This window comes from Sander lucioperca, chromosome 16 (genome assembly GCF_008315115.2).
Source record: "Sander lucioperca isolate FBNREF2018 chromosome 16, SLUC_FBN_1.2, whole genome shotgun sequence".
NCBI classification, from domain to species: domain Eukaryota; kingdom Metazoa; phylum Chordata; class Actinopteri; order Perciformes; family Percidae; genus Sander; species Sander lucioperca.
The window spans coordinates 29,985,167-30,129,345 of NC_050188.1; the positions used below are offsets into that span (position 1 = coordinate 29,985,167).

At 39.3% G+C, this 144,179-nt stretch overlaps 3 protein-coding genes, 1 long non-coding RNA gene and 31 gene segments (V, D, J or C); 21 read left to right on the forward strand and 14 right to left on the reverse strand.

Moving 5' to 3' along the window:
* Window positions 1-1,790: 1,790 nt before the first annotated feature.
* On the reverse strand, window positions 1,791-3,053 carry LOC116041746. The segment is given in 2 exon segments: window positions 1,791-2,116; window positions 2,929-3,053. A coding segment is annotated over 1 exon segment (252 nt).
* A 2,284-nt stretch (window positions 3,054-5,337) lies between these two features.
* On the forward strand, window positions 5,338-5,975 carry LOC118492928. The segment is given in 2 exon segments: window positions 5,338-5,451; window positions 5,668-5,975. Coding segments are annotated over 2 exon segments (363 nt in total).
* A 1,350-nt stretch (window positions 5,976-7,325) lies between these two features.
* LOC116055685 lies at window positions 7,326-24,702 on the reverse strand. The segment is given in 3 exon segments: window positions 7,326-7,544; window positions 23,332-23,453; window positions 24,643-24,702. Coding segments are annotated over 2 exon segments (267 nt in total).
* On the forward strand, window positions 12,555-13,068 carry LOC118493337. The segment is given in 2 exon segments: window positions 12,555-12,606; window positions 12,714-13,068. Coding segments are annotated over 2 exon segments (375 nt in total).
* Window positions 15,783-16,282, forward strand: LOC118493338. The segment is given in 2 exon segments: window positions 15,783-15,834; window positions 15,942-16,282. Coding segments are annotated over 2 exon segments (375 nt in total).
* LOC116055664 lies at window positions 18,181-18,721 on the forward strand. The segment is given in 2 exon segments: window positions 18,181-18,272; window positions 18,380-18,721. Coding segments are annotated over 2 exon segments (414 nt in total).
* A 747-nt stretch (window positions 24,703-25,449) lies between the features above and the next one.
* On the forward strand, window positions 25,450-25,957 carry LOC116055661. The segment is given in 2 exon segments: window positions 25,450-25,506; window positions 25,614-25,957. Coding segments are annotated over 2 exon segments (396 nt in total).
* Window positions 25,958-28,899: 2,942 nt separating this feature from the next.
* On the reverse strand, window positions 28,900-33,952 carry LOC116046435. The segment is given in 3 exon segments: window positions 28,900-29,225; window positions 29,389-29,392; window positions 33,929-33,952. Coding segments are annotated over 3 exon segments (336 nt in total).
* LOC118493341 lies at window positions 32,811-34,794 on the forward strand. The gene is made up of 3 exons (XR_004895319.1): window positions 32,811-32,873; window positions 32,981-33,072; window positions 34,783-34,794. It is a non-coding gene; the product is annotated as an uncharacterized LOC118493341 (long non-coding RNA).
* Window positions 34,795-37,876: 3,082 nt separating this feature from the next.
* On the forward strand, window positions 37,877-38,614 carry LOC116046426. The segment is given in 2 exon segments: window positions 37,877-37,990; window positions 38,207-38,614. Coding segments are annotated over 2 exon segments (363 nt in total).
* A 1,021-nt stretch (window positions 38,615-39,635) lies between these two features.
* LOC118493401 lies at window positions 39,636-40,119 on the reverse strand. The segment is given in 2 exon segments: window positions 39,636-39,964; window positions 40,116-40,119. Coding segments are annotated over 2 exon segments (333 nt in total).
* Window positions 40,120-43,454: 3,335 nt separating this feature from the next.
* LOC116046429 (tyrosine-protein phosphatase non-receptor type substrate 1-like) lies at window positions 43,455-51,103 on the forward strand. The gene is made up of 4 exons (XM_035993047.1): window positions 43,455-43,550; window positions 43,658-43,977; window positions 50,380-50,446; window positions 50,663-51,103. The coding sequence occupies exons 1-4, from the start codon at window positions 43,460-43,462 to the stop codon at window positions 50,968-50,970; spliced, it is 786 nt and encodes a 261-aa protein (XP_035848940.1). The 5' UTR covers window positions 43,455-43,459; the 3' UTR covers window positions 50,971-51,103.
* Window positions 48,296-48,832, forward strand: LOC118493325. The segment is given in 2 exon segments: window positions 48,296-48,387; window positions 48,495-48,832. Coding segments are annotated over 2 exon segments (414 nt in total).
* Window positions 51,104-52,715: 1,612 nt separating the features above from the next.
* LOC116046458 lies at window positions 52,716-53,899 on the reverse strand. The segment is given in 3 exon segments: window positions 52,716-53,071; window positions 53,763-53,840; window positions 53,890-53,899. Coding segments are annotated over 3 exon segments (441 nt in total).
* A 4,523-nt stretch (window positions 53,900-58,422) lies between these two features.
* On the reverse strand, window positions 58,423-58,755 carry LOC116046457. The segment is given in 1 exon segment: window positions 58,423-58,755. A coding segment is annotated over 1 exon segment (315 nt).
* Window positions 58,756-59,372: 617 nt separating this feature from the next.
* LOC116046418 (Ig kappa chain V19-17-like) lies at window positions 59,373-62,475 on the forward strand. Its single transcript, XM_035993048.1, has 4 exons — window positions 59,373-59,429; window positions 59,537-59,869; window positions 61,868-61,933; window positions 62,150-62,475. Exons 1-4 carry the CDS (start codon window positions 59,378-59,380, stop codon window positions 62,458-62,460), a joined length of 762 nt encoding a protein of 253 aa, XP_035848941.1. The 5' UTR covers window positions 59,373-59,377; the 3' UTR covers window positions 62,461-62,475.
* A 1,984-nt stretch (window positions 62,476-64,459) lies between these two features.
* LOC116046456 lies at window positions 64,460-66,283 on the reverse strand. The segment is given in 2 exon segments: window positions 64,460-65,018; window positions 66,207-66,283. A coding segment is annotated over 1 exon segment (255 nt).
* A 1,052-nt stretch (window positions 66,284-67,335) lies between these two features.
* Window positions 67,336-67,869, forward strand: LOC116046431. The segment is given in 2 exon segments: window positions 67,336-67,423; window positions 67,531-67,869. Coding segments are annotated over 2 exon segments (375 nt in total).
* Window positions 67,870-71,632: 3,763 nt separating this feature from the next.
* On the forward strand, window positions 71,633-72,278 carry LOC116046427. The segment is given in 2 exon segments: window positions 71,633-71,739; window positions 71,956-72,278. Coding segments are annotated over 2 exon segments (363 nt in total).
* A 1,268-nt stretch (window positions 72,279-73,546) lies between these two features.
* On the reverse strand, window positions 73,547-74,952 carry LOC116046454. The segment is given in 2 exon segments: window positions 73,547-74,014; window positions 74,823-74,952. A coding segment is annotated over 1 exon segment (288 nt).
* LOC116046453 lies at window positions 73,562-89,466 on the reverse strand. The segment is given in 4 exon segments: window positions 73,562-73,653; window positions 87,239-87,596; window positions 88,785-88,861; window positions 89,423-89,466. Coding segments are annotated over 3 exon segments (453 nt in total).
* On the forward strand, window positions 81,420-81,945 carry LOC116046439. The segment is given in 2 exon segments: window positions 81,420-81,500; window positions 81,608-81,945. Coding segments are annotated over 2 exon segments (375 nt in total).
* Window positions 85,495-86,152, forward strand: LOC116046425. The segment is given in 2 exon segments: window positions 85,495-85,610; window positions 85,827-86,152. Coding segments are annotated over 2 exon segments (366 nt in total).
* Window positions 89,467-89,745: 279 nt separating the features above from the next.
* LOC118493402 lies at window positions 89,746-93,091 on the forward strand. Its single transcript, XM_035993049.1, has 5 exons — window positions 89,746-89,834; window positions 89,942-90,269; window positions 90,765-90,777; window positions 92,606-92,657; window positions 92,765-93,091. The coding sequence occupies exons 1-5, from the start codon at window positions 89,783-89,785 to the stop codon at window positions 93,085-93,087; spliced, it is 768 nt and encodes a 255-aa protein (XP_035848942.1). The 5' UTR covers window positions 89,746-89,782; the 3' UTR covers window positions 93,088-93,091.
* Window positions 93,092-95,020: 1,929 nt separating this feature from the next.
* LOC116046420 lies at window positions 95,021-95,543 on the forward strand. The segment is given in 2 exon segments: window positions 95,021-95,098; window positions 95,206-95,543. Coding segments are annotated over 2 exon segments (375 nt in total).
* Window positions 95,544-96,707: 1,164 nt separating this feature from the next.
* LOC116046432 lies at window positions 96,708-109,374 on the reverse strand. The segment is given in 2 exon segments: window positions 96,708-97,225; window positions 109,342-109,374. Coding segments are annotated over 2 exon segments (342 nt in total).
* LOC116039059 lies at window positions 98,766-110,724 on the forward strand. The segment is given in 4 exon segments: window positions 98,766-98,822; window positions 98,930-99,036; window positions 99,432-99,433; window positions 110,487-110,724. Coding segments are annotated over 4 exon segments (384 nt in total).
* Window positions 101,453-101,818, reverse strand: LOC116046436. The segment is given in 1 exon segment: window positions 101,453-101,818. A coding segment is annotated over 1 exon segment (267 nt).
* Window positions 105,337-105,856, forward strand: LOC116046441. The segment is given in 2 exon segments: window positions 105,337-105,426; window positions 105,534-105,856. Coding segments are annotated over 2 exon segments (375 nt in total).
* A 4,446-nt stretch (window positions 110,725-115,170) lies between the features above and the next one.
* LOC118493322 lies at window positions 115,171-115,719 on the forward strand. The segment is given in 2 exon segments: window positions 115,171-115,265; window positions 115,373-115,719. Coding segments are annotated over 2 exon segments (423 nt in total).
* A 4,451-nt stretch (window positions 115,720-120,170) lies between these two features.
* On the reverse strand, window positions 120,171-124,421 carry LOC116039060. The segment is given in 3 exon segments: window positions 120,171-120,700; window positions 121,831-121,906; window positions 124,347-124,421. Coding segments are annotated over 3 exon segments (489 nt in total).
* Window positions 124,422-124,634: 213 nt separating this feature from the next.
* LOC116046452 lies at window positions 124,635-126,253 on the reverse strand. The segment is given in 3 exon segments: window positions 124,635-125,138; window positions 125,829-125,904; window positions 126,197-126,253. Coding segments are annotated over 3 exon segments (459 nt in total).
* A 940-nt stretch (window positions 126,254-127,193) lies between these two features.
* On the forward strand, window positions 127,194-127,695 carry LOC116039047. The segment is given in 2 exon segments: window positions 127,194-127,250; window positions 127,358-127,695. Coding segments are annotated over 2 exon segments (375 nt in total).
* Window positions 127,696-139,263: 11,568 nt separating this feature from the next.
* Window positions 139,264-140,536, reverse strand: LOC116039051. The segment is given in 2 exon segments: window positions 139,264-139,601; window positions 140,412-140,536. A coding segment is annotated over 1 exon segment (264 nt).
* A 1,061-nt stretch (window positions 140,537-141,597) lies between these two features.
* LOC118493329 lies at window positions 141,598-142,111 on the forward strand. The segment is given in 2 exon segments: window positions 141,598-141,666; window positions 141,774-142,111. Coding segments are annotated over 2 exon segments (375 nt in total).
* The last annotated feature ends 2,068 nt before the right edge of the window (window positions 142,112-144,179 follow it).

Genomic DNA, 144,179 nt, shown 5'->3' on the forward strand with positions numbered 1-144,179 from the left:
CAAGGGCCAAAGTGTTTTAAGGGGAGTTCTCCTCCTCACTCTGCAGGACACTGCTGCCGACACCGACACCACCACCACTATCATCAGCCACGGGAGCTGATGAAGGTCCTGCTACTGCCGAAAACATGTCTTTTCGCTTTTTTCTTTTATTTGAGCCGCTTGGGTAACTTTGTTTCATTTTCGCGTTTAGACCATTGACATAAAAGAAAGGTTTAGACTCGTCTTGCTCCGTCTCTGTGTACTTCCTAGTTCTCCTGTCACCATGTTTGTTTATCTTTCGCGCCCGCACTGTTACGGACTAGTCCATTTCATTGTGAAAGTAGGGGGTGGAAGCAGGGCACCTGCAGCTGCAGGGGACGCCAATTTGCCAATTCCTCACACAGTTAAATGATAGATAACACAAAACCGCTTCGCAGCGCAGAGGATTTTTTTTTTTTTAATTCTCGTGCTGCCCCCCACGTGACATGAAAAAATGCCGCCCGGGCGGCTGCCCGGATCGCCTGTGCAAAAACCGCCACTGGCTGCAGCAGAGTGGAGAGTCAGCCAGAGAGAGGGCTGCACTGCATCCAGACTTAAATAACCTCCTGCTACTGGGAACATCCTCAGCTGTTCCCAGTTGCTCTAACCATCACCTGCAGAGAGAGCACAGACAGCTGAATCACACAGCTAACTCAAGATGACACCATCCATTCATATCACATTATAATCTCATCTTCTTATCTGATTCATTCCTAATTCAATTTTAATTTATTTCAGACACACAGGTCCATATCTCTCTAAAATATATAAAACACAACAACACAAACAAGACAAAACGTTTAAACATTGAAGTTCCTAAGGTCAAAGTAATTAAAACAGACATTTGTTTCAATGTTTCCAAAAATATGAAGTGTACCTTGTGTCACATTGTGTGGTGTCAGTTAAAGCCATGATAAGTAATTCTTTTGAGTCAGTTAGGCCACATATACATATGTATGAAACAGTCTAGAGGAGCCAACTTGGAAATACCTAATAATAGTAAGAAATCTTATAACTGCATATATTTGAAGTATATGCAAAACATTTTCTCTTACATGCAACTCAAGTAATGTGATATTTTGGGATCACATTTCTGATATTAATATTTTGATGATATAATATGCTGATGATATCCAACTTTATCATTCAAGTGCAATTATTTCTTCTCAGGATTTGTGGTTTACACAGATTCATGATACTCTCTGTACACTTCTAGAAACAATTCAACATGGATGAGATACATAGTATATCTGATCTTCCTAAAATATCAACATAATCAGCTTTGTGACAAAACGAAATGTACAAATACTCTAATGAAGCAGTTTCTGCTGTCACAAAAGGTTTAAAGAATCTAGAATAAATTATGATATTACTTCAATCTTTCCTGGGTGACTTTCATGATTATCTGATAACTTTTTTGTTTTAAAAATGAGGTATACTAACAATGACATTATATTAACTTATAATTTCTTTCTCAAGACATATCCAGGACATTTTAAAATCTTAAAACTGAGTTAAATCTTTCTACACTTTTGGAACTATGAAGACATCAACATTGGTTTCTTTTAAAATAACAGACATGGATACAACTGATTTGATGAAAGGTTATTTATTGTGTTGAAATAATAAAATATTTAAAAGGCAACAAAACTTTATCAATGAAACATGTAATTAGACAGTGAGGGAAAGAACGAGATAGAAAGGTAAAGAGTAGCAGAGAGCAGACTGAGATCAGTATCAGAGTGAAACCAGTAGCAGAGTCCCAGTGAGTCAGGTCAGGACTGGGAACACTGGTCTCTCCTCAGTGTCTCTGAGAGTGGAGTCTGGGAGCCCTGGGTGGCCTCACAGGTCACAGAGCCCACCTTCTCCCACTGGTCTGCAGGGAGCCTCAGGGTGCTGCTCCAGCTGTATTTGCCGTCCTTCCCCAGCACCCCGGGGCTCCTGCTCTCCTCCCAGCTGCTGCTGCTGCCGTCCACCTTCCAGGCCAGACTCCAGTCTGAGGGGAAGCCCTTGTTGGCCAGGCACATGAGCGTGGCCTTCCCCTTCAGCAGCTCCTCACTGGAGGGGGGCAGCACCGTCAGGGTGGGACGGACATCACCTAGGAGACACCAATCAGATTAGAGGACAGGGACCACACAGCTGTCAATCAACCAGCAGCCACTTGGACACCTTTACTGTGTGAGAGTTGGTTTTCTCCTTTAAGGAGTTTCTGTCAGATGGTTTTTCTGCTCCACCAGTCACTCACTCACACATTGTTTCACTTCCCTTTAAGAAGCCTCTCATGTAAATCAGCACAGAGAGAATCATCTACACAATGAGCTGATATATATCAAACTATACACTGGAAATAAAATGTCAACTTTTGGACAAATCTTTAAACCTCCAAATCAAGATCATCAACAACCTAACTATACATGACTTTAAAGTATTTAGTGGAATAGAAACAAATCCAGAAAATGAGCTGACAACATCAAATGTTCTTCATGTGATTTTGATCATCATTACCAAACTGTTCAAATAGTTTTCAAACTTTGAAACAATACATGACACAGTAAAGAGATGTTGCACATTTTCAAATACCGATCTTTATCTTTGCTCTGTTCAATTGTTTGAATAGCTGAATCTTCATTTGCTTTAAACAGTTATCATTGATGTGGAAAATTAAAAATGAATCTTGTAGAACAGTTTTTCAGTTTTATCTTTTCCACACTTCAAGTCATTTAAATTTCAGTTTGACAGAAATGTGTAAAGAAATGTTTAGTGAAGCTGCTCTGAGTTAGTCTCCACGATAAAGGAGGAGAAATAAAAACGTGAATACATATATATATATTTTATCGACTTTAAACAGAATTTAAAACATTACTTTACAAAATTTACAATATAGTTTTTAGTATTTGTGCAGAAACTTACTTCCAACATTCAGTCTGGTTCCTCCACCGAACGTGTACCACAGTGATACAAAGTCATTGAGCCGCCGTACAAAAACCTCTCACTGTAGAGAGACACGGCTCTCTGACTTTGTCAGACTGAACTAAACCTACAAGCCCTCAAGATGCTACTTTACCATTAAAGCTGGAAATAATGATTTATCCTCTGACTTAATTTTTCATTGTCTTTACAATGAACAATGAGCGTTTGTTTTTTTCTATATCAACAGCAAACTTTTGTCTCTTAGAGTAAAATATTTCTGTAAAACTTATGGATTAATATTTCACAAATATGGAAAGTTAGTAGTGCAAAAAGTAAAGGAAGAAAAATAGCTCCTGAAATAATAGTTTCTTAAAAGTTTGACTTACTTCCAACATTCAGTCTGGTTCCTCCACCAAAAGTCCACCACAGTGATACAAAGTCATTGAGCCGCCGTACAAAAACCTCTCACTGTAGAGAGACACGGCTCTCTGACTTTGACACAAACAAACTCACCAAAATGAGGCTGTTTGTAAAATCTTGTCAGATAAAAAGAAAACTGACAATAACACAGTGCTGCAGATTTCCTTAATGCATGTTTTTGGTATATGTTAAATGACTGTGATTTCTTCTCTTGCAATTAATTTAAATAAGACAGAAGACATTAGATTAGATTGACTTTATTGTCCACCTCAGTGGCCTTCTCCCAAAGTACAGCAAAGGTAAATACAATGCACATAACACAGCACACCATTAAAAACATATAATATACAGAATACAATATACAATAGTGTAAATGGGCAGGTAGCAGCAGATAAGTTATATAAATAATACAAGAAAGCAAATCTTATAAAACAACAAGTGTTCCCTGTTGGAGTCATTCTGTGTTCAATGGCTGTATGACATAGGGAATAAAATACTTCTTGTAAATGTTCCAGCAGGTCCATGGGACCCTAAATCTAACATTTACTATACTCTGATAAAGTGATTGATCCATTGATGAACAGCATCATCAGAGTAATCCAAGTCCCTGTTGNACACACACACACACACACACACACACACACACTTCTTTGTTAACCATGAATTTCCTTTATCGACACTAAAAGTAGCGCTTTTCCTTTTGGATGCAAGGGAAGATTCTTATAAAACATTCAATATGCTTTCAATAAAACATAAAAGTAAATATAACATAAAACATAATTAAAAATGCTAAACTACAAAAGCCACACTAAACTGTTTGTTCCCTATCAAAGGTTTTCACAGTGTCCAACTGGACACACTCCCAAAACTCCTGACTTCAGAGCCACAGTCAACTTCACTTATAAGTCTGTAGTGAGAAAAAATAAATTGAGTCTTTATGAGCTATTTATATAGGCCTGTATAATCTCATTGATATTGGAGGGTGCCTGACCATGTAGGGCTCTAAACTGATAACAGGTATCTTGAATTGATTCTTAATTTACTCGGGAGCCTGTGAAAAAATTGAGACAGATGTGATATGCGATCTCTTCAAGGACCTGGTAAAAGCCTCTGAACAACCCTCTGGACCTGTTGTTAGTGGTTCATGGACGTGAAAGACAAGTAGAAATGGAGTAACAACAGTCTAAATAGATGAAAGAAATGTAGAAATGATCATCCTCATCTTAGCTCGAGGCATAGTGGGCCAAAGTTTAACAATGAATAAGTCAAAAGTCAACAAGGTCAACAGAATCATAGGAAAACTGTATTAACTGAAATTTAATAATTAATAGGAAATGCATTTCAAGCATCTTTTCAGAGTGACACCACCATCAAACAGCCTGTACGCCGATGATTCTCAATTATACATGACAAAACATGTTCTCTTCTTTATGTCCATCATGTGATCAGTCATTAAAGCAACTCTTCTGTCTGTCTGTTCTCCCCTTTTCAATTTTTAAAAAGTATCAATTATAGACATTGGAGTTCACCTTTTTACCAAACTTAAATTAAGTATTTAAATTAAAGTAGATTCCCTGGCTAAAAGAAATAAAGTACGATGAAACAGAATCCATTGTCTCAATCATCCACTAAATGATTATCTGCAGAATGAATAAACATTATCACAACCAATTTCCTGCTATGAATCCTGTCATCCCACACTCAGGAGTGTATTGAATAGATATCTGGTACCTCGTTAACCACCTGTAGTAAAAACTAACTCTAGATGTAAAATACCCACAAACAGAATCGACTTTCTGTACTTGCTTGGTGGAATCTAAATGAAGTTTTTATGACAAGATTTGACCATTCATCCATAGCCCATTATGTAGTGAAACATTTAATTAGTCAAAGTAAAAGGGGAAACAGCATGACATGTTGAGGACAGCTACAGTTCACTGACTCTGTGTGTTTGCATATGTGTCCTGCCTCTCTGCTCCCAGCCGTTAAGAGGCCAGTGTTGATCAGTGACTGTCCAGGACTTTCAGAGACACTGACACGCCGGCAGCATGATGATGATGTCACTGATTCTACTGCTGGCCACCCTGGGGCTCCTTGTTCAGGGTGAGACTCTCTTCTGAAAACTTTGCTTCAGGATGCAACCAGGTTCACCTCAATGATGTTCTGCTATGATGGAGAAACACTGGAACAAGCAGCATTTACCTTCTTCCATCTCTTCTCCATGTTAAAGAAATGAGACTCTTCTGTTTAGATGTTGATCATCTTTCTCCAAGCTGGATTTGTCTCAATAACCCTTCTGTTCTTTTTCATGTTTTCCAGGTTCATCAGGAGAAATCATCCTGACTCAGTCTCCTGGATCTCAGTCTGTTGCTCCAGGACAGTCTGTCTCTATCAGATGTAAAGCCAGTTCAGGAATTAGTAACTACCTTCACTGGTACCTTCAGAAACCTGGAGAATCTCCTAAACTCTTAATTAGCTATGCTACAACTCGTCAGTCTGGAGTTTCCGACCGTTTCAGTGGAAGTGGATCTGGAACTGACTTCACTCTGACCATCAGTGGAGTTCAGACTGAAGATGCAGGAGATTATTATTGTCAGCAGAGTAACAGTTGGCCGTTCACACAGTGATACAGCGTCGTACAAAAACCTCCTCAGCTGGAGAGGAACTGATCTGACTCAACAGCTGAACAGAAACAACAACACTAGACATACATATTAATACAGCATAACAAATACAAGAACAAGAAAAGTGTAACACAATCATGCACATATAGAATTTCCAAAAGTGAGTAATTTTATTGATATGTTTGTTCTGGCAGGTTTTGAAACAGAGCCCTCAAAGTCAGGTCCAATGAGCGTTGAGTAAATTAGATTAATTCTCAATTAATGAGACAGGTTAATACCATGATTCAGATAATGACATATCTTTTCTCAGTCTTTTGACAAATTATTTTTACAACAATTGAGTATTTAAGAATTATCTTAAATGTTAAATTGAATGAAATCATTCTAAATTAAAACATAACTATAATAATTAGAATTAAACTAATTAAAGGGTTTAAAGTTATATTTTATTGAAACACATCAAGAGTTGTCCAACAAGCTAAGACTCCTTTCAGTGAAACAGTAAAATAATGTATTACAGTAAGACTGTTTCCATCAGTTTATATTAAGTTTCATACATTTGATTTAAGGTTTAGTATTTGATGTACATTCAATGCACCTTCATGTAGACTTTTGATATTTTCATACATTTTTTTGTTTTTATTATTATTGAGGTATTCATTTCAAACTCTAAAACCATTTTCATTTAAATCTCAGGTGAAGATATTCATGCATTCTAACAACTGTATTGCATAACAAAGACTACATTTTTAAATAATTTCATAAAAATGTCCCCCTTTCATCCACCCATTCACACCATGTTCATACCTGAATTCAGATAATAATGTTAAACAGAGAAACTGTCAGGTCAGCCTCAAAGAGTTCTGATGTAATCCTGGAGTTTATTAATGAAACCATCACCATAAATCTTACTGAGATATGAGTTATGTCATCTAAACTCAGAAAACACTGGCAGGACCACTTGTACACAAATCCTTAAAATGACAAATGTGTTGTATTTTGAATGTATATTTTTATATATTTTTATACATCTCTTGATATGGACCTACTTGTGAGTCTGAATAAAGATTTATTTTATAAACTTCTATATCTAAACATATAGGAGAAGGAAACTGTTAAATAAAGATGCAGACTTCTTTTATATGAATCATGTTTTATTGTCTTACAGCATTAACAGCATAAGAATTATTACAACAAATAAAACATTGTTATTTCGGTTAATTATGGTCTGATGCCAGAAAGAGAGAGAGAGAGAGAGAGAGAGAGAGAGAGAGAGAGAGAGAGAGAGAGAGTAGCAGAGAGCAGACTGAGATCAGTATCAGAGTGAAACCAGTAGCAGAGTCCCAGTGAGTCAGGTCAGGACTGGGAACACTGGTCTCTCCTCAGTGTCTCTGAGAGTGGAGTCTGGGAGCCCTGGGTGGCCTCACAGGTCACAGAGCCCACCTTCTCCCACTGGTCTGCAGGGAGCCTCAGGGTGCTGCTCCAGCTGTATTTGCCGTCCTTCCCCAGCACCCCGGGGCTCCTGCTCTCCTCCCAGCTGCTGCTGCTGCTGCTGCTGCTGCTGCCGTCCACCTTCCAGGCCAGACTCCAGTCTGAGGGGAAGCCTTTGTTGGCCAGGCACATGAGCGTGGCCTTCCCCTTCAGCAGCTCCTTACTGGAGGGGGGCAGCACCGTCAGGGTGGGACAGACATCACCTAGGAGACACCAATCAGATTAGAGGACAGGGACCACACAGCTGTCAATCAACCAGCAGCCACTTGGACACCTTTACTGTGTGAGAGTTGGTTTTCTCCTTTAAGGAGTTTCTGTCAGATGGTTTTTCTGCTCCACCAGTCACTCACTCACACATTGTTTCACTTCCCTTTAAGAAGCCTCTCATGTAAATCAGCACAGAGAGAATCATCTACACAATGAGCTGATATATATCAAACTATACACTGGAAATAACATGTCAACTTTTGGACTAATCTTTAAACCTCCAAATCAAGATCATCAACAACCTAACTATACATGACTTTAAAGTATTTAGTGTAATAGAAACAAATCCAGAAAATGAGCTGACAACATCAAATGTTCTTCATGTGATTTTGATCATCATTACCAAACTGTTCAAATAGTTTTCAAACTTTGAAACAATACATGACACAGTAAAGAGATGTTGCACATTTTCAAATACCGATCTTTATCTTTGCTCTGTTCAATTGTTTGAATATCTGAATCTTCATTTGCTTTAAACAGTTATCATTGATGTGGAAAATGAAAAAAGAATCTTGTAGAACAGTATTTCAGTTTTATCTTTTCCACACTTCAAGTCATTTAAATTTCAGTTTGACAGAAATGTGTAAAGAAATGTTTAGTGAAGCTGCTCTGAGTTAGTCTCCACGATAAAGGAGGAGAAATAAAAACATGAATACTAAGAGATATTTCATTAACTGTAAACTGAATTTAAAACATTACTTTACAATATTTACATCATAGTTTTTAGTATTTGTGCAGAAACTTACTTCCAACATTCAGTCTGGTTCCTCCACCGAACGTGTTCCACAGTGATACAAAGTCATTGAGCCGCCGTACAACAACCTCTCACTGTAGAGAGACACGGCTCTCTGACTTTGACACAAACAAACTCACCAAAATGAGGCTGTTTGTTAAATCTTGTCAGATAAAAAGAAAACTGACAATAACACAGTGCTGCAGATTCATAGAAAACATGCTTTTTATTCATATTGATTTCAAATTAAGTTCAATTACAGAAGAAATTAGATTAATTTTATTGTCCACCTCAGTGAAAATTTGTCTTTGGCTTTTCCCAGAGTACAGCAAATGTTCATACAATGCACATAACACAGCACATCATTAAAAACATACAGAATATGCAAAATACAATATAAAATAGTACAAATGGGAAGGTGGCAGCAAATAAGTCTTATAAAAAATACAAGAGATCAAATCTTAAAAAATAACAAGTGTTCTCTGATGCAGTCATTCTGAGTTCAATGCCTGTATGTCATAGGGAATAAAATACTTCTTTTATATGTTCCAGCTGGTCCTGGGAAGCCTAAATCTAACATTTTGATGATTTATTAAGAAGTCATAGTGTTATTGAAATATCCAAATCATTGCTCTGATAAAGTGATTGATCCATTGATGAACAGCATCATCAGAGTAATCCAAGTCCCTGTTGGAGTCAGTCAGAGCATTTCCATAGAGAGCCACTTTGCATCAGCAGCACCATGCTCCAGTGCTCTGGGAGAGTTTATAGTCCTGAGAGTTGAACACTGGATGACTGACAGCTGTCCTTCATGACAACAGAAGACACAGAAATCCTCCTCATCAAAAACATGACTTTGATCTCCGTCCTCATCTGGACTCTCCTCTGCTGCTGCTTCACAGGTAAAGTCCAGAGAATCAAACTCCTCTCCTCTATCAACATCCGTCCCTCTGAAATGAAGACGACTAAACCGTGACGCTGCTTTATGTTTTTGTCTCTGTATCCTCAGAGTCCAGAGGCCAGGTCACAGTGACTCAGCCTGGAGCAGTGAGCTCTGCTCTGGGAGGCTCCGTCTCCATCAGCTGTAGGACCAGTCAGAATGTTTATACTTGGAGCAGCAATCACGCGTTAGCCTGGTACCAACAGAGAGATGGAGAAACTCCTAAACTGCTCATTTACTATATTAGCACTCGACAATCAGGGATTCCAGATCGTTTTACAGGCAGTGGATCAAACTCTGACTTCACTCTGACCATCAGTGGAGTCCAGACTGAAGATGCAGCAGTTTACTACTGTCAGAGTTTTCACTATCCCAACAGTCAGTATGTGTTCACACAGTGAAAAAGCGTCGTACAAAAACCTCCCTCAGTCAGACTGAACAGAAACTGAACTGACTGCTGCAGCTGGAAGCTACTGCAGAGACTGATACACTTCACTGAGGACACACACACACACACACACACACACACACACACACACATTTGTTTGATAGTAAAGACTACAGAGTTCTCTTTCTGTGTTGATAATCAGAAGTTAAATTCACATCACTACAGTTGTATTTCCAAAGATTGAGTAGACAATAGTAACAGTGGAGATCTTGTACCTCCATGATTTATTTCATTGTAAATTGAACTCCTGGTTTCTTCCATCAAGAAATGCATCATCTGGTCATCTCAGACTTCTCATCTCAGAGTCACACGTCATCAAATCAGCAGCAGCTTTTCTTGCTCCACTCACTCCTACATGTACAGAAAAGTTAAATCCACAGTTTGGAGTTCATGAAAATATTTTACTTCAGTAAATGCTCTTACCAAGAGAAATAAAAGACACAAGCATTTAAACACTTCATCCAAACTACAAGAACTCCAGAACATATATTCTGACCTGCTCATATGTGTGGAGCCGTGCAGATAATTCTGTTTTTATGTACCGACACTTATGCTGTCACCCAAATATAGTGGACATGAATTATTTTCATAGTGATCAATACCAAAAATATACTTGAAAGATTTTAAAACAACTTCCTTTGTAGAAATAATGTCCTGGTTATTTTAGAAACTCCACAGACCAGGGGTGATTCTAGGATCTGACCTTTGGGGGGGCTCTGTCCCTAATGAGCAGTTTATAGCAGTTAAGCTAGGGGGGGTCCATGGGCATGCCCACGTAAGATTTGTTTTTTTAAACCCTTAAATCATGACTTCTGGTGAGTTTTGGGGAAAGAGACAGATTGAAACATGCAATTAAGACAAACTATCAACAGATTCAATTCATCTGCTGTGAAAAAAAGATGGCAACTATAAAGCATGATTATTGCAGCACATACCCAGAGGTGTCGGACTGGGGGGGAAAAGGGGACTGAGTACCAAAATGCTAGAATGAATAGCTGTGGATGCAGGAGGGGCCCATAGAAAATGCTTTTCTAAGGGCCTAGAATGTTGAGCTACGCCCCTGCACAAACCTTGAACTGGTAAAATAAGCCTCAACATATTTTTAGACAGGATTATTAATGTTTGTTTCTGCTGTTAATTTTCAACTTTTTCATATACATCATTGATATAAACTGATATGGTTATACAGCTAAATGATGAATAATCTAATCTAATAATGCCTCTGAACCAGATGGGGAAAATCCAACATCTCTTTTTCTTAAGAGCCTGGGCCTGATAATAAAAGCATTTACTCTAATACAACAACTACATTATATGATAAGTAAGACATCAATAAATCTGAGAAGACCAACTTTAATGATGAGCCACAAAACAATATTATGCAATACAGGAAATAAATCAGAGGCCAGTGACTAATATGTATCATATGTATTGTACTGTACTGCCCTTCTCCCTCTCTATTCTCCTCACTCCTTTGTGTTGTCAACCAGAAAGCAATTGTAATCAACTAATCAACAGAGAATATATATCGTGTAGGCTACCAAAGGTTATGAATTCACCTATTTATAACATATGTGAATATGGGGTTGCTGTTCAGTGCAGTGGGATAATGTTAAAGGCTTATCTTATACTTTATCACCTGAACCTGGCTGTTTTCTTTAAAACAAAGAAACGTATATCCATCTATGGGGAAACAGACTGTGAGTCAGGGTTTGTTGTTCCAGTGTTTCAGTTCTGATATGAATGAGTCTGATGATCCGTCAGGTCGAATTATTTATTTTTCATTGTTAATGACAGTTAAAAATAAGAAAGTGTCTGGTAGGGAGGTAACTGCAGCAGCGCTAGGCTATTTTTAGCTGCGCTCAAGCTTTTACGGCGGGCTATTAATAGCACACTTTAAAAACTCGTTGTAGGCTACTCCTAAGCTACATTTGCCTACAGTTAGCAATTTTGTCTTACGTTGCACAACAAAATGGACTCTGTGGTGAATAAGCTAGGCTAATTCAGATATGATTGCCATCATTGTGATCAGGGAATCACAGATTGGTTCCACAAATACTACACCTGCAGCCTACTTAACGTGTTCATTCGATTAGATTTAATTTTCACTCCATTAGCCATACCTTTTCAGTGGTTGAAAGTAGCCATACTCTGACGACCATTCCCCAAGGTTATCTGTGCAGACTGAAGAGTAGGCGAGGCGCCCTCGTTCAGGGAATCACAGACAGGCTGTTGACTTCAGGCTACAACTGAGCTGAGCCTGTCGTCATTTATCCTATTCCATCGCTAAAATGAGGTTTGCAAAAGTAATAAGGTTTGAGCACTAAACAATTTCACAAAATCACAATGATGAGGACTTTATTTTTCAGGGGGGCTGAAGCACTTCTAAAAATAGCCTAGCGCCGCCAATGATGAAGACTATGCAGTTTATTGGGTTTAAGTAATTCAACAGAATCAACCAATCCAATTTCTTTATGCATTATATCATGAATAATTTATAAAGTCAGTGTTCTCAGCACTGAAGAGGAAACACCCTGTCCCTGTTGGAGTCAGTCAGAGCATTTCCATAGAGAGCCACTTTGCATCAGCAGCACCATGCTCCAGTGCTCTGGGAGAGTTTATAGTCCTGAGAGTTGAACACTGGATGACTGACAGCTGTCCTTCATGACAACAGAAGACACAGAAATCCTCCTCATCAAAAACATGACTTTGATCTCCGTCCTCATCTGGACTCTCCTCTGCTGCTGCTTTACAGGTAAAGTCCAGAGAATCAAACTCCTCTCCTCTATCAACATCCGTCCCTCTGAAATGAAGACGACTAAACCGTGACGCTGCTTTATGTTTTTGTCTCTGTATCCTCAGAGTCCAGAGGCCAGGTCACAGTGACTCAGCCTGGAGCAGTGAGCTCTGCTCTGGGAGGCTCCGTCTCCATCAGCTGTAGGACCAGTCAGAATATTTACGATTCCTACAGTTTAGCCTGGTACCAACAGAGAGATGGAGAAACTCCTAAACTGCTCATTTATAGTATTAGCACTCGACAATCAGGGATTCCAGCTCGTTTTACAGGCAGTGGATCAAACTCTGACTTCACTCTGACCATCAGTGGAGTCCAGACTGAAGATGCAGCAGTTTACTACTGTCAGAGTTTTCACTATCCCAACAGTCAGTATGTGTTCACACAGTGAAAAAGCGTCGTACAAAAACCTCCCTCAGTCAGACTGAACAGAAACTGAACTGACTGCTGCAGCTGGAAGCTACTGCAGAGACTGATACACTTCACTGAGGACACACACACACACACACACACACACACACACATTTGTTTGATAGTAAAGACTACAGAGTTCTCTTTCTGTGTTGATAATCAGAAGTTAAATTCACATCACTACAGTTGTATTTCCAAAGATTGAGTAGACAATAGTAACAGTGGAGATCTTGTACCTCCATGATTTATTTCATTGTAAATTGAACTCCTGGTTTCTTCCATCAAGAAATGCATCATCTGGTCATCTCAGACTTCTCATCTCAGAGTCACACGTCATCAAATCAGCAGCAGCTTTTCTTGCTCCACTCACTCCTACATGTACAGAAAAGTTAAATCCACAGTTTGGAGTTCATGAAAATATTTTACTTCAGTAAATGCTCTTACCAAGAGAAATAAAAGACACAAGCATTTAAACACTTCATCCAAACTACAAGAACTCCAGAACATATATTCTGACCTGCTCATATGTGTGGAGCCGTGCAGATAATTCTGTTTTTATGTACCGACACTTATGCTGTCACCCAAATATAGTGGACATGAATTATTTTCATAGTGATCAATACCAAAAATATACTTGAAAGATTTTAAAACAACTTCCTTTGTAGAAATAATGTCCTGGTTATTTTAGAAACTCCACAGACCAGGGGTGATTCTAGGATCTGACCTTTGGGGGGGCTCTGTCCCTAATGAGCAGTTTATAGCAGTTAAGCTAGGGGGGGGTCCATGGGCATGCCCACGTAAGATTTTTTTTTAAACCCTTAAATCATGACTTCTGGTGAGTTTTGGGGAAAGAGACAGATTGAAACATGCAATTAAGACAAACTATCAACAGATTCAATTCATCTGCTGTGAAAAAAAGATGGCAACTATAAAGCATGATTATTGCAGCACATACCCAGAGGTGTCGGACTGGGGGGGAAAAGGGGACTGAGTACCAAAATGCTAGAATGAATAGCTGTGGATGCAGGAGGGGCCCATAGAAAATGCTTTTCTAAGGGCCTAGAATGTTGAGCTACGCCCCTGCACAAACCTTGAACTGGTAAAATAAGCCTCAACATATTTTTAGACAGGATTATTAATGTTTGTTTCTGCTGTTAATTTTCAACTTTTTCATATACATCATTGATATAAACTGATATGGTTATACAGCTAAATGATGAATAATCTAATCTAATAATGCCTCTGAACCAGATGGGGAAAATCCAACATCTCTTTTTCTTAAGAGCCTGGGCCTGATAATAAAAGCATTTACTCTAATACAACAACTACATTATATGATAAGTAAGACATCAATAAATCTGAGAAGACCAACTTTAATGATGAGCCACAAAACAATATTATGCAATACAGGAAATAAATCAGAGGCCAGTGACTAATATGTATCATATGTATTGTACTGTACTGCCCTTCTCCCTCTCTATTCTCCTCACTCCTTTGTGTTGTCAACCAGAAAGCAATTGTAATCAACTAATCAACAGAGAATATATATCGTGTAGGCTACCAAAGGTTATGAATTCACCTATTTATAACATATGTGAATATGGGGTTGCTGTTCAGTGCAGTGGGATAATGTTAAAGGCTTATCTTATACTTTATCACCTGAACCTGGCTGTTTTCTTTAAAACAAAGAAACGTATATCCATCTATGGGGAAACAGACTGTGAGTCAGGGTTTGTTGTTCCAGTGTTTCAGTTCTGATATGAATGAGTCTGATGATCCGTCAGGTCGAATTATTTATTTTTCATTGGCATTGACAGTTAAAAATAAGAAAGTGTCTGGTAGGGAGGCAACTGTTGCAGCAGCGCTAGGCTATTTTTAGCTGCGCTCAAGCCGTTACGGCGGGCTATTAATAGCACACTTTAAAAACTCGTTGTAGGCTACTCCTAAGCTACATTTGCCTACAGTTAGCAATTTTGTCTTACGTTGCACAACAAAATGGACTCTGTGGTGAATAAGCTAGGCTAATTCAGATATGATTGCCATCATTGTGATCAGGGAATCACAGATTGGTTCCACAAATACTACACCTGCAGCCTACTTAACGTGTTCATTCGATTAGATTTAATTTTCACTCCATTAGCCATACCTTTTCAGTGGTTGAAAGTAGCCATACTCTGACGACCATTCCCCAAGGTTATCTGTGCAGACTGAAGAGTAGGCGAGGCGCCCTCGTTCAGGGAATCACAGACAGGCTGTTTACTTCAGGCTACAACTGAGCTGAGACTGTCGTCATTTATCCTATTCCATCGCTAAAATGAGGTTTGCAAAAGTAATAAGGTTTGAGCACTAAACAATTTCACAAAATCACAATGATGAGGACTTTATTTTTCAGAGGGGCTGAAGCACTTCTAAAAATAGCCTAGCGCCGCCAATGATGAAGACTATGCAGTTTATTGGGTTTAAGTAATTCAACAGAATCAACCAATCCAATTTCTTTATGCATTATATCATGAATAATTTATAAAGTCAGTGTTCTCAGCACTGAAGAGGAAACACCCTGTCCCTGTTGGAGTCAGTCAGAGCATTTCCATAGAGAGCCACTTTGCATCAGCAGCACCATGCTCCAGTGCTCTGGGAGAGTTTATAGTCCTGAGAGTTAAACACTGGATGACTGACAGCTGTCCTTCATGACAACAGAAGACACAGAAATCCTCCTCATCAAAAACATGACTTTGATCTCCGTCCTCATCTGGACTCTCCTCTGCTGCTGCTTTACAGGTAAAGTCCAGAGAATCAAACTCCTCTCCTCTATCAACATCCGTCCCTCTGAAATGAAGACGACTAAACCGTGACGCTGCTTTATGTTTTTGTCTCTGTATCCTCAGAGTCCAGAGGCCAGGTCACAGTGACTCAGCCTGGAGCAGTGAGCTCTGCTCTGGGAGGCTCCGTCTCCATCAGCTGTAGGACCAGTCAGAATATTTACGATTCCTACAGTTTAGCCTGGTACCAACAGAGAGATGGAGAAACTCCTAAACTGCTCATTTATAGTATTAGCACTCGACAATCAGGGATTCCAGCTCGTTTTACAGGCAGTGGATCAAACTCTGACTTCACTCTGACCATCAGTGGAGTCCAGACTGAAGATGCAGCAGTTTACTACTGTCAGAGTTTTCACTATATCAACAGTCAGAGTGTGTTCACACAGTGAAAAAGCGTCGTACAAAAACCTCCCTCAGTCAGACTGAACAGAAACTGAACTGACTGCTGCAGCTGGAAGCTACTGCAGAGACTGATACACTTCACTGAGGACACACACACACACACACACACACACACACACACACACACACACACAAAATACACAATATGTATACATTAATAATCTTTGAATCACATAGACTTACACATAACAGTTCTGTATCTTCACCACCCATTACAATATTTATTGAATGAAGAGAAAAGCATTAGCAACAAAAATCCAGACACTGGAACAGAATAGTTACTAAAGAGATTCAGACTGTTAAGACCCAATAACACTATCCTACTACTGGAGCAGACGAGACACTCATCAAACCTCGAATTCAAACTTGATTTCAGTTTGATAAAATTCTATCAAGATTATATAAGATTATTGTTGAAGTTAGTACGTGGATTTTATGACAGGGATCTTTCACAGTCATAAAATCTACGTACTAACTTAAACAATAATCTTGTATTATCTTTGATCTCTGTCCCCATATACCACCTCTAGCATAACCCCCTAAATATATATTTTAGAGTAATTTAATTCTTACCTGCAAGTTAATATATTTGCTTTGTGCAGAACGAGTTGAAAATAGACATTTACATTACATATCCTCTAATATTGGATGTCTAACAGTTGACATTTTTGTTTGTCATTTCCACATCACACAGTAAGGGATTATGGGTAGATTTCTGGTAATTCGTAGCACTCAACAATAAAGTTCAAATGAATGCTTTCTTTTTGTTTGTAGCGTATTTACAGCACATTCCCCCCCCCCCCCCACTCCCTGAAAGTAAGACATTAGTTACTATGAAATTATTTGTTAAAAACTGTTTATTTTATAGTTGTGTTTGTAAATTCAAAACTTACGACAGGAAAGAAACAACTGATACAAGCTACCTTGTAGAAGTAAAATTAACCACAGTTAGTTTGAACACTTTAAAAATGTGTTTATTTCAAATGATGTCAATACAAATACAACACCGTGCCCATTTGAATTTAAATCCAGAAACAAAAGAACTAAAAGAAGTAAACAGAGTTCTTCCTTTTCAGGAGCGTTTGCTGTCTGAGCTCCACGTTTGCGTTGACCTCTGGTGAGGAGACTCTTGGAGCGACTGCCTGGATGTTTGCTGGATGGAGTCACTGCTGAAACACCGCTGGATACTAAACGGCTCAGAGATGTGTAGGTTTTAGTGTGGTGAGGGGGGGCTGAGTTGCGGTCCATGGCCTCTGTCGTTCGCTCCAGCCTCCTGCTGATGGACCACAGCAGTGAATGTGTTCCACTCTCCATCTGACAGAGGCCCCTCTCAAAGCTCAGCAGCATCTCCACCAATTGTGACTGCAGCTTGAACTAAACCAGGCACTTTAAATGTCAGAGAAGCCCTGATTATCCAACCTTGTATCCCTGTCCCTGTGTGTGGTATGAGAGGACTTGGTAGTATATAGGGACATGGTGGTATATGGGGACGTTGTGGTATGTGAGGATATGGTGGTATGTGAGGACTCAGTGGTATATGGGGACGGGATGGTATTAACATCCTTCTCAAAACCAAGTACATTTTTGACACCTGTCATCCAAGGTGAGTGGCTGAATTGTCTTTACAACGCACTGAAACATTTACATGAAAAATAACAAAATGCATTTAAACGTTCACCCCCTTAAGAATGTTCATATGTTTGTCAATGTCAAAGATTTCTGGCCTTAACCTTTCTTTAACATGTTTCCACTCTAAATAAAATACTAGTATCACAAGTCCCTGTTGGAGTCAGTCAGAGCATTTCCATAGAGAGCCACTTTGCATCAGCAGCACCATGCTCCAGTGCTCTGGGAGAGTTTATAGTCCTGAGAGTTGAACACTGGATGACTGACAGCTGTCCTTCATGACAACAGAAGACACAGAAATCCTCCTCATCAAAAACATGACTTTGATCTCCGTCCTCATCTGGACTCTCCTCTGCTGCTGCTTCACAGGTAAAGTCCAGAGAATCAAACTCCTCTCCTCTATCAACATCCGTCCCTCTGAAATGAAGACGACTAAACCGTGATGCTGCTTTATGTTTTTGTCTCTGTATCCTCAGAGTCCAGAGGCCAGGTCACAGTGACTCAGCCTGGAGCAGTGAGCTCTGCTCTGGGAGGCTCCGTCTCCATCAGCTGTAGGATCAGTCAGAATGTTTATAGTTCTAACTGTTTAGCCTGGTACCAACAGAGAGATGGAGAAACTCCTAAACTGCTCATTTACTATACTAGCACTCGACAATCAGGGATTCCAGATCGTTTTACAGGCAGTGGATCAAACTCTGACTTCACTCTGACCATCAGTGGAGTCCAGACTGAAGATGCAGCAGTTTACTACTGTCAGAGTTATCACTATATCAACAGTCAGTGGTTGTTCACACAGTGAAAAAGCGTCGTACAAAAACATCACTACAGTTGTATTTCCAAAGATTGAGTAGACAATAGTAACAGTGGAGATCTTGTACCTCCATGATTTATTTCATTGTAAATTGAACTCCTGGTTTCTTCCATCAAGAAATGCATCATCTGGTCATCTCAGACTTCTCATCTCAGAGTCACACGTCATCAAATCAGCAGCAGCTTTTCTTGCTCCACTCACTCCTCTTTTACATGTACAGAAAAGTTAAATCCACAGTTTGGAGTTCATGAAAATATTTTACTTCAGTAAATGCTCTTACCAAGAGAAATAAAAGACACAAGCATTTAAACACTTCATCCAAACTACAAGAACTACAGAACATATATTCTGACCTGCTCATATGTGTGGAGCCGTGCAGATAATTCTGTTTTTATCTACTGACACTTATGCTGTCACCCAAATATAGTGGACGTGAATTATGTTCATAGTGATCAATTCAACAAACATATTTGAAAGATACTAAAGCAACTTCCTTTGTAGAAATAATGTCCAGGGGTCTCATTTATAAAACTGTGAGTAGGATCCTTACTATAAGTGTACGTACGCCCAAAAGCCCAAAATGGCGTACGCAAAAAAAAAGTCAGATTTATAAAACCGTGCATACGCACATCTGTAAGCAATGTTCCCTTTATAAATCACAGATTACCTACAAGTGTGCATACGTGGATCAGCCTCTTATCCTGCCCTGTACACGCCCATTTTTAACCATAAATACTCAATGCAAAGCTCCTCATGAATGCTGATCAGTATGTTAATGACTCTGGCAGACAGAATCATGATGACTGGCACAGAAAAAGCAAAAAAATTCTCAGACGTTCAGGAATTGCTGCAAATTGAATTATAATTTCGGCCTGTTCTCGCACAGTGTAGGGATACCTGATCTATAACTACATGTATTAATAATACGTCCAGAATGGCAGGCATTACGGCACTCGGGGACAGCTTTGATATACCAGACGTAATAAGATTTAACAGAACTATATATTATATCCAAACAAGCCTTAGTGATAAAGTTTAAGATTATATATAATATTTCTTAAAAAAAAACACTTAGCTATCTGACTTTTCCCTCTGGAAACAGCCGGTGGCCCCCAGAGTGGAGAGGACCTGTATTTGGACCGGGATGGCACGGTTCCAGCGCGTTGTCCTCTCTACTGGACCCAATTCAGTACACAGATCCAAGAGCTCAGCTTTAGGGAATCTAAATCAGCATATTAGCCAGTCATCATCATGGTCCCTGAAGTCTCTTTCTCTCCTGATTCTTCCATCACCGTAGTCCTCCTGCAGTGTCAGCAGTGCCATCATGCAGCATTACGCACGGGGGGGTCACCGCAGTATTTTTATATTTACAAGATATTGTCTTCATGCTGGTTTTGTCACGAACAGTATTAAAGTTTGGACCGATAATGCTCCGTAGAGGACAATGTGACGGCGAGACGGCACCGATTAAACATTAAGAAAAAAATGTATTTAAGATTTGAGTTGTATTTTACATGGTGATTATGGAACAAGTATCACTCAGTACAAGCACAAATAACACTGCTGCATTTATTCTTTATGATAACGTGGATGATATGGAGTGAAAAAGGGAGGCATCAATACTTTTATTTTTTTTACTTTTATAGTTATTCCCATTTACTTTCTGCAGTCTGACTTCTGCGTCACCAATTCCTATTTTGTCTCCAAAATGTGCGTACGTATGGGTCAGAGTTTACGTGGAGGACCGCACATTCTCCCGTCAAGTTTTTTATAAATCACAACCTTTGCGTGGGAAGAGGCGTACGCACATTTTCAGCCCCTTGTTGTGCGTACGCCACGTTTATAAATGAGATGGCAACATGATTTTTATTAACCTGTTTGAAGTAATTTTAATGAATATTCTCATCCTCTCTCTTCTTTATATTTGAAGGAGCTGAATATGTTAAGCTGCATAAAAGAGACAATCTGGAGAAAAAAGTAAAACAACGTTGAAGTTTATTGGTCTCGAGGAACTTTTAGTTTTGTGTTTAAATTAAACATGTGATATTAGTGTAATGCTCTTTCCTTTAAAACCATGTTGCTACAGGATATGTCACTGTTTCTGGTTAATTGCAGGTGGTTGTAATGACTTGTTCCTCTGTGTCACACATTGTTCATGTTTGTCAGGGCTTGTTTGAGGGAAACAGATGTTCTGCATTAGGGCTGATTACTGAAATGTCGACATACTCAAACAAGTGTTCTCTCATTCTCTGTCAACACTGAAAAAAGATTTTACATCAATAAAACAAGTGGAAAGATCCTTGTTGGTAGAATCTGTCGTTTTGCATTTTAATTTCTACATTTCACAACAGTAGTTGTGTGTATGGATCTCAAATGAGAGCACAAATGCACATTGGCTGTGTGATGAAGACTATGCAGTTTAATAGGTTTTAGTAATTCAACAGAATCAACTTGGGTAAACCAATCCAATTTCTCAATTTCTTTATGCATTATATCATGAATAGTTTATAAAGTCAGTGTTCTCAGCACTGAAGAGGAAACACCCTGTCCCTGTTGGAGTCAGTCAGAGCATTTCCATAGAGAGCCACTTTGCATCAGCAGCACCATGCTCCAGTGCTTCATCAAGGGCCAAAGTGTTTTAAGGGGAGTTCTCCTCCTCACTCTGCAGGACACTGCTGCCGACACCGACACCACCACCACTATCATCAGCCACGGGAGCTGATGAAGGTCCTGCTACTGCCGAAAACATGTCTTTTCGCTTTTTTCTTTTATTTGAGCCGCTTGGGTAACTTTGTTTCATTTTCGCGTTTAGACCATTGACATAAAAGAAAGGTTTAGACTCGTCTTGCTCCGTCTCTGTGTACTTCCTAGTTCTCCTGTCACCATGTTTGTTTATCTTTCGCGCCCGCACTGTTACGGACTAGTCCATTTCATTGTGAAAGTAGGGGGTGGAAGCAGGGCACCTGCAGCTGCAGGGGACGCCAATTTGCCAATTCCTCACACAGTTAAATGATAGATAACACAAAACCGCTTCGCAGCGCAGAGGATTTTTTTTTTTTTAATTCTCGTGCTGCCCCCCACGTGACATGAAAAAATGCCGCCCCGGGCGGCTGCCCGGATCGCCTGTGCAAAAACCGCCACTGGCTGCAGCAGAGTGGAGAGTCAGCCAGAGAGAGGGCTGCACTGCATCCAGACTTAAATAACCTCCTGCTACTGGGAACATCCTCAGCTGTTCCCAGTTGCTCTAACCATCACCTGCAGAGAGAGCACAGACAGCTGAATCACACAGCTAACTCAAGATGACACCATCCATTCATATCACATTATAATCTCATCTTCTTATCTGATTCATGCCTAAATCAATTTTAATTTATTTCAGACACACAGGTCCATATCTCTCTAAAATATATAAAACACAACAACACAAACAAGACAAAAAGTTTAAACATTGAAGTTCATAAGGTCAAAGTAATTAAAACAGACATTTGTTTCAATGTTGCCAAAAATATGAAGTGTACCTTGTGTCACATTGTGTGGGGTCAGTTAAAGCAATTATAATTTATTCTTTTGAGTCAATTAGGCCACATATACATATGTATATAACAGTCTAGAGGAGCCAACTTGGAAATACCTAATAATAGTAAGAAATCTTATAACTGCATATATTTGAAGTATATGCAAAACATTTTCTCTTACATGCAACTCAAGTAATGTGATATTTTGGGATCACATTTCTGATATTAATATTTTGATGATATAATATGCTGATGATATCCAACTTTATCATTCAAGTGCAATTATTTCTTCTCAGGATTTGTGGTTTACACAGATTCATTATACTCTCTGTACACTTCTAGAAACAATTCAACATGGATGAGATACATAGTATATCTGATCTTCCTAAAATATCAACATAATCAGCTTTGTGACAAAACGAAATGTACAAATACTCTAATGAAGCAGTTTCTGCTGTCACAAAAGGTTTAAAGAATCTAGAATAAATTATGATATTACTTCAATCTTTCCTGGGTGACTTTCATGATTATCTGATAACTTTTTTGTTTTAAAAATGAGGTATACTAACAATGACATTATATTAACTTATAATTTCTTTCTCAAGACATATCCAGGACATTTTAAAATCTTAAAACTGAGTTAAATCTTTCTACACTTTTGGAACTATGAAGACATCAACATTGGTTTCTTTTAAAATAACAGACATGGATACAACTGATTTGATGAAAGGTTATTTATTGTGTTGAAATAATAAAATATTTAAAAGGCAACAAAACTTTATCAATGAAACATGTAATTAGACAGTGAGGGAAAGAACGAGATAGAAAGGTAAAGAGTAGCAGAGAGCAGACTGAGATCAGTATCAGAGTGAAACCAGTAGCAGAGTCCCAGTGAGTCAGGTCAGGACTGGGAACACTGGTCTCTCCTCAGTGTCTCTGAGAGTGGAGTCTGGGAGCCCTGGGTGGCCTCACAGGTCACAGAGCCCACCTTCTCCCACTGGTCTGCAGGGAGCCTCAGGGTGCTGCTCCAGCTGTATTTGCCGTCCTTCCCCAGCACCCCGGGGCTCCTGCTCTCCTCCCAGCTGCTGCTGCTGCCGTCCACCTTCCAGGCCAGACTCCAGTCTGAGGGGAAGCCCTTGTTGGCCAGGCACATGAGCGTGGCCTTCCCCTTCAGCAGCTCCTCACTGGAGGGGGGCAGCACCGTCAGGGTGGGACGGACATCACCTAGGAGACACCAATCAGATTAGAGGACAGGGACCACACAGCTGTCAATCAACCAGCAGCCACTTGGACACCTTTACTGTGTGAGAGTTGGTTTTCTCCTTTAAGGAGTTTCTGTCAGATGGTTTTTCTGCTCCACCAGTCACTCACTCACACATTGTTTCACTTCCCTTTAAGAAGCCTCTCATGTAAATCAGCACAGAGAGAATCATCTACACAATGAGCTGATATATATCAAACTATACACTGGAAATAAAATGTCAACTTTTGGACAAATCTTTAAACCTCCAAATCAAGATCATCAACAACCTAACTATACATGACTTTAAAGTATTTAGTGGAATAGAAACAAATCCAGAAAATGAGCTGACAACATCAAATGTTCTTCATGTGATTTTGATCATCATTACCAAACTGTTCAAATAGTTTTCAAACTTTGAAACAATACATGACACAGTAAAGAGATGTTGCACATTTTCAAATACCGATCTTTATCTTTGCTCTGTTCAATTGTTTGAATAGCTGAATCTTCATTTGCTTTAAACAGTTATCATTGATGTGGAAAATGAAAAATGAATCTTGTAGAACAGTTTTTCAGTTTTATCTTTTCCACACTTCAAGTCATTTAAATTTCAGTTTGACAGAAATGTGTAAAGAAATGTTTAGTGAAGCTGCTCTGAGTTAGTCTCCACGATAAAGGAGGAGAAATAAAAACATGAATACATATATATTTTATCGACTGTAAACAGATTTTAAAAAACATTATTTTCCAATATTTAAAATATAGTTTTTAGTATTTGTGCAGAAACTTACTTCCAACATTCAGTCTGGTTCCTCCACCAAAAGTCCACCACAGTGATACAAAGTCATTGAGCCGCCGTACAAAAACCTCTCACTGTAGAGAGACACGGCTCTCTGACTTTGTCAGACTGAACTAAACCTACAAGCCCTCAAGATGCTACTTTACCATTAAAGCTGGAAATAATGATTTTATCCTCTGACTCAATATTTCATTTTCTTACAATTAACTTTTGAATTTGCTATTCCAACAGCAAACCTTTGCCTCTTAGTGCAAAATATTTCTGTAAAAATTATGGATTAATATTTCACAAATCTGGAAAGGTAAGAGTGCAGAAAGTAAAGGAAGAAAAATAGCTCCTGAAATGAAAAGGTTTTTAAAAGTTTGACTTACTTCCAACATTCAGTCTGGTTCCTCCACCAAAAGTCCACCACAGTGATACAAAGTCATTGAGCCGCCGTACAAAAACCTCTCACTGTAGAGAGACACGGCTCTCTGACTTTGACACAAACAAACTCACCAAAATGAGGCTGTTTGTAAAATCTTGTCAGATAAAAAGAAAACTGACAATAACACAGTGCTGCAGATTTCCAGAATGCATGTTTTAATATATGTTAAATGTATATAATTTCTTCTCTTCTTCTAAATAAGACAGAAGACATTAGATTAGATTGACTTTATTGTCCACCTCAGTGGAAATTTGTCTTTGGCTTCTCCCAAAGTACAGCAAAGGTAAATATAATGCACATAACACAGCACACCATTAAAAACATACAGAATATACAGAATACAATATACAATAGTGTAAATGGGCAGGTAGCAGCAGATAAGTTCTATAAATAATACAGGAAAGCAAATCTTATAAAATAACAAGTGTTCCCTGATGGAGTCATTCTGTGTTCAATGGCTGTATGACATAGGGAATAAAATACTTCTTGTAAATGTTCCAGCAGGTCCATGGGACCCTAAATCTAACATTTACTATACTCTGATAAAGTGATTGATCCATTGATGAACAGCATCATCAGAGTAATCCAAGTCCCTGTTGGAGTCAGTCAGAGCATTTCCATAGAGAGCCACTTTGCATCAGCAGCACCATGCTCCAGTGCTCTGGGAGAGTTTATAGTCCTGAGAGTTGAACACTGGATGACTGACAGCTGTCCTTCATGACAACAGAAGACACAGAAATCCTCCTCATCAAAAACATGACTTTGATCTCCGTCCTCATCTGGACTCTCCTCTGCTGCTGCTTCACAGGTAAAGTCCAGAGAATCAAACTCCTCTCCTCTATCAACATCCGTCCCTCTGAAATGAAGACGACTAAACCGTGACGCTGCTTTATGTTTTTGTCTCTGTATCCTCAGAGTCCAGAGGCCAGGTCACAGTGACTCAGCCTGGAGCAGTGAGCTCTGCTCTGGGAGGCTCCGTCTCCATCAGCTGTAGGACCAGTCAGAAGGTTTCTGTTTATGTTTATGGTTTTAGCAGCTACGATTGTTTAGCCTGGTACCAACAGAGAGATGGAGAAACTCCTAAACTGCTCATTAACTCTGCTACTTATCGAGAATCAGGTACTCCAAGTCGTTTTACAGGCAGTGGATCAAACTCTGACTTCACTCTGACCATCAGTGGAGTCCAGACTGAAGATGCAGCAGTTTACTACTGTCAGAGTTATCATGAAATCAACAGTCAGTGGTTGTTCACACAGTGAAAAAGCGTCGTACGAAAACCTCCCTCAGTCAGACTGAACAGAAACTGAACTGACTGCTGCAGCTGGAAGCTACTGCAGAGACTGATACACTTCACTGAGGACACACACACACACACACACACACACACACACACACACACACACACACACACACACACACACACACGCACACACACACACACACACACACACACACGACCTGATTCAAGTGGCCACAACAAAAGGGAGACACACCATCATCAAGTTTTTGCAAAATATAATTATTTAAAAAAAATTAAACCAAATTAAAAGGTTAACTTTAACTAATGTATAGGCAGTCGGTATTAGTAAAGTCAGTATTGTGTGATGTGCATGAGTGGTAAATATGTGTGTTGTAAAGGTTGATAGGAGCAGAGTAGAGAACTAAAGCAGACGGGAGAGGAGCAAAGCTGCAGCAGAGTGGAGAGTCAGCCAGAGAGAGGGCTGCACTGCATCCAGACTTAAATAACCTCCTGCTACTGGGAACATCCTCAGCTGTTCCCAGTTGCTCTAACCATCACCTGCAGAGAGAGCACAGACAGCTGAATCACACAGCTAACTCAAGATGACACCATCCATTCATATCACATTACAATCTCATCTTATCTGATTCAAGCCGAAAAAATCAAGGAGTCAACTTGAAACTAAAAAATAATACATAAATCTATAATCACATCTATATAAAGTTTATGCAAAAACACATTTTCCCATACATGCAACTCAAAAACGCAACAAATACACTGAGACCAAAAGTTCATTCTTGGTTTCGGAAACGACAAAACAATCTCTTCACAAAGTCCATCCAGTAGCTGTTGATCTTTCAATCATACCACATGATCTTCAGAGGTGGGACCAAGTCACTGTTTTGTATGTCCGAGTCAAGTCCCAAGTCATACACTTTGTTTTTCGAGTCCTTAAGAAGTCATGATGCAATCCTAAAATGTAGACAACAGAGAAATATTACATTTAAATTACACAAATCACAAATGCCTTTTTTTAAAGTTTTACCACATGCTACTGAACGTAATAACTCTGACACAGCATAGACATTAGTTTATCTGCTATTTAAAATTTAAATATATTTACATCTATTTGCAACATCTCAGTTTTAACATTCAGAAAAAGGTGTTGTCCTGTTCCTTTTTAGGACAGTGATAATACATAAGCTTTTCCAATTGGAAGGAACAACTGTTAGTCCAGAACTTGTGGTAAATATGACCAAGGCCTCTGCAGCTCTACGCTGCATCATTTCAGCAGAGACCCAGAAATGCCGTCTGTCCAGCAGCCTTCCTAGGCAGGTGGGTGAGAAAAGACTCTGTACAACAGCTGGTCAATAGTGATTTTTGGGGGATTCAGTGCGGTATGAGTCTAGAGCCTCTATTTATCCTACTAGAACCAGCTAATTCAAACCTTGCATAAAAGTTATTTATTCATCTGCTTTTTCCTCCTCATTAGAACACTAAGACATTTTTAGCCGGTGGCCAGGTTTGTCATACATTTCTTGGAATCCCATATTTTTTCATATTCATAGTGGAGCAGTGGTTTTCAAATTTCTCCTTCCCTCCTCCTTTCCTTTCCTATTTGCGTTGGTTTTTTTGGGATCCTTCCTCGTGGCCCAACATCCCCATTTTTAAATCTGTTTTTCTACACACTACCACCTTTAATTTTTCTTTTACTCTTTTAAATTTTCTGGAAATATAAATTTATTGTTGTGATACAAGTTATAGACGTCTGATTAACACGTTTCTCTACAAAATGTTACATAATCAGTATTAGTGTCTGTTGCTTCTTCTAAGTCCAGCTATGGAAAGTCCAAGTTAGTGCAGTAAAAACATCCTTTTAATGGATCAATGCCATCATTGTCCCAAACGTGTATTGCTTTTAAGCACGAACTTCTAGGTTTGACTTTCGTAATTCAATGATGGGATGTTGATATCAGTGAAGTTAGTATTGTGTGATGGGCGTGAGAGGACAACAGAGTGGAGAGTCAGCCAGAGAGAGGGCTGCACTGCATCCAGACTTAAATAACCTCCTGCTACTGGGAACATCCTCAGCTGTTCCCAGTTTGCTCTAACCATCACCTGCAGAGAGAGCACAGACAGCTGAATCACACAGCTAACTCAACATGACACCATCCATTTATATCACATTATACTCTCATCTTCTTATCTGATTCAAGCCGAAAAAATCAAGGAGTCAACTTGAAACTAAAAAATTATAATAAATAAATCTATAATCACATCTATATAAGTTTATGCAAAAACACATTTTCCCATACATGCAACTCAAAAACGCACCAAATTTACTGAGACCAAAAGTTCTTCTTGAATTATTTCTTCTCAGGCTCTGCAGTTAACCCAGATTCATGATACTCTATAGACACATCTAAAAACAATTCAACATAGTAAACACTTCATTTATGAGATACATAGTATATCTGAATTTCCTAAAAACATTGAAATAATCAGCTTTCCTACAAAAACCAATTTAAAATTACTCCAATGAAGAAGTTTCTGAAGTCACATAAGCTTTAAAGAATTTGGAATAAATGATGGATTTACTTCTATCTTGTCTGGGACACATTAATGATTCTATGATTACTTTTGTGTTTTCAAAATATATTAAACATGCTATTATATTACCTTATAGTTTCTTTCTCGAGGAATTTCCAGGCAGTTTTACATTTAGATTTATGTAACTATTAAGACAGATATATCTGTTTCTTTTACAATAACAGACATGGAAACAACTGATTTGATGAAAAGTACTTTATTGTGTTAAAATAATCAAAATTAAAACGTGCAACACACTTTATCAATGAAACATGTAATTAGACAGTGAGTGAGGGAAAGAGATAAACAGAGAGAGAGTTACAGACTGAGATCAGTATCAGAGTGAAACCAGTAGCAGAGTCCCAGTGAGTCAGGTCAGGACTGGGAACACTGGTCTCTCCTCAGTGTCTCTGAGAGTGGAGTCTGGGAGCCCTGGGTGGCCTCACAGGTCACAGAGCCCACCTTCTCCCACTGGTCTGCAGGGAGCCTCAGGGTGCTGCTCCAGCTGTATTTGCCGTCCTTCTCCAGCACCCCGGGGCTCCTGCTCTCCTCCCAGCTGCTGCTGCTGCCGTCCACCTTCCAGGCCAGACTCCAGTCTGAGGGGAAGCCCTTGTTGGCCAGGCACATGAGCGTGGCCTTCCCCTTCAGCAGCTCCTCACTGGAGGGGGGCAGCACCGTCAGGGTGGGACGGACATCACCTAGGAGACACCAATCAGATTAGAGGACAGGGACCACACAGCTGTCAATCAACCAGCAGACACTTGGACACCTTTACTGTGTGAGAGTTGGTTTTCTCCTTTAAGGAGTTTCTGTCAGATGGTTTTTCTGCTCCACCAGTCACTCACTCACACATTGTTTCACTTCCCTTTAAGAAGCCTCTCATGTAAATCAGCACAGAGAGAATCATCTACACAATGAGCTGATATATATCAAACTATACACTGGAACAACCTAACTATACATGACTTTAAAGTATTAGTGGAATAGAAACAAATCCAGAAAATGAGCTGACAACATCAAATGTTCTTCATGTGATTTTGATCATCATTACCAAACTGTTCAAATAGTTTTCAAACTTTGAAACAATACATGACACAGTAAAGAGATGTTGCACATTTTCAAATACCGATCTTTATCTTTGCTCTGTTCAATTGTTTGAATATTTTAATCTTCATTTGCTTTAAACAGTTATCATTGATGTGGAAAATTAAAAATTAATCTTGTAGAACAGTTTTTCAGTTTTATCTTTTCCACACTTCAAGTCATTTAAATTTCAGTTTGACAGAAATGTGTAAAGAAATGTTTAGTGAAGCTGCTCTGAGTTAGTCTCCACGATAAAGGAGGAGAAATAAAAACATGAATACTAAAAGTAATTAAAAAATAAAATAAAATCGACTTCAAAACATAACTTTACAATATTAACAACATATTTTTTACACATACACACACACACACACACACACACACACACACTTGTTTGATAGTAAAGACTACAGAGTTCTCTTTCTGTGTTGATAATCAGAAGGTAAATTCACATCACTACAGTTGTATTAACAAAGATTGAGTAGACAATAGTAACAGTGGAGATCTTGTACCTCCATGATTTATTTCATTGTAAATTGAACTCCTGGTTTCTTCCATCAAGAAATGCATCATCTGGTCATCTCAGACTTCTCATCTCAGAGTCACACGTCATCAAATCAGCAGCAGCTTTTCTTGCTCCACTCACTCCTCTTTTACATGTACAGAAAAGTTAAATCCACAGTTTGGAGTTCATGAAAATATTTTACTTCAGTAAATGCTCTTACCAAGAGAAATAAAAGACACAAGCATTTAAACACTTCATCCAAATTACAAGAACTCCAGAACATATATTCTGACCTGCTCATATGTGTGGAGCCGTGCAGATATTCTGTTTTTATGTACCGACACTTATGCTGTCACCCAAATATAGTGGACGTGAATTGTGTTCATAGTGATCAATTCAAAAAATATACTTGAAAGATTTTAAAGCAACTTCCTTTGTAGAAATAATGTCCTGGTTACTTTGGAAACTCAACAGACTTCACCATCAACACTTTTTACCGGAACTACTTTCTATCAAAGAAATAGACCCTATCAAACCCACTGTGATGTGGCAGTTATGGACAGTGCCACTACACAAAAAATATACATTTTTATATTTAAAACAAGTCAAAGGTTTTCTATAAGACATGACATCACATGTTATACCAAGAATCATTTAAAGTCTTTGTGACAAAGAGTGAGAAAGGTCATTAATCATAATGACTTGTTCCTCTGTGTCACACATTGTTCATGTTTGTCAGGGCTTGTTTGAGGGAAACAGATGTTCTGCATTAGGGCTGATTACTGAAATGTCGACATACTCAAACAAGTGTTCTCTCATTCTCTGTCAACCCTGAAAAAAAGATTTTACATCAATAAAACAAGTACACAGATCCTTGTTGGTAGAATCTGTCGTTTAGTATTATTTTAATTTCTACATTTCACATCAGTAATTGTGTGTATGCTGCCGTGCTAAGCGAAAAGACCGTAACTCAATTTTGGTCAAAAATTAGTTATTGTCATTTTTGGAACATTAAAAATCTGCTTTATCTTGTGGACAAATATCTTGAGTCAATTGTATTGTTTTGGGGAGAAAATTGTGTGTTGTCTTTGCCGTAACTTCAAAAAAACGTAGAGAAGCCAAGGCAGAATACCGTAACATCAGTTACGGTTCTTTCTCTTTGTTTCATGGCGCTTCAGAATGCTGAAATTGAGTTAAGGTATACTCTGTAAATGCCATGCCTGCGCTGCACATACACATACAAATACAAATACACACACACACACACACACACACACACACACACACACACACACACACATACACACACACACACAGCAGAGGACGACGCTGACACGCAGCACATGTATCTGACTGGGAAATATACCGCTACGCTCGTGACTGTAAGTAGGCTACAATAAAACTTAAAAGTATACGTATCAACACCACTCACCTGTCTACAGGCTTACACATGTATAAGTGATATATTTCAATCTCTGTCTGGGCAGTCCTCTCTCGTCCACCGCGCTGTTTACACAAACAGCTCTACTCTACTCTAAATAGCAAATTTTGACAAACAAGGTAAAACAAAGCTGTCGGTTTGTAGTCTAACTGTTTATCTTAGTTTGCCACAAATCTTGAAATTTGGGCAAATTCTTGTAAACTTAACTGCTGACTAAACTAACCATCGTCTCTGCTGGAGCATCTATGGATGTAGGCTATTATAAGACCACAACAAACCAAGGTGGCTACTTAATATGCACGTGAATGACGCCATCTTTATGTTCACGTCTTCATTCTTGCAGTGAGTCTAAATTATTGCCTCATATCCAAACAGAAGAACATGCTTTATATGCATTAAAACATCAAAACAAGCTCATTCTTAATTCTGACATCTGTCAGAGAGAGTGTGTGAATCAATCATGTGACTGCCTGTGTGGTAGTATGAAATACAGAAAAAAAAACGTATATATATAATTTTCATATGATGTTGACAAATGTGAAGCCATTTTTATCATAGTGAGTCCAATAGGGTTAATATTACTTACATTTTAAGGGAAAGTTATCATTGTCATCATAACATTGTGCTATAAAATAGTAGTTAAGGTTTTTTGCCTTGATATGACCAATTGTCATTTTGTGGGAAATGCTAAGGCAGAATACAGTGACTTCTGGAAAAGGGTCAAAGGTCAAATTTGAGTTCAACATTTTTTTGTAGCTAGATTAATTCAGGCATACACTACAAAATGTGACAATAACAATATCATATAACTCAATTGTCAGGACATTAAGATAACTTTAAAGTCATTTTTCTCACTTTCACACTCTGGCGAGTTAAGGTCTTTTGCCTTAGTAGAGCAGTATGGATCTCAAATGAGGACAAAAATGCACATTGGCTGTGTGGTGAAGACTATGCAGTTTAACAGGTTTTAGTAATTCAACAGAATCAACATAACCCAAATTGCCAATGTAAACCAATCCAATTTCTCAATTTCTTTATGCATTATATCATGAATAATTTATAAAGTCAGTGTTCTCAGCACTGAAGAGGAAACACCCTGTCCATGTTGGAGTCAGTCAGAGCATTTCCATAGAGAGCCACTTTGCATCAGCAGCACCATGCTCCAGTGCTCTGGGAGAGTTTATAGTCCTAAGAGTTGAACACTGGATGACTGACAGCTGTCCTTCATGACAACAGAAGACACAGAAATCCTCCTCATCAAAAACATGACTTTGATCTCCGTCCTCATCTGGACTCTCCTCTGCTGCTGCTTCACAGGTAAAGTCCAGAGAATCAAACTCCTCTGCTCTATCAACATCCGTCCCTCTGAAATGAAGACGACTAAACCGTGACGCTGCTTTATGTTTTTGTCTCTGTATCCTCAGAGTCCAGAGGCCAGGTCACAGTGACTCAGCCTGGAGCAGTGAGCTCTGCTCTGGGAGGCTCCGTCTCCATCAGCTGTAGGACCAGTCAGGATGTTGATGGTTATGTTGATGATGATGATGGGAGCAGCTACCACAATTTAGCCTGGTACCAACAGAGAGATGGAGAAACTCCTAAACTGCTCATTTACTATGCTAGCACTCGACAATCAGGGATTCCAGATCGTTTTACAGGCAGTGGATCAAACTCTGACTTCACTCTGACCATCAGTGGAGTCCAGACTGAAGATGCAGCAGTTTACTACTGTCAGAGTTATCATGAAATCAACAGTCAGGATGTGTTCACACAGTGAAAAAGCGTCGTACAAAAACCTCCCTCAGTCAGACTGAACAGAAACTGAACTGACTGCTGCAGCTGGAAGCTACTGCAGAGACTGATACACTTCACTGAGGACATACACACACACACACACACACACACACACACACACACACACACACACACACACACACACGACCTGATTCAAGTGGCCACAACAAGAGGGAGACACACCATCATCAAGTTTTTGCAAAATATGATTATTTTATATTATTATTTCTATTGCACTGCATCCAGACTTAAATAACCTCCTGCTACTGGGAACATCCTCAGCTGTTCCCAGTTGCTCTAACCATCACCTGCAGAGAGAGCACAGACAGCTGAATCACACAGCTAACTCAAGATGACACCATCCATTCATATCACATTATACTCTCATCTTCTTATCTGATTCATGCCAAAGAATCAACAGGAGCCAATTTGGAAGTCATACAAATAGTAAAACAGAAATCCTATATCTGCATCTATATAAAGTATATGCAAAAACACAATTTCTCCTACAAGCAAATAAAAAACCCAACAAATACATTGAGATCATTCTTGACTTTGGAGTCAGCAAACAATCTCTTCACAACATCCATCCAGTAGCTGTTGATCTTTCAATCATACCACATGATCTTCAGAGGTGGGACCAAGTCACTGTTCTGGAAGTCACAAGTAAGTCTCAAGTCTTTGCACTGAAGTTCCAAGTCAAGACTAACAAATCCCAAGTCAAGTCCCAAGTCATACACTTTGTATTTAGAGTTCTTTAACAAGTCATAATGAAATATTCAAATGTAGACAACAGAGTAATAGTACATATAAATTGCACAAATCATGAAGGCATTAATAAAATAAGTTTAATCACGTGCTACTGAACGTAATAACACTGACACAGCAGTTTAATACTTTCATAATGTATTATGTCTAAATGAAATAAAAAGATAAATGTAAAAGAAAAAACACAAACATAGTGTGGCAGTCTGCCAGAAATAGGTCCTAGAGTTCTATAGTAAAGTTACTCACTTTATGGAGGAATAATCTGTGTCTGCATGTGTGTGAGAGAGAACGTAACAGTTTGCATAAAACAACATCAACGAAGGAATAAACGGTTTCATTCACCCACAAGGTTGTGCTTTTTCTGTTACTAAGGTTACCCCAAGATTTCTCTGTTATAACGTTAGTCATTTACTTTTCTTATATTTCAGGTTAACAGCTGCTTCAAATGTCAAAAAAGAAATTGGAAGATGTTGAATATATTCGACACAAATGTTTTGCATATTGCCATATTTTTTTTGCCACCATGTAGTCGTCATACGCAAACAAAATTATCTTTTGTGTCATCATTTCCAACTGTCACTCAGCAACATAACTTCACTTCTTCATGTTTGTCTCCAGCATATGCTGTCTGCAGTCTGTCAGACCGGCTTACAGTTTTTTCCAACAGCTTACACACGTTTTCAAAACTATGTCTCCTTTTTTGAAAAACTCTACACACAATTCACAAAACGCCTCACATCTCCTTCAAGATTAAACACTGCATTCAAAATACCATCAACACATCTCAAAATGAAGCATTTGCATCAAATGAAGAACACGTTTTTCATAATAGTAAATTTTTGGATGTACCATGTACACACTGTTGTTCTAAATCTAAAGCTCTTTTGTCTTTCATAGGCTTATATCTACATTTACAATGTTCTAGAGAGAAAGTAATCTGCTGAGAGTGGTTGGAAGTTCACTGGAAACAACAATGTAATGTTACAGTAAGACAGAAAATATTTATCGGGCAAAACATTATGTTTGTAAGAGTAGCACAGTGTTGTATACAGTAGTATGAAACAAGAAAACAAAAGTACAAACATGTAAACCAGGGATTCCCAAAGTGTGGTACGCGCACCCCCAGGGGTACGCGAGCTGCCACCAGGGGGTGCGCGAGAGGAAAAATGTAATGGCTGTCTGTTTTTTTAAGTGGGATTTTTCCATACAATAAAAAAACATGAACAGTAAACATTTCCTTTGTAATCGCTTTTATTTTAAATAAAAAAACTATAATTTATTAGTTTTTGATAGAAACGTAGAAGAAGACAGCTGCTTCTTCTACGCACTGCTCTTTTTTATGCACTGCAGCCGCTAGGCTATATGCGTGCCAACTCGTTTCATTCATTCCATATATATTATAAATATGCTTAACTGGCTGAAATCAGGGAAACTGTCAAGTGGGACGTCTTATGATAAAGTTGTTAGTCACAAAGGAGGAGAGGGACCAAGAGAGAGTGAGGATTTGGAGGCAATAGAGACAGAGAGAACAGAGAAAGAAAATGAGCGGGAGTCAGAAGATGCGCCGGAGGAAACCGAAGAGGAGGGAAGGAGATGGCAAAAAAAGAGGTGATGAGGGTGAACACCAGACGAGAAAAAAAAGAAGGAAGTATGATGACAATTATCTGGGTCTGGGCTTCACTTGGATCGGCGATACAGATTGCCCGAAGCCTCAGTGCGTGTTGTGCAGTGAAGTTCTAGCAAACAGCTGTCTGAAGCCGTCTTATCTCCGTCGTCACCTGCACACGAAACATGGCAATTTAAGTCAAAAGCCCCTTACATTTTTTAAAGCAAAGTTGGAGGAGTTGCAGAAAAGCCAAAAAAATGCAGTTTCATTCATGCGTTGAGTCTACGAAAGACGCATTACGGGCTTCATATCTGCTCAGTTACAGAGTAGGGAAAGGGGCTGCCGCACACAATTGCCGAAGACATGTGTTTGCCAGCGGCCAAAGAGATGGTGGAGTGTATGATTGGAGAGAAAGAGGCAAAAATATTGGACGTGATTCCTGTGCAATTTAATTCAATGTACTGTCGTTCTAATTTCCATAACCGTTGTGTTATGATGATGATGATGCTAGCTCCACGGTCATTTAATAGGCTTAGCCTATTGCTGCAATGTTTCTTTTACGCGGCTGAAAATAACCGTGCTTTTTGTTACTGAGCCTGTGTCTGTCACTTGTCCTCTTAAAAGTGGAAGCTTGTGCGTAGCTTTGTTGCATTATATTGAAACTTTGTTGATGTTGTTATTGTCATGCGTGTTCTGGTTATTTGCGCATGATTAAACATGAGTCTTTATATGGCGATAAAACAAAGCTTTGTTGCGTTTTTTTTTTGAAGTGGGGATTGGGGGTGCGCCAACCCGGTTGGGACATAGAAGGGGGTGCGCAGGAAAAAAAGTTTGGGAACCGCTGATGTAAACCAAAGGTATCATTTTTAGAATAAAGAGAGTGTGTGTGTGTGTGTGTGTGTGTGTGTGTGTGGTGTGTGTGTGTGTGTGTGTGTGTGTGTGTGTGTGTGTGTGTGTGTTTGTGCATGCTTGTGTGTCGGGGATTGTATGCACTTTGTGCAAAACAAAGTCTGATTGATTTATGATTTCTAATGCAGTAATAGTCATTAGATAGTTGCATGCCTGTTCTCATTTCTGAGGATTTGAAGTATGGACGCCACTGTAAAGCTACTCAAGATGGGCTTCTCTCATGGTCAATCCGTGGTTGATCACATGATGAATAAGTGTGGCCCTGATCTCATCAGAGATGGCTCTACTTCTTTCTTGTCCTCTTACTCCTCCTCCTCCTCCTCCTCGTTGTTGTCCCCTGTCTCTCCCTCCTCCTCCCCTTGCTCTCTGTCTATTGTTGGCATCCATTGTTCAAAACAGGTAATCTGACCTTTGACCTCTGTATAGGCTTATACTAAAGCAGTGATTGGTTAGTGTTCAGTTAAGCATAATGTGTTTGTACATGTGAGGAGTGTGTGTGTGTCCTGGTAAATAAGTGTAGCATTTTGATTGGTTGTGTTTGGAAAAGAAAAGCAAGTCACTTCCTGTTAGATTTTTGTGTCTTAGGTAGAGAATTGTGTGTAATGTTTTGAAAAAATTGTTTTATGTGATTGAAAACTGAGTGAAAGGCTGAGAAATAGCTCATGGTTTTGGAGATTTGCTGTGTAGTTTTACACTTTGAGTGAGAGGTTTAAAATATCGTTTGACATGAAAAGATTTTGTGTGTAAACAGTCGGAAAAAACTGTAAGGTGATCTAGGTAATGATGCATTCATGAAGTATCGACTTGCTGGGAATTAATAGCGTTGATTCAGGAGAAGAACGAAAATGTATTTTTAATGTCAAAAACTTCTGGTTGGAGTTTCTCGAGCATGTCATCTGAGATCCTCGGACTCAGCCTTCTATAAAGACTCATCACTGCTTTACTTGGTGAAATCTTCACATTACAAACACCTAAACTTGTCCAACCTGCATTTATATTAATATAACTAATCATTTTCAAAAAAAGACCATAATAACAAACTGGAAAAACAGAACAAAACTGTCCACAAGTCACTGGACCAGTTTACTACCAGACTTTTCAATATCCTCTCCATGTGAATATGTAAATATGTAGGTCCATGCTCTCAGCACTGAGGGGGAAACAGCATGACATGTTGAGGACAGCTACAGTTCACTGACTCTGTGTGTTTGCATATGTGTCCTGCCTCTCTGCTCCCAGCCGTTAAGAGGCCAGTGTTGATCAGTGACTGTCCAGGACTTTCAGAGACACTGACACGCCGGCAGCATGATGATGATGTCACTGATTCTACTGCTGGCCACCCTGGGGCTCCTTGTTCAGGGTGAGACTCTCTTCTGAAAACTTTGCTTCAGGATGCAACCAGGTTCACCTCAATGATGTTCTGCTATGATGGAGAAACACTGGAACAAGCAGCATTTACCTTCTTCCATCTCTTCTCCATGTTAAAGAAATGAGACTCTTCTGTTTGGATGTTGATCATCTTTCTCCAAGCTGGATTTGTCTCAATAACCCTTCTGCTCTTTTTCATGTTTTCCAGGTTCATCAGGAGAAATCATCCTGACTCAGTCTCCTGGATCTCAGTCTGTTGCTCCAGGACAGTCTGTCTCTATCAGATGTAAAGCCAGTTCAAGTGTTAGCAATGACTTACAGTGGTACCTTCAGAAACCTGGAGAATCTCCCAAACTCTTGATTTATAATGCTCAAACCCGTCAGTCTGGAGTTTCAGATCGTTTCAGTGGGACTCAGTCTGGAACTGACTTCACTCTGACCATCAGTGGAGTTCAGACTGAAGATGCAGGAGATTATTATTGTCAGCAGGATAACAGCTTCCCGTTCACACAGTGATACAACGTCGTACAAAAACCTCCTCAGCTGGAGAGGAACTGATCTGAATGAACAGCTGCAGAAACCTACAGAAACAGAGACACTTTAGAAGTTTGACTGATACTGAAGTCTATATAACAGAATAATGTCAAGAAATATTACTCATACTATAGTAAGATATAATAGTAATCTTGTTGAAAAAGTGTAGTTAACATTGTATTTAAAATCAGATCAAACTACATCTGAAAAGTAGATAAGTTAAAAAAGCCAACGCCAGTTTGTTTAGCTGTGAAATCAAATATGTATTTCCATTTTAGTGTTTAAGTAAATTTTAACATTCAAATACAATTTGAAATTTATGTAATTTATTTTCCAACACACCTTCAGACATTAAATGTTTTTAATGAACTTGTGTTGATAGTGAAATGCACATGTAAGGTGATAATTTGAGATCACACAGCTGATAATATTATTTTCAATGATATAATATGCTGATGATATCCTACTTTATAATTCAAGTGCAATTATTTCTTCTCAGGCTCTGCAGTTTACCCAGATTCATGATACTCTATAGACACATCTAAAATCAATTCAACATATTAAACACTTCATTTATGAGATACATAGTATATCTGAATTTCCTAAAAATAGTGAAATAATCAGCTTTCCTACAAAAGAAATTTAAAATTACTCCAATGAAGCAGTTTCTGAAGTCACATAAGCTTTAAAGAATTTGGAATAAATTATGGATTTACTTCTATCTTGTCTGGGTCACATTAATGATTATCTGATTAGTTTTGTGTTTTCAAAATATATTAAACATGCTATTATATTACCTTATGTATTTATTTTTTTGGTGAAATTTCCAGGAAGTTTTACATTAAACTCAGTTGAGTTTAACATTTCTAGATGTATGGGACTATTACGTTATTTGTTTATTTTACATTAACAGACATGAAAACAACTGATTTGATGAAAAGTACTTTATTGTGTTAAAATAATCAAAATTAAAACATGCAACACACGTTATCAATGAAAAATGTAATTAGACAGTGAGTGAGGGTAAGAGATAAACAGAGAGAGAGTTACAGACTGAGATCAGTATCAGAGTGAAACCAGTAGCAGAGTCCCAGTGAGTCAGGTCAGGACTGGGAACACTGGTCTCTCCTCAGTGTCTCTGAGAGTGGAGTCTGGGAGCCCTGGGTGGCCTCACAGGTCACAGAGCCCACCTTCTCCCACTGGTCTGCAGGGAGCCTCAGGGTGCTGCTCCAGCTGTATTTGCCGTCCTTCTCCAGCACCCCGGGGCTCCTGCTCTCCTCCCAGCTGCTGCTGCTGCTGCTGCCGTCCACCTTCCAGGCCAGACTCCAGTCTGAGGGGAAGCCCTTGTTGGCCAGGCACATGAGCGTGGCCTTCCCCTTCAGCAGCTCCTCACTGGAGGGGGGAAGCACCGTCAGGGTGGGACGGACATCACCTAGGAGACACCAATCAGATTAGAGGACAGGGACCACACAGCTGTCAATCAACCAGCAGACACTTGGACACCTTTACTGTGTGAGAGTTGGTTTTCTCCTTTAAGGAGTTTCTGTCAGATGGTTTTTCTGCTCCACCAGTCACTCACTCACACATTGTTTCACTTCCCTTTAAGAAGCCTCTCATGTAAATCAGCACAGAGAGAATCATCTACACAATGAGCTGATATATATCAAACTATACACTGGAAATAAAATGTCAACTTTTGGACAAATCTTTAAACCTCCAAATCAAGATCATCAACAACCTAACTATACATGACTTTAAAGTATTTAGTGTAATAGAAACAAATCCAGAAAATGAGCTGACAACATCAAATGTTCTTCATGTGATTTTGATCATCATTACCAAACTGTTCAAATAGTTTTCAAACTTTGAAACAATACATGACACAGTAAAGAGATGTTGCACATTTTCAAATACCGATCTTTATCTTTGCTCTGTTCAATTGTTTGAATATCTGAATCTTCATTTGCTTTAAACAGTTATCATTGATGTGGAAAATCAAAAATGAATCTTGTAGAACAGTTTTTCAGTTTTATCTTTTCCACACTTCAAGTCATTTAAATTTCAGTTTGACAGAAATGTGTAAAGAAATGTTTAGTGAAGCTGCTCTGAGTTAGTCTCCACGATAAAGGAGGAGAAATAAAACATGAATACTAAAAGTAAATAAAAAGATATTTCACTGACTGTAAACGGAAATTAAAACATTACTTTACAATATTCATTATATAGTTTTTAGCATTTGTGCAGAAACTTACTTCCAACATTCAGTCTGGTTCCTCCACCAAAAGTCCACCACAGTGATACAAAGTCATTGAGCCGCCGTACAAAAAACCTCTCACTGTAGAGAGACACGGCTCTCTGACTTTGACACAAACAAACTCACCAAAATGAGGCTGTTTGTAAAATCTTGTCAGATAAAAAGAAAACTGACAATAACACAGTGCTGCAGATTTCCAGAATGCATGTTTTGATATATGTTAAATGTCTGTGATTTCTTCTCTTGCAATTAATTTAAATAAGACAGAAGACATTAGATTAGATTGACTTTATTGTCCACCTCAGTGGAAATTTTTTGTTTGCCTTCTCCCAATGTACAGCAAAGGTAAATACAATGCACATAACACAGCACACCATTAAAAACATACAGAATATACAGAATACAATATACAATAGTGTAAACGGGTAGGTAGCAGCAGATAAGTTCTATAGAGAAATTTTCATAGTTTTAATCAGTTTGAAATACATAACACTAAATAAACTGTATTTATGGCTTCATGGCTTCTTCTATTGAACAACAAGGTGTCGTGCCGTTATCGGTCGAGGTAGGCCATCTGGTAGGTGCTCACAAAGAGCAGTATTTGGAGAAGTTGGAGATAGCAGGATTGGATACCGACCCTTACCTTCTTCCTCCCTCCGTTTTCACGGACCTCATTAAATCGCCGACTTCAGTCCACACGATCTGTACCACTATGTGGTAAACCGGGTATCCTGGTGCTGATCTCAAAGCTTTTAAAAGTCTGGATGCTTACCAGTTCTTTTTAGCTGGCTGGGTTACAGGTACGCGATGCTACGCTGGCGTGGGGAGATACCTCGAAATGGCAAAGATAATCAATCTAGGGTTTATTTTGTATTAACATCTATTCTTTACTTGAGTAAAGATTTATATAACACATAGCCAATGTTTTTAGAGGACATGGTCGGTCGTGGCTACCCACATACCGTTGTTCTCTGGGTGTGCCAAGGCTTCCCAACTCTGGGAAGTGCAGCCATTAATTATCTATCACACGTTAATCCATGCAGTAAGGGACCGTTCGGTATTTATGGAATGGACCACCGGAGGAAAATAGGGGAGGGTCATGTCTTTTTATATTTTGCTGAGGGGAGGGTCATCCAACATTTTTTAGTCTGGGTGGGGGGGGGGGGGGTCACCCAACTTTTTTATTCAAGAAAAGAGCAAACTTTCAAAGTGGCTTGTTTGGTGCATATTTATCCATGTAGCTCTCAGTCTCAGCCCCCTAGCAGATGGTTCTGACCCCATACGCGGAGTTTGCTGGGGGGGCAGGAGGAGCACTGCCCCCCTGGTGGCTCAAATGGGTAACTGCATTGTTTAAAAAATGAGTGGAATAATTACATCCGGCATGACCAGATATTTTATAAATATCTTAAATAACACAAAACAACTAAATGGTGGTAGGTAATACATCTGATTTCATATACTGCTTTGGTAAAAAAAATATTACCTGGCTGACGATGGGAGCAGCAGGACGCAAAAAACGAAAATTACTGTTGCACTAGTCTGGACATCTTGCCGTGCCAACCTTGCAATAAAGGTTTCCTAAATGCCATGTATATAAATGTGATGTCAGCTTACTAATTGATTGCGGGTTTTGTGTAGATTTGGACTTTTATACGTTTATTCCACTTTGTTTAAACGGCGAAGTGGAGAGGCCTCGTATGTGACGCTCATATCGGCCTTGCTGGATACACCGTGTCATTTACCTTTCTGTGGATCTACTGATCGCTGTGGATTACTTTTTTTTTGTCATTGGATTACGGCAAAATGATGATCTTTTTTCTCAACGTGTCTTAACGTTTTATGGTGTGACTGCGCTTGGTTTCTGCGTTTGGAGAGGCATCTCGACAGACTGTAGGTCCAACACTGATTGCTCACTGTTACATTTTAGTTGAATTTAAGCGTCTGTCTATTGCGTTCCAAAACAGCCGTGCCGCGATTGGATTTCATAAGGGCGAATTGTTAAATTGTTACAATGTAACTTAAAAACTTTAAAAATAAACATATGTGTTTTGGAATATAATGTTCAGCTTCGGCAGCTTTACCTATGTGCTAAAATATACAATGACGATAGTGACAAGTCCATAGCAACCAGTGTTGAATTGGTTATATCCCAGCGTCCTTTGCTGAATGGTCTCAATGTTTTATTGTTTTATTTCACGTGAATACTAGTTTACTAGAGGAGTAACTTAGTATTTGAAGTAATGCAGTAATGCATGAAGTGTGCATTTAGTTTCCATGCTTATTGTGTTTCCACAACTATGTTAGTGAGTAAATCTGGTATCAGTACTTCTTTGCTAAGTGCAAACTTGCACGCAAGGGGAGGGCATGCCGCTCTTTCAAATTGTTTTGAGGGTCATAGGAAAATTATTACTGACGAGGGGAGGGTCACGTCTTCTTAGGTTGGAGGCCACAAAACTCCTCCGGTGGCCCCTTAATTAAATAACGAACAGTCCCTAACCCTTCTTTTGCATATTTCCATACTAAATAATACTAGTATAATAAACAAGTCCCTGTTGGAGTCAGTCAGAGCATTTCCATAGAGAGCCACTTTGCATCAGCAGCACCATGCTCCAGTGCTCTGGGAGAGTTTATAGTCCTGAGAGTTGAACACTGGATGACTGACAGCTGTCCTTCATGACAACAGAAGACACAGAAATCCTCCTCATCAAAAACATGACTTTGATCTCCGTCCTCATCTGGACTCTCCTCTGCTGCTGCTTCACAGGTAAAGTCCAGAGAATCAAACTCCTCTCCTCTATCAACATCCGTCCCTCTGAAATGAAGACGACTAAACCGTGACGCTGCTTTATGTTTTTGTCTCTGTATCCTCAGAGTCCAGAGGCCAGGTCACAGTGACTCAGCCTGGAGCAGTGAGCTCTGCTCTGGGAGGCTCCGTCTCCATCAGCTGTAGGACCAGTCAGGATGTTTATGGTTCTAACAGATTAGCCTGGTACCAACAGAGAGATGGAGAAACTCCTAAACTGCTCATTTACTATACTAGCACTCGACAATCAGGGATTCCAGCTCGTTTTACAGGCAGTGGATCAAACTCTGACTTCACTCTGACCATCAGTGGAGTCCAGACTGAAGATGCAGCAGTTTACTACTGTCAGAGTTATCACTATATCAACAGTCAGGATGTGTTCACACAGTGAAAAAGCGTCGTACAAAAACCTCCCTCAGTCAGACTGAACAGAAACTGAACTGACTGCTGCAGCTGGAAGCTACTGCAGAGACTGATACACTTCACTGAGGACACACACACACACACACACACACACACACACACACACACACACACACACACACACACACACACATACACACACACACACACACACACACAGTAAGACTATAAGAGAAGATAAACTTTTTGTTCCACAATGTGTAATCCCTTTAAGTAAATCATTTAATTGTATTAAAACCAAAGAGATCCTCCCAGTCCTTCTTGACCTAGACATTAGTTTATCTGCTATTTAAAAGCTTTATTGACACAGGGACACATTAATTTTTACATCTATTTACAACATCTCCTCAGTTTTTTAACATTCAGAAAAAGGTGTTTGTCATCACACCATTTTACAAACCTCTGAATCTCTGAAAGGTAGTTAGATAGATCACTGTCCTTTTTTATTAAAGCTAGGATGGCAGTATCATCAGAAGATGTAATGATATAGTTGTTGGGATTCTAGCTTCTATACTCATCTGTGTAAAGGGTAAAAAGGACAGGTGAACTGACGCAACCCTGGGGGGCTCCGGTGCTTAAAGTTCTCCACTCTGAGAGAGTACCATTAACACTGACCTGCTGTTTACCATTCGTTAGAAACCAGTGGTACCACCTAATAATGAGGGATGGACATTAAGGTCATTCAGCTTTTTAATGAATAGGTGTTGCTGTACCGTATTAAATGCTGAACTGAAATCTACAAATAAAACACGTTCATATGAGGTAGGGTCCTCTAAATGTTTAGATATCAAATGTACCATGGCAGTGACTGCATCATCATCAGTATGAGAGTCATACCTTTTTAGGAACAGGAATAATAATAGAGCTTTTCCAAGTGGAAGGAACAACATGTGACATGGAGCAATGGGTTTCAAATTTCTCCTTCTCCTTCCTCCTTGCCTTTCCTAATTTGCTGTTGAGTTTTCTTGGATATTCCTCATGGCAACAATATCCCCATTTTTAAATGCTATTTTTCTACGGACTACACACTCTTTAATTTCCCTGGAAATATAAGATGTATTGTTTGGATACAAAGTTATAGACTTCTGAGTTAACACGTTATCTCTACAAAATGTTACATAATCAGTAATAGTGTCTGTTGCTTCTTCTAAGTCCAAGCTATGGAAGAGGTCCGAGTTAGTGCAGTAAAAACATCCTTTTAATGGATCAATGCCATCATTGTCCCAAACGTGGATTGCTTTTAAGCACAAATTTCTAGGTTTGACTTTAGTAATTCAATGATGGGATGTGGATATCAGTGAAGTTAGTATTGTGTGATGGGCGTGAGTGGACAATATAGTGGAGAGTCAGCCAGAGAGAGGGCTGCACTGCATCCAGACTTAAATAACCTCCTGCTACTGGGAACATCCTCAGCTGTTCCCAGTTGCTCTAACCATCACCTGCAGAGAGAGCACAGACAGCTGAATCACACAGCTAACTCAAGATGACACCATCCATTCATATCACATTACAATCTCATGTTCATTCAACAACTCCACCCTGTCCCCATTTTTGGAGCTTTTAATCATATCACATGGTTTTCCTCAGCAGATGTTATTAAAATGTGGATTTTCATATTCCCATTCATCGCAGCATTTGTGAGACTTCTTGTCCACGTTGGCTTAGAAGTTAAAATATTCCATGAGAACTGGGTGAACTTTGTCTGCTGAGGAAGATCATGTAATTGGATCCAAAGCTCTGAGACAAGACAAGACTGAGTAAAAATGCAGCAGATTCTGAGACGAGACCCAAACCTTCAAAGAGTGGTCTTGAGACCAAGACTGATATTGAGAACTACAACACTGGACTCAGCCTTCTATAAAGACTCATCACAACTTTACTTGGTGAAATCTTCACATTACAAACACCCAAACATGTCAAACCTGCATTAATATTAATATTACTAATCATTATCAAAAAACACCATATTACCAAACTGGAAAAACATAACAAAACTGTCCACAAGTCACTGGATCAGTTTACTACCAGACTTTTCAATATCCTCTCCATGTGAATATGTAAATACAGTGGTAAGAAAAAGTATGAACCTTTTGGAATTTCAGTTTTCTGAATAAATTTGTCATAAAATGTGATCTGATCTTCGTCTAAGTCAAGGGTATTGACAAACAATGTGTCTAAACTAATAACAAGCAAAATCTGATCTTTCATGTCTTTATTGAACACACTTATTCAACATTCAAAATGGCAGTGGAAAAAGTAAGTGAACCCTTAGAATTAATAACTCGTTGACCCCCCCCCCCCCCCCACTTGGCAGCAACAACCTCAACCAGGAGCTTCCTGTAGCTGTGGATCAGACCTGCACATCGTTGAGGAGGAATTTTAGCCCATTCTTCCTGGCAGACCTGCTTTAGCTCTGTCATATTGTTTGGACGTCTCATGTGTATGGCCCTCTTCAAGTCAATCCATAGCATCTCTATTGGGTTGAGGTCTGGGCTCTGACTTGGCCACTCCAAAAGGCAGATTTTGTTTTTCTGAAGCCATTCTGTTGCAGACATGCTGCAGTGTCTTGGGTCATTGTCCTTTTAAAAAAGAAATTAAAAAAAAAAAAAAATAAATAAAAATCACCCACCTTCTACACAGTTTCAGCTGACATACAGATAGACATTCTCACATTATACTGAAGAATTGTCTGATATACTTGGGAATTCATCTTCCCCTCAATGATTCCAAGCTGGCCAGGCCCTGATGCAGCAAAGCAGGCCCAAATCATGAGGTTTACTCCACCATTCTTTACGGTTGGGATGATGTTTTCATGATATGCCTCGCCCTTTCTACGCCAGGTGTAGTGCCGTGTGTTTTTTCCAAATAGTTCAATTTTAGTTTCATCAGTCCACAAAACATTTTGCCAATACCACTGTGGAGTGTCAATGTGCTCTTTTGCAAACTTCAGGCAGGCAGCAATGTTCTTTTTAGTAAGCAGTGACTTCCATCGTGGTGTCCTGCCGTAGATATCCTGCTTGTTCAATGTTTTACATATTAGACTAATGAACAGAGATGTCAGCCAGATCCAATGATGTCATTCAGGATGGTTTCTGGACCTCATTGATGAGTCTTCGTTGTGCTCTTCGTGTCATTATGACTAGGCACCCACTTCTTGGTAAAGTAGCAATAGACCCAAAGTGTCTCCATTTGCAGATTGTTTGCCTAACTGTAGACAGATGAATTTCTAAAGTCTTTGAAATAACTTTGTAACCTTTGCCAACTTTATGTAAATCAACAATTCTTGATCATAGATCCTCTGAAAGCTCTTTTTGGCGAGGCATGGCTCACATAAGTGTGTTCTTCTTGGCTTGGGCAGCGCAAACTCCAAATGTTTGAGGGGTTTTTATCAGTCAAAGTAGCTGTAGTCCACACCTCCAAACTCATTATCTCAACAAGACTCCAGGTGTGCTAAAACCTGACTCCAATTAGCTTTATTGAGGTCATTAACTCAAGGGTTCACATACTCTTTCCACAAGCACTATGCAGTTTTTTTTTGTTGTTCTCAATAAAGACATAAAAGATTAAAAAAATGTTGTGTTATTATTTTAGATACATTATATTTATCAATACCCTTGACTTAGATGAAGAACAGATCACATTTTATGACCAATTTATTCAGAAAACCATTAAATTCCAAAAGCTTCACATACTTTTTCTTGCCACTGTATGTAGGTCCATGCTCTCAGCACTGAGGGGGAAACAGCATGACATGTTGAGGACAGCTACAGTTCACTGACTCTGTGTGTTTGCATATGTGTCCTGCCTCTCTGCTCCCAGCCGTTAAGAGGCCAGTGTTGATCATTTAAAACATACAGATTATACAAAATACTATATAAAATAGTGCAAATGGGCAGGTGGCAGCAAATAAGTCTAATAAAAAATACAAGAGAGCAAATATTAAAAATTGCAAAACAAATGCTGTCATTCTGTGTTCAATGCCTGTATGGCATAGAGAATAAAATAATTCGTGTATATGTTCCAGCTGGTCCTGGGAAGACTAAATCAAACATTTTGAAAGATTTGTAAAGAAGTCAAAGTTTTATTGAAAGATCCTAATCAATACTCAGATAAAGTGATTGATCCATTGATGAACAGCATCATCAGAGTAATCCAAGTCCCTGTTGGAGTCAGTCAGAGCATTTCCATAGAGAGCCACTTTGCATCAGCAGCACCATGCTCCAGTGCTCTGGGAGAGTTTATAGTCCTGAGAGTTGAACACTGGATGACTGACAGCTGTCCTTCATGACAACAGAAGACACAGAAATCCTCCTCATCAAAAACATGACTTTGATCTCCGTCCTCATCTGGACTCTCCTCTGCTGCTGCTTCACAGGTAAAGTCCAGAGAATCAAACTCCTCTCCTCTATCAACATCCGTCCCTCTGAAATGAAGACGACTAAACCGTGACGCTGCTTTATGTTTTTGTCTCTGTATCCTCAGAGTCCAGAGGCCAGGTCACAGTGACTCAGCCTGGAGCAGTGAGCTCTGCTCTGGGAGGCTCCGTCTCCATCAGCTGTAGGACCAGTCAGAAGGTTTATAATTCTGACTTTTTAGCCTGGTACCAACAGAGAGATGGAGAAACTCCTAAACTGCTCATTTACTATACTAGCACTCGACAATCAGGGATTCCAGATCGTTTTACAGGCAGTGGATCAAACTCTGACTTCACTCTGACCATCAGTGGAGTCCAGACTGAAGATGCAGCAGTTTACTACTGTCAGAGTTATCATGAAATCAACAGTCAGTATGTGTTCACACAGTGAAAAAGCGTCGTACAAAAACCTCCCTCAGTCAGACTGAACAGAAACTGAACTGACTGCTGCAGCTGGAAGCTACTGCAGAGACTGATACACTTCACTGAGGACACACACACACACACACACACACACACACACACACACACACACACACACACACACACTTCTTTTTAACCATGAATTTCCTTCATCGCCACTAAAAGTAGAGCTTTCATTTTGGAAGTAAAGGAAGATTCTTATAAAACACTTCAAATATGGTTTTCAATAAAACATTAAAGCAATACACAATTAAAATATACTAAACTACAAAAGCCACACTAAACCATTTGTTCCATATCAAAGGTTTTCACAGTATCCACTTAAATCCAACTGGAGAGACTCCCAAAGATCAAAACTCCTGACTTCAGAGCCACAGTCAACTTCACTTAAAAGTCTGTAGTGAGAAAATAAAAAAAAAAAAACCCTGATCAAGACTTTTAGGACCTCCTCTTTATATAGGCCTGTATAATCTCATTGATATTGGAGGGTGCCTGACCATGTAGGGCTCTAAAACTGATAACAAGTATCTTGAAATTGAATTTTAATTTACTAAAAATCGAGACAGATGTGATATGCGACCTCTTCAAGGACCTGGTAAAAAGCCTCTGAACAACCCTCTGGACCTGTTGTTAGTGGTTCATGGACGTGAAAGACAAGTAGAAATGGAGTAACAACAGTCTAAATAGATGAAAGAAATGTAGAAATGATCATCCTCATCTTAGCTCGAGGCATAGTGGGCCAAAGTTTAACAATGAATAAGTCAAAAGTCAACAAGGTCAACAGAATCATAGGAAAACTGTATTAACTGAAATTTAATAATTAATTGGAAATGCATTTCAAGCATCTTTTCAGAGTGACACCACCATCAAACAGCCTGTACGCCGATGATTCTCAATTATACATGACAAAACATGTTCTCTTCTTCATGTCCATCATGTGATCAGTCATTAAAGCAACTCTTCTGTCTGTCTGTTCTCCTCTTTTCAATTTTTTAAAAAGTATCAATTATAGACTTTGGAGTTCACCTTTTTACCAAACTTAAATTAAGTATTTAAATTAAAGTAGATTCCCTGGCTAAAAGAAATAAAGTAAAACAGAATCCATTGTCTCAATCATCCACTAAATGATTATCTACAGAATGAATAAACATTATCACAACCAATTTCCTGCTATGAATCCTGTCATCCCACACTCAGGAGTGCATTGAATAGATATCTGGTACCTCGTTAACCACCTGTAGTAAAAAACTAACTCTAGATGTAAAAATACCCACAAACAGAATCGACTTTCTGTACTTGCTTGGTGGAAACTAAATGAAGTTTTTATGACAAGATTTGACCATTCATCCGTAGCCCATTATGTAGTGAGACATTTAATTAGTCAAAGTAAAAGGGGAAACAGCATGACATGTTGAGGACAGCTACAGTTCACTGACTCTGTGTGTTTGCATATGTGTCCTGCCTCTCTGCTCCCAGCCGTTAAGAGGCCAGTGTTGATCAGTGACTGTCCAGGACTTTCAGAGACACTGACACGCCGGCAGCACGATGATGATGTCACTTATTCTACTGCTGGCCACCCTGGGGCTCCTTGTTCAGGGTGAGACTCTCTTCTGAAAACTTTGCTTCAGGATGCAACCAGGTTCACCTCAATGATGTTCTGCTATGATGGAGAAACACTGGAACAAGCAGCATTTACCTTCTTCCATCTCTTCTCCATGTTAAAGAAATGAGACTCTTCTGTTTGGATGTTGATCATCTTTCTCCAAGCTGGATTTGTCTCAATAACCCTTCTGCTCTTTTTCATGTTTTCCAGGTTCATCAGGAGAAATCATCCTGACTCAGTCTCCTGGATCTCAGTCTGTTGCTCCAGGACAGTCTGTCTCTATCAGATGTAAAGCCAGTTCAAGTGTTAGTACTTGCCTTCACTGGTACCTTCAGAAACCTGGAGAATCTCCTAAACTCTTAATTAGGTATGCTACAACTCGTCACTCTGGAGCTTCCGACCGTTTCAGTGGAAGTGGATCTGGAACTGACTTCACTCTGACCATCAGTGGAGTTCAGACTGAAGATGCAGGAGATTATTATTGTCAGCAGTGTAACAGTTGGCCGTTCACACAGTGATACAACGTCGTACAAAAACCTCCTCAGCTGGAGAGGAACTGATCTGACTCAACAGCTGCACAGAAACTACAACACTACATGATTTATTAACATACATTTATAAGTTAGACCACAATAACACTTTCAGCATGAACACATTTTGTATATTTCTGTTAAATATAGTTTTAGGACTATTTTTGTGCTGTTTGTGGGTTAATATAAATTTGCTCAATGTCAGAATCACAACTGTATAATTTCAGCTCTTTTAACAACATAGTCTAAGTATCAAATCAAATAATAAATCAATTTAGATTAAGGTAAAAATAGCTAATAAATGCTTAATTTGTACTTTTTATGTTGCTTTGAAAATGCCAGAAACTTGATATTGTCAAACTCAAAGAAAAATAATTTCAGCTTTTTTTTATTATTTTTTTTCCAAATAGTTTTTTTTATAGAATTTTTAAATTTTAACAAAAAGTGACACCACATATTGAACAAAGTGAACACAGCATGGTGGAACTGATATGTCACTTCCCCTCAAGTCCCCTATACACCCACAAACCAACCCAGTACAGGTCCAAAATGGGGACAGACAACACAGACCCATGCACACTGACAGACACACACCAGTAAGGACACACAACATCCAAAATATCAAAGTAAAAAAGATAGACAAATTAAAAGAGATAGAGAGGATAGAAAACAAAAAGTGTGTGTGTGTGTGTGTGTGTGGGCAGCTGGCGTCAAATGCAGCAGTTCAGAAGGAGCTCAGTCAAAAAATTTCAGCTTTTAACAAAACTTTAATTTATTTCATGTTGTTTTAAATTATGAAGTCTACTTGATGCATTTTATTAAACTCAAATATCAATGACACTATGCAATTCATCACTCAGACATTCTGTTGTTGTAGTTAATTAGATAATCTTGACAACTATGATACAGCACAGTTCAGTACAGAGTAAGACACTACAATTATTTGTTTTCCAAAATCTTCACATAGATTTTTAAAAACCTAATGATCTGACCCTGAGACAAACTCAGATATAAGATGCTGATCATTTCATACTTCACAAATGAATTGCCATAAATTCTTCTCAAATGTAGTTTACTAAGATTCTTTATACTTTCTGGACATTTCTAAAAAGCTTTCAACATGAGAGTTATAGTAGTCTATAGACACATCTAAAAACAATTCAACATAGTAAACACTTCATTTATGAGATGCCTAGTATATCTGAATTTCCTATATATTATAAATATATATTCCTAAATATTGAAATAATCACCTTTCCTACAAAACCAAATTTAAAATCACTCCAATGAAGAAGTTTCTGAAGTCACATCAGCTTTAAAAAATTTGGAATAAATGATGGATTTACTTCTATCTTGTCTGGGTCACATTAATGATTATCTGATTAGATTAGTATTTTCAAAATATATTAAACATGCTATTATATTACCTTGTAGTTTCTTTCTCGAGGAATTTCCAGGCAGTTTTACATTAAACTCAGTTGAGTTTAACATTTCTAGATTTATGGAACTATTAAGACAGATATGTCTGTTTCTTTTAGAATAACAGACATGGAAACAACTGATTTGATGAAAAGTACTTTATTGTGTTAAAATAATCAAAATTAAAAGATGCAACACACGTTTTCAATGAAACCTGTAATTAGAGAGTGAGTGAGGGAAAGAGATAAACAGAGAGAGAGTTACAGACTGAGATCAGTATCAGAGTGAAACCAGTAGCAGAGTCCCAGTGAGTCAGGTCAGGACTGGGAACACTGGTCTCTCCTCAGTGTCTCTGAGAGTGGAGTCTGGGAGCCCTGGGTGGCCTCACAGGTCACAGAGCCCACCTTCTCCCACTGGTCTGCAGGGAGCCTCAGGGTGCTGCTCCAGCTGTATTTGCCGTCCTTCTCCAGCACCCCGGGGCTCCTGCTCTCCTCCCAGCTGCTGCTGCTGCTGCTGCTGCTGCTGCTGCTGCTGCTGCTGCCGTCCACCTTCCAGGCCAGACTCCAGTCTGAGGGGAAGCCCTTGTTGGCCAGGCACATGAGCGTGGCCTTCCCCTTCAGCAGCTCCTCTCTGGAGGGGGGCAGCACCGTCAGGGTGGGACGGACATCACCTAGGAGACACCAATCAGATTAGAGGACAGGGACCACACAGCTGTCAATCAACCAGCAGCCACTTGGACACCTTTACTGTGTGAGAGTTGGTTTTCTCCTTTAAGGAGTTTCTGTCAGATGGTTTTTCTGCTCCACCAGTCACTCACTCACACATTGTTTCACTTCCCTTTAAGAAGCCTCTCATGTAAATCAGCACAGAGAGAATCATCTACACAATGAGCTGATATATATCAAACTATACACTGGAAATAAAATGTCAAATATTTCACAAATTGTAAAACCTTAACCATACATTACTTTACAGTATTTAGTGGAAACAAACAAATACAAATAATCATCTGACAACAATGAAATGTTCTTCATGTAGATTTCTTTCATTATTTAGCAAACTGTTCAAAAGATTTCAAACAAAATTTGCAACAATATATGACATTATATTCATAGTGTAACATTAAAGACTAACCTTAACAAACATTTTAAGTAGAATATAAGTTTTGTGTTCATCAAGTTATTTAAATTGACAGAAATGTTTAGTGAAGCTGCTCTGAGTTAGTCTCCATGATAAAGGAGGATGAATAAAAACATGAATAAATTTCATCAATAAAACAACATATTTATCTGCCCATCCAAAAATGTAATTTAAAACATTACTTCACAATAATGTATTAACTATTTTGTGCAGGAACTTACTTCCAAATTCCAGTCTGGTTCCTCCACCGAACGTGTACCACAGTGATACAAAGTCACTGAGCCGCCGTACAAAAACCTCTCACTGTAGAGAGACACGGCTCTCTGACTTTGACACAAACAAACTCACCAAAACACATTCCCAGTTTACCCAGTTTATGTCATAACTGGTCAAAATGTTTAAAACTTGATGCACAAACTATGAAAATGTATTTAATCTTTACTTGAAATGAAATGTTAAACATCCACTAACAATATAAATTTCTCTTTCAGTGAAAATAATTGAAATATTTCTGAAGAAAAATTTGACAATAAATTCGGCCTAAATGTAAATAATTATCAATAACATGTTTATTGTAGATGATGAATGGATAATAAAAATAATAATATTTTTTAGTTAAATCTGTCCCACAGTGATTTGATTGATTTGTGTTGTAGTGAATCAGTGGTTCTGGGAGGGGGGTGGCCAGGGTCCCCTTAATATTAAGCCTCGACCCCCCATCTGGCCCCCCTAGTTTTGTCAAACATATTTGTACATTTTTAAACGCTCCTTTATCCTCAAAGAGGAGATATTATTCATGTACATCGATAAACAAAATGTGAGTTAACACTGAATGAGTGATCTTGTGTTAATTGTTGTATGAGTATCGTTAGTCTGTTGTAGAAGCAAACCTATGGAGGGTAGGTGGATGGTAACACTTGTGATTAATATATTTGGTACTCCTAAAATAGTTTATGGACTAAAACCAAAGACTCATACAAATGAGCAGTGACACATTCCTAATCAATACTCTGATCAAGTGATTGATCCATTGATGAACAGCATCATCAGAGTAATCCAAGTCCCTGTTGGAGTCAGTCAGAGCATTTCCATAGAGAGCCACTTTGCATCAGCAGCACCATGCTCCAGTGCTCTGGGAGAGTTTATAGTCCTGAGAGTTGAACACTGGATGACTGACAGCTGTCCTTCATGACAACAGAAGACACAGAAATCCTCCTCATCAAAAACATGACTTTGATCTCCGTCCTCATCTGGACTCTCCTCTGCTGCTGCTTCACAGGTAAAGTCCAGAGAATCAAACTCCTCTCCTCTATCAACATCCGTCCCTCTGAAATGAAGACGACTAAACCGTGACGCTGCTTTATGTTTTTGTCTCTGTATCCTCAGAGTCCAGAGGCCAGGTCACAGTGACTCAGCCTGGAGCAGTGAGCTCTGCTCTGGGAGGCTCCGTCTCCATCAGCTGTAGGACCAGTCAGAGGGTTGTTGGTGGGAGCTATCTACACTGGTACCAACAGAGAGATGGAGAAACTCCTAAACTGCTCATTTATAATGCTGATGAGCGAGAATCAGGGATTCCAGATCGTTTTACAGGCAGTGGAGAAGAGTCTGACTTCACTCTGACCATCAGTGGAGTCCAGACTGAAGATGCAGCAGTTTACTACTGTCAGAGTGTTCATGAAATCAACAGTCAGCTTGTGTTCACACAGTGAAAAAACGTCGTACAAAAACCTCCCTCAGTCAGACTGAACAGAAACTGAACTGACTGCTGCAGCTGGAAGCTACTGCAGAGACTGATACACTTCACTGAGGACACACACACACACACACACACACACACACACACACACACACACACACACACACACACACGCACACACCGTAAGACTATACTGTATACTATAAAATGAACTTTTTGTTCCACAATGTGTGTGAAAAACATCCATAGATGTTATTGAACAAACAACACAGCAAGGTTCCTAAAACACTAATCCCTTTAAGTAAATCATTTAATTGTAGTAAAACCAAAGAGATCCTCCCAGTCCTTCTTGACCTAGACATTAGTTTATCTGCTATTTAAAAGCTTTATTGACACAGGGACAAATTAATGTTTACATCTATTTCCAACATCTCCTCAGTTTTTTAACATTCAGAAAAAGGTGTTTGTCATCACACCATTTTACAAACCTCTGAATCTCTGAAAGGTAGTTAGATAGATCACTGTCCTTTTTTATTAAAGCTAGGATGGCAGTATCATCAGAAGATGTAATGATATAGTTGTTGGGATTCTAGCTTCTATACTCATCTGTGTAAAGGGTAAAAAGGACAGGTGAACTGACTCAACCCTGGGGGGCTCCGGTGCTTAAAGTTCTCCACTCTGAGAGAGTACCATTAACACTGACCTGCTGTTTACCATTCGTTAGAAACCAGTGGTACCACCTAATAATGAGGGATGGACATTAAGGTCATTCAGCTTTTTAATGAATAGGTGTTGCTGTACCGTATTAAATGCTGAACTGAAATCTACAAATAAAACACGTTCATATGAGGTAGGCTCCTCTAAATGTTTAGATATCAAATGTACCATGGCAGTGACTGCATCATCTGTACCTCTTTTGCCCCTAAATGCAAACTGAAAAGGATCTAATGAGCAAATGACATCTGTTTCCAATAAGTTGATAATAATTTTCTCAAAACAACTGGGCGGTATTCATTATAATCCTTACAGCATACCTTTTTAGGAACAGGAATAATAATAATAATAGAGCTTTTCCAAGTGGAAGGAACAACATGTGAGTCCAGAGACTTTTGGTAAATAGGACACAAGGCCTCTGCCAGCTCTACGCTGCATCATTTCAGCAGAGACCCAGAAATGCCGTCTGGTCCAGCAGCCTTCCTAGGGCAGGTGGGTGAGAAAAGACTCTGTACAACATGCTGGTCAATAGTGATTTTTGGGGGATTCAGTGCAGGTAATGAGTCTAGAGCCTCTATTTTATCCTACTAGAACTCAGCTAATCAAAACCTTGCATAAAAGTTATTTAATTCATCGTCTTTTTCCCCTCATTCAGAACACTAAGGGCCCTATCTTGCACCCAGCGCAATTGATTTTGTACACCAACGTATCATTCCTATTTTTCACACAACACACAGCAGACTTTTCCCTCCACAGACTTACGTCGGTAAATTAGGGAATGAACTTGCGCTCCCGGGGGCGGTTCAGCAAAAAGAGGAGGCGTGTTCCAGCCCAAACGTTCCCTAGTGCTATTTTGCAGTTTCAGAAAACAGCTCCACCACAGACCAGGAAAAACCTAGTCTAAAGTCAGTGGCGCGTTATTCAGATGCTATTTTAAGGGCGCATGCTTGGCCGTAATGTAGAGTGTGGACAACGCGCATACACTTTGCTTCTCTCATCTCACGGACCCAGCAGTTCCCATTTTTGCAAACCATACATGAATACAAGGAAAAATATGACCTTGTTTTACACAACATTTCCATGAATCATGGATGTGTTGATGACATAAATGAGGAAATATTAGAGGACTTAAGGAGATGTGATGTTGAACTGCATGTGCCGATGCCACTTAACCCAAATGCCCCAGCAGCAGCACGGGAGAGGAGAGACAGAAGAGCTGCATCGTCTATATTGAGGTAATCTCGGTCTAATGTTAGACTACATTGCAAAAATATCACCATGCATTCATAACCTCGTGATTCAGTGAGAGTGAGCTCAAAACATTGGAAAGTATGTTTTTGTGACATTTCTTTATTTACATTTTGACAAAAAGAAAAATCAATAGCAAACCTCGGTCACCTCGGCTGTAAACCGCTACTGATGTGCGCCCATGGATGTATTAAGAGCGTGCGCCTAGCAAATTAACCATTATAATAGCAATCTGCCATGGAACAAGCTCACCTGCTTTTAAAGGGAATGTGAGATAACGCTCTGATTGGTTTATTGCACGTTACGCCCAAACCACACCTATGAGTAATGTAACTACTTCAGACCAACCCATTTTAGATTTGTGTTGGGCGCAAGAGTCATTTCTCCCTCCGGTATAAAAGCAACAGAGCCTGAGATCCTCCCACAAAGGTACTTGCGTTTGGCGTTTGATACTTGTGTTTCAGATCGTTAAAGAACAAAGTTTTACTAGAAACATGAATGCCAAAAAAGTTCCTTTCGAAAAATGTTGTGATAACTCACAAAAGTGATTTATATATTTTAAAACCGTTAATGTGATATGAACTTATGAACTGAGGAGATCAGATTACCACAAGATCTAAAACCACTTCTGTATCAAAGTGCACAGCACAGCAGGTAATTCCATCTACCTGTTACCTGCTTTAGATCAGACACATTAGATGACAGTGGTGACCATTATTGTTGGAAGAAAAACCCAAAGAATCTGTTGACTTTCTCTCACATTGACTTTGTCAAGGAGAGCAGTAACAGTGGTGCTGACCAGAATTTGACTTTCATCCTTTCCCACCAGCTCCATACCTGCTGTAGGACACCACAGCTAAACACTGTCAGGCTGCACCGAGCAGATGGGACCTGCATTACATCATCTCATCAGTTCTTTCTGAAAGAATCATCTAATGGAAATGCTACAGAGAAAAACTCTCTCAGGATTTAGTTGATACTGTATATGTTCATTTAAGAAAGGAACACATGACGGCAGTCATTCTAGTATCAATAAGCTCGGACAACATTAAGTTGATACATTTGTCTTTATTGTTTTAACATACAGAGAATATCAGCATTACTGCAAGCAACACAAAATGAACTTTCAAAATGTGATGAATCTGTAGAGAGAAAGAAAGAGTAGCAGAGAGCAGACTGAGATCAGTATCAGAGTGAAACCAGTAGCAGAGTCCCAGTGAGTCAGGTCAGGACTGGGAACACTGGTCTCTCCTCAGTGTCTCTGAGAGTGGAGTCTGGGAGCCCTGGGTGGCCTCACAGGTCACAGAGCCCACCTTCTCCCACTGGTCTGCAGGGAGCCTCAGGGTGCTGCTCCAGCTGTATTTGCCGTCCTTCTCCAGCACCCCGGGGCTCCTGCTCTCCTCCCAGCTGCTGCTGCTGCTGCTGCTGCTGCCGTCCACCTTCCAGGCCAGACTCCAGTCTGAGGGGAAGCCCTTGTTGGCCAGGCACATGAGCGTGGCCTTCCCCTTCAGCAGCTCCTCACTGGAGGGGGGAAGCACCATCAGGGTGGGACGGACATCACCTAGGAGACACCAATCAGATTAGAGGACAGGGACCACACAGCTGTCAATCAACCAGCAGCCACTTGGACACCTTTACTGTGTGAGAGTTGGTTTTCTCCTTTAAGGAGTTTCTGTCAGATGGTTTTTCTGCTCCACCAGTCACTCACTCACACATTGTTTCACTTCCCTTTAAGAAGCCTCTCATGTAAATCAGCACAGAGAGAATCATCTATAGTGTAAATGGACAGGTAGCAGCAGATAAGTTCTAAAAATAATTCAAGAAAGCAAATCTTATAAAATAACAAGTTTTCCCTGATGGAGTCATTCTGTGTTCAATGGCTGTATGACATAGGGAATAAAATATTTCTTGTTAATGTTCCAGCAGGTCCATGGGACCCTAAATCTAACATTTACTATACTCTGATAAAGTGATTGATCCATTGATGAACAGCATCATCAGAGTAATCCAAGTCCCTGTTGGAGTCAGTCAGAGCATTTCCATAGAGAGCCACTTTGCATCAGCAGCACCATGCTCCAGTGCTCTGGGAGAGTTTATAGTCCTGAGAGTTGAACACTGGATGACTGACAGCTGTCCTTCATGACAACAGAAGACACAGAAATCCTCCTCATCAAAAACATGACTTTGATCTCCGTCCTCATCTGGACTCTCCTCTGCTGCTGCTTCACAGGTAAAGTCCAGAGAATCAAACTCCTCTCCTCTATCAACATCCGTCCCTCTGAAATGAAGACGACTAAACCGTGACGCTGCTTTATGTTTTTGTCTCTGTATCCTCAGAGTCCAGAGGCCAGGTCACAGTGACTCAGCCTGGAGCAGTGAGCTCTGCTCTGGGAGGCTCCGTCTCCATCAGCTGTAGGACCAGTCAGAATGTTTATGTTTGGAGCAGCGGCTACAAATGTTTAGCCTGGTACCAACAGAGAGATGGAGAAACTCCTAAACTGCTCATTCACGGTGCTAGCACTCGACAATCAGGGATTCCAGATCGTTTTACAGGCAGTGGATCAAACTCTGACTTCACTCTGACCATCAGTGGAGTCCAGACTGAAGATGCAGCAGTTTACTACTGTCAGAGTTATCACTGGATCAACAGTCAGGATGTGTTCACACAGTGAAAAAGCGTCGTACAAAAACCTCCCTCAGTCAGACTGAACAGAAACTGGACTGACTGCTGCAGCTGGAAGCTACTGATACACTTCACTGAGGACACACACACACACACACACACACACACACACACACACACACTTATGGCCTGTAGTGGCCACAACAAAAGAGAGACACATTATGATCAAGTTTTACAAAATGTTTTTATTAAACAAATGAAACCAAATTAAAGGTTAACTTAAGTAATTAAAGTATGGTTGGTGGATATCAGTAAAGTCAGTGGAAAATGTGTGCACGTGGGCAGAGAACAGAACTAAAGCAGACGGGAGAGGAGCTGTGGTATCTTTAATAGTGATGGTGTGATGATGTGTTGGAGAGGAAATCCGCTTGGCACTGTTCTTGATTATAAAAGTTTTATTACATCAAGTTTTCAGCATCAATTACAAGCCCTGCAGAAGCTCGGAGAGTTACGAAGCCCAAAGTATACTCTGAAGTTCTGCTGTTGAGACACAGTATATATCCTATGGTTTGTGTAACATAAGACGTGGTGATGTGGGGGCAGGGGGCAACCAATCGGTAGCCTCCACATGGAATAGCTCCAGCAAAGTGCATGTATTCCGTTACTCCAACACTGGTTACAAGTCTACTTATGCCCTGTCTTTTGTTGTCATCTGTGCTGTCCCTTGTCTGTTTGAAATGCTCTACTTTAAGTAGTAATTGCACTTTATGTATAGTACATCGTGTGTGTACTAAATGTAGTCTCGTATGTTGTTTTTATATAATGTTGTTTTTATAAAATGTCGTTTTTATATATTTTAAACGTGTAACACCATTTAAGCCACGGTGAAACGTTGTATCGTTTCACTATAGTGTATATGGTTGAAATGACAATAAAACCCACTTGACTTGACTTGACTTGACTTGACTTGACTGCCCTCTGTAACCGGTAGGCGTGGCTTGGGAGTGGCCTTGTAGGGAAGTGAAGCAAGTGCATTCTGGGAGTTGTTGCCTTTCATCCACATGAGCCAAAAATATATTTTCTGGTTTTTCTCGGTCTAGAAGGTACCAACTTCTAAAATGATCTCACATTTCTACCTCATAAATGATGATCTTTCCAGCAGTGAAATATCCCTTTAAAAACCTCCTGCTACTGGGAACATCCTCAGCTGTTCCCAGTTGCTCTAACCATCACCTGCAGAGAGAGCACAGACAGCTGAATCACACAGCTAACTCAAGATGACATCATCCATTCATATCACATTACAATCTCTCAATTCTTGACTTTGGAAACAGTAAAACTATCTCTTCACAACGTCCATCCAGTAGTTGTTGTTGAGCTTTTAATCATATTATCATACTTTTCCTCAGCAGATGTTATTAAAATGTGGATTTTCAAATTCCCATTCCTCTCAGCATTTGTGAGACTTCTTGTCCACGTTGGTTTAGAAGTTAAAATATTGCATGAGAACTGGGTGAACTCCGTCTGCTGAGGAAGATCATGTAATTGGATCCAAAGATCTGAGACAAGACAAGACGAAGAGTAAAAATGCTGAGACGAGACCAAAACCTTCAAAGAGTGGTCTTGAGACCAAGACTGATATTGAGAACTACAACACTGGACTCAGCCTTCTATAAAGACTCATCACTGCTTTACTTGGTGAAATCTTCACATTACAAACACCCAAACTTGTCCATCCTGCATTAATATTAATATTACTAATCATTATCAAAAAAACACCATATTACCAAACTGGAAAAACAGAACAAAACTGTCTACAAGTCACTGGATCAGTTTACTACCAGACTTTTCAATATCCTCTCCATGTGAATATGTAAATATGTAGGTCCATGCTCTCAGCACTGAGGGGGAAACAGCATGACATGTTGAGGACAGCTACAGTTCACTGACTCTGTGTGTTTGCATATGTGTCCTGCCTCTCTGCTCCCAGCCGTTAAGAGGCCAGTGTTGATCAGTGACTGTCCAGGACTTTCAGAGACACTGACACGCCGGCAGCATGATGATGATGTCACTGATTCTACTGCTGGCCACCCTGGGGCTCCTTGTTCAGGGTGAGACTCTCTTCTGAAAACTTTGCTTCAGGATGCAACCAGGTTCACCTCAATGATGTTCTGCTATGATGGAGAAACACTGGAACAAGCAGCATTTACCTTCTTCCATCTCTTCTCCATGTTAAAGAAATTAGACTCTTCTGTTTGGATGTTGATCATCTTTCTCCAAGCTGGATTTGTCTCAATAACCCTTCTGCTCTTTTTCATGTTTTCCAGGTTCATCAGGAGAAATCATCCTGACTCAGTCTCCTGGATCTCAGTCTGTTGCTCCAGGACAGTCTGTCTCTATCAGATGTAAAGCCAGTTCAGGAATTAGTAACTACCTTCACTGGTACCTTCAGAAACCTGGAGAATCTCCTAAACTTTTGATTTATTATGCTACAACTCGTCAGTCTGGAGTTTCCGACCGTTTCAGTGGAAGTGGATCTGGAACTGACTTCACTCTGACCATCAGTGGAGTTCAGACTGAAGATGCAGGAGATTATTATTGTTCACAGAGTGGTTACAGTTCCCCGTTCACACAGTGATACAACGTCGTACAAAAACCTCCTCAGCTGGAGAGGAACTGATCTGACTCAACAGCTGCACAGAAACAACAACACTAGACATACATATTAATACAGCATAACAAATACAAGAACAAGAAAAGTGTAACACAATCATGCACATATAGAATTTCCCAAAGTAAGTAATTTTATTGATGTGTTTGTTCTGGCAGGTTTTTAAACAGAGCCCTCAAAGTCAGGTCCAATGAGTGTTGAGTAAATTAGATTAATTCTCAATTAATGAGACAGGGTAATACTAGTGGTGAAATATTGACATAATTTATTCAGATAATGACATATCTTTTCTCAGTCTTTTGACAGGTTATTTTTACAACAATTGAGTATTTCAGCAATTATCTGAAATGTTAAATTGAATGAAATCATTCTAAATTAATTAGAATTAAAGTAATTAAAGGGTTTAAAGTTATATTTTATTGAAACACATCAAGAGTTGTCCAACAAGCTAAGACTCCTTTCAGTGAAACAGTAAAAATAATGTATTACAGTAAGACTTTTTCCATCAGTTTCATATTAAGTTTCATACATTTGATTTAAGGTTTAGTATTTCATGTACATTCAATGCACCTTCATGTAGACTTTTGTTATTTTCATAAATTTTTTTATTTTTTATTATTGAGGTATTCATTTCAAACTCTAAAACCATTTTCATTTAAAGGTTTGCAGATTTATTGACAGGATTTTACATATTGTCACAAACTGTTCACCCTCCTTCCCTCTGGTAGGCCATACAGGGCACTGTTCAACACAACCAGCTGATACAGAGACAGCTTCTTTCCTCAAGTAGTCACTCTGTTGAACACTCAGAAATAGCCCCCACCCTTACACTGAACAAAGTTAATCATCACTGTTCTGCTCATCTACCTCATGTCTGTTTCAATCATACAATTACAATATTGTTATTAATATATTACCATTGCACTGATCTGCCTTGCACTGTATTCATATCTAAATCCTAAAATCTCAGACTATACTGACTGATATTGCACTATTCCTTCCCTCTCTTTTGTATATTTTTTGTACAATTGTAAATTCTATTGTATTGTTATACTGTACACTTAACAGTATTTTTTATATTTCTTACTGTCATTTCTGTGTTTATTCTTTATATGTTAAGTGAGTGTTGTACTTTGAGAGCAAAGATTAACTAGAGTCAAATTCCTTGTTTGTTTACGCAAACTTGGCCAATAAAGGTGATTGATTGTTTTGATACAAATTAGAACATTTACATTTATCTCAGGTGAACATATACATGCATTACTTTAAATAAAAGGGTTGAACTTTTGTTAGAATACTTAAAATATAAGCAGATATGATTTTTTACAATGTAATGACATACTACAAAAATGTCAGATTTCAAAAACACTAACCTGTGTGATAACAACATTGTAAAGCAGCACATGAATAACTCAATAATAAAACATTATTGGTGTTTTTCTGGTGTTCTTCAAAAAACCTGCAACACTGACATTAAATCTTTGGTTTAGAAATCTCAGTTCAGAATCATGTTATAACTATATGTTGACGACGCTCTACAATTTATTTCAAATTCTAACTGTATTGAGTAACTTAGACTAAATTTTTAAATTATTTCATAAAAATGTCTCCCTTTCATCCACCCATTCACACCATGTTCATACCTGAATTCAGATAATAATGTTAAACAGAGAAACTGTCAGGTCAGCCTCAAAGAGTTCTGATGTAATCCTGGAGTTTATTAATGAAACCGTCACCATAAATCTTACTGAGATATGAGTTATGTCATCTAAACTCAGAAAACACTGGCATGACCACTTACACACAAATCCTTAAAATGACAGATGTGTTGTATTTTGTATATATATTTTTATTTTTATTTTTTATATATCTCTTGATATGGACCTACTTGTGAGTCTGAAATGATTTATTTTTTTAAACTTCTATATCTAAACATATAGGTGAAGGAAAAGATGCAGACTTTTATTTTATATGAATCATGTTTTATTGTCTTACAGCATTAACAGCATAAGAATTATTACAGCAAATAAAACATCGCTATTTCAAGTTGACTACTTTTAAATTGGTCTGATGCCAGAAAGAGAGAGAGAGAGAGAGAGAGAGAGAGAGAGAGAGAGAGAGGGAGAGAGGGAGAGAGGGAGAGAGCAGACTGAGATCAGTATCAGAGTGAAACCAGTAGCAGAGTCCCAGTGAGTCAGGTCAGGACTGGGAACACTGGTCTCTCCTCAGTGTCTCTGAGAGTGGAGTCTGGGAGCCCTGGGTGGCCTCACAGGTCACAGAGCCCACCTTCTCCCACTGGTCTGCAGGGAGCCTCAGGGTGCTGCTCCAGCTGTATTTGCCGTCCTTCTCCAGCACCCCGGGGCTCCTGCTCTCCTCCCAGCTGCTGCTGCTGCTGCCGTCCACCTTCCAGGCCAGACTCCAGTCTGAGGGGAAGCCCTTGTTGGCCAGGCACATGAGCGTGGCCTTCCCCTTCAGCAGCTCCTCACTGGAGGGGGGCAGCACCGTCAGGGTGGGACGGACATCACCTAGGAGACACCAATCAGCTTAGAGGACAGGGACCACACAGCTGTCAATCAACCAGCAGCCACTTGGACACCTTTACTGTGTGAGAGTTGGTTTTCTCCTTTAAGGAGTTTCTGTCAGATGGTTTTTCTGCTCCACCAGTCACTCACTCACACATTGTTTCACTTCCCTTTAAGAAGCCTCTCATGTAAATCAGCACAGAGAGAATCATCTACACAATGAGCTGATATATATCAAACTATACACTGGAAATAAAATGTCAACTTTTGGACTAATCTTTAAACCTCCAAATCAAGATCATCAACAACCTAACTATACATGACTTTAAAGTATTTAGTGTAACAGAAACAAATCCAGAAAATGAGCTGACAACATCAAATGTTCTTCATGTGATTTTGATCATCATTACCAAACTGTTCAAATAGTTTTCAAACTTTGAAACAATACATGACACAGTAAAGAGATGTTGCACATTTTCAAATACCGATCTTTATCTTTGCTCTGTTCAATTGTTTGAATATCTGAATCTTCATTTGCTTTAAACAGTTATCATTGATGTGGAAAATTAAAAATCAATCTTGTAGAACAGTTTTTCAGTTTTATCTTTTCCACACTTCAAGTCATTTAAATTTCAGTTTGACAGAAATGTGTAAAGAAATGTTTAGTGAAGCTGCTCTGAGTTAGTCTCCACGATAAAGGAGGAGAAATAAAAACATGAATACTAAGAGATATTTCTTTGACTGTAAAGATAATTTAAAACATTACTTTACAATATTTACAATATAGTTTTTAGTATTTGTGCAGAAACTTACTTCCAAATTCCAGTCTGGTTCCTCCACCGAACGTGTACCACAGTGATACAAAGTCATTGAGCCGCCGTACAAAAACCTCTCACTGTAGAGAGACACGGCTCTCTGACTTTGTCAGACTGAACTAAACCTACAAGCCCTCAAGATGCTACTTTACCATTAAAGTTGGATATAATGATTTATCTTCTGACTCAATATTTAATTTTCTTACAATTAACTTTTGAATTTTCTATTCCAACAGCAAACCTTTGCCTCTTAGTGCAAAATATTTCTGTAAAACTTATGGATTAATATTTCACAAATCTGGAAAGGTAAGAGTGCAGGAAGTAAAGGAAGAAAAATAGCTCCTGAAATGAAAAGGTTTTTAAATGTTTGACTTACTTCCAACATTCAGTCTGGTTCCTCCACCAAAAGTCCACCACAGTGATACAAAGTCATTGAGCCGCCGTACAAAAACCTCTCACTGTAGAGAGACACGGCTCTCTGACTTTGACACAAACAAACTCAACAATGTTTGTAAAATCTGTGTGACAATAACACAGTGCTGAACAGTTCCAGAATGCATGTTTTGTATATATATTAAATGTAGAAAATATCTTCTCTTGCAATTAATTTAAATAAGACAGAAGACATTAGATTAGATTGACTTTATTGTCCACCTCAGTGGAAATTTGTGTTTGTCTTCTCCTAAAGTACAGCAAAGGTAAATACAATGCACATAACACAGCACACCATTATAAACATACAGGGTACAGAGTAGCTCAGTCTGTAGGGAGTTGGGTTGGGAACCCAAACCGGAGGGTCGCTGGTTCAAGTCCCCATACGGACCAAAGTATGGTGGTGGACTGGTAGCTGGAGAGGTGCCAGTTCACCTCCTGGACACTGCCAAGGTGCTCTTGACCTGGGCACCAAACCCCCAACTGCTCGGGGTGCCTGTCCATTGACAGCGGCAGCCCCCTCACTCTGACATCTCTCCATTAGTGCATGTATAGTTACTGAGCATGTGGGTGTATTTCAGGCCTGTGTATAATAATAACAGATTTGTGGGATTAATGAAGTATTTATTATTATTATCATTAGTTACGGGTTATAATAATAACAGATTATTAGTTATTATTAATATACAGTACACAATACACGGTAGTGTAAATGGGCAGGTAGCAGCAGATAAGTTCTATAAATAATACAAGAAAGCAAATCTTATAAAATAACAAGTGTTCCCTGTTGGAGTCATTCTGTGTTCAATGGCTGTATGGCATAGGGAATAAAATACTTCTTGTAAATCTTCCAGCAGGTCCATGGGACCCTAAATCTAACATTTACTATACTCTGATAAAGTGATTGATCCATTGATGAACAGCATCATCAGAGTAATCCAAGTCCCTGTTGGAGTCAGTCAGAGCATTTCCATAGAGAGCCACTTTGCATCAGCAGCACCATGCTCCAGTGCTCTGGGAGAGTTTATAGTCCTGAGAGTTGAACACTGGATGACTGACAGCTGTCCTTCATGACAACAGAAGACACAGAAATCCTCCTCATCAAAAACATGACTTTGATCTCCGTCCTCATCTGGACTCTCCTCTGCTGCTGCTTCACAGGTAAAGTCCAGAGAATCAAACTCCTCTCCTCTATCAACATCCGTCCCTCTGAAATGAAGACGACTAAACCGTGACGCTGCTTTATGTTTTTGTCTCTGTATCCTCAGAGTCCAGCGGTCAGTACACAGTGACTCAGCCTGGAGCAGTGAGCTCTGCTCTGGGAGGCTCCGTCTCCATCAGCTGTAGGACCAGTCACGATATTTATAATTCTTACAGTTTAGCCTGGTACCAACAGAGAGATGGAGAAACTCCTAAACTGCTCATTTACTATATTAGCACTCGACAATCAGGGATTCCAGATCGTTTTACAGGCAGTGGATCAAACTCTGACTTCACTCTGACCATCAGTGGAGTCCAGACTGAAGATGCAGCAGTTTACTACTGTCAGAGTGCACATTACATCAACAGCCTGTGGCTGTTCACACAGTGAAAAAGCGTCGTACAAAAACCTCCCTCAGTCAGACTGAACAGAAACTGAACTGACTGCTGCAGCTGGAAGCTACTGCAGAGACTGATACACTTCACTGAGGACACACACACACACACACACACACACACACACACACACACACACACACACACACACACACACACACACACACACACACACACAATTAAAACAAAAAGGAAAGACACCATGATAAAGATTTTACAAAATATTTTTATTTAAACAAATTAACCTAAATTAAAGGGTAAACTTAAGTAATTAAAGTATGGGCTGTGGATGTTAGTAAAGTCAGTATTGTGTGATGTGCATGAGTGGAAAATATGTGTTGTAAAGGCTCATAGGAGCAGAGTAGAGAACTAAAGCAGATGGGAGAGGAGCAAAGCTGCAGCAGAGTGGAGAGTCAGCCAGAGAGAGGGCTGCACTGCATCCAGACTTAAATAACCTCCTGCTACTGGGAACATCCTCAGCTGTTCCCAGTTGCTCTAACCATCACCTGCAGAGAGAGCACAGACAGCTGAATCACACAGCTAACTCAAGATGACACCATCCATTCATATCACATTACAATCTCATGTTCATTCTTGACTTTAGAAACAGCAAAACTATCTCTTCACAACGTCCATCCAGTAGCTGTTGTTGAGCTTTTAATCATATCACATACTTTTCCTCAGCAGATGTTATTAAAATATGGATTTTCAAATTCCCATTCCTCTCAGTATTTGTGAGACTTTTTGTCCACGTTGGTTTAGAAGTTAAAATATTCCATGAGAACTGGGTGAACTCCGTCTGCTGAGGAAGATCATGTCATTGGATCCAAAGATCTGAGACAAGACAAGACCGAGTAACAATGCAGCAGATTCTGAGACGAGACCCAAACTTTCAAAGAGTGGTCTTGATATCAAGACTGATATTGAGAACTACAACACTGGACTCAGCCTTCTATAAAGACTCATCACTGCTTTACTTGGTGAAATCTTCACATTACAAACACCCAAACATGTAAAACCTGCATTAATATTAATATCACTAATCATTATCAAAAAACACACCATATTACCAAACTGGAAAAACAGAACAAAACTGTCTACAAATCACATGATCAGTTTACTACCAGACTTTTCAATATCCTCTCCATGTGAATATGTAAATATGTAGGTCCATGCTCTCAGCACTGAGGGGGAAACAGCATGACATGTTGAGGACAGCTACAGTTCACTGACTCTGTGTGTTTGCATATGTGTCCTGCCTCTCTGCTCCCAGCCGTTAAGAGGCCAGTGTTGATCATTTAAAACATACAGAGTATACAAAAAACAATATACAATACTTCAAAGGGGCAAGTACCAGCAGACAAGTTCTATAAATAATAGAGCAACAGAGCAAATCCCCAGTTCCCCGATGCAGCTATTCTGTGTTCAATGCCTGTATGGCATAGGGAATAAAATACTTTGTGTATATGTTCCAGCTGGTCCTGGGAAGCCTAAATCTAACATTTTGAAAGATGTGTCAAGGAGTCAAAGTGTTATTGAAAGATACTAAACAATACTCTGATAAAGTGATTGATCCATTGATGAACAGCATCATCAGAGTAATCCAAGTCCCTGTTGGAGTCAGTCAGAGCATTTCCATAGAGAGCCACTTTGCATCAGCAGCACCATGCTCCAGTGCTCTGGGAGAGTTTATAGTCCTGAGAGTTGAACACTGGATGACTGACAGCTGTCCTTCATGACAACAGAAGACACAGAAATCCTCCTCATCAAAAACATGACTTTGATCTCCGTCCTCATCTGGACTCTCCTCTGCTGCTGCTTCACAGGTAAAGTCCAGAGAATCAAACTCCTCTCCTCTATCAACATCCGTCCCTCTGAAATGAAGACGACTAAACCGTGACGCTGCTTTATGTTTTTGTCTCTGTATCCTCAGAGTCCAGAGGCCAGGTCACAGTGACTCAGCCTGGAGCAGTGAGCTCTGCTCTGGGAGGCTCCGTCTCCATCAGCTGTAGGACCAGTCAGGCTGTTTATGGTGGGAGCACCACTCAGTGTTTAGCCTGGTACCAACAGAGAGATGGAGAAACTCCTAAACTGCTCATTTACTATGCTAGCAGACGACAATCAGGGATTCCAGCTCGTTTTACAGGCAGTGGATCAAACTCTGACTTCACTCTGACCATCAGTGGAGTCCAGACTGAAGATGCAGCAGTTTACTACTGTCAGAGTTTTCACTATCCCAACAGCCAGTATGTGTTCACACAGTGAAAAAGCGTCGTACAAAAACCTCCCTCAGTCAGACTGAACAGAAACTGAACTGACTGCTGCAGCTGGAAGCTACTGCAGAGACTGATACACTTCACTGAGGACACACACACACACACACACACACACACACACACTTCTTTTTTAACCATGAATTTCCTTCATCGCCACTAAAAGTAGAGCTTTCATTTTGGAAGTAAGGGAATATTCTTGTAAAACACTTCAAATAAGCTTTTCAATAAAACATAAAAGCAATACACAATTAAAAAATACTAAACTACAAAAGCCACACTAAACCATTTGTTCCCTATCAAAGGTTTTCACAGTGTCCATTTAAGTCCAACTGGAGAGACTCCCAAAGATCAAAACTCCTGACTTCAGAGCCACAGTCAACTTCACTTATAAGTCTGTAGTGAGAAAAAAAAAAAAAACCCTGATCGAGACTTTTAGGACCTCCTCTTTATATAGGCCTGTATAATTTCATTGATATTGGAGGGTGCCTGACCATGTAGGGCTCTAAAACTGATAACAGGTATCTTGAAATTGATTCTTAATTTACTCGGGAGCCTGTGAAAAAAATCGAGACAGATGTGATATGCGATCTCTTCAAGGACCTGGTAAAAAGCCTCTGAACAACCCTCTGGACCTGTTGTTAGTGGTTCATGGACGTGAAAGACAAGTAGAAATGGAGTAACAACAGTCTAAATAGATGAAAGAAATGTAGAAATGATCATCCTCATCTTAGCTCGAGGCATAGTGGGCCAAAGTTTAACAATGAATAAGTCAAAAGTCAACAAGGTCAACAGAATCATAGGAAAACTGTATTAACTGAAATGTAATAATTAATAGGAAATGCATTTCAAGCATCTTTTCAGAGTGACACCACCATCAAACAGCCTGTACGCCGATGATTTCTCAATTTTACATGACAAAACATGTTCTCTTCTTTATGTCCATCATGTGATCAGTCATTAAAGCAACTCTTCTGTCTGTCTGTTCTCCCCTTTTCAATTTTTATAAAGTATCAATTATAGACTTTGGAGTTCACGTTTTTACCAAACTTAAATTAAATATTTAAATTAAAGTAGATTCCCTGGCTAAAAGAAATAAAGTAAAACAGAATCCATTGTCTCAATCATCCACTAAATGATTATCTGCAGAATGAATAAACATTATCACAACCAATTTCCTGCTATGAATCCTGTCATCCCACACTCAGGAGTGTATTGAATAGATATCTGGTACCTCGTTAACCACCTGTAGTAAAAAACTAACTCTAGATGTAATAATACCCACAAACAGAATTGACTTTCTGTACTTGCTTGGTGGAAACTAAATGAAGTTTTTATGACAAGATTTGACCATTCATCCGTAGCCCATTATGTAGTGAAACATTTAATTAGTCAAAGTAAAAGGGGAAACAGCATGACATGTTGAGGACAGCTACAGTTCACTGACTCTGTGTGTTTGCATATGTGTCCTGCCTCTCTGCTCCCAGCCGTTAAGAGGCCAGTGTTGATCAGTGACTGTCCAGGACTTTCAGAGACACTGACACGCCGGCAGCATGATGATGATGTCACTGTTTCTACTGCTGGCCACCCTGGGGCTCCTTGTTCAGGGTGAGACTCTCTTCTGAAAACTTTGCTTCAGGATGCAACCAGGTTCACCTCAATGATGTTCTGCTATGATGGAGAAACACTGGAACAAGCAGCATTTACCTTCTTCCATCTCTTCTCCATGTTAAAGAAATGAGACTCTTCTGTTTGGATGTTGATCATCTTTCTCCAAGCTGGATTTGTCTCAATAACTCTTCTGCTCTTTTTCATGTTTTCCAGGTTCATCAGGAGAAATCATCCTGACTCAGTCTCCTGGATCTCAGTCTGTTGCTCCAGGACAGTCTGTCTCTATCAGATGTAAAGCCAGTTCAGGAATTAGTAACTACCTTCACTGGTACCTTCAGAATCCTGGAGAATCTCCTAAACTTCTGATTTATACAGCTACAACTCGTCAGTCTGGAGTTTCCGACCGTTTCAGTGGAAGTGGATCTGGAACTGACTTCACTCTGACCATCAGTGGAGTTCAGACTGAAGATGCAGGAGATTATTATTGTCAGCAGAGTAGCAGCTTGCCGTTCACACAGTGATACAACGTCGTACAAAAACCTCCTCAGCTGGAGAGGAACTGATCTGACTCAACAGCTGCACAGAAACAACAACACTAGACATGCGTATTAATACAGTATAACAAATACAAGAACAAGAAAAGTGTAACACAATCATGCACATATAGAATTTCCAAAAGTAAGTAATTTTATTGATATGTTTGTTCTGGCAGGTTTTTAAACAGTGCCCTCAAAGTCAGGTCCAATGAGCGTTGAGTAAATTAGATTAATTCTCAATTAATGAGACAGGGTAATACTAGTGGTGAAATATTGACATAATAATTAATAGTTATTCAGATAATGCCATATCTTTTTTTTTAAGTCTATTGACAGATTATTTTTTTACAACAATTGAGTTTTTCAACAATTATCTTAAATGTTAAATTGGATGAAATCATTCTGAATCAAAACATAACTATAATAATTAGAATTAAACTAATTAAAGGGTTTAAAGTTATATTTTATTGAAACACATCAAGAGTTGTCCAACAAGCTAAGACTCCTTTCAGTGAAACAGTAAAAATAATGTATTACAGTAAGACTGTTTCCATCAGTTTATATTAAGTTTCATACATTTGATTTAAGGTTTAGTATTTGATGTACATTCAATGCACCTTCATGTAGACTTTTGATATTTTCATAATTTTTTTGTTTTTATTATTATTGAGGTATTCATTTCAAACTCTAAAACCATTTTCATTTAAATCTCAGGTGAAGATATTCATGCATTCTAACAACTGTATTGCATAACAAAGACTACATGTTTAAATCATTTCATAAAAATGTCCTCCTTTCATCCACCCATTCACACCATGTTCATACCTGAATTCAGATAATAATGTTAAACAGAGAAACTGTCAGGTCGGCCTCAAAGAGTTCTGATGTAATCCTGGAGTTTATTAATGAAACCGTCACCATAAATCTTACTGAGATATGAGTTATGTCATCTAAACTCAGACAACACTGGCAGGACCGCTTGTACACAAATCCTTAAAATGACAGATGGGTTGTATTTTGTATGTATATTTTTATATATTTTTTATACATCTCTTGATATGGACCTACTTGTGAGTCTGAAATAAAGATTTATTTTTATAAACTTCTATATCTAAACATATAGGAGAAGGAAACTGTTAAATAAAGATGCAGACTTTTTATATGAATCATCTTTTATTGTCTTACAGCATTAACAGCATAAGAATTATTACAACAAATAAAACATTGTTATTTCAAGCTGAATACTGTTAAATTGGTCTGATGCCAGAAAGAGAGAGAGAGAGAGAGAGAGAGAGAGAGAGAGAGAGAGAGAGAGAGAAAGAGAGAGAGAGAGAGAGTAGCAGAGAGCAGACTGAGATCAGTATCAGAGTGAAACCAGTAGCAGAGTCCCAGTGAGTCAGGTCAGGACTGGGAACACTGGTCTCTCCTCAGTGTCTCTGAGAGTGGAGTCTGGGAGCCCTGGGTGGCCTCACAGGTCACAGAGCCCACCTTCTCCCACTGGTCTGCAGGGAGCCTCAGGGTGCTGCTCCAGCTGTATTTGCCGTCCTTCTCCAGCACCCCGGGGCTCCTGCTCTCCTCCCAGCTGCTGCTGCTGCTGCTGCTGCTGCCGTCCACCTTCCAGGCCAGACTCCAGTCTGAGGGGAAGCCCTTGTTGGCCAGGCACATGAGCGTGGCCTTCCCCTTCAGCATCTCCACACTGGAGGGGGGCAGCACCGTCAGGGTGGGACGGACATCACCTAGGAGACACCAATCAGCTTAGAGGACAGGGACCACACAGCTGTCAACCAACCAGCAGCCACTTGGACACCTTTACTGTGTGAGAGTTGGTTTTCTCCTTTAAGGAGTTTCTGTCAGATGGTTTTTCTGCTCCACCAGTCACTCACTCACACATTGTTTCACTTCCCTTTAAGAAGCCTCTCATGCAAATCAGCACAGAGAGAATCATCTACACAATGAGCTGATATATATCAAACTATACACTGGAAATAAAATGTCAACTTTTGGACTAATCTTTAAACCTCCAAATCAAGATCATCAACAACCTAACTATACATGACTTTAAAGTATTTAGTGGAATAGAAACAAATCCAGAAAATGAGCTGACAACATCAAATGTTCTTCATGTGATTTTGATCATCATTACCAAACTGTTCAAATAGTTTTCAAACTTTGAAACAATACATGACACAGTAAAGAGATGTTGCACATTTTCAAATACCGATCTTTATCTTTGCTCTGTTCAGTTGTTTGAATATCTGAATCTTCATTTGCTTTAAACAGTTATCATTGATGTGGAAAATGAAAAATGAATCTTGTAGAACAGTTTTTCAGTTTTATCTTTTCCACACTTCAAGTCATTTAAATTTCAGTTTGACAGAAATGTGTAAAGAAATGTTTAGTGAAGCTGCTCTGAGTTAGTCTCCACGATAAAGGAGGAGAAATAAAAACGTGAATACATATATATTTTATCGACTGTCAACAGAATTTAAAACATTACTTTACAATATTTACAATATAGTTTTTAGTATTTGTGCAGAAACTTACTTCCAACATTCAGTCTGGTTCCTCCACCAAAAGTCCACCACAGTGATACAAAGTCATTGAGCCGCCGTACAAAAACCTCTCACTGTAGAGAGACACGGCTCTCTGACTTTGACACAAACAAACTCACCAAAATGAGGCTGTTTGTAAAATCTTGTCAGATAAAAAGAAAACTGACAATAACACAGTGCTGCAGATTTCCTTAATGCATGTTTTTGGTATATGTTAAATGAATGTGATTTCATCTCTTGCAATTAAATTAAATAAGACAGAAGACATTAGATTAGATTGACTTTATTGTCCACCTCAGTGGAAATTTGTGTTTGTCTTCTCCCAAAGTACAGCAAAGGTAAATACAATGCACATAACACAGCACACCATTAAAAACATACAGAATATACAGAATACAATATACAATAGTGTAAATGGACAGGTAGCAGCAGATAAGTTCTAAAAATAATTCAAGAAAGCAAATCTTATAAAATAACAAGTTTTCCCTGATGGAGTCATTCTGTGTTCAATGGCTGTATGACATAGGGAATAAAATACTTCTTGTAAATGTTCCAGCAGGTCCTTGGGACCCTAAATCTAACATTTACTATACTCTGATAAAGTGATTGATCCATTGATGAACAGCATCATCAGAGTAATCCAAGTCCCTGTTGGAGTCAGTCAGAGCATTTCCATAGAGAGCCACTTTGCATCAGCAGCACCATGCTCCAGTGCTCTGGGAGAGTTTATAGTCCTGAGAGTTGAACACTGGATGACTGACAGCTGTCCTTCATGACAACAGAAGACACAGAAATCCTCCTCATCAAAAACATGACTTTGATCTCCGTCCTCATCTGGACTCTCCTCTGCTGCTGCTTCACAGGTAAAGTCCAGAGAATCAAACTCCTCTCCTCTATCAACATCCGTCCCTCTGAAATGAAGACGACTAAACCGTGACGCTGCTTTATGTTTTTGTCTCTGTATCCTCAGAGTCCAGCGGTCAGTACACAGTGACTCAGCCTGGAGCAGTGAGCTCTGCTCTGGGAGGCTCCATCTCCATCAGCTGTAGGATCAGTCAGAATGTTTATAATTCTAACTATTTAGCCTGGTACCAACAGAGAGATGGAGAAACTCCTAAACCGCTCATTTACTATACTAGCACTCGACAATCAGGGATTCCAGGTCGTTTTACAGGCAGTGGATCAAACTCTGACTTCACTCTGACCATCAGTGGAGTCCAGACTGAAGATGCAGCAGTTTACTACTGTCAGAGTTATCACTATCCCAACAGTCAGGATGTGTTCACACAGTGAAAAAGCGTCGTACAAAAACCTCCCTCAGTCAGACTGAACAGAAACTGAACTGACTGCTGCAGCTGGAAGCTACTGCAGAGACTGATACACTTCACTGAGGACACACACACACACACACACACACACACACACACACACACACACACACACACAGTAAGACTATAAGATAAACTTTTTGTTCCACAATGTGTGTGAAAAACATCCATAGATGTTATTGAACAAACAACACAGCAAGGTTCCTAAAACACTAATCCCTTTAAGTAAATCATTTAATTGTAGTAAAACCAAAGAGATCCTCCCAGTCCTTCTTGACCTAGACATTAGTTTATCTGCTATTTAAAAGCTTTATTGACACAGGGACAAATTCATTCTTCCATCTATTTACAACATCTCCTCAGTTTTTTTAACATTCAGAAAAAGGTGTTTGTCATCACACCATTTTACAAACCTCTGAATCTCTGAAAGGTAGTTAGATAGATCACTGTCCTTTTTTATTAAAGCTAGGATGGCAGTATCATCAGAAGATGTAATGATATAGTTGTTGGGATTCTAGCTTCTATACTCATCTGTGTAAAGGGTAAAAAGGACAGGTGAACTGACTCAACCCTGGGGGGCTCCGGTGCTTAAAGTTCTCCACTCTGAGAGAGTACCATTAACACTGACCTGCTGTTTACCATTTGTTAGAAACCAGTGGTACCACCTAATAATGAGGGATGGACATTAAGGTCATTCAGCTTTTTAATGAATAGGTGTTGCTGTACCGTATTAAATGCTGAACTGAAATCTACAAATAAAACACGTTCATATGAGGTAGAGTCCTCTAAATGTTTAGATATCAAATGTACCATGGCAGTGACTGCATCATCTGTACCTCTTTTGCCCCTAAATGCAAACAAAAAAGGATCTAATGAGCAAATGACATCTGTTTTCAATAGGTTGATAATGATTTTCTCAAAACAACTGGGCGGTATTCATTATAATCCTTACAGCATACCTTTTTAGGAACAGGAATAATAATAGAGCTTTTCCAAGTGGAAGGAACAACATGTGAGTCCAGAGACTTTTGGTAAGTCAAGTTTATTTCATCCATAGAAATGGAAATTACAGTGCTCATACCCACCTTAATGCCCATAAAAAAATGTGTGCATAATACAATACAGAGCATAAATAAAATACAAATAGACCATAACTACAGTACATAAATCATAAAAATGTACTTGTTGTGCTGTCTGATAGCCTGAGGTATAAAAGAGAGAGCATACCGCTTGCTTCGTGTCACAGGAGGCCTTAGTCTACCACTACGTTCCATAACCCTACCAGTCAAATTACCACAAAGAGGGTGACCCAGGTCCCTCGTTATTTTCGTCATTTTTGCCAGGTGGTCATCATATACTTTATCCACTGTAAATTAATAATTTAATTTTTCCATCAATAAGTCAACATGATCAGACCATGTTAGCCTGTCATTAAAAACAATGCCCAAATACTTGTATGTTCACCCTTTCTACTACTGAACCTTTGATTTCCACTGCCTCAGTTTTCATCTTATTTCTCTTGTAATCAATTACTAATTCTTTAGTTTTCTTAACATTGAGTTCTAGGAAATGACTATCGCAATAATCAAGAAAAGATTTTATCTAATTTTGAAAGTGATTATAGTCATCATTTTCAATTAAGCCAATGAGTGCCGTTTCATCAGCAAATTTAACAACTTGATAGCTTGCCTGCTGTGGACAGTAGTCTGCAGTATAAATGTAAAAAGAAAGGGTGATGAAACAGTTCCCTGAGGTGAACCTGTGTTTGTCATGATCTTGTCTTACTTAACTTTTAAATTCAGCTTAACAAATTGACATTAACAGTTATCTAAGAAATTTAGAATAAATACATAAATAAATACACCTAAAGATGGACACAAGGCCTCTTCCAGCTCTACGCTGCATCATTTCAGCAGAGACCCAGAAATGCCGTCTGGTCCAGCAGCCTTCCTAGGGCAGGTGGGTGAGAAAAGACTCTGTACAACATGCTGGTCAATAGTGATTTTTGGGGGATTCAGTGCAGGTAATGAGTCTAGAGCCTCTATTTTATCCTACTAGAACTCAGCTAATCAAAACCTTGCATAAAAGTTATTTAATTCATCAGCTTTTTCCCCTCATTAAGAACACTAAGACATGCTTTAGCCGGGGCCAGGTTTGTCATAAATTTCATGGAATCCCACATATTTTTCATATTCGTAGTGGAGCAGTGGGTTTCAAATTTCTCCTTCTCCTCCCTCCTTGCCTTTCCTAATTTGCTGTTGAGTTTTTTTTGGATATTCCTCATGGCAACAATATCCCCATTTTTAAATGCTATTTTTCTACGGACTACACACTCTTTAATTTGCTTGGAAATATAAGATTTATTGTTTGGATACAAAGTTATAGACTTCTGAGTTAACACGTTATCTCTACAAAATGTTACATAATCAGTAATAGTGTCTGTTGCTTCTTCTAAGTCCAAGCTATGGAAGAGGTCCAAGTTAGTGCAGTAAAAACATCCTTTTAATGGATCAATGCCATCATTGTCCCAAACGTGGATTGTTTTTAATGGTGGTGTACTGCTTTTAAGCAGAGACTTGTAGGGTTAACTTTAGTAATTCAATGATGGGATGTGGATATCAGTGAAGTTAGTATTGTGTGATGGGCGTGAGTGGACAATATACACATGTTGTAAAGGTTCATAGGAGCAGAGTAGAGAACTAAAGCAGACGGGAGAGGAGCAAAGCTGCAGCAGGACAAAAAGACAACAAAACAAAAAGTTTAAACATTGAAGTCAATCAGATCGAAGTGATTCAAACAGACATTTGGTCCAATGTTGCTAAAAATATAAAGCGTACCTTGTGTAACATTGTGTGGGGTCAGTTAAAGCCATTATAATTATTTTTTGAATAATTTAAGCAATGTATACATTTGAGAAAGGAGCGACTTTTGCCGGACACCTTTTCAAATTCCAACCCAGCAATCGTTAGAAAATCACAAACTTCAGTCAAATTCGTTAACGTGTACAAAGCACCACCAACTTCAAGCTTCAAGTCATCGATCTCCGAGGACTCCATTTCAATCCTGGACCCGTGGATAATGTCAGTGTGGTGAAGTTATTTCTCTGCAGAATGGACAATGCAGCTCTCCTGGCACCCGTGGTTAACCTCAGATTGCATGCAAGTCTTTTTCGGCAGGCGTTGAATCACCACACGCTATCGTCCACCCTGGCTGTAGATGTGTGAAAAGTAGGGCTGTCAAAATAACGTGTTCATTTCGATTAATTAATCTGAGAAAAAATAACGCGTTAAAAAAAATAACACAGATTAATCCATTCCATATTGACGTTTGACCCGGAGCCGTACTAGCCACCATTCGACTGTAAAATGAAGGAGGGAGATGAGAATGTGCTGCCTGGATCATTAATTGGAACATTTACTTGTAAAAATCTTCTTCCTGACAACCCTGGCTACCGAAATCTGGTACCACTGATATGTCTGCTCTTCTCTCTGGTGCTCTGAAACAGACGATACAGGCAACACAAACACAGCTGCACGTGACGCTAGTTAACACTATACTCAACAGCAGCTAACGTTAGCCTATCGCTAGCTAGTTAACACTATACTAGACAGCAGCTAACGTTAGCCTATCGCTAGCTAGTTAACACTATACTAGACAGCAGCTAACGTTAGCCTATCGCTAGCTAGTTAACACTATACTTGACAGCAGCTAACGTTAGCCTACCGCTAGGTAGTAGCTGGATTAAAAACTGTTAAAATGCTGACAGTTAACGCTAAATGGTGTAAAGTTTGACTGTGTTTTACTGTAGAGGATTCCAACACGTGTAACAATCTGGAACTGCAAAGACGGTGCGTTCAATGAAACTGGTAAACTACAGCCTCGTGGTGCATTCGAAGTTATTGTTAAATGTGCTTTTCCCATCTGGTGGTCGTTTTTGTCGTTCAACAGCAATTTATTAGTGAAATAAGTTATTGTTATTGTTATACATTATTAAATCATTTCATCTTTCTTGTTTTTTTTTTACTTTCTTCAAAAGTATCGGTCCAGGCACCGTTAATTATGTATGCGATTAATTTCGATTAATATCTTTAATTAATATATATTAATAATATAGAGTATGTAATTAATTAGATTACATTTTTTAATCGATTGACAGCCCTAGTGAAAAGGTGAATGGTGATCGGGGACGTCTATCAGGGACAGCTGGCTCTCGTCACATTCATCCCAGCGGTGCCTCCAAATGTAACAGCCTGGAAATGAGAGATAGAAATGATCACTCAGACAACAATGTTTTCTCTCCGGTAGCTCCACCGAGAATTGTTGTATTTAAAATAAATGCAAAAAGATATTTGAATGCACAATTACAACAATTACTCGCTTTCAGGTGAACATTAACAAAAATAGTAAAAATAATAAAAACAAAAGCTTACATATACACTCTTAAATATACTTTAAATAACCAAAACATTATTTAAACGTATCAATTTCTCTATAAAGTCTTTCTTACTTCAAATGAACTGAGAGATGGTACTCTCTCGTTCTCTGAAGACAGATGGTGGAGACTTCATCATGACGAGTCAGATTTCAGATTAAATACAGCTTTATTCAATATTGCACCCACACAACATTGAAGGAGATAACCATGTGTACACACAAGATGCATGTACCCAGAGTGTCTCTCAGATCATAGGATTGCTATAGATTTTATACTTTCTGGGGCCGCCCCCCAGGAAACCCCATTTGGAAACCCTTACATGATCTCATCATAACAACGATATATTCCCATATGCTATGACACACACAGCTCCTGTAGGCCTCTTCTCAGGTCATAGGTTAACTGTGCCTAAAGTTGTTATTTACTCTAGAATGACAGAAAAATTAACACTCTTGACAGCTGTTAAATCAGGGCCTCTTCTGTATCTGTTATTCTCCTATGCCAACATCTGGATCAGATCCAGCTTCTGACGCATAAGACTGCATAACATCATTCTGAACTTTTACTTTACTTTACTTGTTTAAGTAATTCAACAGAATCAACCAATCCAATTTCTCAATTTCTTCATGCATTATATCATGAATAGTTTATAAAGTCAGTGTTCTCAGCACTGAAGAGGAAACACCCTGTCCCTGTTGGAGTCAGTCAGAGCATTTCCATAGAGAGCCACTTTGCATCAGCAGCACCATGCTCCAGTGCTCTGGGAGAGTTTATAGTCCTGAGAGTTGAACACTGGATGACTGACAGCTGTCCTTCATGACAACAGAAGACACAGAAATCCTCCTCATCAAAAACATGACTTTGATCTCCGTCCTCATCTGGACTCTCCTCTGCTGCTGCTTCACAGGTAAAGTCCAGAGAATCAAACTCCTCTCCTCTATCAACATCCGTCCCTCTGAAATGAAGACGACTAAACCGTGACGCTGCTTTATGTTTTTGTCTCTGTATCCTCAGAGTCCAGAGGCCAGGTCACAGTGACTCAGCCTGGAGCAGTGAGCTCTGCTCTGGGAGGCTCCGTCTCCATCAGCTGTAGGACCAGTCAGGATGTTTATGGTGGGAGCTATCTACACTGGTACCAACAGAGAGATGGAGAAACTCCTAAACTGCTCATTAACTCTGCTACTTATCGAGAATCAGGGATTCCAGATCGTTTTACAGGCAGTGGATCAAACTCTGACTTCACTCTGACCATCAGTGGAGTCCAGACTGAAGATGCAGCAGTTTACTACTGTCAGAGTTATCATGAAATCAACAGTCAGTATGTGTTCACACAGTGAAAAAGCGTCGTACAAAAACCTCCCTCAGTCAGACTGAACAGAAACTGAACTGACTGCTGCAGCTGGAAGCTACTGCAGAGACTGATACACTTCACTGAGGACACACACACACACACACACACACACACACACACACACACACCCACCAAGTTCATTTCAGGTGGCCTCCACAAAAGGTAGACTCACTATGATCAAGTTTTTACAAAAGATATTTATTCATACATTAACCATACTAAATGGCTGACTTTAGTAATTAAAATATGGGATGTGTATATTAGTATATTCAGTATTGTGTGATGTGCATTAGTGGAAAATATGTGCATGGGGTTGTTGTAAAGGTTGATAGGAGCAGAGTAGAGAACTAAAGCAGACGGGAGAGGAGCAATGCTGCAGCAGAGTGGAGAGTCAGCCAGAGAGAGGGCTGCACTGCATCCAGACTTAAATAACCTCCTGCTACTGGGAACATCCTCAGCTGTTCCCAGTTGCTCTAACCATCACCTGCAGAGAGAGCACAGACAGCTGAATCACACAGCTAACTCAAGATGACACCATCCATTCATATCACGTTATAATCTCATGTTGTTATCGGATTCATGCCAAAAAATCAAGGAGTCAACTTGAAACTAAAAAAATACCAATAAATAAATCTATAATCACATCTATATAAAGTTTATGCAAAAACACATTTTCCCATACATGCAACTCAAAAACGCAACAAATACACTGAGACCAAAAGTTAATTCTTGACTTTGGAAACAGCAAAACTATCTCTTCACAACGTAAATCCAGTAGCTGTTGATCTTTCAATCATACCACATGATCTTCAGAGGTGGGACCAAGTCACTGTTTGGGCAAGTCCGAGTCAAGACTAACAAATCCCAAGTCTAGTCCCAAGTCATACATTTTGTATTTCGAGTCCTTAAGAAATCATGATGCAATCTTCAAATGTAGACAACAGAGTAATAGTACATTTAATTTGCACAAATCACAAATGCCTTTTTAAAACAAGTTTAATTACGTGCTACTGAATGTAATAACACTGACACAGCAGTTTAATACTTTCATAATGTATTATGTCTAGGGCTCTCAAACGATACATTTTTTTTTAATCGCGATTAATCACTGAATTTCTATTGTTAATCGTGATTAATCGCATGTTTTATCACATGATTACAATTTTGCATTTCAGAACTGTTTTTAAGTACATATTAACAATGGAAAGCAATTATTACCAGTGTATCTTGATTGGGAATCAAATGAATGCAAAGAAAGTTACTTTATGAACTTTAAGATTTGTATTTGTTGTTATTTATTTACTTTAAACAAAAGAAAAATGTGTATATCTGTCATTATTGCACAATTCCTCCAAATACCTAACTAAAAACCTAAAAATCCCTATCCTTACTAGAGTCAATATAGTGTGCAGTAACTTCTAAATAATGTTGATTACTCACTGACGTCCAGTGATCACCGGTTAATGAGACAGCGTTTGCAGCACTTTGCAGCTGTTCCAGTGTGGCTGCTTTCTCCGTGTGGTACAGGCTGTGTATCTGTGAAAACTACTGTCCCCCTCGACGGCAACGAGACAGGTCAGAACATGCCAACCGTAGTACGTCTTTAAGACCCGAGTCCTCTACGATGCTGACAGGTCTGCAGTTAGTTGCCACCCATTTTGCAAGAGCTGTAGTATTTTTTTTTGGATTTGGTTTCATCAACAGGTCAGCAAGTAGCACTCTCCAAAATACTGCTTTGCCTGAGTGGGTAGCTAGTGGGTAGCATCAACCTGAGTCACGTCAATTAGCTCGTAGGTGGTAGCTTGACGTGCTTCGGTGATATTTTAATTCGGCTTTACACAATGTGCATATGGCTTTCGACTTTTCTACAAGCCGTCCGGGAGTTTTGGAAAATAAAAAGCGCCATTCAGAATTGTGATGCTGCTGTCTTTCTCCATCATGCCTGCAGCCTGCAGCAGCAGGATGTGTTACGAGGAAGTATGGCAGCTTGATGATAAGTAACGGTGCTGCAAAGGTTCAAAATAGTAGCCTGTTAGGCACTACGCGAAGCGAGTGAAGTGTAAAATAAATGAATAAATGGCGGCATGCAATTAAAAAAAATTAACGTGTTATGCTCGGCCCTTAATCGCATCGCGATTAACGCGTTAATGCTGACAGCCATAATTATGTCTAAATGAAATAAAATGATAAATGTAAAAGAAAAAAAAAATACAAACATAGTGTGGCAGTCTGCCAGAAATAGGTCCTAGAGTTCTATATTAAAGTTACTCACTTTATGGAGGAATAATCTGTGCCTGCATGTGTTTGAGAGAGAACGTAACAGTTTGCATAAAACAACATCAACGAAGGAATAAACGGTTTCATTCACCCACAAGGTTGTGCTTTTTCTGTTACTAAGGGTTACCCCAAGATTTCTCTGCTATAACGTTAGCCATTTACTTTTCTGACGTTTCAGGTTAACAGCAGCTTCAAATGTCGAAAAAGAAATTGGAAGATGTTGCATCTCCATCTGTAATATTCGACACAAATGTTTTGCATATTGCCATCCATTTTTTGTTGACCACCATATAGTCTTTATATTTGTCTCCGGCATATGCTCTCCGGTCTGCAGTCTGTCAGACCGGCTAAAGGTGATCTAGGTAATGATGCATTCTTGAAGTATCGACTTGCTGGGAATTAATAGCGTTGATTCAGGAGATAAACGGAAATTTATTTTTAATGTCAAAAACTTCTGGTTGGAGTTTCTTGTGCATGTTATCTGAGATCATTGGCCTCAGCCGGTGTTGTAGTCAAGACCACCTAAACTGAGACCAAGTCATCACCAAGACCAGATTGTATTGAGACCGAGACAAGACCAAGACCAGACCAGTGTGAGTCCCACACAATAAAATGTGAAAAATGTTAACCACAGGCACTCCTCAAATTGATCTGAAATATCCACATCCCCATAAAAAAAACACCAACAGAAAACAAATTAAGATGTTTCTTCAATCACCTCTTTAATTGCCATAAGTGTATCATGAGAAATGCCTTGATGAAATAATCAAAAGGCAGTTGTGGTCTTGACCGGTCTTAAAATAAAATCCCAAGTCCTTTTTGTCTGAGACGAGACAAGACTGAGTAAAAATGCAGTCGATTCAGAGACGAGACAGAAACCTTCAAAGAGTGGTCTTGAGACCAAGACTGATATTGAGAACTACAACACTGGCCTCAGCCTTCTATAAAGAATCATCACTTCTTTACTTGGTAAAATCTTCATATTACAAACACCTAACACAACAACATGTCAAACCTGCATTAATATTAATATAACTAATCATTTTCAAAAAAAGACCATATTACCAAACTGGAAAAACAGAACAAAACTGTCCACAAGTCACTGGATCAGTTTACTACCAGACTTTTCAATATCCTCTCCATGTGAATATGTAAATATGTAGGTCCATGCTCTCAGCACTGAGGGGGAAACAGCATGACATGTTGAGGACAGCTACAGTTCACTGACTCTGTGTGTTTGCATATGTGTCCTGCCTCTCTGCTCCCAGCCGTTAAGAGGCCAGTGTTGATCAGTGACTGTCCAGGACTTTCAGAGACACTGACACGCTGGCAGCATGATGATGATGTCACTGATTCTACTGCTGGCCACCCTGGGGCTCCTTGTTCAGGGTGAGACTCTCTTCTGAAAACTTTACTTCAGGATGCAACCAGGTTCACCTCAATGATGTTCTGCTATGATGGAGAAACACTGGAACAAGCAGCATTTACCTTCTTCCATCTCTTCTCCATGTTAAAGAAATGAGACTCTTCTGTTTGGATGTTGATCATCTTTCTCCAAGCTGGATTTGTCTCAATAACCCTTCTGCTCTTTTTCATGTTTTCCAGGTTCATCAGGAGAAATCATCCTGACTCAGTCTCCTGGATCTCAGTCTGTTGCTCCAGGACAGTCTGTCTCTATCAGATGTAAAGCCAGTTCAGCTGTTAGTACTAGCGTACTCAGCTGGTACCTTCAGAAACCTGGAGAAGCTCCTAAACTCCTGATTTATTCAACTTCAACCCTTCAGTCTGGAGTTTCAGATCGTTTCAGTGGAAGTGGATCAAACACTGACTTCACTCTGTCCATCAGTGGAGTTCAGACTGAAGATACAGCAGTTTACTACTGTCAGCAATATCAAAGCTATCCAGTCACACAGTGATACAACGTCGTACAAAAACCTCCTCAGCTGGAGAGGAACTGATCTGACTCAACAGCTGCACTGAAACTAAAAAACAAGTTTCACTGACCAAAAATATATTTAATAATAATCGACTTTGAACACTTTAACACTAAATATACTTTATCTAACTACAAGATATACTTTAAAGTCTTTCATTAAAACAGGGTTTGACATTCTGCTACACATCAAAGCTGACTTCTGTTAAAGTATAATTTCAATTCTTTGATAGGTTTAATCCACAGAGTATGATAGAATATGAACACTAAAACTGTAAATATGATTTGATTATTCATTATCTAACTAGAATTCATAGAAACGCAAATATACTCATAATTGAAATACATTACAAAATTTAATTTAATTAATGTTGTAAAGTTACTAATCACGTCTATGACATATTTTAATCATTTTGTGTTTTGTATTTTTTTGCGAACAAATGTACTTTATGATTGACACCAAAAATGGTTCATGGAGTATGTAAATCAGAAATGTTTAAATTATTTCCTTTTGTTGTCTCTTTATTTGTCTTTGTGGATCTTCAGCAGAAACACAATGTAAATATAACATAATGATGTTGTGGTTTTATTTCAGATTTAGCTAATATTGTTCAGACTTTTGTATTTTTTTCTAATAATATTGACATTTTTTAGATACACTTAAAGCAATTACAATATAACAGTCCTTACTTTAAACACACTTCAGTAATAAGAGATGATTGGATGATGTGTCATTGAAATGTTCTGACCATGAGTTTTGTTCCAAAGGTTTATTAATATAGACATTGTTTTATATAATCCTAAACTGTCTTTTCTGTCATCATTAGAGAGTTTACAACATTTTTGTTAGATCAGTTTGTCCTCAGGAATTCAAAAAGTCACTGACACGCTTAAGAAAAGATGTAAAGAGACACTTTGATAATAACAAACATGAAAACAACTGATTTGATGAACACGTCTTTATTGTCTTTAAACACTGAAATAATATAGAAAGATTGCAACAAGCTGGTAAATATCGCTATTGAAAAATATCATATTAAAAACAGAGAGAGTAGCAGAGAGCAGAATGAGATCAGAGTGAAACCAGTAGCAGAGTCCCAGTGAGTCAGGTCAGGACTGGGAACACTGGTCTCTCCTCAGTGTCTCTGAGAGTGGAGTCTGGGAGCCCTGGGTGGCCTCACAGGTCACAGAGCCCACCTTCTCCCACTGGTCTGCAGGGAGCCTCAGGGTGCTGCTCCAGCTGTATTTGCCGTCCTTCTCCAGCACCCCGGGGCTCCTGCTCTCCTCCCAGCTGCTGCTGCTGCTGCTGCTGCCGTCCACCTTCCAGGCCAGACTCCAGTCTGAGGGGAAGCCCTTGTTGGCCAGGCACATGAGCGTGGCCTTCCCCTTCAGCAGCTCCTCACTGGAGGGGGGAAGCACCGTCAGGGTGGGACGGACATCACCTAGGAGACACCAATCAGATTAGAGGACAGGGACCACACAGCTGTCAATCAACCAGCAGCCACTTGGACACCTTTACTGTGTGAGAGTTGGTTTTCTCCTTTAAGGAGTTTCTGTCAGATGGTTTTTCTGCTCCACCAGTCACTCACTCACACATTGTTTCACTTCCCTTTAAGAAGCCTCTCATGTAAATCAGCACAGAGAGAATCATCTACACAATGAGCTGATATATATCAAACTATACACTGGAAATAACATGTCAACTTTTGGACAAATCTTTAAACCTCCAAATCAAGATCATCAACAACCTAACTATACATGACTTTAAAGTATTTAGTGGAATAGAAACAAATCCAGAAAATGAGCTGACAACATCAAATGTTCTTCATGTGATTTTGATCATCATTACCAAACTGTTCAAATAGTTTTCAAACTTTGAAACAATACATGACACAGTAAAGAGATGTTGCACATTTTCAAATACCGATCTTTATCTTTGCTCTGTTCAGTTGTTTGAATATCTGAATCTTCATTTGCTTTAAACAGTTATCATTGATGTGGAAAATAAAAAAAAAAATCTTGTAGAACAGTTTTTCAGTTTTATCTTTTCCACACTTCAAGTCATTTAAATTTCAGTTTGACAGAAATGTGTAAAGAAATGTTTAGTGAAGCTGCTCTGAGTTAGTCTCCACGATAAAGGAGGAGAAATAAAAACATGAATACATATATATTTTATCGACTGTAAACAGAATTTAAAACATTACTTTACAATATTTACAATATAGTTTGTAGTATTTGTGCAGAAACTTACTTCCAACATTCAGTCTGGTTCCTCCACCAAAAGTCCACCACAGTGATACAAAGTCATTGAGCCGCCGTACAAAAACCTCTCACTGTAGAGAGACACGGCTCTCTGACTTTGTCAGACTGAACTAAACCTACAAGCCCTCAAGATGCTACTTTACCATTAAAGCTGGAAATAATGATTTTATCCTCTGACTCAATATTTCATTTTCTTACAATTAACTTTTGAATTTGCTATTCCAACAGCAAACCTTTGTCTCTTAGTGCAAAATATTTCTGTAAAAATTATGGATTAATATTTCACAAATCTGGAAAGGTAAGAGTGCAGAAAGTAAAGGAAGAAAAATAGCTCCTGAAATGAAAAGGTTTTTAAAAGTTTGACTTACTTCCAACATTCAGTCTGGTTCCTCCACCAAAAGTCCACCACAGTGATACAAAGTCATTGAGCCGCCGTACAAAAACCTCTCACTGTAGAGAGACACGGCTCTCTGACTTTGACACAAACAAACTCACCAGAATGAGGCTGTTTGTAAAATCTTGTCAGATAAAAAGAAAACTGACAATAACACAGTGCTGCAGATTTCCAGAATACAAGCTTTTTATTCATATTGATTTCAAATTAAGTGTATATTGTCTGTTTATATCATCTATTTTCAATTATAGAAGAAATTATATTAATTTTGTTGTTCACCTCAGTGAAAATTTGTCTTTTCCTCAGAGTACAGCAAATGTTCATACAATGCACATAACACAGCACACCATTAAAAACATACAGAATATGCAAAATACAATATAAAATAGTACAAATGGGAAGGTAGCAGCAAATAAGTCTCATAAAAAAGAGAGCAAATCTTAAAAAATAACAAGTGTTCTCTGATGCAGTCATTCTGTGTTCAATGACTATATGGTATAGAGAATAAAATACTTCTTTTATATGTTCCAGCTGGTCCTGGGAAGCCTAAATCTCCCTCTTTTGGACTACAGATGGAAATTAGCCTTTGGGCTATAATCTGGCACTTTTTACGTGTACTTCTGTATATGTTCATCAAATGTGCATTGTCCTGACATAATAAATAAAAAATAAATAAATAAATAAATAAATAAAATCTAACATTTGGAAGATTTGTCAAGAAGTCAAAGTGTTATTGAAAGATCCTAATCAATGATCAGATAAAGTGATTGATCCATTGATGAACAGCATCATCAGAGTAATCCAAGTCCCTGTTGGAGTCAGTCAGAGCATTTCCATAGAGAGCCACTTTGCATCAGCAGCACCATGCTCCAGTGCTCTGGGAGAGTTTATAGTCCTGAGAGTTGAACACTGGATGACTGACAGCTGTCCTTCATGACAACAGAAGACACAGAAATCCTCCTCATCAAAAACATGACTTTGATCTCCGTCCTCATCTGGACTCTCCTCTGCTGCTGCTTCACAGGTAAAGTCCAGAGAATCAAACTCCTCTCCTCTATCAACATCCGTCCCTCTGAAATGAAGACGACTAAACCGTGACGCTGCTTTATGTTTTTGTCTCTGTATCCTCAGAGTCCAGAGGCCAGGTCACAGTGACTCAGCCTGGAGCAGTGAGCTCTGCTCTGGGAGGCTCCGTCTCCATCAGCTGTAGGACCAGTCAGAGTGTTTATGTTTCGGGCAGCTACAAAGGTTTATTCTGGTACCAACAGAGAGATGGAGAAACTCCTAAACTGCTCATCTACTATATTAGCACTCGACAATCAGGGATTCCAGATCGTTTTACAGGCAGTGGATCAAACTCTGACTTCACTCTGACCATCAGTGGAGTCCAGACTGAAGATGCAGCAGTTTACTACTGTCAGAGTTATCACTATATCAACAGTCAGAGTGTGTTCACACAGTGAAAAAGCGTCGTACAAAAACCTCCCTCAGTCAGACTGAACAGAAACTGAACTGACTGCTGCAGCTGGAAGCTACTGCAGATACTGATACACTTCACTGAGGACACACACACACACACACACACACACACACACACACACGCACACTAGAAAATATGACATACTACACCTTCCATCTTTGAAAATACATTTACTTCAGTTGTTCTCCTAAAACAATGATGTACAAGACGTTAATGTCTTTACCTCTTCATATTTCTCACTGATCCCTCTGATGAATGGATTTATACATCGTCAACGTCAGTATCAATCATGTGTTGAGAGTCCACCACAATACAATCTGTTTGTATGCAGATTACATTTGATTTAGTAATATAATACAATTAGTTTCCCCTCTTGTAGACCATAATCTTATCAGGAATTAAAACATGTTTTCTGGTTTCTATCACTTCCCTCTTAAATGTGCAGAAAAGTCTATTGCACACTTTGTAATCCAGGCGCATAATCACAGTGAGGGACTTCCCTGAATATATGAAATCTAGAAATCCCCTCCTTAACATTTGTAAATGATCAGACAGCTCATCAGATCCCTCCTGAGCACCGTGTACAGATCTCTGATCAACAAGTAAAACAAAGTCTGTTTCAATCCCAGCATCACTGATACACATGTTGAATAGAAACCAGTGGGTTGATTCTCTTGTAGATTACCACATCTGGACAGATGTGTTTTAGTGGAACAGACTGGAGGATGATCTGGGCTTCTCTCCCTCTGTCAATTGTCCTTTGAAATGTGGGTCTGTTGTTGATTTGTCATTCATATGTGTGTATATATCTACATATCTATATCTTTTTTTTTTTCTTTTTTTTTAAACCTTTACTGACTGACTTGATATTTCACCATTGTTGGAATCCACTAAACTAATGTTTCTAATCTTACAAAACTATTATTACAATTGCACCATTTTTCTATCATGTATAAATGTATGATGGAGAAACTGAATCCTTTTTGTTTATATATGTATGGCTGAGATTTAAAAATGGAAGAATTTCCATCCTTCTCAAAACCATGACCATGAGTCGTCATCCCAGCTGAAAAGTGGCTTTACTCTCTTTACAAAGCACTGATAACATTTGAATGAAAAATAACAAAATGCATTTAAACCTGCACACCCTTAAAAGTGTTGGTATGTTAGTCAATGTCAAACATTTCTGGCCTTAACCTTTCTTTAACATGTTTCCACAATAAGTGTTGTACGTCAAACACCCTGTCTCTTTTGGAGTCAGTCAGAGCATTTCCAACTCCAGAACAGATATTCTGACCTGCTCATATGTGTGGAGCCGTGCAGATAATTCTGTTTTTATGTACCGACACTTATGCTGTCACCCAAATATAGTGGACGTGAATTATGTTCTTAGTGATCAATTCCAAAAATATTTTTGAAAGATTTTAAAGAAACTTCCTTTTCCTTCCTTTGTAGAAATAATGTCCTTGTTACTTTGGAAACTCCACAGACTTCACTATCAACAGTTTTTACCGGAACTACTTTCTATCAAAGAAATAGACCCTATCAAACCCACTGTGATGTGGCAAAAAAAATGTGCCACTACACAAAAAATATAAATTTTTATATTCAAAACAAGTCAAAGGTTTTCTATAAGACATGACATCACATGTTATACCAAGAATCGTTTTAAAGTCTTTGTGACAAAGAGTGAGAAAGGTCATTAATCATAATGACTTGTTCCTCTGTGTCACACATTGTTCATGTTTGTCAGGGCTTGTTTGAGGGAAACAGATGTTCTGCATTAGGGCTGATTACTGAAATGTCGACATACTCAAACAAGTGTTCTCTCATTCTCTGTCAACCCTGAAAAAAAGATTTTACATCAATAAAACAAGTGCACAGATCCTTGTTGGTAGAATCTGGCTTTTTGCATTTTAATTTCTAGATTTCAAACCAGTAATTGTGTGTATGGATCTCAAATGAGAACACAAATGCACATTGGCTGTGTGATGAAGACTATGCAGTTTAACAGGTTTTAGTAATTCAACAGAAGCAACTTCACCCAAATTGCCAATGTAAACCAATCCAATTTCTCAATTTCTTTATGCATTACATCATGAATAATTTATAAATTCAGTGTTCTCAGCACTGAAGAGGAAACACCCTGTCCCTGTTGGAGTCAGTCAGAGCATTTCCATAGAGAGCCACTTTGCATCAGCAGCACCATGCTCCAGTGCTCTGGGAGAGTTTATAGTCCTGAGAGTTGAACACTGGATGACTGACAGCTGTCCTTCATGACAACAGAAGACACAGAAATCCTCCTCATCAAAAACATGACTTTGATCTCCGTCCTCATCTGGACTCTCCTCTGCTGCTGCTTCACAGGTAAAGTCCAGAGAATCAAACTCCTCTCCTCTATCAACATCCGTCCCTCTGAAATGAAGACGACTAAACCGTGACGCGGCTTTATGTTTTTGTCTCTGTATCCTCAGAGTCCAGCGGTCAGTACACAGTGACTCAGCCTGGAGCAGTGAGCTCTGCTCTGGGAGGCTCCGTCTCCATCAGCTGTAGGACCAGTCAGGATGTTTATGCTTCTAACAGGTTAGCCTGGTACCAACAGAGAGATGGAGAAACTCCTAAACTGCTCATTTACGCTGCTACTACTCGACAATCAGGGATTCCAGCTCGTTTTACAGGCAGTGGATCAAACTCTGACTTCACTCTGACCATCAGTGGAGTCCAGACTGAAGATGCAGCAGTTTACTACTGTCAGAGTTTTCACTATCCCAACAGTCAGCATGTGTTCACACAGTGAAAAAGCGTCGTACAAAAACCTCCCTCAGTCAGACTGAACAGAAACTGAACTGACTGCTGCAGCTGGAAGCTACTGCAGAGACTGATACACTTCACTGAGGACACACACACACACACACACACACACACACACACACACACACACACACACACACACAAAATACACAATATGTATACATTAATAATCTTTGAATCACATAGACTTACACATAACAGTTCTGTATCTTCACCACCCATTACAATATTTATTGAATGAAGAGAAAAGCATTAGCAACAAAAATCCAAACACTGGAACAGAATAGTTACTAAAGAGATTCAGACTGTTAAGACCCAATAACACTATCCTACTACTGGAGCAGAAGAGACACTCATCAAACCTCGAATTCAAACTTGATTTCAGTTTGATAAAATTCTATCAAGATTATATAAGATTATTGTTGAAGTTAGTACGTGGATTTTATGACAGGGATCTTTCACAGTCATAAAATCTACGTACTAACTTAAACAATAATCTTGTATTATCTTTGATCTCTGTCCCCATATACCACCTCTAGCATAACCCCCTAAATATATATTTTAGAGTAATTTAATTCTTACCTGCAAGTTAATATATTTGCTTTGTGCAGAACGAGTTGAAAATAGACATTTACATTACATATCCTCTAATATTGGATGTCTAACAGTAGACATTTTTGTTTCTCATTTCCACATCACACAGTAAGGGATTATGGGTAGATTTCTAGTAATTCATGGCACTCAACAATAAAGTGCAAATGAATGCTTTCTTTTTGTTTGTAGCGTATTTACAACACATTCCCCCCCACTCCCTGAAAGTAAGACATTAGTTACTATGAAATTATTTGTTAAAAACTGTTTATTTTATAGTTGTGTTTGTAAAATCAAAACTTACGACAGGAAAGAAACAACTGATACAAGCTACCTTGTAGAAGTACAATTAACCACAGTTAGTTTGAACACTTTAAAAATGTGTTTATTTCAAATGATGTCAATACAAATACAACCCCGTGCCCATTTGAATTTAAATCCAGAAACAAAAGAACTAAAAGAAGTAAACAGAGTTCTTCCTTTTCAGGAGCGTTTGCTGTCTGAGCTCCACGTTTGCGTTGACCTCTGGTGAGGAGACTCTTGGAGCGACTGCCTGGATGTTTGCTGGATGGAGTCACTGCTGAAACACCGCTGGATACTAAACGGCTCAGAGATATGTAGGTTTTAGTGTGGTGAGGGGGGGCTGAGTTGAGGTCCATGGCCTCTGTCATTCACTCCAGCCTCCTGCTGATGGACCACAGCAGTGAATGTGTTCCACTCTCCATCTGACGGAGGCCCCTCTCAAAGCTCAGCAGCATCTCCACCAGTTGTGACTGCAGCTTGAACTAAACCAGGCACTTTAAATGTCAGAGAAGCCCTGATTATCCAACCTTGTATCCCTGTCCCTGTGTGTGGTATGTGAGGACTTGGTAGTATATAGGGACATGGTGGTATATGGGGACGTTGTGGTATGTGAGGATATGGTGGTATGTGAGGACTCAGTGGTATATGGGGACGGGATGGTATTAACATCCTTCTCAAAACCAAGTACATTTTTGACAGCTGTCATCCAAGCTGAGAGGGTGAAATGTCTTTACAAAGAACTGAAAGATTTTCATGAAAAATAATAAAATGCATTTAAACCTGCACCCCCTTAAGAATGTTCATATGTTTGTCAATGTCAAACATTTCTAGCCTCAGTCTTTCTTTTGCATATTTCCACACTAAATAAAATACTAGTATCATAAGTCCCTGTTGGAGTCAGTCAGAGCATTTCCATAGAGAGCCACTTTGCATCAGCAGCACCATGCTCCAGTGCTCTGGGAGAGTTTATAGTCCTGAGAGTTGAACACTGGATGACTGACAGCTGTCCTTCATGACAACAGAAGACACAGAAATCCTCCTCATCAAAAACATGACTTTGATCTCCGTCCTCATCTGGACTCTCCTCTGCTGCTGCTTCACAGGTAAAGTCCAGAGAATCAAACTCCTCTCCTCTATCAACATCCGTCCCTCTGAAATGAAGACGACTAAACCGTGACGCTGCTTTATGTTTTTGTCTCTGTATCCTCAGAGTCCAGAGGCCAGGTCACAGTGACTCAGCCTGGAGCAGTGAGCTCTGCTCTGGGAGGCTCCGTCTCCATCAGCTGTAGGACCAGTCAGAATATTTATTGTTCTAGCTGTTTAGCCTGGTACCAACAGAGAGATGGAGAAACTCCTAAACTGCTCATTAACTCTGCTACTTATCGACAATCAGGGATTCCAGATCGTTTTATAGGCAGTGGATCAAACTCTGACTTCACTCTGACCATCAGTGGAGTCCAGACTGAAGATGCAGCAGTTTACTACTGTCAGAGTTATCATGAAATCAACAGTCAGTGGTTGTTCACACAGTGAAAAAGCGTCGTACGAAAACCTCCCTCAGTCAGACTGAACAGAAACTGAACTGACTGCTGCAGCTGGAAGCTACTGCAGAGACTGATACACTTCACTGAGGACACACACACACACACACACACACACACACACACACACACACACACACACACACATTCAAGTGGCCACAACGAAAGGGAGACACACCATCATCAAGTGTTTACTAAATATATTTATTTTAACAAATTAAACCAAATTAAAGGGTTAACTTTAAGTAATGTATGGGCTTTGGATATTACTAAAGTCAGTATTGTGTGATGTGCATGAGTGGAAAACATGTGTGTTGTAAAGGTTGATAGGAGCAGAGTAGAGAACTAAAGCAGATGGGAGAGGAGCAAAGCTGCAGCAGAGTGGAGAGTCAGCCAGAGAGAGGGCTGCACTGCATCCAGACTTAAATAACCTCCTGCTACTGGGAACATCCTCAGCTGTTCCCAGTTGCTCTAACCATCACCTGCAGAGAGAGCACAGACAGCTGAATCACACAGCTAACTCAAGATGACACCATCCATTCATATCACATTATACTCTCATCTTCTTATCTGATTCAAGCCGAAAAAATCAAGGAGTCAACTTGAAACTAAAAAATTATAATAAATAAATCTATAATCACATCTATGTAAAGTTTATGCAAAAACACATTTTCCCATACATGCAACTCAAAAACGCACCAAATTTACTGAGACCAAAAGTTCATTCTTGAATTATTTCTTCTCAGGCTCTGCAGTTAACCCAGATTCATGATACTCTATAGACACATCTAAAAACAATTCAACATAGTAAACACTTAATTTGTGAGATACATATATTATAAATATAAAATATTGAAATAATCAGCTTTCCTACAAAACCAAATTTAAAATGACTCCAATGAAGAAGTTTCTGAAGTCACATAAGCTTTAAAGAATTTGGAATAAATGATGGATTTACTTCTATCTTGTCTGAGTCACATAAATGATTATCTGATTAGTTTTGTGTTTTCCAAATATATTAAACATGCTATTATATTACCTTATAGTTTCTTTCTCGAGGAATTTCCAGGCAGTTTTACATTAAACTCAGTTGAGTTTAACATTTCTAGATTTATGGAACTATTAAGACAGAGATATCTGTTTCTTTTACAATAACAGACGTGGAAACAACTGATTTGATGAAAAGTACTTTATTGTGTTAAAATAATCAAAATTAAAACATGCAACACACTTTATCAATGAAACATGTAATTAGACAGTGAGTGAGGGAAAGAGATAAACAGAGAGAGAGTTACAGACTGAGATCAGTATCAGAGTGAAACCAGTAGCAGAGTCCCAGTGAGTCAGGTCAGGACTGGGAACACTGGTCTCTCCTCAGTGTCTCTGAGAGTGGAGTCTGGGAGCCCTGGGTGGCCTCACAGGTCACAGAGCCCACCTTCTCCCACTGGTCTGCAGGGAGCCTCAGGGTGCTGCTCCAGCTGTATTTGCCGTCCTTCTCCAGCACCCCGGGGCTCCTGCTCTCCTCCCAGCTGCTGCTGCTGCTGCTGCTGCTGCTGCCGTCCACCTTCCAGGCCAGACTCCAGTCTGAGGGGAAGCCCTTGTTGGCCAGGCACATGAGCGTGGCCTTCCCCTTCAGCAGCTCCTCACTGGAGGGGGGCAGCACCGTCAGGGTGGGGACGGCTCGACCCACTGCAGAGAGAGAGAGATTAATAAAGTTGATATGAGGTCAACTAAACTCTAGCCTGTTGGCTGCAGCAGAGGAGGCTACTAGTTCTGCTGGTCTTCCTCAGATTGGATCAAACTGTTCTTAAAATCTTTCACTTCCCTCTCTGAGCTCAGTAACCATGGCAACAGACAGGCATCACTGCTGAACCGTGACAACAGACAGGTTTCAGGACTAAAGATAAAAAGTTAAAACTGGCTCTCTTTTACTAAACTTTCAGAGTTTAATAGTTCATAATAATACACATAAGATGGAGATTGTGAGGCTTTTACTGTTTGAACTTTCTTACACATTTCTTTTCCTAAACGAAAACCTCATTAATGATATTTCTTTGTTCTGTTCATGTAAGCAGGAATCATCACTGAACAGTCAGGCTTCATTACTGAAAACATCCAAATGAATATTTTTAACTACTGAATTACTTTTTCAAACTCAGAAAATTCTCAAAAATATGTCCAATAGCTTCAAAATCATTATTCTGGAGAAAGATGGAGTAATACTTATTCACATCAAACACTGAACCAAAGATTATCAGCAGAGTTCTTGAGCCAGAATATTAAAAACTTTAACTGTTACAAATATTTTCTTCACACAGATTAATGCTGAGTAGTTTTCTACAACGAACTGATAAGACTTTAGAAAGTTTTAGTGCAACAAGATTATTCATCAGAGTGTTTTTTTGTCGGGTTAACGACGCTGAAGCCTTCAAGAATTGATGCAAATATATTAAATTTATAAAAATCTGACAAAACACAGTAGGCTTTAGAATTATGCTGTTCAAATGGAACAAACATAAAATTTGAGTGATTAAAGGAGTCAAATGTACTTACAGTTAACATTCAGTCTGGTTCCTCCACCGAACGTGTACCACAGTGATACAAAGTCATTGAGCCGCCGTACAAAAACCTCTCACTGTAGAGAGACACGGCTCTCTGACTTTGACACAAACAAACTCACCAAAACACATTCCCAGTTTACACATTATATGTTAGAACTGGTTAAAGTGTTTAAAAAGATATACAATCTGTAATAATGTTTAATATTTTCATTGTGAATTGTTAAATATCTACAAACTATTATTTTCTCCTTCAGTGAAACTAACTGAAACAAGTTCTTTCTGAAGAAAATCTTTCCAACAAATTCTGCCAAAATATTATCATAAACATGTTAATTGTAGATCATGATGAATGATAATTGTGTTTAAATTTGTCCCACAGTGATGTTGATTTTTGTGCATCAAACTCAAACCAAAGACTCATTCAAATGAGCAGTGAAAACATTCCTAATCAATACTCTGATAAAGTGATTGATCCATTGATGAACAGCATCATCAGAGTAATCCAAGTCCCTGTTGGAGTCAGTCAGAGCATTTCCATAGAGAGCCACTTTGCATCAGCAGCACCATGCTCCAGTGCTCTGGGAGAGTTTATAGTCCTGAGAGTTGAACACTGGATGACTGACAGCTGTCCTTCATGACAACAGAAGACACAGAAATCCTCCTCATCAAAAACATGACTTTGATCTCCGTCCTCATCTGGACTCTCCTCTGCTGCTGCTTCACAGGTAAAGTCCAGAGAATCAAACTCCTCTCCTCTATCAACATCCGTCCCTCTGAAATGAAGACGACTAAACCGTGATGCTGCTTTATGTTTTTGTCTCTGTATCCTCAGAGTCCAGAGGCCAGGTCACAGTGACTCAGCCTGGAGCAGTGAGCTCTGCTCTGGGAGGCTCCGTCTCCATCAGCTGTAGGACCAGTCAGAAGGTTTATGGTGGGAGCGTTCTGCACTGGTACCAACAGAGAGATGGAGAGACTCCTAAACTGCTCATTTATGTTACTAGCAATCGACAATCAGGGATTCCAGCTCGTTTTACAGGCAGTGGATCAAACTCTGACTTCACTCTGACCATCAGTGGAGTCCAGACTGAAGATGCAGCAGTTTACTACTGTCAGAGTGCTCACTATCCCAACAGTCAGTGGTTGTTCACACAGTGAAAAAGCGTTGTACAAAAACCTCCCTCAGTCAGACTGAACAGAAACTGAACTGACTGCTGCAGCTGGAAGCTACTGCAGAGACTGATACACTTCACTGAGGACACACACACACACACGTAGTAAGACTGTAAGACAAGTTAAACTTTTTGTTCCACAATGTGTGTGAAAAACATCCATAGATGTTATTGAACAAACAACACAGCAAGGTTCCTAAAACACTAATCCCTTTAAGTAAATCATTTAATTGTAGTAAAACCAAAGAGATCCTCCCAGTCCTTCTTGACCTAGACATTAGTTTATCTGCTATTTAAAAATTTTAAATATATTTACATCTATTTGCAACATCTCAGTTTTAACATTCAGAAAAAAGGTGTTGTCCTGTTCCTTTTTAGGAACAGGAATAATAATAGAGCTTTTCCAAGTGGAAGGAACAACATGTGAGTCCAGAGACTTTTGGTAAATAGGACACAAGGCCTCTGCCAGCTCTACGCTGCATCATTTCAGCAGAGACCCAGAAATGCCGTCTGGTCCAGCAGCCTTCCTAGGGCAGGTGGGTGAGAAAAGACTCTGTACAACATGCTGGTCAATAGTGATTTTTGGGGGATTCAGTGCAGGTAATGAGTCTAGAGCCTCTATTTTATCCTACTAGAACTCAGCTAATCAAAACCTTGCATAAAAGTTATTTAATTCATCTGCTTTTTCCTCCTCATTAAGAACACTAAGACATTTTTTAGCCGGGGCCAGGTTTGTCATACATTTCTTGGAATCCCAATATTTTTTCATATTCATAGTGGAGCAGTGGGTTTCAAATTTCTCCTTCTCCTCCTCCTTTCCTTTCCTAATTTGCTGTTGAGTTTTTTTGGGATCTTCCTCGTGGCCACAACATCCCCATTTTTAAATGCTGTTTTTCTACACACTACACACTCTTTAATTTTTCTTTTACTCTTTTAAATTTTCTTGGAAATATAAGATTTATTGTTTGGATACAAAGTTATAGACTTCTGAATTAACACGTTATCTCTACAAAATGTTACATAATCAGTATTAGTGTCTGTTGCTTCTTCTAAGTCCAAGCTATGGAAGAGGTCCAAGTTAGTGCAGTAAAAACATCCTTTTAATGGATCAATGCCATCATTGTCCCAAACGTGTATTGCTTTTAAGCACGAACTTCTAGGTTTGACTTTCGTAATTCAATGATGGGATGTTGATATCAGTGAAGTTAGTATTGTGTGATGGGCGTGAGAGGACAACAGAGTGGAGAGTCAGCCAGAGAGAGGGCTGCACTGCATCCAGACTTAAATAACCTCCTGCTACTGGGAACATCCTCAGCTGTTCCCAGTTGCTCTAACCATCACCTGCAGAGAGAGCACAGACAGCTGAATCACACAGCTAACTCAACATGACACCATCCATTTATATCACATTATACTCTCATCTTCTTATCTGATTCAAGCCGAAAAAATCAAGGAGTCAACTTGAAACTAAAAAATTATAATAAATAAATCTATAATCACATCTATATAAAGTTTATGCAAAAACACATTTTCCCATACATGCAACTCAAAAACGCACCAAATTTACTGAGACCAAAAGTTCATTCTTGAATTATTTCTTCTCAGGCTCTGCAGTTAACCCAGATTCATGATACTCTATAGACACATCTAAAAACAATTCAACATAGTAAACACTTCATTTATGAGATACATAGTATATCTGAATTTCCTAAAAACATTGAAATAATCAGCTTTCCTACAAAAACCAATTTAAAATTACTCCAATGAAGAAGTTTCTGAAGTCACATAAGCTTTAAAGAATTTGGAATAAATGATGGATTTACTTCTATCTTGTCTGGGACACATTAATGATTCTATGATTACTTTTGTGTTTTCAAAATATATTAAACATGCTATTATATTACCTTATAGTTTCTTTCTCGAGGAATTTCCAGGCAGTTTTACATTTAGATTTATGTAACTATTAAGACAGATATATCTGTTTCTTTTACAATAACAGACATGGAAACAACTGATTTGATGAAAAGTACTTTATTGTGTTAAAATAATCAAAATTAAAACGTGCAACACACTTTATCAATGAAACATGTAATTAGACAGTGAGTGAGGGAAAGAGATAAACAGAGAGAGAGTTACAGACTGAGATCAGTATCAGAGTGAAACCAGTAGCAGAGTCCCAGTGAGTCAGGTCAGGACTGGGAACACTGGTCTCTCCTCAGTGTCTCTGAGAGTGGAGTCTGGGAGCCCTGGGTGGCCTCACAGGTCACAGAGCCCACCTTCTCCCACTGGTCTGCAGGGAGCCTCAGGGTGCTGCTCCAGCTGTATTTGCCGTCCTTCTCCAGCACCCCGGGGCTCCTGCTCTCCTCCCAGCTGCTGCTGCTGCTGCTGCTGCTGCTGCCGTCCACCTTCCAGGCCAGACTCCAGTCTGAGGGGAAGCCCTTGTTGGCCAGGCACATGAGCGTGGCCTTCCCCTTCAGCAGCTCCTCACTGGAGGGGGGCAGCACCGTCAGGGTGGGACGGACATCACCTAGGAGACACCAATCAGATTAGAGGACAGGGACCACACAGCTGTCAACCAACCAGCAGCCACTTGGACACCTTTACTGTGTGAGAGTTGGTTTTCTCCTTTAAGGAGATTGTTTGGTGGTTTTTCTGCTCCACCAGTCACTCACTCACACATTGTTTCACTTCCCTTTAAGAAGCCTCTCATGTAAATCAGCACAGAGAGAATCATCTACACAATGAGCTGATATATATCAAACTATACACTGGAACAACCTAACTATACATGACTTTAAAGTATTTAGTGGAATAGAAACAAATCCAGAAAATGAGCTGACAACATCAAATGTTCTTCATGTGATTTTGATCATCATTACCAAACTGTTCAAATAGTTTTCAAACTTTGAAACAATACATGACACAGTAAAGAGATGTTGCACATTTTCAAATACCGATCTTTATCTTTGCTCTGTTCAATTGTTTGAATATTTTAATCTTCATTTGCTTTAAACAGTTATCATTGATGTGGAAAATTAAAAATTAATCTTGTAGAACAGTTTTTCAGTTTTATCTTTTCCACACTTCAAGTCATTTAAATTTCAGTTTGACAGAAATGTGTAAAGAAATGTTTAGTGAAGCTGCTCTGAGTTAGTCTCCACGATAAAGGAGGAGAAATAAAAACATGAATACTAAAAGTAAATTAAAAAATAAAATAAAATCGACTTCAAAACATAACTTTACAATATTAACAACATATTTTTTTACACATACACACACACACACACACACACACACACACACTTGTTTGATAGTAAAGACTACAGAGTTCTCTTTCTGTGTTGATAATCAGAAGGTAAATTCACATCACTACAGTTGTATTAACAAAGATTGAGTAGACAATAGTAACAGTGGAGATCTTGTACCTCCATGATTTATTTCATTGTAAATTGAACTCCTGGTTTCTTCCATCAAGAAATGCATCATCTGGTCATCTCAGACTTCTCATCTCAGAGTCACACGTCATCAAATCAGCAGCAGCTTTTCTTGCTCCACTCACTCCTCTTTTACATGTACAGAAAAGTTAAATCCACAGTTTGGAGTTCATGAAAATATTTTACTTCAGTAAATGCTCTTACCAAGAGAAATAAAAGACACAAGCATTTAAACACTTCATCCAAATTACAAGAACTCCAGAACATATATTCTGACCTGCTCATATGTGTGGAGCCGTGCAGATAATTCTGTTTTTATGTACCGACACTTATGCTGTCACCCAAATATAGTGGACGTGAATTGTGTTCATAGTGATCAATTCAAAAAATATACTTGAAAGATTTTAAAGCAACTTCCTTTGTAGAAATAATGTCCTGGTTACTTTGGAAACTCAACAGACTTCACCATCAACACTTTTTACCGGAACTACTTTCTATCAAAGAAATAGACCCTATCAAACCCACTGTGATGTGGCAGTTATGGACAGTGCCACTACACAAAAAATATACATTTTTATATTTAAAACAAGTCAAAGGTTTTCTATAAGACATGACATCACATGTTATACCAAGAATCATTTTAAAGTCTTTGTGACAAAGAGTGAGAAAGGTCATTAATCATAATGACTTGTTCCTCTGTGTCACACATTGTTCATGTTTGTCAGGGCTTGTTTGAGGGAAACAGATGTTCTGCATTAGGGCTGATTACTGAAATGTCGACATACTCAAACAAGTGTTCTCTCATTCTCTGTCAACCCTGAAAAAAGATTTTACATCAATAAAACAAGTACACAGATCCTTGTTGGTAGAATCTGTCGTTTAGTATTATTTTAATTTCTACATTTCACATCAGTAATTGTGTGTATGCTGCCGTGCTAAGCGAAAAGACCGTAACTCAATTTTGGTCAAAAATGAGTTATTGTCATTTTTGGAACATTAAAAATCTGCTTTATCTTGTGGACAAATATCTTGAGTCAATTGTATTGTTTTGGGGAGAAAATTGTGTGTTGTCTTTGCCGTAACTTCAAAAAACGTAGAGAAGCCAAGGCAGAATACCGTAACATCAGTTACGGTTCTTTCTCTTTGTTTCATGGCGCTTCAGAATGCTGAAATTGAGTTAAGGTATACTCTGTAAATGCCATGCCTGCGCTGCACACACACATACAAATACAAATACACACACACACACACACACACACACACACACACACACACACACACACACACACACACACAGCAGAGGACGACGCTGACACGCAGCACATGTATCTGACTGGGAAATATACCGCTACGCTCGTGACTGTAAGTAGGCTACAATAAAACTTAAAAGTATACGTATCAACACCACTCACCTGTCTACAGGCTTACACATGTATAAGTGATATATTTCAATCTCTGTCTGGGCAGTCCTCTCTCGTCCACCGCGCTGTTTACACAAACAGCTCTACTCTACTCTAAATAGCAAATTTTGACAAACAAGGTAAAACAAAAGCTGTCGGTTTGTAGTCTAACTGTTTATCTTAGTTTGCCACAAATCTTGAAATTTGGGCAAATTCTTGTAAACTTAACTGCTGACTAAACTAACCATCGTCTCTGCTGGAGCATCTATGGATGTAGGCTATTATAAGACCAACACAAACCAAGGTGGCTACTTAATATGCACGTGAATGACGCCATCTTTATGTTCACGTCTTCATTCTTGCAGTGAGTCTAAATTATTGCCTCATATCCAAACAGAAGAACATGCTTTATATGCATTAAAACATCAAAACACGCTCATTCTTAATTCTGACATCTGTCAGAGAGAGTGTGTGAATCAATCATGTGACTGCCTGTGTGGTAGTATGAAATACAGAAAAACAAACGCATATATATAATTTTCATATGATGTTGACAAATGTGAAGCCATTTTTATCATAGTGAGTCCAATAGGGTTAATATTACTTACATTTTAAGTGAAAGTTATCATTGTCATCATAACATTGTGCTATAAAATAGAAGTTAAGGTCTTTTGCCTTGATATGACCAATTGTCATTTTGTGGGAAATGCTAAGGCAGAATACAGTGACTTCTGGAAAAGGGTCAAAGGTCAAATTTGAGTTCAACATTTTAGTGTAGATAGATTAATTCAGACATACACTACAAAATGTGAAAATAACAAAATCATATAACTCAATTGTCAGGACATTAAGATAACTTTAAAGTCATTTTTCTCACTTTCACACTCTGGCGAGTTAAGGTCTTTTGCCTTAGTAGAGCAGTATGGATCTCAAATGAGGACAAAAATGCACATTGGCTGTGTGGTGAAGAGTATGCAGTTTAACAGGTTTTAGTAATTCAACAGAATCAACTTAACCCAAAAATTTCTTTATGCAAAATTTCTTTATGCATTATATCATGAATAATTTATAAAGTCAGTGTTCTCAGCACTGAAGAGGAAACACCCTGTCCCTGTTGGAGTCAGTCAGAGCATTTCCATAGAGAGCCACTTTGCATCAGCAGCACCATGCTCCAGTGCTCTGGGAGAGTTTATAGTCCTGAGAGTTGAACACTGGATGACTGACAGCTGTCCTTCATGACAACAGAAGACACAGAAATCCTCCTCATCAAAAACATGACTTTGATCTCCGTCCTCATCTGGACTCTCCTCTGCTGCTGCTTCACAGGTAAAGTCCAGAGAATCAAACTCCTCTCCTCTATCAACATCCGTCCCTCTGAAATGAAGACGACTAAACCGTGACGCTGCTTTATGTTTTTGTCTCTGTATCCTCAGAGTCCAGAGGCCAGGTCACAGTGACTCAGCCTGGAGCAGTGAGCTCTGCTCTGGGAGGCTCCGTCTCCATCAGCTGTAGGACCAGTCAGGATGTTTATACTTGGAGCAGCAATCACGCGTTAGCCTGGTACCAACAGAGAGATGGAGAAACTCCTAAACTGCTCATTTACGCTGCTACTACTCGACAGTCAGGGATTCCAGGTCGTTTTACAGGCAGTGGATCAAACTCTGACTTCACTCTGACCATCAGTGGAGTCCAGACTGAAGATGCAGCAGTTTACTACTGTCAGAGTTATCACAGTGGCGGTGTGTTCACACAGTGAAAAAGCGTCGTACAAAAACCTCCCTCAGTCAGACTGAACAGAAACTGAACTGACTGCTGCAGCTGGAAGCTACTGCAGAGACTGATACACTTCACTGAGGACACACACACACACACACACACACACACACACACACACACACACACACACACACACACACACACACACACATCTTAAGACTGTAAGACAAGTTAAACTTTTTGTTCCACAATGTGTGTGAAAAACATCCATAGATGTTATCGAACAAACAACACAGCAAGGTTCCTAAAACACTAATCCCTTTAAGTAAATCATTTAATTGTAGTAAAACCAAAGAGATCCTCCCAGTCCTTCTTGACCTAGACATTAGTTTATCTGCTATTTAAAAATTGTAAATATATTTACATCTATTTACAACATCTCAGTTTTAACATTCAGAAAAAGGTGTTGTCCTGTTCCTTTTTAGGAACAGGAATAATAATAGAGCTTTTCCAAGTGGAAGGAACAACATGTGAGTCCAGAGACTTTTGGTAAATAGGACACAAGGCCTCTGCCAGCTCTACGCTGCATCATTTCAGCAGAGACCCAGAAATGCCGTCTGGTCCAGCAGCCTTCCTAGGGCAGGTGGGTGAGAAAAGACTCTGTACAACATGCTGGTCAATAGTGATTTTTGGGGGATTCAGTGCAGGTAATGAGTCTAGAGCCTCTATTTTATCCTACTAGAACTCAGCTAATCAAAACCTTGCATAAAAGTTATTTAATTCATCATCTTTTTCCCCCTCATTAAGAACACTAAGGGCCCTATCTTGAACCCAGCGCAATTGATTTTGTACACCAACGTATCATTCCTATTTTGCACCCAACGCACAGCAGACTTTTCCCTCAACAGACTCACGTCGGTAAATTAGGGAATGAACTTGCACTTCTGGCGCAAACGTTCCCTAGTGCTATTTTGCAGTTTCAGAAAACAGCTCCGCCACAGACCAGGAAAAACCTAGTCTAAAGTCAGTGGCGCGTTATTCAGATGCTATTTTAAGGGCACATGCTTGGCCGTAATGTAGAGTGTGCACACCGCGTATACACTTTGCAGGACTTAAGGAGATGTGATGTTGAACTGCATGTGCCGATGCCACTTAACCCAAATGCCCCAGCAGCAGCACGGGAGAGGAGAGACAGAAGAGCTGCATCTTCTATAGTGAGGTAATCTCGGTCTAATGTTAGACTACATTGCAAAAATATCACGATGCATTCATAAACTAGTGATTCAGTGAGAGTGAACCCAAAACATTGGAAAGTATGTTTTTGTGACATTTCTTTATTTACATTTTGACAAAAAGAAAAATCAATAGCAAACCTCGGTCACCTCGGCTGTAAACCGCTACTGACGTGCGCTCATGGATGTATTAAGAGCGTGGCACCTAGCAAATCAACCATTATAATAGCAATCTGCCATGGAACAAGCTCACCTGCTTTTAAAGGGAATGTGAGATAATGCTCTGATTGGTTTATTGCACGTTACGCCCAAACCACACCTATGAGTAATGTAACTACTTCAGACCAACCCATTTTAGATTTGCGTCGGGCGCAAGAGTCATTTCTCCCTCCGGTATAAAAGCAACAGAGCCTGAGATCCTCCCACAAAGGTACTTGCGTTTGGCGTTTGATACTTGTGTTTCAGATCGTTAAAGAACAAAGTTTTACTAGAAACATGAATGCCAAAAAAAGTTCCATCACAAAAGTGATTTATATATTTTAAAACCGTTAATGTGATATGAACTTATGAACTGAGGAGATCAGATTACCACAGGATCTAAAACCACTTCTGTATCAAAGTGCACAGCACAGCAGGTAATTCCATCTACCTGTTACCTGCTTTAGATCAGACACATTAGATGACAGTGGTGACCATTATTGTTGTAACAACCCAAAGAATCTGTTGACTTTCTCTCACACTGACTTTGTCAAGGAGAGCAGTAACAGTGGTGCTGACCAGAGTTTGACTTTCATCCTTTCCCACCAGCTCCATACCTGCTGTAGGACACCACAGCTAAACACTGTCAGGCTGCACCGAGCAGATGGGACCTGCATTACATCATCTCATCAGTTCTTTCTGAAAGAATCATCTAATGGAAATGCTACAGAGAAAAACTATCTCAGGATTTAACTGATACTGTATATGTTCATTTAAGAAAGGAACACATGACGGCAGTCATTCTAGTATCAATAAGCTCGGACAACATTAAGTTGATACATTTGTCTTTATTGTTTTAACATACAGAGAATATCAGCATTACTGCAAGCAACACAAAATGAACTTTCAAATTGTGATGAATCTGTAGAGAGAAAGAAAGAGTAGCAGAGAGCAGACTGAGATCAGTATCAGAGTGAAAGCAGTAGCAGAGTCCCAGTGAGTCAGGTCAGGACTGGGAACACTGGTCTCTCCTCAGTGTCTCTGAGAGTGGAGTCTGGGAGCCCTGGGTGGCCTCACAGGTCACAGAGCCCACCTTCTCCCACTGGTCTGCAGGGAGCCTCAGGGTGCTGCTCCAGCTGTATTTGCCGTCCTTCTCCAGCACCCCGGGGCTCCTGCTCTCCTCCCAGCTGCTGCTGCTGCTGCTGCTGCCGTCCACCTTCCAGGCCAGACTCCAGTCTGAGGGGAAGCCCTTGTTGGCCAGGCACATGAGCGTGGCCTTCCCCTTCAGCAGCTCCTCACTGGAGGGGGGCAGCACCGTCAGGGTGGGACGGACATCACCTAGGAGACACCAATCAGATTAGAGGACAGGGACCACACAGCTGTCAATCAACCAGCAGCCACTTGGACACCTTTACTGTGTGAGAGTTGGTTTTCTCCTTTAAGGAGTTTCTGTCAGATGGTTTTTCTGCTCCACCAGTCACTCACTCACACATTGTTTCACTTCCCTTTAAGAAGCCTCTCATGTAAATCAGCACAGAGAGAATCATCTACACAATGAGCTGATATATATCAAACTATACACTGGAACAACCTAACTATACATGACTTTAAAGTATTTAGTGTAATAGAAACAAATCCAGAAAATGAGCTGACAACATCAAATGTTCTTCATGTGATTTTGATCATCATTACCAAACTGTTCAAATAGTTTTCAAACTTTGAAACAATACATGACACAGTAAAGAGATGTTGCACATTTTCAAATACCGATCTTTATCTTTGCTCTGTTCAATTGTTTGAATATCTGAATCTTCATTTGCTTTAAACAGTTATCATTGATGTGGAAAATTAAAAATGAATCTTGTAGAACAGTTTTTCAGTTTTATCTTTTCCACACTTCAAGTCATTTAAATTTCAGTTTGACAGAAATGTGTAAAGAAATGTTTAGTGAAGCTGCTCTGAGTTAGTCTCCACGATAAAGGAGGAGAAATAAAAACGTGAATACATATATATTTTATCTACTGTAAACAGATTTTAAAAAACATTACTTTACAATATTCACTATATAGTTTTTAGTATTTGTGCAGAAACTTACTTCCAACATTCAGTCTGGTTCCTCCACCGAACGTGTTCCACAGTGATACAAAGTCATTGAGCCGCCGTACAAAAACCTCTCACTGTAGAGAGACACGGCTCTCTGACTTTGACACAAACTCACCAAAATGAGGCTGTTTGTAAAATCTTGTCAGATAAAAAGAAAACTGACAATAACACAGTGCTGCAGATTTCCAGAATACAAGCTTTTTATTCATATTGATTTCAAATTAAGTGTATATTGTCTGTTTTTATCAACTATTTTCAATTACAGAAGAAATTAGATAAATTTTATTGTCCATCTCAGTGGAAATTTGTCTTTGGCTCTTCCCAGAGTACAGCAAATGTTCATACAATGCACATAACACAGCACACCATTAAAACATACAGAATATGCAAAATACAATATAAAATAGTACAAATGGGAAGGTGGCAGCAAATAAGTCTCATAAAAATACAAGAGAGCAAATCTTAAAAAATAACAAGTGTTCTCTGATGCAGTCATTCTGTGTTCAATGTCTGTATGGTATAGGGAATAAAATACTTCTTTTATATGTTCCAGCTGGTCCTGGGAAGCCTAAATCTAACATTTGGAAGATTTGTCAAGAAGTCAAAGTGTTATTGAAAGATCCTAATCAATGCTCTGATAAAGTGATTGATCCATTGATGAACAGCATCATCAGAGTAATCCAAGTCCCTGTTGGAGTCAGTCAGAGCATTTCCATAGAGAGCCACTTTGCATCAGCAGCACCATGCTCCAGTGCTCTGGGAGAGTTTATAGTCCTGAGAGTTGAACACTGGATGACTGACAGCTGTCCTTCATGACAACAGAAGACACAGAAATCCTCCTCATCAAAAACATGACTTTGATCTCCGTCCTCATCTGGACTCTCCTCTGCTGCTGCTTCACAGGTAAAGTCCAGAGAATCAAACTCCTCTCCTCTATCAACATCCGTCCCTCTGAAATGAAGACGACTAAACCGTGACGCTGCTTTATGTTTTTGTCTCTGTATCCTCAGAGTCCAGAGGCCAGGTCACAGTGACTCAGCCTGGAGCAGTGAGCTCTGCTCTGGGAGGCTCCGTCTCCATCAGCTGTAGGACCAGTCAGGATGTTTTTGTTTATGTTGATGATGATGATGGGAGCAGCTACCACAGTTTAGCCTGGTACCAACAGAGAGATGGAGAAACTCCTAAACTGCTCATTTACGATGCTAGCACTCGACAATCAGGGATTCCAGATCGTTTTACAGGCAGTGGATCAAACTCTGACTTCACTCTGACCATCAGTGGAGTCCAGACTGAAGATGCAGCAGTTTACTACTGTCAGAGTGAACACTATATCAACAGTCAGTATGTGTTCACACAGTGAAAAAGCGTCGTACAAAAACCTCCCTCAGTCAGACTGAACAGAAACTGAACTGACTGCTGCAGCTGGAAGCTACTGCAGAGACTGATACACTTCACTGAGGACACACACACACACACACACACACACACACACACACACACACACACACACACACACACACACACACACACACACACACACACACACACACACACACACACACACACAAACTGATTCAAGTGGCCACAACAAAAGGGAGACACACCATCATCAAGTTCTTACTAAATATATTTATTTTAACAAATTAAACCAAATTAAAGGGTTAACTTGAACTTATGTATGGGCAGTGGATATTGGTAAAGTCATTATTGTGTGACATGCATGAGTGCAAATATGTGTGTGTAAAGGTTGATAGGAGCAGAGTAGAGAACTAAAGCAGACGGGAGAGGAGCAAAGCTGCAGCAGAGTGGAGAGTCAGCCAGAGAGAGGGCTGCACTGCATCCAGACTTAAATAACCTCCTGCTACTGGGAACATCCTCAGCTGTTCCCAGTTGCTCTAACCATCACCTGCAGAGAGAGCACAGACAGCTGAATCACACAGCTAACTCAAGATGACACCATCCATTCATATCACATTATAATCTCATGTTGTTTTCTGATTCATTCCAAAGAAACAGGAGGAGCAAACTTGCAACTAATTAAAGTTATAATGAAGAAATCTTATAACTGCATCTATATAAAGTATATGCAAACCACTTCTTCTCGTACATGCACCTCTAAAAGCCGACATATACTCTGAGACCAAAAGATCATTCCTGACTTTGGAAACAGCAAAACAATCTCTTCACAACGTCCATCCATTAGCTGTTGTTGAGCTTTCAATCATATCGCATGATCTTCCTCAGCAGATTTTTTTAAAATGTAGATTTTCAAATTCCCTTTCTTCTGAGTATTTGTGTGAGACTTCTTGTCCATGTTGGTTTAAAAGTTTAAATATTCCATGAGAACTGGGTGAACTCTGTCTGCTGAGGAAGATCATGTAATCAGGTCCAAAGCTCCAGAACAGCTACTGAATGGACCTTATGGTGAAATGGTTTTGATATCAAACATGAACTTTCAGTCTCAACTTTTCAGTCAACACAGATGAGAAGTTTTTTAAAGTGCAGCATGAAGAAATTCAAAGAACTCACATTACTGCTCACAGCTGTAACTACATGGACTTGAGACAAAGACATCTGTCCAACTGGAACTGATGATGACTTCCAGGTTTTATGGCTCTGCCCACATGTCCAAAACTTCTGGGTGGACTTTTTTCGATCATGTTATCTGAGATCATCGGCCTCAGCCAGTGTTGTAGTCAAGACCACCTAAACCGAGACCAAGTCACTACCAAGACCAGATTGTATCAAGACCGAGACAAGACCAAGACTTTGAGGGGTTGAGACCGAGTCAAGACCAACACCAGACCAGTGCGAGTCACGAAAAATGACACGAAATAATGTGGGAAATGCTAACCGTAGGCACTCCTCAAATTAATCTGAAAGATCCACGTTCCCATATAAAAACACCAACAGAAAATAAATTAAGATTGTTCTTCAATCACCTCTTTAATTGCCATAAGTGTATCAGGAGAAATGCCTTGATGACATGATCAAAAGGCAGTTGTGGTCTTGACCGGTCTTAAAATAAAACCCAGAGTCCTCTTTATCTGAGAAGAGACAAGACTGAGTAAAACTGCAGTCAAATCCGAGATGAAACCGAAACCTTTAAAAAATAGTCTTGAGACCAAGACTGATGTTGAGAACTACAACACTGGCCTCAGCCTTCTATAAAGATCATCACAACTTTACTTGGTGAAATGTTCACATTACAAACACCCAAACTTGTCAAACCTGCATTAATTTAAATATCACTAATCATTATAAAAAAAAACTTATTTCCAAACTGGAAAGACACAACAAAACTGTCCACAAGTCACTGGATCAGTTTACTACCAGACTTTTCAATATCCTCTCCATGTGAATATGTAAATATGTAGGTCCATGCTCTCAGCACTGAGGGGGAAACAGCATGACATGTTGAGGACAGCTACAGTTCACTGACTCTGTGTGTTTGCATATGTGTCCTGCCTCTCTGCTCCCAGCCGTTAAGAGGCCAGTGTTGATCATTTAAAACATGCAGAATATATAGAAATAAATATAAAATACAAGAGAGAAAATCTTAAAAAATAACAAGTGTTCTCTGATGCAGTCATTCTGTGTTCAATAATGCCTGTATGGCATAGGGAATAAAGAATTCTTGTATATGTTCCAGCTGGTCCTGGGCATGGGCGTAAATCTGATCTAACAGTAGGGGGGGACAATAAAAAAAAAAGAAATCACTATCATTAGTGTAGCATGGAGACTGTACCATTATCCTTCTTTTCAGTGTTTCTCTCGATTCATTGAAAAAGCTGACTAAATTGACCAAAATATTCTTTTTTAAAACCATGTATTTATTTTTAAGTTGTTTATAATCAAGCCACAAAAATACCTTAAAACATAATGAGTTATTTTCAAAAAGTGTCCCCATATAAAAGAAATACAATGCTTTTGTACACTTGTTAAATTAGCTGATCATAATGTAAATTAGTGAGCCACTGGTAAAGCTCATCTGCTCACCCTGACAGCCACACACCTCCAAAAATATGAACTGAGCTCAACACACTTACCTGAGACTCTCCACCTGTCTGTCCCTGGTCTACCTGAGACTCTCCACCTGACTGTCCCTGGTCTACCTGAGACTCTCCACCTGACTGTCCCTGGTCTACCTGAGACTCTCCACCTGACTGTCCCTGGTCTACCTGAGACTCTCCACCTGACTGTCCCTGGTCTACCTGAGACTCTACACCTGACTGTCCCTGGTCTCCCTGAGACTCTCCACCTGACTGTCCCTGACTGTCCCTGGTCTACCTGAGACTCTCCACCTGTCTGTCCCTGGTCTACCTGAGACTCTCCACCTGACTGTCCCTGGTCTACCTGAGACTCTCCACCTGACTGTCCCTGGTCTACCTGAGACTCTCCACCTGACTGTCCCTGGTCTACCTGAGACTCTCCACCTGACTGTCCCTGGTCTACCTGAGACTCTACACCTGACTGTCCCTGGTCTCCCTGAGACTCTCCACCTGACTGTCCCTGACTGTCCCTGGTCTCCCTGAGACTCTCCACCTGACTGTCCCTGGTCTCCCTGAGACTCTCCACCTGACTGTCCCTGGTCTCCCTGAGACTCTCCACCTGACTGTCCCTGGTGTCCCTGTTCCTCAGCTCTTTCTGTCTCCTTTGCCTGTGACATAGTGACATTAGTATTTCCATAAGCACCCATTCTTATAAAGATGTTACCAAATTGTCTTGATATGAGGACTCATTGTACTTACTTGGCGTTTTGGTGTAGGTCTACTGAAAAAGGATCTTATGTCTGTTTTTCTTTTCTCTGTCATTTTTAACAACAACACAAATCTTTGACGTCAGATGTCTAAATATGAGTTAGGTTCATAGGTTCACCACGTGGTCATATTATAATTATAAAATGATCTTGCGTCCTCCACATAAATATTAGGTTTTGTCTGGGACAGAGGATATATATTTAACTGATCAGCCACTTACTTTCATATTGAGCAAAACACAACTGTAGATCTTCAATATTAACCCTAATATCAGTTCACACACATAGGCTTATCGCCGTGGTAACGTTAGTTGTAATGGGTGCATTTCTATCCAACAAGGTATAAGCTAGGTAACGTTACATTATATTACACTAACATAACGAACTTTTTTGTCATGACTAATTTATTAATTACTCAGCATCATTTCTATTTGAGAAAAGAAAAACTTCATCCGATGTTTAATGTGAATAAAATAGCCTTGAACCACCTACTTACTACATACGACAACTAACGTTAGCAGTTCGTTCTCTCATTCTCTCCCGTGGTCCACCGGACTTGTTGTGTGTGGGTACAGCAGGCAGTGGACCAAACCACTGTGAGGCAAGGGAGGGGGGACTCAAAATGTTTCTAAACTTAAAAAGCATTTTTTGGGGGTTGTATTGTTTTACTACTTACACAGATATTTTAAGTGTACATCATTATGTTATATACAATACACAGCATTGTTTTAGCGATATTTCTAGGGGGGGACAACCCTTAGATGGGGGGGTCCTGACCCCCCCGACCCCCCTGGGATTTACGCCCTTGGTGCTGGGAAGCCTAAATCGAACATTTTGAAAGATTTGTCAAGAAGTCAAAGTGTTATTGAAACATGCATAATCAATACTCTGATAAAGTTATTGATCCATTGATGAACAGCATCATCAGAGTAATCCAAGTCCCTGTTGGAGTCAGTCAGAGCATTTCCATAGAGAGCCACTTTGCATCAGCAGCACCATGCTCCAGTGCTCTGGGAGAGTTTATAGTCCTGAGAGTTGAACACTGGATGACTGACAGCTGTCCTTCATGACAACAGAAGACACAGAAATCCTCCTCATCAAAAACATGACTTTGATCTCCGTCCTCATCTGGACTCTCCTCTGCTGCTGCTTCACAGGTAAAGTCCAGAGAATCAAACTCCTCTCCTCTATCAACATCCGTCCCTCTGAAATGAAGACGACTAAACCGTGACGCTGCTTTATGTTTTTGTCTCTGTATCCTCAGAGTCCAGAGGCCAGGTCACAGTGACTCAGCCTGGAGCAGTGAGCTCTGCTCTGGGAGGCTCCGTCTCCATCAGCTGTAGGACCAGTCAGGCTGTTTATGGTGGGAGCACCACTCAGAGATTAGCCTGGTACCAACAGAGAGATGGAGAAACTCCTAAACTGCTCATTTATTATGCTGATGAGCGAGAATCAGGGATTCCAGATCGTTTTACAGGCAGTGGATCAAACTCTGACTTCACTCTGACCATCAGTGGAGTCCAGACTGAAGATGCAGCAGTTTACTACTGTCAGAGTGTTCATGAAATCAACAGTCAGTATGTGTTCACACAGTGAAAAAGCGTCGTACAAAAACCTCCCTCAGTCAGACTGAACAGAAACTGAACTGACTGCTGCAGCTGGAAGCTACTGCAGAGACTGATACACTTCACTGAGGACACACACACACACACACACACACAAACACACACACACCGTAAGACTATACTGTATACTATAAAATGAACTTTTTGTTCCACAATGTGTGTGAAAAACATCCATAGATGTTATTGAACAAACAACTCAGCAAGGTTCCTAAAACACTAATCCCTTTAAGTAAATCATTTAATTGTAGTAAAACCAAAGAGATCCTCCCAGTCCTTCTTGACCTAGACATTAGTTTATCTGCTATTTAAAAGCTTTATTGACTCAGGGACAAATTAATTTTTCCATCTATTTACAACATCTCCTCAGTTTTTTTAACATTCAGAAAAAGGTGTTTGTCATCACACCATTTTACAAACCTCTGAATCTCTGAAAGGTAGTTAGATAGATCACTGTCCTTTTTTATTAATGCTAGGATGGCAGTATCATCAGAAGATGTAATGATATAGTTGTTGGGATTCTAGCTTCTATACTCATCTGTGTAAAGGGTAAAAAGGACAGGTGAACTGACGCAACCCTGGGGGGCTCCGGTGCTTAAAGTTCTCCACTCTGAGAGAGTACCATTAACACTGACCTGCTGTTTACCATTCGTTAGAAACCAGTGGTACCACCTAATAATGAGGGATGGACATTAAGGTCATTCAGCTTTTAATGAATAGGTGTTGCTGTACCGTATTAAATGCTGAACTGAAATCTACAAATAAAACACGTTCATATGAGGTAGGCTCCTCTAAATGTTTAGATATCAAATGTACCATGGCAGTGACTGCATCATCTGTACCTCTTTTGCCCCTAAATGCAAACTGAAAAGGATCTAATGAGCAAATGACATCTGTGTTCAATAGGTTGATAATGATTTTCTCAAAACAACTGGGCGGTATTCATTATAATCCTTACAGCATACCTTTTTAGGAACAGGAATAATAATAGAGCTTTTCCAAGTGGAAGGAACAACATGTGAGTCCAGAGACTTTTGGTAAATAGGACACAAGGCCTCTGCCAGCTCTACGCTGCATCATTTCAGCAGAGACCCAGAAATGCCGTCTGGTCCAGCAGCCTTCCTAGGGCAGGTGGGTGAGAAAAGACTCTGTACAACATGCTGGTCAATAGTGATTTTTGGGGGATTCAGTGCAGGTAATGAGTCTAGAGCCTCTATTTTATCCTACTAGAACTCAGCTAATCAAAACCTTGCATAAAAGTTATTTAATTAATCAGCTTTTCCCCCTCATTAAGAACAGTAAGACATGTTTTAGCCGGGGCCAGGTTTATCATAAATTTCATGGAATCATTTTTTTTCATATTCATAGTGGAGCAGTGGGTTTCAAATTTCTCCTTCTCCTCCCTCCTTGCCTTTCCTAATTTGCTGTTGAGTTTTTTTTGGATTTTCCTCATGGCAACAACATCCCCATTTTTAAATGCTATTTTTCTACGGACTACACACTCTTTAATTTCCTTGGAAATATAAGATTTATTGTTTGGATACAAAGTTATAGACTTCTGAGTTAACACGTTATCTCTACAAAATGTTACATAATCAGTAATAGTGTCTGTTGCTTCTTCTAAGTCCAAGCTATGGAAGAGGTCCAAGTTAGTGCAGTAAAAACATCCTTTTAATGGATCAATGCCATCATTGTCCCAAACGTGGATTGTTTTTAATGGTGGTGTACTGCTTTTAAGCAGGGACTTGTAGGGTTAACTTTACTAATTCAATGATGGGATGTGGTTATCAGTGTTAACTTCAAACAGATGAAGAAAAGATCAAACTCTGATGATGAGGTCATGTTAGAATTAAAAGCACAAATAGATAACTTTAATTATGAAATATTATACAACACATAAACAAACAAATATAGATAACAGAGGAAACTTAATACACACCCTTAAAGCGGGACAACAGCAAATTCAAAATAAATTGATCCATATTTCCATAAAGAAACAGGACGGTGATGTAATATTTGATGAAAAACAGAAATGACAAGTGATCAAAGAATTATGTGCAGATGCTTATAAACAAATAGAAATAGATTCTGGCTGTGTAAACATTTTATTAGATAGGCTTCCCTCATACAGCTCTCTAAACTTTTCAGAGCTTGAGGGAAACATAAGAAGGGATGAAGTTTTGCAGGCCATCAAACAACTTAATGTAGGTAAAAGTCCCGGCCCTGATGGTCTGTCTACAGAGTTTTATCAGTTAAATATCGATGATGTATCAAACGTCCTCACAGAGATGTATAAGGAAGGTCTGAACGCTGGCTGTATGGGGGAATCCTTTTATCAAGGTGTAATGTGTCTACTCTATAAGAAAGGTGATGAAAATGACATTGATAACTATAGACATCTGACTATAATGAACACTGATTATAAAATATTATCCAAAGTAATTATGAATAGATTAAATTATATATTAGATGAATTTATAGAAAAATAACAAATGTGGGACAATCTCTGCACATTGAGAGAAATGATAAATAAATCTGATAAAAAACAGACTTCTATGTAATCAGGCTGGACCAAAAAAAAAAGCCTTTGATTATATTTCCAGAGACGATCTATTGGCTGTTATGGAGTCTTATGGCTTTCCAGAAACTTTTATACATTTTGATCAGATGTCTGTATGTTAAATCTAGAGTGCGTGTCAATGTAAATGGTGTTTTAATAGAGCCCTTTAATGTAGAGAGAGGGGTGAAACAGGGCTGCCCTCTGAGTGCTGCTTTATACATCCTGGCCATCAGCCCCCTTATTACAACCATTAACTCAGATAGTCTCATATCTGGTACACACGCTGGGCTCGCGCCCAAAGTTACTGCCATGGCCTATGCAGACGATGTCACAGTTGTTATAAAAAAAACAGATGGAGATGGATGTGTTAACTAATCACCTGAACTTGTATGAACTAGCTTCTGGCGCTAAGTTAAATCAGGATAAAACAGAGGCTGTTTGGATCGGAGCGGAAAGTAACAAACGTAATATCAACATTAAAGTAAAGGATGAAATTAAAATCTTGGGTTTGACCAGTTGCATTAGAAACTGTAGTGAAAGAAACCGAGACTTAACTATGTGAAGTTAAAGGAGAAGTAAAAAAAATAGGAAAACTAAAACACTAATTATAAATCAAGAGTCAACATTATCAAAACTTTCATCTCATCCAAACTCCTGTTTTTAGCAAACATCCTTCCTCCATCTAACAAAATGATAATTAAATGAAATAAACAGTGTGTAAGTTTGGTTTGGGGTACAACTAGGGAAGTAACAAAAGAGAAATCAAGTATAAAAGTAAAGAATATGGGGGGGTTAGGGGCAGTAGAAATGGAAATAAGAATGTATATTGCCTTTGTTATAAATGTTTCAGCAGCCATCTCCAGGAATGCTCTCTGGGTCGGTGACCGCTCCAAGTGGAGAAAAAGGAGAGGGAGAGCCAGACAAGGTCCAGAATATAACCTTATTTATGGTGATTTATGTATGAATATGAAAACCTTCAAATAGACTGGAATGGCCTATGGTGGGTATATAAATTATAAAGATATAACATAAAATGAAGGAACCCAGCTTTTGAAATTTGTAAAAAATAAGAACATTTCGGAGAGCATTCGTGATGTGAGATGGCTGATGTCCGTAAACAGACTTCCTGTCAGAGCTGTTGTGTCTTGGAGTTGCTATGTAACAACAACAAAATGGCCACTGATTCACTGCAACGATGATGAGACTAAAAAGCATCTTTTAATGGACTGCTACAGAGCAAAAGAAGTCTGGGACAGATTAAAAGGGTTTGGTGTAAATGTTGATCTATCATATAAATCTGTTATGTACTGTATCATAGATGATGTACTATCAGAGAAGCACAAGGAATTGATGCAAATAATCATATGTATTGTTTGTTTTAAATTATGGAAGACAAGATGCTGTATGGTTTTACAACAGACTGTTGTAACCAGTGACTATGTGTGAATTTTAAAATCATTTAAGCAACTTATACATTTGTACGAAAGAATCAAGAGGAGCCAACTTGATAATTATAAAAATAGTAATATAGAAAATATAAAATATATGCCTGAATCTATATGAAGTATATGCAAAAACATTTTCTCTTACATGCAACTCAAAAACCCAACAAATACACTGAGACCAAAAGTTAATTCTTCACTTTGGAAACAGCAAAATAATCTCTTCACAACGTCCATCCATTAGCTGTTGTTGAGATTCCAATCATATCACATGATCTTCCTCAGCAGATGTTTTTGAAATGTGGATTTTTAAATTCTTATTCCTCTGAGCATTTGTGTGAGACTTCTTGTCCACGTCGGCTTAAAAGGTCAAATATTCCATGAGAACTGGGTGAGCCCTGTCTGCTGTTTCTTTACAATAACAGACATGAAAACTACTGATTTGATGAAAGGGGATTTATTGTGATGACATCATCAAAAGTACAACAAGCAACAAAACTATCAATGAAACATGAAATTAGACAGTGAGTGGGGAAAAGAAAGAGAGAGAGAGAGAGAGAGAGAGAGAGAGAGTTACAGACTGAGATCAGTATCAGAGTGAAACCAGTAGCAGAGTCCCAGTGAGTCAGGTCAGGACTGGGAACACTGGTCTCTCCTCAGTGTCTCTGAGAGTGGAGTCTGGGAGCCCTGGGTGGCCTCACAGGTCACAGAGCCCACCTTCTCCCACTGGTCTGCAGGGAGCCTCAGGGTGCTGCTCCAGCTGTATTTGCCGTCCTTCTCCAGCACCCCGGGGCTCCTGCTCTCCTCCCAGCTGCTGCTGCTGCTGCTGCTGCTGCTGCCGTCCACCTTCCAGGCCAGACTCCAGTCTGAGGGGAAGCCCTTGTTGGCCAGGCACATGAGCGTGGCCTTCCCCTTCAGCAGCTCCTCACTGGAGGGGGGCAGCACCGTCAGGGTGGGACGGACATCACCTAGGAGACACCAATCAGATTAGAGGACAGGGACCACACAGCTGTCAATCAACCAACAGCCACTTGGACACCTTTACTGTGTGAGAGTTGGTTTTCTCCTTTAAGGAGTTTCTGTCAGATGGTTTTTCTGCTCCACCAGTCACTCACTCACACATTGTTTCACTTCCCTTTAAGAAGCCTCTCATGTAAATCAGCACAGAGAGAATCATCTACACAATGAGCTGATATATATCAAACTATACACTGGAAATAACATGTCAACTTTTGGGCCAATATTCAAACCTCCAAAACAGATCATCAACAACCTAACTATACATGACTTTAAAGTATTTAGTGGAATAGAAACAAATCCAGAAAATGAGCTGACAACATCAAATGTTCTTCATGTGATTTTGATCATCATTACCAAACTGTTCAAATAGTTTTCAAACTTTGTAACAATACATGACACAGTAAAGAGATGTTGCACATTTTCAAATACCAATCTTTATCTTTGCTCTGTTCAATTGTTTGAATATCTGAATCTTCATTTGCTTTAAACAGTTATCATTGATGTGGAAAATTAAAAAAGAATCTTGTAGAACAGTTTTTCAGTTTTATCTTTTCCACACTTCAAGTCATTTAAATTTCAGTTTGACAGAAATGTGTAAAGAAATGTTTAGTGAAGCTGCTCTGAGTTAGTCTCCACGATAAAGGAGGAGAAATAAAAACATGAATACATATATATTTTATCGACTTTAAACAGAATTTAAAACATTACTTTACAAAATTTACAATATAGTTTTTAGTATTTGTGCAGAAACTTACTTCCAACATTCAGTCTGGTTCCTCCACCGAACGTGTACCACAGTGATACAAAGTCATTGAGCCGCCGTACAAAAACCTCTCACTGTAGAGAGACACGGCTCTCTGACTTTGACAGACTGAACTAAACCTACAAGCCCTCAAGATGCTACTTTACCATTAAAGTTGGTAATAATGATTTATCCTCTGACTCAATATTTCATTTTCTTCACAATGAACTTTTTAATTTTCTATTTCAACAGCAAACCTTTGGAAAGTTAGTAGTGCAGAGAGTAAAAGAAGAAAAATAGCTCCTGAAATAATAGTTTCTTAAAAGTTTGACTTACTTCCAACATTCAGTCTGGTTCCTCCACCAAAAGTCCACCACAGTGATACAAAGTCATTGAGCCGCCGTACAAAAACCTCTCACTGTAGAGAGACACGGCTCTCTGACTTTGACACAAACAAACTCACCAAAATGAGGCTGTTTATAAAATCTTGTCAGATAAAAAGAAAACTGACAATAACACAGTGCTGCAGATTTCCTTAATGCATGTTTTTGGTACATGTCAAATGTCTGTAATTTCTTCTCTTGCAATTAATTTAAATAAGACAGAAGACATTAGATTAGATTGACTTTATTGTCCACCTCAGTGGAAATTTGTGTTTGGCTTCTCCCAAAGTACAGCAAAGATAAATACAATACACATAACACAGCACACCATTAAAAACATACAGAATACAATATACAATAGTGTAAATGGACAGGTAGCAGCAGATAGGTTCTATAAATAATACAACATATAATACAAGAGAGCAACTCTCAAAATAACAAGTGTTCCCTGATGGAGTCATTCTGTGTTCAATGGCTGTATGACATAAGGAATAAAATACTTCCTGTAAATGTTCCAGCAGGTCCATGGGACCCTAAATCTAACATTTACTATACTCTGATAAAGTGTTTGATCCATTGATAAACAGCATCATCAGAGTAATCCAAGTCCCTGTTGGAGTCAGTCAGAGCATTTCCATAGAGAGCCACTTTGCATCAGCAGCACCATGCTCCAGTGCTCTGGGAGAGTTTATAGTCCTGAGAGTTGAACACTGGATGACTGACAGCTGTCCTTCATGACAACAGAAGACACAGAAATCCTCCTCATCAAAAACATGACTTTGATCTCCGTCCTCATCTGGACTCTCCTCTGCTGCTGCTTCACAGGTAAAGTCCAGAGAATCAAACTCCTCTCCTCTATCAACATCCGTCCCTCTGAAATGAAGACGACTAAACCGTGACGCTGCTTTATGTTTTTGTCTCTGTATCCTCAGAGTCCAGAGGCCAGGTCACAGTGACTCAGCCTGGAGCAGTGAGCTCTGCTCTGGGAGGCTCCGTCTCCATCAGCTGTAGGACCAGTCAGGCTGTTCGTGTTTGGAGCGGCTACCACCTTTTAGCCTGGTACCAACAGAGAGATGGAGAAACTCCTAAACTGCTCATTTACTATACTAGCACTCTACAATCAGGGATTCCAGATCGTTTTACAGGCAGTGGATCAAACTCTGACTTCACTCTGACCATCAGTGGAGTCCAGACTGAAGATGCAGCAGTTTACTACTGTCAGAGTGAACACTATATCAACAGTCAGGGTGTGTTCACACAGTGAAAAAGCATTGTACAAAAACCTCCCTCAGTCAGACTGAACAGAAACCGAACTGACTGCTGCAGCTGGAAGCTACTGCAGAGACTGATACACTTCACTGAGGACACACACACACACACACACACACACACACACACACACACATACACACACACACACACACACACACACACACACACACACACACACACACACACACACACACACAGAAATACACTAAATTAAAAGAGTTTGTAAAAATAGTCCCATTACAGTTACCAAAACAACGTGTTTCATTATTAGTTTCATTGTGGACACAGATCTGTCTGATTTTTTAATTATTATTTTTTTCTTCCAGGCAAGTCATTTAAAACACATATATATTTACAATGGCAGCTTTCCAAAAGGCAAAGCCTCTTAAGGGAGGGTGTAAGGGCTAAAAGAGAAATGTCAATTTCATTGTCAAATTGTCAGTTAAAAAGATGACAGCAAACATCCAAACATTTCCAACACCTCCACTACTTACATACAATCACAGCAAGTATAACATCAATGACATACAGTCTAGCACACAAGCATCGTGTCAAACGACAACAGAACACGAGCAACAAACACAAGAACTAATTCAACATGCAGAGCTAAACAGCAGCAGCAAGACAACAAAGATATGCACGGAGCAACAGTAAACAGCAGACAGATAATGGTGAGGGAATGATTGTGGTTCTGAAAACAGCTGCATGTATCAGCCAGAATGTCCATAACAGAGTTGTTAAAAGCTGACATCAAGATACAATTTTTCAGCTTTAGTGTTTTGTTGTAGATAGTTCCAGTCTTTGGCTGCAGCAGACTGTAATGATAACATACAGAAGACAGTATTTGTTTTGGGAACTTTGAACAGAATATGATGAGAAGAACGTGTGTCAACTTATATCGCTAATGAAACAAACAGTGGTGGACTCTTAAGACTCTTTTCACATTGTGATGAACAAAGTTTTACTAGAAACATAAATGCCAAAAAAAGTTCCTATCGAAACCGTTAATGTGATATGAACTTATGAACTGAGGAGATCAGATTACCACAAGATCTAAAACCACTTCTGTATCAAAGTGCACAGCACAGCAGGTAATCCCATCTACCTGTTACCTGCTTTAGATCAGACACATTAGATGACAGTGGTGACAATTATTGTTGGAAGAAAAACCCAAAGAATCTGTTGACTTTCTCTCACATTGACTTTGTCAAGGAGAGCAGTAACAGTGGTGCTGACCAGAGTTTGACTTTCATCCTTTCCCACCAGCTCCATACCTGCTGTAGGACACCACAGCTAAACACTGTCAGGCTGCACCGAGCAGATGGGACCTGCATTACATCATCTCATCAGTTCTTTCTGAAAGAATCATCTAATGGAAATGCTACAGAGATAAACTCTCTCAGGATTTAGTTGATACTGTACATGTTCATTTAAGAAAGGAACACATGACGGCAGTCATTCTAGTATCAATAAGCTCGGACAACATTAAGTTGATACATTTGTCTTTATTGTTTTAACATACAGAGAATATCAGCATTACTGCAAGCAACACAAAATGAACTTTCAAATTGTGATGAATCTGTAGAGAGAAAGAAAGAGTAGCAGAGAGCAGACTGAGATCAGTATCAGAGTGAAACCAGTAGCAGAGTCCCAGTGAGTCAGGTCAGGACTGGGAACACTGGTCTCTCCTCAGTGTCTCTGAGAGTGGAGTCTGGGAGCCCTGGGTGGCCTCACAGGTCACAGAGCCCACCTTCTCCCACTGGTCTGCAGGGAGCCTCAGGGTGCTGCTCCAGCTGTATTTGCCGTCCTTCTCCAGCACCCCGGGGCTCCTGCTCTCCTCCCAGCTGCTGCTGCTGCTGCCGTCCACCTTCCAGGCCAGACTCCAGTCTGAGGGGAAGCCCTTGTTGGCCAGGCACATGAGCGTGGCCTTCCCCTTCAGCAGCTCCTCTCTGGAGGGGGGCAGCACCGTCAGGGTGGGACGGACATCACCTAGGAGACACCAATCAGATTAGAGGACAGGGACCACACAGCTGTCAATCAACCAACAGCCACTTGGACACCTTTACTGTGTGAGAGTTGGTTTTCTCCTTTAAGGAGTTTCTGTCAGATGTTTTTTCTGCTCCACCAGTCACTCACTCACACATTGTTTCACTTCCCTTTAAGAAGCCTCTCATGTAAATCAGCACAGAGAGAATCATCTACACAATGAGCTGATATATATCAAACTATACACTGGAAATAAAATGTCAAATACTTCACAAATTCTAAAACCTTAACCATACATTACTTTACAGTATTTAGTGGAAACAAACAAATACAAATAATCATCTGACAACAATTAAATTTTCTTCATGTGGATTTCAGACATTATTTAGCAAACTGTTCAAAGATTTCAAACACAATTTGCAACAATATATGACATTATATTCATAGTGTAACATTAAAGACTAACCTTAACAAACATTTGAAGTAGAATATAAGTTTTGTGTTCATGAAGTTATTTAAATAGAAAGAAATGTTTAGTGAAGCTGCTCTGAGTTAGTCTCCATGATAAAGGAGGATGAATAAAAACATGAATATATTTCATCAATAAAACAACATATTTATCTGCCCATCCTAAAATGTAATTTAAAACATGACTTCACAATAATGTATTAACTATTTTGTGCAGGAACTTACTTCCAAATTCCAGTCTGGTTCCTCCACCGAACGTGTACCACAGTGATACAAAGTCATTGAGCCGCCGTACAAAAACCTCTCACTGTAGAGAGACACGGCTCTCTGACTTTGTCAGACTGAACTAAACCTACAAGCCCTCAAGATGCTACTTTACCATTAAAGCTGGAAATAATGACTAATCTTCATTTAATGTTTTACTTACAATTACTTTTTGAATTTCTGTTACTAAAGTGAACTTTGAGTCTTAGAGCAAACTTTTGTGGAAACCTATATCCATAAATATTGAAAGGCAACAATTTTTCCTAGACGGTTGAATATAAAAGAATACAAAGAAAAATAGCTCTTGAAATAAAAAACAGTTGACTTACTTCCAAATTCCAGTCTGGTTCCTCCACCGAACGTGTACCACAGTGATACAAAGTCATTGAGCCGCCGTACAAAAACCTCTCACTGTAGAGAGACACGGCTCTCTGACTTTGACACAAACAAACTCACCAAAACACATTCACAGTTTACCCAGTTTATGTCATAACTGGTCAAAATGTTTAAAACTTGATTCACAAACTATGAAAATGTATTTAATCTTTACTTGAAATGAAATGTTAAACATCCACTAACAATATAAATTTCTCTTTCAGTGAAAATAATAGAAATATTTCTGAAGAAATATTTGACAATAAATTCGGCCCAAATGTAAATAATTATCAATAACATGTTTATTGTAGATGATGAATGAATAATAAAAATAATAATATTTAGTTAAATCTGTCCCACAGTGATTTGATTGATTTGTGTTGTAGTGAATCAGTGGTTCTGGGAGGGGGGTGGCCAGGGTCCCCTTAATATTAAGCCTCGACCCCCCTCTGGCCCCCCTAGTTTTGTCAAACATATTCGTACATTTTTAAACCCTCCTTTATCCTCAAAGAGGGGATATTATTCATGTACATCGATAAACAAAATGTAAGTTAACAGTGAATGAGTGATCTTGTGTTTATTGTTGTATGAGTATCGTTAGTCTGTTGTAGAAGCAAACCTATGGAGGGTAGGTGGATGGTAACACTTGTGATTAATATATTTGGTACCCCTAAAATACTTTATGGACTCAAACCAAAGAATCATACAAATGAGCAGTGACACATTCCTAATCAATACTCTGATAAAGTGATTGATCCATTGATGAACAGCATCATCAGAGTAATCCAAGTCCCTGTTGGAGTCAGTCAGAGCATTTCCATAGAGAGCCACTTTGCATCAGCAGCACCATGCTCCAGTGCTCTGGGAGAGTTTATAGTCCTGAGAGTTGAACACTGGATGACTGACAGCTGTCCTTCATGACAACAGAAGACACAGAAATCCTCCTCATCAAAAACATGACTTTGATCTCCGTCCTCATCTGGACTCTCCTCTGCTGCTGCTTCACAGGTAAAGTCCAGAGAATCAAACTCCTCTCCTCTATCAACATCCGTCCCTCTGAAATGAAGACGACTAAACCGTGACGCTGCTTTATGTTTTTGTCTCTGTATCCTCAGAGTCCAGAGGCCAGGTCACAGTGACTCAGCCTGGAGCAGTGAGCTCTGCTCTGGGAGGCTCCGTCTCCATCAGCTGTAGGACCAGTCAGAGGGTTGTTGGTGGGAGCTATCTACACTGGTACCAACAGAGAGATGGAGAAACTCCTAAACTGCTCATTTATAATGCTGATGAGCGAGAATCAGGGATTCCAGATCGTTTTACAGGCAGTGGAGAAGAGTCTGACTTCACTCTGACCATCAGTGGAGTCCAGACTGAAGATGCAGCAGTTTACTACTGTCAGAGTGTTCATGAAATCAACAGTCAGCTTGTGTTCACACAGTGAAAAAGCGTCGTACAAAAACCTCCCTCAGTCAGACTGAACAGAAACTGAACTGACTGCTGCAGCTGGAAGCTACTGCAGAGACTGATACACTTCACTGAGGACACACACACACACACACACACACACACACACACACACACACACACACACACACACACACACACACACACACACACACACGCACACACCGTAAGACTATACTGTATACTATAAAATGAACTTTTTGTTCCACAATGTGTGTGAAAAACATCCATGGATGTTATTGAACAAACAACTCAGCAAGGTTCCTAAAACACTAATCCCTTTAAGTAAATCATTTAATTGTAGTAAAACCAAAGAGATCCTCCCAGTCCTTCTTGACCTAGACATTAGTTTATCTGCTATTTAAAAGCTTTATTGACACAGGGACAAATTCATTCTTCCATCTATTTACAACATCTCCTCAGTTTTTTTAACATTCAGAAAAAGGTGTTTGTCATCACACCATTTTACAAACCTCTGAATCTCTGAAAGGTAGTTAGATAGATCACTGTCCTTTTTTATTAAAGCTAGGATGGCAGTATCATCAGAAGATGTAATGATATAGTTGTTGGGATTCTAGCTTCTATACTCATCTGTGTAAAGGGTAAAAAGGACAGGTGAACTGACTCAACCCTGGGGGGCTCCGGTGCTTAAAGTTCTCCACTCTGAGAGAGTACCATTAACACTGACCTGCTGTTTACCATTCGTTAGAAACCAGTGGTACCACCTAATAATGAGGGATGGACATTAAGGTCATTCAGCTTTTTAATGAATAGGTGTAGCTGTACCGTATTAAATGCTGAACTGAAATCTACAAATAAAACACGTTCATATGAGGTAGAGTCCTCTAAATGTTTAGATATCAAATGTACCATGGCAGTGACTGCATCATCTGTACCTCTTTTGCCCCTAAATGCAAACAAAAAAGGATCTAATGAGCAAATGACATCTGTTTTCAATAGGTTGATAATGATTTTCTCAAAACAACTGGGCGGTATTCATTATAATCCTTACAGCATACCTTTTTAGGAACAGGAATAATAATAGAGCTTTTCCAAGTGGAAGGAACAACATGTGAGTCCAGAGACTTTTGGTAAGTCAAGTTTATTTCATCCATAGAAATGGAAATTACAGTGCTCATACCCACCTTAATGCCCATAAAAAAATGTGTGCATAATACAATACAGAGCATAAATAAAATACAAATAGACCATAACTACAGTACATAAATCATAAAAATGTACTTGTTGTGCTGTCTGATAGCCTGAGGTATAAAAGAGAGAGCATACCGCTTGCTTCGTGTCACAGGAGGCCTTAGTCTACCACTACGTTCCATAACCCTACCAGTCAAATTACCACAAAGAGGGTGACCCAGGTCCCTCGTTATTTTCGTCATTTTTGCCAGGTGGTCATCATATACTTTATCCACTGTAAATTAATAATTTAATTTTTCCATCAATAAGTCAACTTGATCAGACCATGTTAGCCTGTCATTAAAAACAATGCCCAAATACTTCTATGTTCACCCTTTCTACTACTGAACCTTTGATTTCCACTGCCTCAGTTTTCATCTTATTTCTCTTGTAATCAATTACTAATTCTTTAGTTTTCTTAACATTGAGTTCTAGGAAATGACTATCGCAATAATCAAGAAAAGATTTTATCTAATTTTGAAAGTGATTATAGTCATCATTTTCAATTAAGCCAATGAGTGCCGTTTCATCAGCAAATTTAACAACTTGATAGCTTGCCTGCTGTGGACAGTAGTCTGCAGTATAAATGTAAAAAGAAAGGGTGATGAAACAGTTCCCTGAGGTGAACCTGTGTTTGTCATGATCTTGTCTTACTTAACTTTTAAATTCAGCTTAACAAATTGACATTAACAGTTATCTAAGAAATTTAGAATAAATACATAAATAAATACACCTAAAGATGGACACAAGGCCTCTTCCAGCTCTACGCTGCATCATTTCAGCAGAGACCCAGAAATGCCGTCTGGTCCAGCAGCCTTCCTAGGGCAGGTGGGTGAGAAAAGACTCTGTACAACATGCTGGTCAATAGTGATTTTTGGGGGATTCAGTGCAGGTAATGAGTCTAGAGCCTCTATTTTATCCTACTAGAACTCAGCTAATCAAAACCTTGCATAAAAGTTATTTAATTCATCGGCTTTTCCCCTCATTAAGAACAGTAAGACATGCTTTAGCCGGGGCCAGGTTTGTCATAAATTTCATGGAATCCCACATATTTTTCATATTCATAGTGGAGCAGTGGGTTTCAAATTTCTCCTTCTCCTTCCTCCTTGCCTTTCCTAATTTGCTGTTGAGTTTTTTTTGGATATTCCTCATGGCAACAATATCCCCATTTTTAAATGCTATTTTTCTACGGACTACACACTCTTTAATTTGCTTGGAAATATAAGATTTATTGTTTGGATACAAAGTTATAGACTTCTGAGTTAACACGTTATCTCTACAAAATGTTACATAATCAGTAATAGTGTCTGTTGCTTCTTCTAAGTCCAAGCTATGGAAGAGGTCCAAGTTAGTGCAGTAAAAACATCCTTTTAATGGATCAATGCCATCATTGTCCCAAACGTGGATTGTTTTTAATGGTGGTGTACTGCTTTTAAGCAGAGACTTGTAGGGTTAACTTTAGTAATTCAATGATGGGATGTGGATATCAGTGAAGTTAGTATTGTGTGATGGGCGTGAGTGGACAATATACACATGTTGTAAAGGTTGATAGGAGCAGAGTAGAGAACTAAAGCAGACGGGAGAGGAGCAAAGCTGCAGCAGGACAAAAAGACAACAAAACAAAAAGTTTAAACATTGAAGTCAATCAGATCGAAGTGATTCAAACAGACATTTGGTCCAATGTTGCTAAAAATATAAAGCGTACCTTGTGTAACATTGTGTGGGGTCAGTTAAAGCCATTATAATTATTTTTTGAATAATTTAAGCAATGTATACATTTGAGAAAGGAGCGACTTTTGCCGGACACCTTTTCAAATTCCAACCCAGCAATCGTTAGAAAATCACAAACTTCAGTCAAATTCGTTAACGTGTACAAAGCACCACCAACTTCAAGCTTCAAGTCATCGATCTCCGAGGACTCCATTTCAATCCTGGACCCGTGGATAATGTCAGTGTGGTGAAGTTATTTCTCTGCAGAATGGACAATGCAGCTCTCCTGGCACCCGTGGTTAACCTCAGATTGCATGCAAGTCTTTTTCGGCAGGCGTTGAATCACCACACGCTATCGTCCACCCTGGCTGTAGATGTGTGAAAAGTAGGGCTGTCAAAATAACGTGTTCATTTCGATTAATTAATATGAGAAAAAATAACGCGTTAAAAAAAATAACACAGATTAATCCATTCCATATTGACGTTTGACCCGGAGCCGTTCTAGCCACCATTCGACTGTAAAATGAAGGAGGGAGATGAGAATGTGCTGCCTGGATCATTAATTGGAACATTTACTTGTAAAAATCTTCTTCCTGACAACCCTGGCTACCGAAATCTGGTACCACTGATATGTCTGCTCTTCTCTCTGGTGCTCTGAAACAGACGATACAGGCAACACAAACACAGCTGCACGTGACGCTAGTTAACACTATACTCAACAGCAGCTAACGTTAGCCTATCGCTAGCTAGTTAACACTATACTAGACAGCAGCTAACGTTAGCCTATCGCTAGCTAGTTAACACTATACTAGACAGCAGCTAACGTTAGCCTATCGCTAGCTAGTTAACACTATACTCAACAGCAGCTAACGTTAGCCTATCGCTAGCTAGTTAACACTATACTAGACAGCAGCTAACGTTAGCCTATCGCTAGCTAGTTAACACTATACTAGACAGCAGCTAACGTTAGCCTATCGCTAGCTAGTTAACACTATACTTGACAGCAGCTAACGTTAGCCTACCGCTAGGTAGTAGCTGGATTAAAAACTGTTAAAATGCTGACAGTTAACGCTAAATGGTGTAAAGTTTGACTGTGTTTTACTGTAGAGGATTCCAACACGTGTAACAATCTGGAACTGCAAAGACGGTGCGTTCAATGAAACTGGTAAACTACAGCCTCGTGGTGCATTCGAAGTTATTGTTAAATGTGCTTTTCCCATCTGGTGGTCGTTTTGGTCGTTCAACAGCAATTTATTAGTGAAATAAGTTATTGTTATTGTTATACATTATTAAATCATTTCATCTTTCTTGTTTTTTTTTTACTTTCTTCAAAAGTATCGGTCCAGGCACCGTTAATTATGTATGCGATTAATTTCGATTAATATCTTTAATTAATATATATTAATAATATAGAGTATGTAATTAATTAGATTACATTTTTTAATCGATTGACAGCCCTAGTGAAAAGGTGAATGGTGATCGGGGACGTCTATCAGGGACAGCTGGCTCTCGTCACATTCATCCCAGCGGTGCCTCCAAATGTAACAGCCTGGAAATGAGAGATAGAAATGATCACTCAGACAACAATGTTTTCTCTCCGGTAGCTCCACCGAGAATTGTTGTATTTAAAATAAATGCAAAAAGATATTTGAATGCACAATTACAACAATTACTCGCTTTCAGGTGAACATTAACAAAAATAGTAAAAATAATAAAAACAAAAGCTTACATATACACTCTTAAATATACTTTAAATAACCAAAACATTATTTAAACGTATCAATTTCTCTATAAAGTCTTTCTTACTTCAAATGAACTGAGAGATGGTACTCTCTCGTTCTCTGAAGACAGATGGTGGAGACTTCATCATGATGAGTCAGATTTCAGATTAAATACAGCTTTATTCAATATTGCACCCACACAACATTGAAGGAGATAACCATGTGTACACACAAGATGCATGTACCCAGAGTGTCTCTCAGATCATAGGATTGCTATAGATTTTATACTTTCTGGGGCCGCCCCCCAGGAAACCCCATCTGGAAACCCTTACATGATCTCATCATAACAACGATATATTCCCATATGCTATGACACACACAGCTCCTGTAGGCCTCTTCTCAGGTCATAGGTTAACTGTGCCTAAAGTTGTTATTTACTCTAGAATGACTCTAGAATTAACACTCTTGACAGCTGTTCAATCAGGGCCTCTTCTGTATCTGTTATTCTCCTATGCCAACATCTGGATCAGATCCAGCTTCTGACGCATAAGACTGCATAACATCATTCTGAACTTTTACCTACATTCTTTCAATAACACATTACAAAATATGAAATATGAAAATACATTTGGTTTGATTATATCACCTATCATGAACAGTTTCCAAAAATAGCAACACAATACACGGTCATTTTTACTACACACATCCATTTAATCTTTCAGGCTCTGTGTGCGGCAATAGTTTAGAGTCTGTGCATACATACACCACGTGTACCTTTCATGTCCCACCTGTGCCAATCTGTAATGGCCGCTAGGAGTCACGTTAGACTGGTAACATTTCACTAAGCACTTAACATGAATATACAGCTTCTAACACATCTAAAACAAAACCAAAATGCACAATTTTAATTGAATTTTAATCAATTTCGCTAACATATTTCTTACAGTTTAAGCACATAAACATTCATTTTCATACCTGGAAATGCGAGAATGAGGCATCGCGCTGAGAGCTCCCGCTTCCGACCTTGCAGACATAACTAATCAATCACAGATCAGTTTTCTCAAAAAGGTTAAACTAACAAATCACAGATCCGAAATCTTTAACAGGTAGCTACAGCCTACATATACAAATGTTCTCAAACAGTATTTACTATGTTAAACATTTTAGAAACGTTTTTTACCTTCTTGAAAGGACAAAAAGTTTAACAAGCTTTTTGTGTTTACATTTACTTTTTATGAATTTACTTTACTATGATCTCTTTGATCTTTGACTCAGCAATTTCAAAATTGTGTATCAAATCACTCTATTACATTCTCTCATTCTCTGTCAACCCTGAAAAAAAGCTTTCAGATCAATAAAACAAGTGCACAGATCCTTGTTGGTAGAATCTGTCGTTTTGCTTTTTAATTTCTACATTTCACACCAGTAATTGTGTGTATGGATCTCAAATGAGAACACAAATGCACACTGGCTGTGTGATGAAGACTATGCAGTTTAATAGGTTTTAGTAATTCAACAAAATCAACTTCAGCCAAATTGCCAATGTTAACCAATCCAATTTCTCAATTTCTATGCATTATATCATGAATAATTTATGAAGTCAGTGTTCTCACACTGAAGAGGAAACACCCTGTCTCTGTTGGAGTCAGTCAGAGCATTTCCATAGAGAGCCACTTTGCATCAGCAGCACCATGCTCCAGTGCTCTGGGAGAGTTTATAGTCCTGAGAGTTGAACACTGGATGACTGACAGCTGTCCTTCATGACAACAGAAGACACAGAAATCCTCCTCATCAAAAACATGACTTTGATCTCCGTCCTCATCTGGACTCTCCTCTGCTGCTGCTTCACAGGTAAAGTCCAGAGAATCAAACTCCTCTCCTCTATCAACATCCGTCCCTCTGAAATGAAGACGACTAAACCGTGACTCTGCTTTATGTTTTTGTCTCTGTATCCTCAGAGTCCAGAGGCCAGGTCACAGTGACTCAGCCTGGAGCAGTGAGCTCTGCTCTGGGAGGCTCCGTCTCCATCAGCTGTAGGACCAGTCAGGCTGTTACACACATTAACTATCTAGAGTGGTACCAACAGAGAGATGGAGAAACTCCTAAACTGCTCATTTACTATACTAGCACTCGACAATCAGGGATTCCAGATCGTTTTACAGGCAGTGGATCAAACTCTGACTTCACTCTGACCATCAGTGGAGTCCAGACTGAAGATGCAGCAGTTTACTACTGTCAGAGTTTTCATGTTATCAACAGTCAGTGGGTGTTCACACAGTGAAAAAGCGTCGTACAAAAACCTCCCTCAGTCAGACTGAACAGAAACTGAACTGACTGCTGCAGCTGGAAGCTACTGCAGAGACTGATACACTTCACTGAGGACACACACACACACACACACACACACACACACACACACACACACACACACACACTTGTTTGATAGTAAAGACTACAGAGTTTCTGTGTTGATAATCAGAAGTTGAAATTCACATCACTACAGTTGTATTTCCAAAGATTGAGTAGACAATAGTAACAGTGGAGATCTTGTACCTCCATGATTTATTTCATTGTAAATTGAACTCCTGGTTTCTTCCATCAAGAAATGCATCATCTGGTCATCTCAGACTTCTCATCTCAGAGTCACACGTCATCAAATCAGCAGCAGCTTTTCTTGCTCCACTCACTCCTCTTTTACATGTACAGAAAAGTTAAATCCACAGTTTGGAGTTCATGAAAATATTTTACTTCAGTAAATGCTCTTACCAAGAGAAATAAAAGACACAAGCATTTAAACACTTCATCCAAATTACAAGAACTCCAGAACATATATTCTGACCTGCTCATATGTGTGGAGCCGTGCAGATAATTCTGTTTTTATGTACCGACACTTATGCTGTCACCCAAATATAGTGGACGTGAATTATGTTCATAGTGATCAATTCAACAAACATATTTGAAAGATACTAAAGCAACTTCCTTTGTAGAAATAATGTCCTGGGGTCTCATTTATAAAACTGTGAGTAGGATCCTTACTATAAGTGTACGTACGCCCAAAAGCCCAATATGGCGTACGCCAATTAAAAAGTCAGATTTATAAAACCGTGCATACGCACATCTGTAAGCAATGTTCCCTTTATAAATCACAGATTACCTACAAGTGTGTGTACGTGGATCAGCCTCTTATCCTGCCCTGTACACGCCCATTTTTAACCATAAATAGTCAATGCAAAGCTCCTCATGAATGCTGATCAGTATGTTAATGACCCTGGCAGTTGTTACACCGAATCGTGATGACTGGCGGAGAAAAAGCAAAAAAATTCTCAGACGTTCAGGAATTGCTGCAAATTGAATTATAATTTCGTCCTGTTCTTGCACAGTGTAGGGAAACATGATCTATAACTTCATGTATTAATAATACGTCCAGAATGGCAGGCATTATGGCACTCGGGGACAGCTTCGATATACCAGACGTAATAAGATTTAACAGAACTATATATCATATCCAAACAAGCCTTAGTGATAACTTTAAGATTATATATAATATTTCTTAAAAAAAAAAAACACTTAGCTGTCTGACTTTTCCCTCTGGAAACAGCCGGTGGCCCCCAGAGTGGAGAGGACCTGTATTTGGACCGGGATGGCACGGTTCTGGCCCGTTGTCCTCTCTACTGGACCCAGTTCAGTACATAGATCCAAGAGCTCAGCTTTAGGGAATCTAAATCAGCATATTAGCCAGTCATCATCATGGTCCCTGAAGTCTCTTTTTCTCTCCTGATTCTTCCATTGGCGTAGTCCTCCTGCAGTGGCAGCAGTGCCATCATGCAGCATTACGCATGGGGGGGTCACCGCAGTATTTTTATATTTACAACATATTGTCTTCATGCAGGTTTTGTCACGAACAGTATTAAAGTTTGGACCGATAATGCTCCGTAGCGGACAATGTGACGGCGAGACGGCACCGATTAAACATTAAGAAAAAAATGTATTTAAGATTTGAGTTGTATTTTACACGGTGATTATGGAACAAGTATCACTCAGTACAAGCACATATAACACTGCTGCATTTATTCTTTATGATAACATGGATGATATGGAGTGAAAAAATGTGCGTGAGGCATCAATACTTTTATTTTTTTTTTACTTTTATAGTTATTCCCATTTACTTTCTGCAGTCTGACTTCAGTTCACCACCTCACCATCTGCGTCACCAATTCCTATTTTGTCTCCAAAATGTGCGTACGCATGGGTCAGAGTTTACGTGGAGGACCGCACATTCTCCCGTCAAGTTTTTTATAAATCACAACCTTTGCGTGGGAAGAGGCGTACGCACATTTTCAGCCCCTTGTTGTGCGTACGCCACGTTTATAAATGAGATGGCAACATGATTTTTATTATCGTGTTTGAAGTAATTTTAATGAATATTCTCATCCTCTCTCTTCTTTATATTTGAAGGAGCTGAATATGTTATGCTGCATAAAAGAGACAATCTGGAGAAAAAAGTAAAACAACGTTGAAGTTTATTGGTCTCGAGGAAATTTTAGTTTTGTGTTTAAATTAAACATGTGATATTAGTGTAATGCTCTTTCCTTTAAAACCATGTTGCTACAGGATATGTCACTGTTTCTGGTTAATTGCAGGTGGTTGTAATGACTTGTTCCTCTGTGTCACACATTGTTCATGTTTGTCAGGGCTTGTTTGAGGGAAACAGATGTTCTGCATTAGGGCTGATTACTGAAATGTCGACATACTCAAACAAGTGTTCTCTCATTCTCTGTCAACACTGAAAAAAGATTTTACATCAATAAAACAAGTGGAAAGATCCTTGTTGGTAGAATCTGTCGTTTTGCATTTTAATTTCTACATTTCACAACAGTAGTTGTGTGTATGGATCTCAAATGAGAGCACAAATGCACATTGGCTGTGTGATGAAGACTATGCAGTTTAATAGGTTTTAGTAATTAAACAGAATCAACTTGGGTAAACCAATCCAATTTCTCAATTTCTTTATGCATTATATCATGAATAGTTTATAAAGTCAGTGTTCTCAGCACTGAAGAGGAAACACCCTGTCCCTGTTGGAGTCAGTCAGAGCATTTCCATAGAGAGCCACTTTGCATCAGCAGCACCATGCTCCAGTGCTTCATCAAGGGCCAAAGTGTTTTAAGGGGAGTTCTCCTCCTCACTCTGCAGGACACTGCTGCCGACACCGACACCACCACCACTATCATCAGCCACGGGAGCTGATGAAGGTCCTGCTACTGCCGAAAACATGTCTTTTCGCTTTTTTCTTTTATTTGAGCCGCTTGGGTAACTTTGTTTCATTTTCGCGTTTAGACCATTGACATAAAAGAAAGGTTTAGACTCGTCTTGCTCCGTCTCTGTGTACTTCCTAGTTCTCCTGTCACCATGTTTGTTTATCTTTCGCGCCCGCACTGTTACGGACTAGTCCATTTCATTGTGAAAGTAGGGGGTGGAAGCAGGGCACCTGCAGCTGCAGGGGACGCCAATTTGCCAATTCCTCACACAGTTAAATGATAGATAACACAAAACCGCTTCGCAGCGCAGAGGATTTTTTTTTTTTTAATTCTCGTGCTGCCCCCCACGTGACATGAAAAAATGCCGCCCCGGGCGGCTGCCCGGATCGCCTGTGCAAAAACCGCCACTGGCTGCAGCAGAGTGGAGAGTCAGCCAGAGAGAGGGCTGCACTGCATCCAGACTTAAATAACCTCCTGCTACTGGGAACATCCTCAGCTGTTCCCAGTAGCTCTAACCATCACCTGCAGAGAGAGCACAGACAGCTGAATCACACAGCTAACTCAAGATGACACCATCCATTCATATCACATTACAATCTCATCTTCTTATCTGATTCATGCCTAAATCAATTTTAGTTTATTTCAGACACACAGGTCCATATCTCTCTAAAATATATAAAACACAACAACACAAACAAGACAAAAAGTTTAAACATTGAAGTTCATAAGGTCAAAGTAATTAAAACAGACATTTGTTTCAATGTTGCCAAAAATATGAAGTGTACCTTGTGTCACATTGTGTGGGGTCAGTTAAAGCAATTATAATTTATTCTTTTGAGTCAATTAGGCCACATATACATATGTATATAACAGTCTAGAGGAGCCAACTTGGAAATACCTAATAATAGTAAGAAATCTTATAACTGAATATATTTGAAGTATATGCAAAACATTTTCTCTTACATGCAACTCAAGTAATGTGATATTTTGGGATCACATTTCTGATATTAATATTTTGATGATATAATATGCTGATGATATCCAACTTTATCATTCAAGTGCAATTATTTCTTCTCAGGATTTGTGGTTTACACAGATTCATTATACTCTCTGTACACTTCTAGAAACAATTCAACATGGATGAGATACATAGTATATCTGATCTTCCTAAAATATCAACATAATCAGCTTTGTGACAAAACGAAATGTACAAATACTCTAATGAAGCAGTTTCTGCTGTCACAAAAGGTTTAAAGAATCTAGAATAAATTATGATATTACTTCAATCTTTCCTGGGTGACTTTCATGATTATCTGATAACTTTTTTGTTTTAAAAATGAGGTATACTAACAATGACATTATATTAACTTATAATTTCTTTCTCAAGACATATCCAGGACATTTTAAAATCTTAAAACTGAGTTAAATCTTTCTACACTTTTGGAACTATGAAGACATCAACATTGGTTTCTTTTAAAATAACAGACATGGATACAACTGATTTGATGAAAGGTTATTTATTGTGTTGAAATAATAAAATATTTAAAAGGCAACAAAACTTTATCAATGAAACATGTAATTAGACAGTGAGGGAAAGAACGAGATAGAAAGGTAAAGAGTAGCAGAGAGCAGACTGAGATCAGTATCAGAGTGAAACCAGTAGCAGAGTCCCAGTGAGTCAGGTCAGGACTGGGAACACTGGTCTCTCCTCAGTGTCTCTGAGAGTGGAGTCTGGGAGCCCTGGGTGGCCTCACAGGTCACAGAGCCCACCTTCTCCCACTGGTCTGCAGGGAGCCTCAGGGTGCTGCTCCAGCTGTATTTGCCGTCCTTCCCCAGCACCCCGGGGCTCCTGCTCTCCTCCCAGCTGCTGCTGCTGCTGCTGCTGCTGCCGTCCACCTTCCAGGCCAGACTCCAGTCTGAGGGGAAGCCCTTGTTGGCAAGGCACATGAGCGTGGCCTTCCCCTTCAGCAGCTCCTCACTGGAGGGGGGCAGCACCGTCAGGGTGGGACGGACATCACCTAGGAGACACCAATCAGCTTAGAGGACAGGGACCACACAGCTGTCAATCAACCAGCAGCCACTTGGACACCTTTACTGTGTGAGAGTTGGTTTTCTCCTTTAAGGAGTTTCTGTCAGATGGTTTTTCTGCTCCACCAGTCACTCACTCACACATTGTTTCACTTCCCTTTAAGAAGCCTCTCATGTAAATCAGCACAGAGAGAATCATCTACACAATGAGCTGATATATATCAAACTACACACTGGAAATAAAATGTCAACTTTTGGACAAATCTTTAAACCTCGAAATCAAGATCATCAACAACCTAACTATACATGACTTTAAAGTATTTAGTGGAATAGAAACAAATCCAGAAAATGAGCTGACAACATCAAATGTTCTTCATGTGATTTTGATCATCATTACCAAACTGTTCAAATAGTTTTCAAACTTTGAAACAATACATGACACAGTAAAGAGATGTTGCACATTTTCAAATACCGATCTTTATCTTTGCTCTGTTCAGTTGTTTGAATATCTGAATCTTCATTTGCTTTAAACAGTTATCATTGATGTGGAAAATTAAAAATGAATCTTGTAGAACAGTTTTTCAGTTTTATCTTTTCCACACTTCAAGTCATTTAAATTTCAGTTTGACAGAAATGTGTAAAGAAATGTTTAGTGAAGCTGCTCTGAGTTAGTCTCCACGATAAAGGAGGAGAAATAAAAACGTGAATACATATATATTTTATCGACTGTAAACAGATTTTAAAAAACATTACTTTACAATACTCACTATATAGTTTTTAGTATTTGTGCAGAAACTTACTTCCAACATTCAGTCTGGTTCCTCCACCAAAAGTCCACCACAGTGATACAAAGTCATTGAGCCGCCGTACAAAAACCTCTCACTGTAGAGAGACACGGCTCTCTGACTTTGTCAGACTGAACTAAACCTACAAGCCCTCAAGATGCTACTTTACCATTAAAGTTGGAAATAATGATTTATCCTCTGACTTAATTTTTCATTGTCTTTACAATGAACAATGAACGTTTGTTTTTTTCTATATCAACAGCAAACTTTTGTCTCTTAGAGTAAAATATTTCTGTAAAACTTATGGATTAATATTTCACAAATATGGAAAGGTAAGAGTGCAGAAAGTAAAGGAAGAAAAATAGCTCCTGAAATAATAGTTTCTTAAAAGTTTGACTTACTTCCAACATTCAGTCTGGTTCCTCCACCAAAAGTCAACCACAGTGATACAAAGTCATTGAGCCGCCGTACAAAAACCTCTCACTGTAGAGAGACACGGCTCTCTGACTTTGACACAAACAAACTCACCAAAATGAGGCTGTTTGTAAAATGTTGTCAAATAAAAAGAAATCTGACAATAAGACAGTGCTGCAGATTTCCTTAATGCATGTTCTTGGTACATGTTAAATGTCTGTAATTTCTTCTCTTGCAATTAATTTAAATAAGACAGAAGACATTAGAGTAGATTGACTTTATTGTCCACCTCAGTGGAAATTTGTGTTTGGCTTCTCCCAATGTACAGCAAAGGTAAATACAATGCACATAACACAGCACACCATTAAAAACATATAATATACAGAATACAATATACAATAGTGTAAATGGACAGGTAGCAGCAGATAAGTTCTATAAATAATTCAAGAAAGCAAATCTTATAAAATAACAAGTGTTCTCTGGTGGAGTCATTCTGTGTTCAATGGCTGTATGACATAAGGAATAATATACTTCTTGTAAATGTTCCAGCAGGTCCATGGGACCCTAAATCTAACATTTACTATAATCTGATAAAGTGATTGATCCATTGATGAACAGCATCATCAGAGTAATCCAAGTCCCTGTTGGAGTCAGTCAGAGCATTTCCATAGAGAGCCACTTTGCATCAGCAGCACCATGCTCCAGTGCTCTGGGAGAGTTTATAGTCCTGAGAGTTGAACACTGGATGACTGACAGCTGTCCTTCATGACAACAGAAGACACAGAAATCCTCCTCATCAAAAACATGACTTTGATCTCCGTCCTCATCTGGACTCTCCTCTGCTGCTGCTTCACAGGTAAAGTCCAGAGAATCAAACTCCTCTCCTCTATCAACATCCGTCCCTCTGAAATGAAGACGACTAAACCGTGACGCTGCTTTATGTTTTTGTCTCTGTATCCTCAGAGTCCAGAGGCCAGGTCACAGTGACTCAGCCTGGAGCAGTGAGCTCTGCTCTGGGAGGCTCCGTCTCCATCAGCTGTAGGACCAGTCAGGATATTTATAGTTCTAGCTGTTTAGCCTGGTACCAACAGAGAGATGGAGAAACTCCTAAATTGCTCATTAAATATACTAGCTCTCGAGAATCAGGGATTCCAGATCGTTTTACAGGCAGTGGATCAAACTCTGACTTCACTCTGACCATCAGTGGAGTCCAGACTGAAGATGCAGCAGTTTACTACTGTCATAGTGGACATTACATCAACAGTCAGTGGGTGTTCACACAGTGAAAAAGCGTCGTACAAAAACCTCCCTCAGTCAGACTGAACAGAAACTGAACTGACTGCTGCAGCTGGAATCTACTGCAGAGACTGATACACTTCACTGAGGACACACACACACACACACACACACACACACACACACACACACACACACACACACACACACACACCCCATTTGTTAAAATACATTTCCTAATACAATCATGTACAAGACATGAATGTCCTCTATCTTTTTACATTTTTCACTGATCCCACAGCTAAATGGATTAATACAAGCATCAGTATCAAGCATATGTTCAGAGTCCACAACCACAAAATCTGTTTGTATGCAGATTACATTTGATTATAATACCGTTAGTTTTCTTTCTTATAGGCCATTATTGTATCAGATATTAAAACATGTTTTCTGGTTCCTATCACTTCCCTCTTAAATGTACAGAAAAGTCTATTGCACACTTTGTAATGCAGGCGCATAATCACAGTGAGGGACTTCCCTGAATATATGAAATCTAGAAATCCCCTCCTTAACATTTGTAAATGATCAGACAGCTCATCAGATCCCTCCTGAGCACCGTGCACAGATCTCTGATCAACAAGTAAAACAAAGTCTGTTTCAATCCCAGCATCACTGATACACATGTTGAATAGAAACCAGTGGGTTGATTCTCTTGTAGATTACCACATCTGGACAGATGTGTTTTAGTGGAACAGACTGGAGGATGATCTGGGCTTCTCTCCCTCTGTCTCTTACCTTTTAAAATCTGGGTCTGTTGTTGATTTGTCATTCATATGTGTGTATATATATCTACATATCTATATCTTTTTTTTTTCTTGTTTTTTTAAACCTTTACTGACTGACTTGATATTTCACCATTGTTGGAATCCACTAAACTAATGTTTCTAATCTTACAAAACTATTATTACAATTGCACCATTTTTCTATGGTAATTGGAATTTTTCAAAAACATTACCTTACCCAGTGTAACGGACTGTTTAGGTCAATTGAGGGGATTGTGTTAAGTGTTAGGTATGTAACTAACACAACCACTTTCTTCAACTAATTTGCAATCTGAAAAAAATATGGCTGATGTTTTGTCACCTAGACTAAGCAGTGGGATGTCTAATTTCATAGGCCCAATCTACAATTAAAAGTTCTTCACTGACCTGGAAAGGGTGCATTAGATGGGTACAAAAAAATGGGGAAAAAAGCACTGCCCACTCAGCAATAAACCTGATAATGAGAGAAGACTACAGGCAAACTCTCTCTCTATTGGGGCCTGACTCTCACTGTTATTAAAGCTGCCACTTATTTTGCTCCACCACAGTTCATTTACTCACACCACTTTGTAAGAATCATGAATAACCAGGTTAATGTTATGTTATAATGTTTCATTCAAACATTATAATGTGACTCACACTGGGATACAGCTGATACACATACGGTATGTGTGCAGGTGTGTCTTCAACTCAACTACAGAGGATCGAGATAAAGACCAATCTAGGCATATTTGATTTAATAATTATCAGCTATAAATCTCGATTTTGTTCTTAAAATGACAGCAGTCAAAATCACCCCACTGTCCACCGTTAAAACATCGGTCAGCAGTTATATGACAGTAAGCAGCAGTGAACGATGCAAGCAGACAGCTGTTTGTGCCTTTTCCCTGTGAGTGCAGGTGAAACGCCTGCAAAGTGCTGCTGTTTGTTGAATATGAAAGTGTTATGTTTATGATGGGGATGAAGAGCGTCTGTTTTATTTTCTTAATGCTCTTCAGCTGTAGAACATATCACATCATATCATCACATATCAGGACAAACTTTACTCAAATTATTTAGTTTGTAACATGTTATTATTGGTTTCCCTCAAATGTATCATCACCTTGTATTTCATCATTAATCATTAATTTGTATTACTAGACCATGCTCCTAAAATAATCCATTCCCTCATTCGTTATTGAGTTAATGTAGAAGTAGAAATTACCACGTGTGTGTATAATCCCCTCCTTAACATTTGTAAATGATCAGACAGCTCATCAGATCCCTCCTGAGCACCGTGCACAGATCTCTGATCAACAAGTAAAACAAAGTC

Bases quoted from the DNA above. Each gene is read 5' to 3' on its own strand.
- LOC116046429 (XM_035993047.1), top strand. From the start codon at position 43,460: ATGACAACAGAAGACACAGAAATCCTCCTCATCAAAAACATGACTTTG. The intron at 43,978-50,379 runs TGAAAAAGCGTC...CAGAGACACTGA, and splicing joins GTCAGGATGTGTTCACACAG to CACGCCGGCAGCACGATGAT. The intron at 50,447-50,662 runs GTGAGACTCTCT...CATGTTTTCCAG, and splicing joins CCTGGGGCTCCTTGTTCAGG to GTTCATCAGGAGAAATCATC.
- LOC116046418 (XM_035993048.1), top strand. From the start codon at position 59,378: ATGACTTTGATCTCCGTCCTCATCTGGACTCTCCTCTGCTGCTGCTTC. The intron at 59,430-59,536 runs GTAAAGTCCAGA...CTGTATCCTCAG, and splicing joins CCTCTGCTGCTGCTTCACAG to AGTCCAGAGGCCAGGTCACA. The intron at 59,870-61,867 runs GAAAAAGCGTCG...AGAGACACTGAC, and splicing joins TCAGGATGTGTTCACACAGT to ACGCCGGCAGCATGATGATG.
- LOC118493402 (XM_035993049.1), top strand. From the start codon at position 89,783: ATGACTTTGATCTCCGTCCTCATCTGGACTCTCCTCTGCTGCTGCTTC. The intron at 89,835-89,941 runs GTAAAGTCCAGA...CTGTATCCTCAG, and splicing joins CCTCTGCTGCTGCTTCACAG to AGTCCAGAGGCCAGGTCACA. The intron at 92,658-92,764 runs GTAAAGTCCAGA...CTGTATCCTCAG, and splicing joins CCTCTGCTGCTGCTTCACAG to AGTCCAGCGGTCAGTACACA.